At 44.1% G+C, this 139,486-nt stretch overlaps 1 protein-coding gene across 2 annotated transcripts; it reads right to left on the minus strand.

Annotated features, from left to right (window-relative positions):
• Positions 1-15,232: 15,232 nt before the first annotated feature.
• LOC119177214 (uncharacterized) lies at positions 15,233-71,699 on the minus strand. 2 transcript variants are annotated; one of them, XM_075878271.1, is made up of 2 exons: positions 71,373-71,699; positions 15,233-16,427 (listed from the first exon to the last, which is right to left on the minus strand). In XM_075878271.1, the coding sequence occupies exons 1-2, from the start codon at positions 71,378-71,380 to the stop codon at positions 16,115-16,117; spliced, it is 321 nt and encodes a 106-aa protein (XP_075734386.1). In that variant the 5' UTR covers positions 71,381-71,699; the 3' UTR covers positions 15,233-16,114. The 2 variants fall into 2 exon arrangements, with proteins under 2 accessions (XP_075734386.1, XP_037284528.2); XM_037428631.2 differs by lacking the exon at positions 71,373-71,699 and adding an exon at positions 33,460-33,709.
• Between the last annotated feature and the right edge of the window lie 67,787 nt (positions 71,700-139,486).

Below are 139,486 nucleotides of genomic sequence, written 5' to 3' on the forward strand. Positions count from 1 at the left end.
AGACGATGATGATCGGTGGCTGTAGTAGTAGCTCGTACATGCCGCTCGCCATTTGCCAGACCTGCCTGATAAAGCACATTTTGCCAAGCTGCGTCTGAACCTTTTTTGACGTACAACACCTCTATTTTAATATATATATATATATATATATATATATATATATATATATATATATATATATATATATATAATCCCCTGATGAAGGGAGGACCCCTCCCAAAACTGTTGGGAAATAAATATACTTATCCTTGTTGACAACGCTCCCGTTGTGCCATATCCCATACCTTCACGAAGACTAACTGGCCCATTGAATTATTTTTCTCACTATATATATATATATATATATATATATATATATATATATATATAAATATATAATTTAGCACTACTGCAGACCACCGTGTGGAATGAATACAAAATAATTAAAAAATATCGCAAACACAGCGAACAAGCAAAAATAAGAGCAATAAGAGAAAAGAAATGCAAAAGAAACATCGATTAATATGACGGCACACAATACAAGTTTCCAGTTCGTATATATATATATATATATATATATATATATATATAAAGAGAGAGAGAGAAAGAGAGGTGAGTCAATTCATGTCAAGTGCACCCTGTCTGTTTTCGACCATCTTCTATCATGCTGAAAAAAATCGTGCAGGTATATATGAATGTGAGTAGTTATTGAGGTGTTATAACTCGCAAAGAATTTTCTGTTGGTTAGAGGGTGCTTCAAACTTCGGGCACCCAATTGAAACTGTGTCACAATAAATAAGTTATATAATATTACTGCTTTCAGCAATTGCTACTAAACAATTTTTCTTTGTATCAAGGGGCTACTTTGGTAGTTTATTGATTTTTGTTTCAGTTTTCTTCCTTTTTCGTTTAGGTGAAAATTGCAATATGCTGCATGTTTAGCGTCTTTTAATAAAAGAAGCACAATTTCTTTCGCCAAAAATATATTTGTATTGTCTGTTTTAAATGCCCCCATATTAACGAAAAAAATACTTCGGGGGCGAATGAAACAAGAATGCCACGAAAATATTGTTACATATTTGACAAAAACAGCACTTCGATTTATACTGCAGCTTAATTTTCGCAATGTAGTGATCGACGTGAAAATGTGGCATATGTGTTGTTGCATAGTATAGTTTTTCAGCAAAACAAGCCCACTTCTTTTCAATCTTGACTTGCTTGGCTTGGCGGAAGCTCTCCCGGAAACAGGCAGTGTTTCAATATACGCTGATGACATCTGTGTCTGGGCATCTGCATTGACACGCCTACAAGTTCGAGCAAGGGTACAGAGGGCAGCGTCGCAAGCATCTGACTATCTTGCACGCAATCTCAACAGAAAAATGTGCACTGGTGGCCTTCACGCGCGAGGTGATGACAAGTTACCCGATAAGCATTAATAGCCAACCCTTCTCTTACAAGCGTATAGCCATCGTTTTCTAGGTGTCATTGTCGACCGCGACCTCTCTTGGAGCCCTCATGTGACTAGCTTGAAAGCGAAACTGTTATCTATTGCCCGCGTCCTGAAAGTCATCGCTGGAAAAAGATGGGGTACGTCATTGAGTTCCATGCTACATCTTTACCAAGCACTTTTTATTGGTGTACTGCGCTACAGTTCTCCTCTGCTTACTGAACCTTGCAAGACAAACATTCGAGCACTTCAGAGCATGCAGGCACAGGCACTACATGTTTGTCTCAGCCCACCACGAACTACCTCAACTGCTGGAACAGTTATATTGGCTAGGGATCATCCGATTACGACCTACGTCACAACCGACGTGCTGAGAGCACGTATTCGGCACATTTCACGGATGATATCAAGCCACTTGACATTTATACCAGAACAATGACCGCAGGCGTCGTTCTCTAAGGTCGTCAGCTCCCGCCATGCTTTGCTACCATCCGGTTTTCTACCCTTGGCGCGTTCACCATCCACCTTGTGGAGCCTACGACAACCCGACATGCGCCTTTCCGTCCCAGGAATAAGAAATAGAAAAGAAAAAGTATACACGGATGGATCTACCACCCAGACTAGCTTCACCGGCGCCACCGTCATTTCATCGCGACACATCAACATCACTTACAAACTTTGTCACGTGAGCACATCGACTGGTTCGTAAATTGTTGCCCTGCGAGGTGCCATGGATTATATCAAGCATCAACCGGCTAACCTATGGGCAGTATTCTGCGATTCCAAGGCGGCTCTACAATGCCTTTCGTTGGCACTTCGTCGCGGGTAGTACGAATAACTGGTATGGAAGATCAGAGAAATGCTGCACTATGCGACCGAACAAGGACACAATGTTGTGTTCCAGTGGATACCAAGTCATTGCGGTATCTCCGGCAACGACCTCGCCGATGAAGCAGCCAGAAATGCACGCGTACAAACAAAACCTGTTTCCGTACCTTTATCTAGGATTGACTCGGCTAGGTACCTAAGTATGCCGGCGCAGGACATGACGCTCCAGAAGTGGCAGTCATCACAGTTCGCACATCATCGACTATATTCTCTCGATCCATCTTTACGACTGCCGCTACCCTCTGATATTTCTAGGGAGGAAGGTACAGTGTTGTGCCGTCTGCGTCTGGGCGTCGCCTTCACCAATGCTTACTCATTTAATTTAGGGATGGCCGACATCGTGGAGTGCAACGACTGCGCCGTCGATGAGACTATTGAACAGATCTTATGTTACTGCCCGGCATACACAAACGAGAGGATCCAACTGCACAGTGTTTTAAATCAACTCGACAGAAGTGATTTCACTGCCGAGAAAGTATTGGGACCATGGCACTGCCCATCCAGTTTCCGAAAGGCAACGAAAGCACTGTTGCATTTTAACAAAGACACCAGCCTGTTTCATCGTTTGTGATGGTGAAACTGTTACGCATCGGTCCATGCAGTTAGTGACCTTTTCTCTCCTCCTCTATAACTTTCCTTCCCCCTCTCCTCTTCCCCAGTGCAAGGTAGCCTACCGGGGATCAACCCTGGTTAACCTCCCTGCCTTTCTTCTTGTGTTCTCTTTCTCTCATGCGAAAATTTTCGAAAGGGTAGTTTTTGTTTTAAGGGAGAACGAAATTGTCCATCTTAACAACAACACTGTACTAAGATGCTTGCCTTTGCCTCACCTTCACTGCATAGCACATTAGAACGAGGTTTTAGCGGGGAATTTTCAGCAGCGAATAATGCTGAGTTATACAACTGCTTGTCGCATTCAGTAATACTGCTATAAGAACGTCAAAAAAGGGGCAATAGTTCTTGTTCTTTTTGTGAAATGGCAACTCTCCTCTTGGACCATCAAAGGGCAGGTTACATTGAACCACTTAATAGTCCCAAGGGCAGAATCATAAATGCAGTCGACGGCCTGCGAGACAGCCCTAGGGCATCGTGTTTGGCTTCTGATGATTAATGCACATGGTCTTAATGATAATTGATAGAATTTAGGTGTACTTATCTTTAGGTCTATTTGTGGTGTTTAGAGAGACACTAAAGAGGAAAACGATTTTTTTGCGTTTTAGTAAAGCACAATACAATCCTGAAAACACCACGTTTACCACCACATGATTGTTGGTAAGCGAGAAAACGCACAAAAAAAAAAAAAGATGCGGGTAGAGACGACACTGTGAGGTTCCCGCACCAAACATCATGACGTAGCAAATTTTAAAGGCGTCTGCTTCGCCTTACATAGCTTCTACTCAATAAAAATGAAATAAATAAACTTTCGTTGGAGCCCTAGACCAAGCGTACGAAGTTTCGGAAAATTTAATTGAGGCAATGTCACGAAAATACAAAAAATATATTTTGTAATATCCTACGTCACGTGCGGATATTAAGCGCAAAATTTAAAAATGAAACATCAACGCTGGTTTTCTCCCCTAATAATGAACTTATTACAGTAGAACTTATGACATTAGATATCTCAGAGTGCAGTTTAGAAATCTAAACCAAGTCATTGTTTTTGTTTAGTGTCATTTTAATGTATAAACCGATGTGTGATTGTTTACCACATGTGTGCATGATGAAATGTTGCATCCTAGACAGAGATAATTTGGTATCGTGCCCATAAATGCCATAAATGACACTTGAGTTACCGTTCCCAACAGGATTTTAACATTTTCATCCCCCTCTTTCATAATGGTCTGACGGTGCTGAAAATATCTTGAAGACCGGTACGGCAACAGTGACGTGCTTTCGACGTTTGCAAGACCACGAGGCCATTAAAAAAAAGATGGATGAAAAGTTTATATGACAACCAGAAATGGCAAATTGAGTATCAGTTATGCACATGATATGGAATAATTTCCAGCGTGTAGAGCTAGAATACATTATTTCATCATGCACACGCACCAATGATAAGTGATTACGCATCGGCCTATACCTGAAACTTCATAAAAACCGCTTAGATAAACTATGCTTCAATTATCGTTAATTTTTATTAGGACTGTGTGCGTTAAGGGAAGCCAAGCACAACGCCTCAATACTGCATTCCAGGCCACGTACTGCATTACAAATCTGCCGCTTGGGCCTATGCAGCTGTTCAAGAAAAGTTGCCCTTATATGGTCCAAGGGGGAAGACACCATTCCATAAAATAAGCAACATTACCTCTTTTTTGGCGTTCAATGCAGTATTACTAAAACAAGCGACAAGCAGTTGTATGACATGCATTATCCACTACCGAAAAGCCGCCGCTGGACCCTCGCGCTCTCGGGCCCGCCGCGGTGGTCTTGTGGCTAAGGTACTCGGCTGCCGACCCGCAGGTCGGGGGATCGAATCCCGGCTGCCGCGGCTGCATGTTCGATGGAGGCGAAAATGCTGTGGGCCCGTGTGCTCAGATTTGGGTGCACGTTAAGGAAGCCCAGGTGGTCGAAACTTCCGGAGCCCTCCACTACGGCGTCTTTCGTAACCATATGGTGAATTTGGGAAGCTGAACCCCACAATGAACCCCACAATTCAATCATTCAATCGGGCTGACGTGCTATGCAGTGAAGGCAAGGCAAAGGCAAGCTTCGTAGTAGATTGTGGTTGTTCAGATAGAAAAAAAAATTGTCTCCCTTAAAACAAAAACTGCTCTTTTGAAAACTTTAGCACGTGTTGCTGACAAACTACACTAACCAACGACACATATGCCATATTTATACTTGAACCGCTATATTGACTTATAGTGCGGCTTAATTTTCACAAAGTGCCGTTTTTTCCAACTTTGTAACACTATTTTGGCAATGTTTTTGCTTCATTCGCTCCCGAAATGTTTTACTCCATTAATACAAGAACACATAAAATAGAAAATGTTAATATATTATTGACAAAAGAAAACGTAAACATGCAGCATATAGCAATTTTTCGCCAATGCGAAAAATAAAGAGAAATAAATAAAGCTAATAACCTATCATTGTCCCGCAAGAGTTGCGCCTAGACAATAAAGAAAAAATTGATTTGTAGTAATTGCTCAAAACAGTTGTAATATATAAGTTATTTAGCGTTACACCGTTTCACTTCGGTGCCTGAAGTTTAAATCCCCTCCAGGCAACCGAAGATTTTTTCGCAAGTTAGTACGCCTCAATAACAACTTCTGACGTTGAGATATAAATGCGCGATTTTTTTCAGCATGATCGAAGATTGTCGAAACATTGACAGGTACATTTGACATCCATCCATCCATCCATCCATCCATCCGTCCGTCCGTCCGTCCGTCCGTCCATCCATCCATCCATCCATCCATCCATCCATCCATCCATCCATCCATCCATCCATCCATCCATCCATCCATCCATCCATCCATCCATCCATCCATCCAGCTGGCCAGCCTGCCTGCCAGCCTGCCTGCCTGCCTGCCTGCCTGCCTGCCAGCCTGTCTGTCTGTCTGTCTGTCTGTCTGCCAGCCTGCCTGTCTGTCTGCGTGCGTGTGTGTGTGTGTGTGTGTGTGTGTGTGTGAGGATTTCACATTTCGTACATATACACGAATGGAAAGCTGCATTAGGTAACGGGAAATGCCAGAGTCTGGAAAGTTTGCATTCTTCATTCATCTCGTTAAGTTGTTAATTGCTAGATACAGCGACAACGATTAATGCGCTGTTGAAAAATATACAACTTGGTTTATTTCTACTCTTTCAACCTTATAAAAAACAGAAAAAATGGCTTTTTGCCGCGTGCACAACAGCGCACTGCACACTGCTGCGCAGCATTTCGTCTATATACTATACGCACGTGCGTTTGCATCACCAGCCTAGAAACTCAGATGAAAGCACTGGTTGCCCCGTAAACACACTTCACCTTTCGTAATCCAGCAGCTCATTTACAAGAAACCTGTTGAATTCACTTAAAAAGTAATTTAGTTAGAGTAATAGTTACTGATCCACAATAGCAATCCCGAACTACAAGATGCTCACAAAAACTCCCAAGCATTTCCCCGAGGGTGAACATGGTTAAGTGTGAATACACGGGGTGATGCTATGAGGGATAATTATTAATTCGCACTATTATATTTATTAATCACACTATGGTGCCATTATGGTGTAATGGTTCCTGGGACTCGCAATTTGATCACATGGGGGAGTTTACGTTAACTCACTGGCGAATGCCAACGGATTTTAACTTTACTCCCCCTCACGACCCGCTCTCGACGGGAGACTGAGAGAGAAGGTGGGTGCGCGAGAGAGAGGGGTGCGCGCGCAGCTGCAGCGAGCGAGGAGAGCGGGGAGTGAGCGAAGGGGGAGGGGGTATAAGGCGCGTTACTGACACCGATATCAGCGTCGCGTCCGTGGCTTATTCGGTAGAGCGTCGCGCTGCGGCCCGCCAAGTCCTCTTTCTTTCAAAGATAGAGAGAAGACTGCGGACGCCGCCGATGGCGGTGGATGGTTTGGGGTCGCTTATAAAGTGTATTCACACTTAAAAGTAACAGGAGTGCAGTAACTTGAGTGGAAGTGCAGAAGCTACCAACAAGCCCGGCTAACACTGAATTGGTTATATAGCAAGGCCGTCTCAAAGTATGCAAGAAGCAATTTTTTCTTATACCTTTCTTGCTACGTTTCCCATAGGATAAAATAAAAACACGCCATGTGGCACGAGGGTAGTGGGTGCGGATTGGCGCGACTGGATTCCTTTTTTTTCTGTAATAAACAAAGTCGTTTCCTAGAAACCATCAACCAACTGCTTCCTTACAGCGCACCCTGCGCATTGTGCGAGTCTATAATCATGTTCTTTGTGCAGCAGAGCCGCGCCCATACTAATGCTGCTTGCAACCAATGGCGCCAAAGAAAGACATTTTGAGGTCTTTTGGTCTCCAAGTCCATGGATGCAGGTAGCAGAATAACTCGACGCCCAAATTGAGCACGGTTGTGCGGTGTTGCTTTCGAATAATTGCGCACGTCCGGCCCAAGCCAGTTACCGAGGACAGGGCCTATACGTCAGGTCGACGAGTTTAGATGAGTTTTCACCATTTGTCGAACTTCGTGGTGCTGTACCTTACTATAAAGGATGCAAAAAAACTAAAAAAAGCAAGAAAAATTGCACGCGCGAGACATGAACTCCGGGGTTCTTCCATACTTGATGACTTTGTCCTTGAAGAAAATAAAGAAAAGTGCAGTCTTAATTGACAGCGCCGCGATGCTTAAAGTCACAGCAATTAAATGCACGCGCCCGGTATTTTAGTGGCCAACAATCAAAGTGAAGGACAAGAACACATTTACAACTTATGCACAATCCACATGCAGCGTTTTTATACCTTAAACTGCTACAAATGTTTAAAAAAAGATGTGTAAATATAGCGTAGCTTGCACAGGAGGCGTAATACTAAAAAACAAAAAACAAAAAGCTGATGGGCACCTATGCAGTCTTGAATTTTGCTTTGCACACAAGCAAACAAAGTTGTACACTTGCGCTAGGTTGAATTATTCATTTTTTTTTCTGTTAAATGGACGGTCAGCAAAGCTTATTTTTCTAATTGTTATATTTTCTGCAGTGCGGCTAAAACCCTACTGGTTACCGTGTCCAGTAATACAGTGGTGACGAAGAAAACACCGTTGAACATTTATTACAATTGTTTTTCCACCTTCAACAAGGTTGAAGTTTTCTAAGCTAAGAAAAAGGTATATGGAGGGAGACAGGCAGTGATGTGCGATCGCGATAGTATTTTTGGTGAAAGTGGAAGGATATGTTTTTTTTTTTTGCAATGAACTCCTTGTGCTTATCAGGTGGCACTGGCGTTCACTTTCGGCAGAATCAGCCGATGACATTTTTCTGCTTACAGGAAGACAGTAATCCTCTGCTCATTGAGCCTTTCCTATTAGCTCCGAGAACGAACACTGGCGTCGCTGTGGTAGCGGCGATGTGACGTCATGGCGCGGACTCGACTGCTCCACCGGCGCTTGTCACCTCTGTCTGCGCCTTCCGTGTATATGCTCTTTAGCGATACGTTGGTGATTATTCCTGAATTTCTTTATGCACATTTCTCAACATACACGCTGCAAGGTTTCACAACTAGTGAAAGCTTGTTAAAGTTGTAGGAAGTTTCCATACTTTAGCTTAGGATAGGCAGATTCCGTCCGAACGGAAGATTTATTGTGAACATGGAGATGCAGGGGAAGACGTCCGTTGTTTTTATCGCGTACACCACAGAATGGGTGCTAAGAAAAAAAAATATACTAAGTGGTACTACCGTTATTACAACTAGGCATAGACTTTGGGAAAACATGTCTGTGCCGTAGTATGAGAAACGAATTTGGGACGCTTTCAATTCACTAAATACTTTGCGCTTTCTCTGGAACTGTGCTTTCTCCAGCAAGAGACTCCAGCAAAAGCACTCACATAACATATTTGTAAAAGAAACAAAATAATACTACACAATGATTTCGGAAATAATGAGATATTTCTGTTCACTGGGACCATATGTGTAGGTTTATTCTCAACAGTCACCAGGGATTATGTAGTCCTATACCCTGATTTGCGTGAAATGCTGGAGTGTTCTACCACCGCGTCAAAAACGCTAATAGGAGCTTCATGTGGGAGCACCACTGATGGCAACAATTTCAGCACAAACGTCAGAAAGTCGAAATATACTCTTTCTATAGCGCACTCACGGACGTGGCCCAAGCAGTGGTGTAACCATGGGATGGTTCGCCGAGCCTGTCCCCAACCCTCAAACTTTTTTCTCCATACAGAGAGAAAAATGAACATTTTAAGTAGGCGCCTTCCCCAACGCCGAAAAAAATTTAAACCTATAGGCTTTTGGACCCATGTAATAACTAAACAATCTTCGCCTCGATGAAGCAACGACTGGTCTTGCACGTCATGTCCACCAAGAGGTAATCAAGTGCAAGGAAATTTAACATATGAGGTTGGTATGTAAACTGACATTTTCGAGCGCGACCTCACCCTTGCTACGATTCTGCTCGAAGACAGAACCTGACCGCAATACGAATTTTCGCACCTAACCTCAACCGCACTTCACCTAAAAAATTTTGGTCGAATAAAGCTTTAAAATAATTGCGAGAGAAACATAAAGCTAAACAACGTGTTGAGTAAACAAGTACATGATAAAAACACACAACAGCGGCGGTGGTATTCTAGGGCGAGCGCCTTCCGGTATAAGTTGCGATACTTAATGCTGCACGCGAGCGCGGGGCTTGATACACTTGTGAAAGCGCTTTCCGTAGATACGTGGAATCATGCGATACAAATTATTTTATGGGAAGAGAAGCCCTGATATCTTCGAAAGAAATCACTCATGCACATATCAATCTTATATATAATGCAAATATGATGTCTTAATGCCTTCTCAAAATCTCATGGCTATGCGTCAATGAGTTTGTTGCATCCAAACAGAAGTGTGTTCTTGATTTTCACACCCGTCGGAAGTGTGGCTGTCGTCGCCACAAATGGAATCTATCGTCAGGGTTGGCAGCGCGACACAGACCTTTTCACTTATCTCACATTGCTACGACCTAGACCTAGCGCGTGATTGTGCAGTGGCAACAGTAAACTTTTTATTGTTTTACATTACTAAATCTGTTTCGCTCATTCATCTGCGGCTTGAAACAAGCATAAGGTGAACGCGAACATTGGAACAGCGCACGAAGCGAGTGCATCATTATGTAGACGTGCCGCGGCTCGCATCGAGGAGTCCGTGCCGTGACGTCATCCGCCAGGTGGCGCCACCCCAACTTCTCCGGGCTAATAAGCTCGCGCACACGCAGAAGCACCCAATTACGCTTCATGCAGCGAAGGAGGGCGCTGCTCGCCACAGATCTGTCTTTCTGCTTCTTAAAGCCAAGATTTTTTTGTACTTCTTAACACGCTTAGGATGATTAGAAAGTCTCATATAATATTAAGAGTGTGACCTTAGGCGGCAAATACGTCGCCCTAAATAACTGCCTGTACGTAAAGCAATCCGCGTACCTGCAATGCGGAACACCAAGGTTTCTTTATTTTTACACAGATAAGGCGACAAACTACATGGTGCTTCTACTAGCCACGGCAACTTATAATTCCTATACCTAAATATTGGACAGCATCCTCAATACTGTATATATGGCTTGTGCTTTTTACTTTTATATTGATAGTCTCAGCTGATTTTTGCCGCAACCACCACCACCACCATCATTCACGTATTATATGGGGAAGGATGTGAAGCGAATATCTCCTTTCCGGCCGGGCTCATCTGAGCGTGTGTTTATCTCGCCAGCGAATAAGGAAAGGGGGGGGGGGGGCGCTTATGGTTGCCGCGATAGTTGCCGCGCCATCGCGGCAACGATCAGCGCATGCGTTGTGCCCCCCAAAGCAAGCTAGAGCTTCTACGGGCTGCGCTCTCAACACACACACACGCACGCACGCGCACGCACGCACGCACGCGCACGCACGCACGCACGCACGCACGCACGCACGCACGCACTCGCGCGCGCGCTGCTTGAAGTTTATTTGGAGCGGCCGTGTTCTCTTACACCAGAGTTTTGTAGAGTTACGCGAGATTGGATCTAAATGAGCTGACTGCCAGCCTCACTTCGCATTATCAACGCCGTCGCTAACCACAAGCCTTCTTGTGGTCATCTATTGTTGCCGCGCCGCAGGAAACTTACTTAGCAAGCGCATGTTTACTACAACTAATATTGCTCCTAAAAATGCTAGCCTTGCTTCGTAAAACATTCGAATGTGTTGCGATCACATTCAATGCTTTGCATTTTTGGTGAAACTGACTTTATAAAATTTCTACTGCCTCATCTCAAATGCACCCTGTGTGGGGTTGGCATGACGACCCGCATTCACAGAAGGTTCTTTGGAGAGTCAAAGCGAGTCATCAGCTCAAGCAGTATAGTCAATGCACTGAACGCGTTGCAATGCGGAATGCAATAACCCTGTTGCAAAGTACTGGAGGCACTGCAGATTAGATCTAGTCAAAATATAGTTATCAAACACACCGTGAGCAGTCAGGAGTTGCGAGAGCGATGAAGACAAATTATCATTGGCAAAATGTGTAGGCACTGACGGCCTGTTTGGATAATTGTCTTCCGTTTGTCCTTTGAGTGTACGCGTGCGCAAGTAGACTTCTCTACAAAGCAGTTGTGATTTTTTTAGACTGATGAATTTTTAAATAATAATGATGCTGAAATATTTGTGAAGTTTTGCGCAGGTGATTGCGTCGCATGCTTTGGTGCCACGACGTTCCCGATTGCTTACCGTTAAATCAGGCATATAGAAATGTAGCTTGCTAATGCGAAAAATTGAAAATGATAATTTGATAAAACTGCTTTCTCAAGGAAAACACAAAAGTTTCAAGTTTAAACAAAATAGTGACTTATTTCTATTGGATGTACCAAATCAGATGCACCTGTACTGTAATTCTTGTTAAACAATTAAAATAAATTATGGGGTTTTACGTGTGAAAATTATGTGATAGGCACGCTGTATAAAGTTTGGAAGAACTCGCACGCTGGGGTTTAACGTTCAAGTGAATGGAGTAGTTTTACGTCCCCCTCTTTTCCCCAAAATTGCACCAATCTACGTTTGCACAAGCATAATACCTAAACAATTATCGCATACATCACCGATTAAGAAGCGCAGAAGACTCGCGATTTGTATAAATTAAAAAAAAAGCCCAGTTATGCACCGTCCAAATAAAGATTAGTTGTCACCCCATTAAATTGCAACAAAATCAATAAAAATTTATTTTTACCCTGTATAAGGTGGTACTTGCCTGATTGGCGCATTGGAAGTAATTAAGTAGCACTAAGCGGACGATGCATAATGTGTGGCGATTTTGCGTAAGCCCGAGCACGTAGCCTTCCGAGATTTTTTTGTATGCAACAGCTAATCTTGAAGGTCATGTTGGTACACACTTTGTTAGTCATGCGTAACTTCCGGTGAGCGGATCACTTTATTTTCTTTTGTGTTCCCAGTTTCGGCACTAAAACACCTACTTCTGTTAACCTTCCGTGAAGTATCCACTTCACCTGCCGTGGCATTATAGCTCATCAGTCAAGGTGTCAGGCCGCTAAGATTGATGGCGCGGGTTTCCTTCCCAGCCATGGTGAACAACTCCACTTTCTATGCATCCACTCCCACTTCACTCGCAAAATCACGCCCCGTCGCTACTCTGCATCTACATAATCCGACATAAAGGATTTCAACGCGGTTAGAACTTCTATGGCAGTGACCATGGTAACGGGGCCCGTCAACCGAGTACTATCATTAGAGTGAGGGGGCCAGTCAGCGTAGTGAAATTGTAGCAGTGACGGGTCCGTTATAATAGCGATTCAGCTATAGTGACGACCCCGTCACCGTAAAGCGATGGCTATTTGGTGAGAGGGGCCTGTTAGCGTATAGTTTAGCGGTAAAAATGAGGTGGCCTGTTGCCGTAAATTTGTAGTCGTTTAAACGCCACCGTTTAGCTGTTCTAGTGCCGTAGTGGCTTGACGCGATGTTAGCGAAGCGGACGCGACGCAGGACATCACTTCAAATTCACGTTTTCGAATGTTTTACTTTTACGTTTTTTTTCAAGGTAATGCTGCAAGAAAATCATGTCACTGTCTGCGGTGGTTGTTAGACAGCTGTACCACGTCGATTTCGTGGCGCGGTGTCGTTCGTGTCCGACTTCGTTGCGAATTGCGCTCTTTTTGTTCTCTCAGTATTGTTTTAAGCATAGTTACTTTTTCACTTTGGTTTCAGTTCCTTTGCATTGATGGCATAGCTCTAATTACTAATTTGTTACACATAATGTAATGTTCGCAAATCAATTTGTTCCACGTATTTTTTGTGTCGATGTATAAAGGCCACATATGGGCTGATGCCAAACGTTGTGCAGGTCAGCATAGAATGTGTTCCAACCCTGAGGCCAGTGTAGTTGGGCAGTATGTTTCAGTAAGTCTCTAAAATGGCAATACATATGAATATACAATACATGTAGCTCCATCTTCGGGCCAACTTCACCGGAAATCGCACACAAAGACTTATTCATGTGGTCTAATCGACTTCTTCAAACAAGGGGATATGCACGTCGCTTTCGTCTCATGAATGTGTGCTATTGCTATGCAAACGTAGATTGACATTCGAGCTCTCTAAGGCATGGCAGATACTCGCACGGTGGCATGCTTTCTGTAGCTGCCTTCCCATCCTGAGACGACGCTTGTCCTGCGAGAGCGAAACGTGTTACTTATCGTTCTCGGTGATTAAAATGCGAGCGCGCCGAAGACGTGGGCATCACCAGTCATCTAGATGCTTTGATTTGCAACTGCTGGCCCCGCCGCGGTGGTCTAGTGGCTAAGGTACTCGGCTGCTGACCCGCAGGTCGCGGGATTGAATCCCGGCTGCGGCGGCTGCATTTCCGATGGAGGCGGAAATGTTGTAGGCCCGTGTGCTCAGATTTGGGTGCACGTTAAAGAACCCCAGGTGGTCGAAATTTCCGGAGCCCTACACTACGGCGTCTCTCATAATCATATAGTGGTTTTGGGACGTTAAACCCCACATATCAATCAATCAATCATTGCAACTGCTGGCTGGTGTGGCTGCGGGATCGGGTAAACCACAAAGTATGACCTAGTCAGTGAAACAAATACGCGAGAATGAACGTGCATCTAGAAGCGTCAACGTTTCCTACGATGAGGGAAGGTAGCCGTAGGGAGCTTGAACGCAGTCACTTCGAGCACCAGTAAAGAAAAGAAAGGAAACATATCTTCTCCAATTATTCTCCAATTAACAGCTGCACGATGTCGAGGCTCGTCACTATAGGCAGTGTTGTTAAAAAGGGTAACCTCACAATAACATCATTACGGTGCTGTATTAATTGCCTCGATGTGGTGGTGTCTGTGCACATGCTTTTAATGGTGGCGGTGAAAACTCGCGTCACTTGCAGTACTGCAGTAGATTTCGTGGTGTGGGGAGCTCAGACAAAGGCTCTGCGACCGCTGCCACTCAGCGAGCCGCGTCCGTCAGCGAGAACCTCAACTCACCTGATTGTCCAGGTTCTCGCTGGCCAGCGGCTCCTCCCATCGCTCCACTGTAAGATGCTGCCTTTAAAACTGGCCACATTACCCGAAGCAATATTGAAAGCAGAAAAGAAAGAGAAAAGTTCAGTTGGTTAGCGCGACTCGAACTGAAGTCGCACACCAACAATGTACCCACTCCACCTCGAAAAATCAACGCGGTAGGACTAACAACCGGCACAAACAGCGAGGTGATTTTCTTGCAAAAAAGCAAAATTACGACCCCTTGAAAGCAGTAACGTCAATATTGACGCATTACTATAGAGAGAGAGATGAACAACAAAAGAAGGCAGAGAGGTTCACCAGGCACATGCCCGGTTTGCTACTCTACGCTGGGGGAATGGGAAGGGGGGCATAAAGATGAGATAGAGAGGAAAGAGAAGAGAAAGAGAGAGAAAAAAAGGATTGTCAGTCAATGGGCTGACGCGTATGCAGCGGTGGCACTACAAAAAAGTTAAAGGTGGTCATGTAGGCCTGTAGTCCTCAAAAATCACAAGACAGCTTTAACTGCTTTTTGAGCCGATGAAAGGCGAGGACGGTGTTCCAGTAGCATCTATAAAAATATTAAGAAGTAACGAAACGGAATTCGAGCTGACGACCTGTGGCACGACTGCCTTCTTAATTGCGCGTCAACGGACTGCGTCACCAGAACAGCTAGGCGGTGGTGTCTCAAACGACTACAAATTTACGGCAACAAGAAACGACTCGTCCAAGTAACGAAGTGTAATGACCACACATGTCGAAGGTGACTTACAATAAAACCTGTAATTTATTATTCTGACTCTACCCTCTCCCACCTATTTTTATTGCGTATAAATCAGTAACACGTGACAAGGAGAGGCGTAGAAGTGCTTTCCGAAATAAAAATAAGATAAAAACTTTAAAATGCTCGCAATAAATATTTATGACTATACAACTCAGTGTAAAGTGGCAAGTTTTTTTCGAAGTGGAAATAAAATAGCCAAGAGTGCGATTTTGAAGCGTGTGAGTAATGACTGAGAAGCCGTCCCAATTGGTGGCGATTATGAAATGCATGATTTATTATGTATGTATCGTGAGCGGCCATGACACATAAATGAAGTTTAAAAAGAGCACCGCTAAGTAGTGTGACGAACAGTCGGAGGTAGCTTTGGTTATTAGGGTGTGAAATGCGAAAGCTGTGTGTAGCAATGTATCTCGAGACGGTGAGGTATTGCACACCTCCATGAACTGTCCACAAAATGAGCACTCACATAGAGTGTACTGAAAAAAAAAAGTGGAATTGCATATAATTTCTCACTTCCTCCCATTTTCTTCTTCTGTGCCCTTACGCGTCTTGAGGCATTCCGTAGACTAAAAAATGAGTTGTGGAGATTTGAAAACGAAGTGGAAGCAGCTCTGACCATAGAAAGATGAGGTGTGTAAAATCCCTCATCAGGGGATGTGAAATTTGATGCGCCCTATAGCGTCACTATACCGCACTGTTACCTCTGGCAGAGCTATAGACGATGCCGAGATAGGGAAATGCTTCAGGCAGAGCATTCTGGCATTCCCTCATCAGCACTTTCCCGAAAGGGATGAATAAAGGCAAGGTGGAAAGGGGGGAAGGGCGAACCCTCACACTCCGTTGAAGGCCAGACGAGGCATGGAAGTTCAGACACTGTAGGTGACCCTGGATGAGGTGAGGGGCTCTCTCTCCGGCGGGCTGTGCTGGACCAAGAACGAGGTGGTGAGCGAGAGCCAGCGGTGCCGCACGTGGTAGGCAGCTGTGCGGCGCTCGTGCACCACGCGCGCCATGATGCACAGCGCCACGAGCGATCCGATTGTGAGCAGCACGCAGCGGCTATCCCAGTAGAAGCAGAGCGGCACGCCGACCGCCCCCACCAGCAGCAGCAGAATCGCGCCCAGCACCGTGCAGACGTCCTCCAAGTCCCAGTCCCCCGATGGCTCCGGATCTTGAAGGTACCTGCGTGGGTTCGCAGCCGTTACTGCGAACTTATTTATACTGCTGTCTCATGTTGCATATAGGTGTAGTTGCGCATCGCCATCGAACATGTCATCTGGGCATCGATATGCGACTTCTCAGGAAAATAAAACGCAGCTTTATTGTCACTTCTATCATCGAGTATACTCAAGGTAAACTGATTGGTAGGGAAGCAGAAATTGGAGATTAACAATTCAATATTGCCGTCAATCAGCTTTGCCAAACATTTAGATGGTGAGTGTTTTCGCATCTTTTTTTTTCTAACCATGGCGGCAAGAGACGAGAGGTTGAATGGGAAGAAAAGCCATGATCCATAGCGGGTATGTTGTCACAAAGCAACCAGGTACAATAAATTAACGAAATACTTGGACGAAATACCTCTTTGTAATAAGGAAGGAGAGAGGAAGAGTGAAGATAAGGAATTGTCGTGAGAGAGAGAAATAGGAAAAAAGGAAGGCAGGGAGCTTCACCAGATGCTAGTATCCTATATGCTACCCTGCACTGGGGTTGAGAAATAGGGGGTTCCAAGAAAGAGAGAGAGGCAAAAAATGAATAAGAGTAAAACACGGACACACAAAATCAATCTACTCAGAGGCATTCCGACAGGCTAGTAGTTCACAAGAAGCCCAGTAGCGCTTGCATGGTGTATTGAAGTCACCACTTTCAAGTACTGTAGAATGGTTTGTATGGCTTTTTGGTGGGATATGACAGCACAGAAAGGGCAGCCGTAAATACGAAGTTCAAGTTTAATCTACGTTTCGAGCAGGGCCGTGATCTAGCCAACAGTTGATATATTCGGGGCTAAGTTACGAAAAGAACGATAGGTAAACAATGTAGGACGAACTGGGGACATAACCCCTTGTCAAATTTGTTCACTCCAAGCAAACTAGCGCTGTGCGCACGTCGTGGGGTGAGCATAACGCCAGCAGAGTACTATTGCATTACATTGATTTAAACAGTTCAAAATTTCTCGCCACACAACACCCGGACATGAACCACACGGAATGTCAACGCCATGTAACGACAAGACCAGCGACCTTATTCGCGAGTGCAAAAAGCCTCATCTACAGTACCTTAAGAGACAAGAAGAGAGCAGAGTGGATTAGGGGACAAATGGGGGTTAAGGATATCATAGTTCAAATAAAGAAGAGGAAATGGACATGGGCCGGGCATGTAGCGCGTAGACAGGATAACCGCTGGTCATTAAGGGTAACTAACTGGATTCCCAGAGAAAGGAAGCGGGTTAGGGGGAGACAGAAGGTTAGGTGGGCAGATGAGATTAAGAAGTTTGCGGGTATAAATTGGCAGCAGCAAGCACAGGACCGGGTTAACTGGCGGAACATGGGAGAGGCCTTTGTCCTGCAGGGGACGTAGTCAGGCTGATGATGATGATGATGATGATGATGATGATGATGACAGTACCAGGGGTCTTAGTCTCACTTCAGCGAGCGGGCCACCCGCATGGACCGGGACAGTGAAGGATATCGGAGGGAACGAAATGCTAGCAAACATTTCCATCTGAGGAAGGCTTTTCCCATTTCATACAAGGGTCATTTATGATGGAGATTGGACGCCAGTATTCGAGACACCTATCCCTACTGATCTACAGAATGACTGAAATGTGGACACTGGTCTGAAATATAGCTTTTTTCCTAGTTATGTTTCACGGCAAAGTATATTATTTGTTGGAATTTTGTGTCCCAAAACACGATATATTTGAGAGACCCCTAAGAAGAGGGCTCCAGAAATTTTGATTACCTGGGGTCGTTTAGCACCTTCGAGCACCGATTTTTCAACAATGGTGAATGCACTAAGTGCCTCATTAAAAAAAATAAAAGCTTAACACTAGTCACGTTTGTGCAGATCAAAAACGTCCTATAGAAAATTAAAAAACAGAAGAGGGTGGGGGTGGCAAGGACCGTCATGTTCGCGCAGGGCCGCCAGCGGAAGTTCCGTGGGCAGCGTGTTTGAGAAATGTGCTATGCGCTCTTCACACGAAGTTGCTCCAAGAATCTAGTGCACAAAAATTACACACGAAAGAAAAAAAATGACGCACAAAGACGAGCGTCCACTGTGCTTCTTTCTTGTATGTGCGTTTTTTTTTTACAGCGGAGTCGTTTAAGCAGATCATTGGTCCACGATGGCTGGACAGAAATGATTGATCATGGACCGGCACGCACCATAGTTCTATGGTAGGCGAGAGAACGAGTAAAGAAAGAGAGAAAAAGAAAGGAAAATTCTTCGCGAACGAATTTCTCGAAGAGGCGGAAGTTCGAAGTCGCGTACCCACGATTGAAAGGCAAGCATCGTACCACTCGGTCACGGTGTAAAAATAAGTTCACTCTGCTATCCTGGCACGCTCGCAGAGCATACCATAGCCTTGGACAGTATACTGCAAAGTGACGTATACCTAGAGTGTGGGAAAGGGAAGAATTGTTGGTGAGGATGCGAAATACAAGGGTGAGGAGAAAAATATGAGGGAGGGAGAGTAAAGCGTAGCGTGAAAACAGAAAGACAGAAATAGAGAGAATCTTAGTGAAATACACCGACAGAAAAAGATATAAAGAAGGAAGAAGCATGAACTTGAGAGAAAAAGAAAGGAAATAAAAAAAAGATTGAAGGAGCGAAAAATAGCAATAAATATATATAGAGAGGAAGAAATATAAATATTCGAAGTCAAAAATAAACTAATACACCGAAAAAAGAAAAAAAAAGACGACACAAAAAATTAAAAAAAAAGACAGTCCAGCTGCGAACTTCCTTCAGGCTTGGAAGCACTAGGGCGAAGCTGCCTCAATTCTTTAACGCTACAATCTTGTAGCTATGTCAGACAAACTAGTTCTACAAAAAGCCCTGCGGAGAAGTTTACACGGCCTCCCATGACTCACCTACGCCGTTCTACTGACTTGAAATGAGAATCGCGGTGCTAATTCAATTTTTAAGTTGCACCGTGATGTGATGTCCATTTTTCTCAGTACTATACTGAAATCCGTGAGAACTACGGGGAATAGCGATGAATAACATTACGAACACTTGCGAAGTATTGACACAAAAATAGTCGTGCTCATAAATGCCTGGGGCTAGGCTGTTTGTGTTCGTAAACGACGTGGCCTCTCGGAGGACAAATGCAGGGAGTGTGCAGTGCTGAAGCGAACACCAAAGAAGATGGCATTCAATTTGTACATTTTTTTCCGTATTTATTACATACCTCAACTCTTACTGTGAGCATACGGGTCTGACACATTGTGTGGTCGAAGCACACATTCTGTCTTAAGAAGTGCAGCAGTACACACCCCGAAACAAGTACGGCGATGCAGTTTTATGATCCGTATTTAATTTTAGGGCACGCATGCGTCTCGCACACTTCGTATGACAGCTTCGGCCTTGTAATCAATAAAGCAATAAATAAATTGCTGAAAACAGAAACCCAGCCGTTCCAACGAAAGCCAGCCGAGAGAACACAAGAGCTTTCACATCCATGTCGGCCATCCCGTGGTGACCACAAATAGCCAATCACCTCAGGAGGAGCTCGAGTTCTCGTGAAACGTATTTACACATGCGCAAGCTTCTGAAAACCCACAATGTAAAGCACAGCCAGATACAATAGAGAGCGTCGAGGAAAAACGAATTGTGAATCGTGTCGCAACAAACGCGAGAGCCCTTGACTACTTATTGGAAAATACAGAGGAATAACGACGCCTTACGACAACTCCACGTTCTTGTGGTCACTAACCAATACAGAGACTTTGCTGCGCCTGTAGAAAAAAAAACTGTTCTACTCGCGCTATACTACACGTCGAAAAGTTCCATTGGCTTGCATCGTCAATATTGTATATACTGAGGTTGTTGAAAAAACTTTCATGTCAAATGCTGTCATCGCGAATTCTATTGGGAGAATTCGAACACTCCAAAGGACGCTGAAAGTGCTCTCTTCAAAGCCGGCGTGTTTAAGTGGTGCGCAGGAGTAGGAGAGCTGCCATCCAGTGGTAGAGAGCTTTTGCTGCACCGAGGACAGCCAGGAGCAGTTTGTAGTGTACTTGCCTGAAAATCGGAGTGGGCACAGTACGACGAGCAACGCAAAATCTAAGCATCACATTTTTTGCTTTGATTTTGCTTCAGTCGGTGAGCATGGCTACAATGGTAGCAACCATGCGTAGTTTGACACCACTGATGTTGGCCGTCCTGGCACCGTCTGTACACGGGTAGCGATGATGACGCATGGATAGTTGGACAAACGTGCTATGTAGCTGCGAGTTAGGATAACAATGAACGTGCGACTGACACATTTTGGGCGTATTTTGCTGCTGTCCGGCAGAGAATGCGAGGGCTTTGATCACATAGTATATTTCTCCCCACTGGTCACCCTCTGTCACCGAGCTCTCCGAAAGCGTGCCGCAATCCAGTGGCAGATCAGTGGTCCTGCTCACAGCACTCTGCTCTCCACTTTTAATTTGGTGCGCTGTCCCTCGATTTCTGTGCTCAGTTAAATTCACCATTAGTGCACAAGCGAAATTTCCGACGGGGCCTATAATGACAGACTCTCTCAATCATAGGAAATCTCACCAAATTGTTTTCAATTTTCGTCTAGCCACGAAAGCAAAATACTTCTGCTTGTTCGAATAAAGAACAGTAAAAAGAGGAAGTACAAATGGAACTTGCAGGTTTTATAGACTGGGTAATATATTTCTTTACAAACTGAATGCATGCAGATGCTTTGGATGTATTTTTTAGAAGCTTCACAGTCCAACTTTCTCACGCGAATTACCGAGGCGAAATGGTCAAGTGAAAAAAAAATCTACAACCAATCCTTAACGTCTATACGAAAATGCATAGCGCGCGTAGTGCACTTAAAGCATGTGGCGACGGTTATATAAAAATGCCCGACAGAACAACGTGCTATAGCTCTTATAGATGCAACTTCCACCCAGTGACTTCTACACGAAGTTCCACTATCGGATTAATGCACTTGACTTCGCTTTCCGTCAATTCTTTTACATTATCGCGACCCGGCCCTTCGAGCAATATTGAGCAACCTAATCCGTAGCAGTAAATGACGGCCTCTTTGCTCGATTTATTTAAAAATGTATTCGTTAGTTTATTAGTTTATGTAGGTTCATTTCCGTGACGTACTGTGTCCAATGAAAGAGACCACTCGTGACCGACTAAAAACAGTGCAGCTAAGCGTATAAGCTTACTTTCGAATCTCCTTGCCAGTGCCACGCATGTACATGAGGCTCCTTCTGATCAAAATCCCTGAAATTTCCCTTAAACATTTTTCCACGACAAGCCATCCTTTTGCTTTCGATATGGCACATTTCGTGTGCTGAAAAAAAAAGGAACGTGAAAGAAAACAAAAACAAATAAACGAACAAAAACAAATGAAAAAATTAACCTTGACGCAATTGCCGAATCATGTTTAATGTTCCCGCGTTCCGCCGGCGTGAAATGCCACATTAAATCAGGGCTAACAGGTGCTTAAGCTGCCGGAACGCCTCGAGTGACGCAAGGAGTGTGAATTATCCGCAATAAATAGAGAACTGGCGTAACGTGTAATTGCTGCATTTTGTTCGTACATAGGCGCATGCAGAATCTGGACTCCGTTGGTGCGGTGGGCTCAACACGAGCTGCTTTAGCACTGTCGTATATATATATATATATATATATATATATATATATATATATATATATATATATATATATATATATATATATATATATATATATATATATATATATATATATACACAGACACACGCACACGACAATTTGACCTCCGCGGTCATATCGTTTTATTAGACGGCGCGCGCAATGTCCCCGCTTCGCTTATCGTATAAGCGCTCACTGTGATGGTCCAGAATCTCACTTCCAGGCAGGGAATTTTCTTTGGATATTCATGTACAAGCGCCGTAAAAATAAGCCAAAATAAACCAACAACATCAATTAAAGAGATACTTTGCCGGCCTAAGTCGTACAATGCCTGTATATAGGGAACCATGGCTGCGAAATGGCGAGGCAATTATTCGCTTCCGAGCCCCGCAAACAGCTGAGGCGTTCGAGCTCGAGGGCTGACGGCGGCAAATTGGGAGGTGGATAAAAACAACGGTTGGCACATTCCGGGGCGCCTTGAAGGCCGCCGGCAGCTGGCCTCGTCGAAGGTCGCGCTTGCTGGCTGAGAAAAGGAAGGGAAATACCCGCGCGCGCCACTGTGCTCGGCGGACACTAACTTACTAAATTATACTTTACCTTTATTTGGCGACGCACTCGCGCTTACGACATAGCGGGGCACTAAACGGCTGATAAGCGGAATTCTAATGAGGAGACCTCTGCGCCTCAAAACCTGGAGATCTCGCTGCGCCAGAATACAGTGGATGCCTCGTCGAAGATTGGGGTTTTCCCTCCTATTGTATAAAGCTTTTGTGCTGTGAGCAGTTTTATTATATTTAGTTCCTACGTAAAACGCTACGTAAGGACGAACCCAACCGTCGACCTAAAGAACGATGCCGTGTTTACGACACTTCAGTAAATTCAGTAAAAGAAAACAATAATCCACTGTAAGTATTTTCTTTTCTTTTGAACTGACTAAACAATGTGTGATCGCCGATCATGGTAAGTTAGGTTACGTCACGACGATTACGTCACGACGGAAAATTGAGATTTCATGTGCCCTAGCCATAATATTATGAGGCACTCCGTAGTAGGTCCCTCCAGGTTAAGTTGGATTACCCAGCGTTCTGTAATGTGTGCATAAATGTCTCCAAAGTACACGGATACTTTTTTTTCTTCTTTTCGCCTTCCTCGGAACTGCGGACGCCGTGGTCGGGAATCTAACACGAGTCCTCGAGCGCAGCGTTAGCCGCTAAGCTAGAACGCGTGTAGATCACGACGGTGGTGAGAATAAAAATTAGAACAAGTACGCAACGTTTGTCCAACCACTTTGCAAAAGCTCAAATAGTTTTTTTCTCATCGCAGTAACGAACATATTTTCTGTCAAACGAATGCACCAAGGAAGCAAAAGTGGACGAATGGAGTTTCGTGTGATTAAGCTTGCCGAACCGGCCATGATGAGCACGAAGTTTCAAAGGCAGCCTATTTGTGCACGAAGAAACGGTGCATGCTGGGCAGTTCCCTTAGATCTAAGTTAATTAAGAGGGGTGAGGGGCTGGGTTGTCCCCCGTTCTTTGGCCACATTCGGGAAGCAGGAGATGATCTTTGATTCAGACAACACTATCCATTCGCCAACACAGTGAGAAGAGCCGTCACTCGCTTACTCTATACGTAGCCACGATAAGGCTTTACTCAAAGTGCTGTGAGGAAAGAGGAGTAATTGGTACCATTACACGTAAAACTTCTGCCGTAAGAAATGATTTCTTAGCTTGAACATTACAAAGGGTTCTGGTCGGAAAGTCAGAAAGCACATCTCATGGGCACCTCGAGGTTTTTCAACGGTGTGAGAGCTTCGATCTGACAAGAAGCTCGGGTGCCTGGTGGTCAAATGATGCTGTATAACCGTAAATTCAGGTAAACGCGCGACAGTACAGAAAATATGAGCTCCACGCTTCGCGGCGGCACTCTATAGTGGCACGCCCCAAAGTGACTAACGATCTGCGAGCCACGTTAATGAAGATGTCAAAATTCATCACACTTTCCAATCTCAACCGGGACAATACCGGATGGCAAGCTCCATCTGAAGCCTCAGAAAAGAAGCACGCAAGCTGTATATTCGACTCATTAAGCGGAGAAAAATGAACAGTCGTAAAATCCGCACCCGTACATGTGAGCAAATTACTCGTGACCTTTTCTTTCAATGATAAACATCAGCTAGCTGCAGAATCACACAATTTCTTTTTCATTACTTCTGTTTCCTTCGCAAAGGCCATCGCTCAGGCAATTTGAGCGTAAACCTATTTTGGTGCCTGAAGCTGTCAACAGCATTTGCGTCCATGAGGGGTACCTCATTCCTCTCAGAAACACAGTGTTGTGCGTCTCTCTCTCTCTCGCTCTCTCTATTTTTTTTCTTTCCTTCTTTCTTCTTCGCCAACAAACAGTCTTGTTAAAACAGACACACGCACGCTCACACTCGGAAAGAGGCAGCTTTTTCTGTGATACCAAAACATTATCGCTACAAAAAATAAAGAAACGTCTGGAATTTCGTATGCTAGAATCACCATGCACTTATGGGGCGTGCCGTAGTCGGGAGGCTTTGGATTATTTATGCTTTCTGAGGCCCATTCAATTTCCCCCTAATCTAAGTACTAGAATGTTTCTGCATTTCACCCCCATCGAAATGCGGCAGCCATGGCCGGTAATTGCGTCCTCGGGCTTCGCAGCACAACACCTTTGCTCGCAAACCAACTACAGATACGGATCACACCTAAGAGCGTTATCTTTCAGATGGCAAGGCAGTCGTAGACAAGAGGTCTTGCAGTGTGTGTTGTGCTCTACACCCATAAGCCTTTTGCTCACCTTAAATCCTCGCTCAAAAATGAGAGTCCACCCCTGCAGTCTTCGGTATCTACGAAGTGCAGTTATTAGATATTGCATTTTAGTCTCTGGGAGAAATAATCTTAAAGTAAGTATTTCTCTGCAATACATACACTCAGACTACATTATATTCACTGTACAATACACAAACTTAACAGTCGAATTGTCCCATAGCTACTTAATGTAGCTGTCGTGGAGCCAAGCAGATGAATGCATCAAGAACAAACGTCGTAGAAAAATGACTTCGTAAAAAAAATTATTGTAAAACGAACAGCGTTCTGTTGTTACACGAGAAAAACATTGTGCAAGGGCTGTGTAAAGATACATGTCAGGACAGAGAGGACGACAGGAAGAACAACATTGACGGCACATTTAGTTTATTGCAACTTGGCCAACATTGTCTATATAACAACCTTTTAAACTTCAGAGCTCGCACGATACTGCTCTAAGCGGGTTTCGCATGGATAAATTGCCAATTCAACAAGCTGATGAGCACGACGGAGCTCTGCCCACCGAACTACTACACGCACAAAATCATCGCAAAAAAGCTGCAAGCATCGTCATTCGTTGCAGCTCTACCACACCACGGTTTTCTTCAGACTGGTCTCGTCATCCACCTCATCGTATTAAACCGACATTAAAAAAGGGCCCCAAGGATTGCTTTTGGGCACACTTGAAAAGGAGTCTGAACTTAAAGGGGAGGTGCCGTCTAGTGTCGAGGCTATAACAAGCCTCTTGTGGGTTTCCTCTGTATGTAAGGACAATCCATGAGAGTGGTCAGACACATCAAACATTTAGATTATATTTTAGTTCACTTCCAAAGTGTACCTAACTGTTCATTCTTCCAATCGAGGCCCAACTAACACTGACGTTGAGAAAGAGCAGTGAAAGTGGTAGTGACGTCACACCAAATCTCTGGTTAGGTGAGTGACCTCCGCCACGTGCGTACCAGCAAAGCATCGCGGCTGCTGCATCTGGAAACATTGGCTGCACAATATTGAAGGACCATAGTTGCAGCTATCGCCACGGCAACTGTAAGCGCGTTTGTTTTGCAGGTGCTTGTGCGGCACGTGTGTTTGAGAGCAGACGATACTCAGCATGATGTGCGTCACAACTTTGTGTATTCACGTGACCAAGCCAGCTACACTGCTACGTCACTGCTCAACTCAGCGCCCAGAAACCAAAACGGAGCAGTTCTACTTAAATAAGGTAATAATTATTTAGAGAGCAAGTTTTAGTTGTAGAACAATGAGTAACATTTTCAATCAGCAATGAAATAGAAACAAGATCACAGTTTTCTCCTCTTGCTTGGTCTTCAAGCCATAAACTCGTAAATGAATTCATAATTTCAAGTTCCATGCTCCTGCATACAGTGCGTGTTTAATAGGTAGAGTCATTGCCAAAGACAAAATAAGCTTGGGGCATTTCCACCAACCAGTCAGTAGGAATGTTAATCGTGAAGCAGATGAAACCATCACAGCTTCAAGTGACGGTAGCTTAAAGATTACCACACAGAGTTTCCTACGTTGCCTAAATATACCCTAGAAAGAACTCCGGCGCTAGTGTCTATAGGAGCTGCAACACATGGTGCTTCAGCAAGCATGGGAATTGTGGGTATGACATGGATTTGCCTAGTCTTCGTACTTTACGTTCTTTCTGGCTTCGCATGGCTTGAAGCTGCCTTGTCACAAAATAACAATCGGCTAATGTTCGGCAGTTACGCTTCGGCATCTTAATTTTTTAGGCTTACCACTTCAAATCGGGTCACGAAGTGGAGAACAGTTTGTTCTTTCCTTCGAAACGAAACAGGAACACAGCAATAAATGAAGCCACAAGTGTGTTCGCCACAAACAAGTACGAAGACTAGGCAAATCCACGTCATAGCCACAATTTCCATGGTCGTTGAATGATCACTGCGCCAGAGTCTCCCCTACTTAATTTTAGAAAACTATGGATAACCAGTCTGGCTTCATTTTGTTTCGGATCTTTGTTTTTGCCAAATTCGCTCGAGAGCACACGCTGTGCATCGCCGTTAGAAACTGGCTCGTAGCGTCAGCACCAATGACGGGCAGCGCAAGAAACGTGCAAGCCACGTGTTTGGCAACGTGCGTGCAACTTAGCCAGTTCGATCTGGCTAAGAGGCGCACTTAAATTGCATATTTAATTTCAAGTTTATACTGTACACCCTCCACATTTCTGATATTGCCACGTTCTTTTTCTCAAGTTTTGTTATCACCCCGTTACACTACGTTGAGTGCGAATCACGCCTACGATGTTCGAAAAGCTTCGAGGCTGTAGTAGATCGTTTTGTTAAGATTACGCCCACTTCGTGAACATTACAGATTATTCTGCAATATACGTTGCCACTAGCGATAAGGCTAGAACATACGATGGCAAGTGCATAAATGCCGACGTGCTTCGCCGCTTGTCAGTTGATCGACGGTCGACGCTCTGTTCACCACTATCCATGCCAGTGTGTATTGCTTTAATCTTACTTTTAGTTTGTTGGCCACAAGTTTGGCCCGAATAAATAGTTTCATCTTCGATCTATAGTCGGCCCCCATTGTCCTCGTCAAGACCCCGTGACAATATTTAAAATAATTGAACCACCATGTTTTTAGACAATCTCCTCATAGGGTGCGAGTCAAATAACCGGGCGAGCAAAAACAAGAATATCATCACTCCATCCAGGCAGGCATGCCACGCGTTTTGTGAAGTTCCTCGAGGACAACCAGACTGATGGCGGGAGGAGGAATTCAGCATGCATCGGCTGACACGACTGGAAGTGGGGAAACAATGGGAGTCGTTAGGCTTGCTTTGTATTTTATCTGCTAATAAGAGGAGATATGGCTACTGAATGAGTTTATATAGAACTGCAATGGAGCAAAAAAGTAGCCATAGTGCCCACCAGAAATTTTCATCGCCAGACGGAGCCAAAAGTAGCCAATTTGGCACAATGTGGCCACCAACGGCAACCCTGCCTAATGGCCGCGAGATTGAGCAGAGTCACCACATTTCACCCCGCCGCGGTGGTCTAGTAGTTAAGGTACTCGGCTGCTGACCCGCAGGTCGCGGGCTCAAATCGCGGCTGCGGCGGCTGCATTGGCGATGGAGGCGGAAATGTCGTAGGCCCGTGTGCTCAGATTTGGGTGCACGGTAAAGAACCCCAGGTGGTCAAAATTTCCGGAGTCCTCCACTACGGCGTCTCTCATAATCATATGGTGGTTTTGGGACGTTAAACCCCACAAATCAGTCATGAGCAGAGTCACCACATGGCAACAACTGGCCGAAATGGCGAAGTGTGGATGCTCCTTGCGTCGTCTGCTTGCCACGTCGCGTTTGCATGGGTGAGTAGTTCGTCGTGCACGTTCGCAAAGCTTGGTTTGTTCGGATATGTTTGCGCGAGCTTAACTGCTTGTACGTATCCCTTGATTGATTGATTCGTGGGGTTTAACGTCCCAAAACAACCATATAATTATGAGAGACGCTGTAGTGGAGGGCTCCGAAAATTTTGAGCACCTGGGGTTCTTTAGCGTGCACCCAAATCTGAGCACACGGGCCTACGACATTTCCGCCTCCATCGCAAATGCAGCCGCCGCAGCCGCGATTTGAGCCCGCGGCCTGCGGGTCAGCAGCCGAGTACCTTAGCCACTAGACCTTGTACGTATGCCTTAAACGGCGTATTAAAGCATTTGGTCTGCTCGGCTGGTAATGCACTACGATAAGATCAGCGATGTGCAACTTTCCAGAGTGCTGTTTCTTGTCGTCGTACCCTTCGTTTATCAAAATTATTTAAATTTGGGTGCCGCTTTCTGCTTCAAGCACACCGTAAAATGCACTTGGCATCGTCTCAATCATCATCATCATCATCATCATCATCATCATCATCATCATCATCATCATCAGAGTTGACTACGTTCACTGCAGGACAAAGGCTTCTCCCGTGCTCCGCCAGTAAACTCGGTCCTGTGCTTGCTGTGGCCACTACATACCCGCAAACTTCTTAATCTCATCTGCCCACTTAACTTTCGGTCTCCCCCTAATCCGCTTGCCTTCTCTGGGAATCTCGAACATGAAGACTATTAAATGGTGAGTGAATGCATCGTTTGAGCGACTTGGCTGTAACCTAAAACCAGGCACTAGGCCACGCACTTTCACCTTGTTAATAGGCACATAACTACGGCACTCTATATAGTTCATGCACTACGCGGTGAGCTTTAGTTATGGTGATCTGGCCACGGTACTACTACAGAGAGGTAATTCCATCAAGGTAAGCGTAACACTTCGGTACTTAAATCGTCTTAAAACGGAGTTGCCAAGTGCTATTTTTTCACTTGGGGCGAAATTTACGCACTTATATTTACGCTTTGACATTTGTGGTTTGACATTCCAAAATCACGATATGATTATGAGAGACGCCGTAGTGGAGGGCTCCGGAAATTTCGACCACCTGGCGTTCTTTACGTGCACCCAAATCTGAGCACACAGTCCTACAACATTTCCGCCTCCATCGAAAATGCAGCCGCTGCAGCCGGGATTCGATCCCGCGACCTGCGGGTCAGGAACCGAGTACCCTAGCCACTAGACCACCCCGGCAGGGCACACTGATATTTACGCTGAAGCACCCGTATGCTTAGAACCCAGACGTTCAAAATTGATTCAGACGGCGTGCCTTACATTACTGTTGTATAATTTCACGGAAAATGCAATCCTTTGTTTTTTACACTGTCTAACGTTTGAGGCAGCGGTGATTTTTTTTATTGAAAAAAAGAAGAAAAGACTACATGTACGTTCTTTCTATGAAATAAGCAGACCTTTGTTTCATCACTGTCATATGCATGTAATTCTTCGACGAAAGTTTTTTGCAGAACTATTAAGAGCTTTTGATAGTTCTACTGGTGCACGAACATGTGCGTACGTGGTAAAAATATGTAAACCAAAGTGCTGTTAGCCACGAAGCTTTCATGGATAGACTTATCGACAGTCCCACATTTTATGGGGAACAGAATGAGGCCAAAAATTCGAATGCGTATTTGGTGCGAACAGTGGCACCGAACGCGTCGCATCGATATGAGGGATATTTTTCCTCATCTTTATTTTATAGTATTCAGACGAGCAAGATGTTAATAAGTAGTTCAGTCGTGCAAGAGCAGTGCGTAGTAGGCGGAACATAAGCGAAATGCGTACAGACAACACAGCACCAGCGTGATTTAGTGCAAAAGCACGCAGTCAGCCAGCCACGGTGAGCTTAGTAATAGTAACGTTGCATAGGTTTCATGCGTAGATACGGCAGAAAAGAGCGTATTACCGGTAAACTGCAGTCAACACACTTCGCTGACCGTTAATTGGCTCAAACCACAAAAAAGCACCACCACGTGTATTTGTATACACGCCCCCGACGTTATCTACGCTTCCACCGGGACAACGCAAATACTGAGCATTGGGTCTGTTAGGACTTCGCGCTTTGAGGTGGTTTGGTGGCCGGCTGCGGACGGTTTCTCAAGGCGCTGTCACTACATTGCGGTAGCTGAAACTTGCCACCTATGTTCGTAATATATAGTACATGACCCTAGTATGCGGCAGGACTATGCGTGATTTCATTGCGGTGTCGGCCTGTCCATGCATTTTACGTGTCAGTGAAACTTGGAAAAAAATGGTGAGTGGGGCCGATACCATTTAAGCAGACTTCAAGCATGCACTCCGCCCATAATAATAATGATAATCCATTGAACAAAGTGATCGGGATGCTCAAATTATTGGACTATTCCGGGAAGTTCGTACGATTGAAAAATGAAATTTTCCGGCGGCGCCTTGTGTAACCTTGTTCAACGTGCTGCGTTGACTCACTGGTTATTAACCTTCAGAGTTGGATGGCCTCCGCAACTTTTTCTTGTTTTTTTTTCAACAGGCGGCACCCGAATCGACCAACTGGCTGCTGAAGACATGCATGTGATTCAGACTGTATTACACGTGGGAAAAATCATTTTATCGCCCACAGCCGCAGAATGAGGCGACAAAGGAAAAGTGCTGTGCGATCACATGGCGAAGCGGGGTGTCAGGAAAAAAACAACCCCATATTCTTCTTTTGTGGACCAATCACTTGCAACCTAAGTCTCGTCACGTGGAGTATAGCTTCTCGGCATGACAAAGAGCGTCGAAAGAACAGGCGCATGCGCCAAGGACGAAGCATGCTATAGATATTTGTATGCGCAGTTCAGGGACCCAGAATACTTTCCAGAGAAATCTGAAAATGCAATCTGCGTCATTAAAGGAGTTTATTGCCTCACAAATCCACGGCAGCAAAAGCTTTTAGAATCCGTCAAGAACGAGCGGAGTTGCAGGGGTTTGTCACACGCTGTGAACGCTTTCTTCTCTCAATAGCCCCGATGAGTGGGTCGTAAACAAAGCAGGGAGGAGTGACCTAGGAGAAGGAACTTAGGTCACACGTGCCTCATGACATTTAAACTTTTTTCGAACGCACTGCATACTTCAAGTTTGATCGTGAGCAGGCACGTGTCGGACACTCGTGGCGGCAGCGGTAACTAGGCTGCTCACTGCGCTCAAATCAGCCAATGGACATGAATTTGGGTATACGGTGTGGTCATTGGGGTAAACGGCATCATTCGTAGAAAAAGAAAATTATATCCAGCTGACCGAGAATTAATTGCCAATTTCAGGCCTCGGGCAGCGATTCAATGTCCGACTCGCATATTCTCAGGAGCGCTGAGTACCGATCGGCTGCGTTTTCTGACCATGCTGAAAAGGTGTTGTAGGGGCACATTATCATTCATAACCACAAGTATTGGGCATATAAACTAATCAGAAAAGTAATGAATGAATAAATAAAGGGAAAAAACCAAACGCGACCATAGCATGTATCTTCTTGAAATGTCTTATGACAAGATTACATGGGCTGGTTGTTGCGTTTTCCGAAACGCGGTGCCTTTTGGAGCTACGTGCTCACCTCGTTTGCCTAATTGTCAGCTCATGGTCAAATGTTCGTAATGCCTTGGTGTCGCAATGACGTGTGTGTTTTGTCAACACGAAACCGTCGTCGTCAAACGTTGACATATACGCGCGGATAGGAGTTGTGAAAGCTCTTCTGATGAGCAGCTCGCATACCCATGCGCGGCCTAACAAAAGCGCATAGCTTCAGAGTGGAAAATTGCCCGGCCTTTGAAAAGCACTGGGGCGATGACGTTCGTCACGACACACATGTTCACCATCTTTCGCGTCACGAAGAGCATGGTGCACTTGAGATTCGTCGACTCAATGTCTCGACGCGAGCACAGTGAATGTTTCAAGAAATTATGGCTGATTCTTCGCAAAACACGTACACCTAGTTAATTCTGCAGATTAGTCAAGTAACTGGGCGTACATCGAAGGTAAGACAAAAAGAAAAAATAACTGTGGTTTTTGCACGTTGTAGCGTTTTTTTTATGACTGTACTGAATACCCTTTGCGGTATTACACCATCCCTCAAGTAGTGTTGCTCTGTTTTAGGAGAATATGACGCAGTACTAAGGCTAGCCCAAGGGCTCATAATTTGTGTTTTCCTACTGACCACGATGATACAACTTGTACAGTATCTCAAACAAATAAATTCTTACGTCATCTCGTACAGGGTGACAGTAAACTTGCACTCTTGCTCTATGACTCGCATTGAGGCATTCAAAAAGCTGGCTGTGTATTACATTACGCTGTGGTCTCGAATACGCCACGAGGATAATAATGTTATGCATGAGCAAACTGCTTTACGATATTAGCATTGCTATACATAAGTGTTATGCACACGTATATTATGCCTGCTGCACATGCATTCACACGACGTCCTTCGGGAACAGACGATAAAAATGAAACATACATTTTTTTCTGTTATTATCCAGAAGTACATAATATATAAGCCAAAATAGGCATTCCGATTCTCCAGAAAAATTTATACACAAGCAGGAGTGATTCAAAACTACGAATTCACTTCCACAGATGTCAGAAATGGAGACGTTTGGTATACAGCCAAGAAAAACAGCGCTGTCCGCACAAAACGAAATTGCAAACGCGGAAACATAATACAGAAGCGCTCGCAGTCATGGCTTGTTGGTGGTGATTAAAAGCGAATTAATGAAAACACGCCAAAAAGCCCACTCATTTTCAAGGCGTTCTTCTATGCCTTACGGCAAACAGGTAACACAAGCACGCATGAAAACAAGTTAAGTGCACTATCAGCGAATACCAGCTATATGTGCAAGCGCTGCTGCATTAAACGGTGTTCTCGTCTGGGCAGTCCAAGCAGTTGTAGTTACATTTCGGCCGCTAAGATATACCTCTACGCGACAAAAAACCACGTCGGTCGAACGCACAGAAGCATGCAGTGCACACGGGAAAACACGACTGTGGCAGTTCGAAGCTGTGAAGTGTTCCTCATTGACTGGGCTGAGCGCACGCAGCGGAATAGGTATGGTCGCAAAGCACACAGAAGAAAGTTTTCAAGCTTTCGCACTCATCAACCGGAATATAACTCTGGACGCAAACTTACGTGGTCTTGCAGCTCATAGTTCGGCCCACCGAGACGGAGGGAGCCCCGCTCAGGCGGGTAGTGCCTCAATTTTTCCGAGGACGGAGACGGCGTGGGAACGAGGGTGCGTCCTTCGCGGCGATAGTAACGTGAAGCTAGCGATAAAACAGCTGTAGTTGAAAGCGGAGCGCCTATAGTTTTGAGCGGCGGAGCGGTCATCTCTGTAGATAAAAAAATATTTTGAAACAAAGGGAAGAGGGACTACGACAGATTACGGCGCAGCCGCATTCTTCGCAGTAGTGCGCGGCACGTGTCACATGAACGACGCTTAGATTATACCGCGATTACGTAAATCGAGTAGCGTAACCGAAGTGCAGCGCGCTTTGTTAATACTGCTTGTTCTAAAATCTCACGCCCTCGCTCGGTACATGCGTATTTTTTAGGCATACAACTGAGCATTTTCGTGACGACAAGACAACTTCAAGCTGTGTTAGTTCCGTGTAAGCTTTGAATATTCTGTGTGGAATTATGTAAAACAACTTGCATGCTAAATGATCCCATAGTTCACTCCCTGTCATTTCATCTGATAGGTTATTATTAAACGTCACTAATTTCAATTCGTTAATATTTTTTTGCTATGGAAGACATTGCCCGTGATTCAAGACAATAAAAGGAGGCGATTAACCTTTTCTCGGGTTCATTGACACTGCCGCTCGCGCTGCGCATAGGATTGGCAACGTTTGTTTGAATGCTAATTGTCAAAAGACACGTCTTAGAATTAAAAACATGAATTAACAATGATTCTTTGGGTATGATCGCTGCCCCGCCGCGGTGGTCTAGTGGCTAAGGTACTCGGCTGCTGACCCGCAGGGCGCGGGTTCGAATCCCGGCTGCGGCGGCTGCATTTCCGATGGAGGCGGAAATGTTGTAGGCCCGTGTGCTCAGATTTGGGTGCACGTTAAAGAACCCCAGGTGGTCTAAATTTCCGGAGCCCTCCACTACGGCGTCTCTCATAATCATATAGTGGTTTTGGGACATTAAACCCCACATATCAATCAATGGGTATGATCGCTTATTTTGACCCTGTTGATGTAAATGAAGACTCTTCTATTCACAAGGGAAACATTTACATGTTGTTGACTGCAAGAAGCGGACGAAAAGATAACTTTTCGTGGGCTGGAACCGAACCTGCGACCATGAAATAACGCGTTCGATGCTCTACCAATTGAGCTAGCATAGAAGCCCCCCCCCCCCCCCCTCTTCCCCCGTCACCTGAAGGGGTATATATGTGCATTTAAACGTGGGAGCGTCAATGAGCGCTTAGTTGGCTAGAGCACCGGACGCAATATTTGAAGGTCGTAGGTTCGATCTCTGCCCGGCAAGTCATCTTTTCGTCAACTTTTCTTTATTAACATTTACATTGCATTTGATACTAATAACAACCCCTATACTTTCCTTGGCCGTGTTGCCTGTTATTTCTCCTTAATATTGTGCCAAAAGCAAGTACTTTCCACTAGTTTTTCTGACTACGACAAGGTTTCTCGCGTAGAGCACTCAGCTTTCGGTGACGTTACCCAGGTTTTCGCAATATGATTATGAGACACACCGTTGTGAGGGACTCCGAATTTGGGTTTACGGTAAGGAACCCGTGCAGCTAGCCTAAATTAACCCAAAGCCCCTCAAAGTAGCGCGACTTTCAACTATACCGTTCTTTTGGAACTTAGAACCCCATCAATTAGTTACTTGGGTTTCGGCGACCATGGCGTTACTGCGAGCAAGCGATGGCAAGCGGGCTGGTATTTTGACGCCGGCAGCTGTCATGCGCGAAACACATGAGTGGTAAAGCACATCACTAAGTTTGGCGTGTACAGAAAAAATTAAGCGTACTACATGAACCAACGTTTCTTTGCATATGCGCAGATGACTGAGACGATAAAAACAGCAGCCGATGATAAGAAGAGCGGACGCTACTCCGGCGCTTATCAAGCGATGGCGCCACGCAATGTGGACACCTTTCGGATTTTAATTTGTTCTTCCCGAGAAGCACGACGCAAATATCGTTCGACGGCCAAGGACACGTGATCACAGTTTTTCGGGGAACGACGACTTACACGATCTAACACAACAACTATAAATGTACGATTCGCCATTGTTTCACGTGATCAATGTCCACGAGACGTCATTAGGGTACGTGAGAACGTAAAAAAGTGTCTGTCTTTGGCGAGTGGACGCCTATTCAATAAACTCTGTGAGGCCGGGGCCGACGTTACCGTAGTGTCGTCGATATGAGGGAGAGTTGTTTGCTTTCTTCCTGCAACGGGGATGAGTTTTAGCGCAGCTGTGATTGACGCTTTTCGTACGCGTCTGCGTCTCTCTGTATCTTGGCAGCGGTGGAAGCGATATACTGTATTGTTATACCGACGTCATTACCGCGCTCTCTTTGAGTATGATTCACCAGCAACCTTTCCGAAATGCTACGGCAGTGCGTCGCACCTTGCTTTGGCTGTGCGACAGCAGCGCGACAGACGTGGTTAGTATAGGAGGCAGAGAGATCGCGTGCTCAGATATCCTCGCAGACGTATGACTCATCGCGGCATAAGGGATCGGGTAAGGCAGGTTGGCTGACGTGCTCTCAGCCGCTGGCAGACGACACCCGCCATTTAAAAACAGGCGATGCGTTCTTGTGTTCTTGGGCTTCCAACACCCTGTAATGCGCCCACGCGAGTTTGTTAATCGACTCTAATAAAACAGGTGCTCATAGTCTGTAAGAAGATATGTAATTAACCGTAGCTACGACGCGCTTGTATCAAAATTAAGTAGAGCTGTCCACTATTCCAACGTGCACAAATATATCTTACACTGCACCAATCCAAAGGCTTCTTCACCTAATAGGGAATCCGCACGCATGAACTATACCTAATAACTATCAGAAATAAGTAACTGCGTCGGCAGACTCTTTAGTGACGCACAACATAAATGATGTTCTGCAGTCGGTCGTTTTTTTTCTTTTGCTCATGGCGATTTCTTACGTTATCGAATTCTTTATTTACACAGTTGTTTTGATCATTATCATCGTCATCATCATCATCATGGTACTCGGTACCACTATCCTCATTCCCTAACGCCAATCTTCGCAAGGACTGACATTTTTCGCTGGTGTTCCTTTTTCCCACAAACGATAGCTGATTGGAATACACTAACGGAAGCATTCCCCGAGCGCCCGTGACTATTTGTGCGGATGCTGTTCTTTTGTTGCTTCCTTATAGTTGTATCATCACAAAGTTGTTTTTTTTCGTCTTACAACCAAATTCATGATGTAAAGGCCACTTTGCAACCTTATTTCCTGTTATTGGTATGTATTTTTGCTCACAATGCTTGGACTTTTTGTACTCAGTATTTTATAAATGAATAAACAAACAAACAAACAAACAAACAAACAAACAAATAAATAAAATAACTACGCCCATTGCAAGGCCAAGGCCACTCTTATGTTACGCCAATCAACCCGGTCTTGTGTTTTCTGCTGCCACGTTAGCAATTCTTAATCTTATCTGCCCACCTTATTTTCTGTCTCCTTAGCGTTCGTGTTCTCTTGAAATCCAGTCAGTTACCCTTAATGACCAGCGTTTATCCTACCTACGTATTGCGTGCCCGGGCATTTTTCTTTATTTCAGCTATGATATCCTTAAGCCCCGTTTGTTCCCTGACCCATTCTGCTTTCTTTCTGCCTCCTAAGGTTACACCTACAATTTTTCTTTCCATAACTCGCGATGTCGTCCTCAAATTAAGTTGAATCCTCTTTGTAAGCCTGCAAGGTTTCCGCTCCGTAGGTAACCAACGGTATGCTGCCGCTGTTATATACATTCGTCTTCAGGCTTAGTGGTACACTACCATTCAAGATATAAGAATGTTTGCTGAATGTGATCCAAGCCATCCTTATTCTTCTAGTTATTTCACTCTCATGATTCGGCTCCACGGTTACTACCTGTCCTAAGTAGACATATTCCTTTACAACTTCCAGTCTGTCGCCACCTATCGCAAGGTGGTGTTCTCTACAGATACTGTTTCACATTACTTTAGCTTGATGCATATTAACTTTCAGACCCACTCTTCTGCTTTTCGCGTCCAATTCTGTAATCAATAGTTGTAATTCGTTCCATGTATTCCCCTGAGCTTCAAGGAAAGTTCGAGATGATGTTGACAAGGTTTTATTCGAGGGAACGCTAAATAAATTAGGAAAAAGACGTCATGTCATTGATGCCGGCATTTTGTTAGCTGTCCTCATTAGCTTTTTTAGTACAGTTTTACGCAGTGCTAAAAGTTAATGAGGAATGCTAACAACACGCCGAAGTCAATGACGCGACGTACTTTTGTTAATTTTTTAGCATTCCCTCGAGAAAAGATTATCAACATTTTCTCGAACATTCCTTTAAACTTTCATGTTTTACTTTTTGACATCCATATTGCCACAGCTAAGAAACTTAATTTTCGTGCTCGTCGTCGAGTCCTGAAATTATCCGCGGCTTCAATACTTTGTGTACCTTGAACCAGGGACGTAGGCAGAAGTTTTTTTTTTGGGGGGGGGGGGGGAGAGGCACCTTTTTAATTTCAGGGGAGGACACCCCCTTGAAATGGTCATATTTCTCTCTGTATGCCTTGGCGAAAACATTTCGGGTGGGGAGGGAGGTAGGACACGGGCCTGGTGTGCCACCTCCTGGCTTCGCCACTGCATTTATCTTAACAGAATCCCGCTCATTTTCAGAAGCGTGTTGTGTGGAGAGTGGCGCTGCATAAATGCTGTTCCTTTGCCAACGCTATGGCAGCGTCTTCATTGGAATTGGGGCTTATATCTCTGCCACGCGGCTCCCACCAAACTCTGTTCAACTCCGTCAACGTGAAACTCCCCTAAGGAGTTCAACGGAGATGAAGTTGTGGCAGTGTCACCTGGCAATAACAAGATTGTAATAGTTGCCGCAAGTGCTCAACCGGCACTGTTTGATTTTCGCAGAAGTATCCTAATTTCATCTCTAGTAGCTTTTATTCTGATATTTCTTTTCTTATTCTATTTCTTATTTCTTATTTCTTATTATATTTATTATTCTGATATTCTTTTATTCTGATATAGTAGCTTTTATTCTGATATTCTGGCACTATAAGGTATAGGTCTGAGGCTAACAAAGCATGAAAATTTATTTCTACTGAAAACGCATTCGCTAAATGCAGTGATGCTCGCAGCGATGCTGGCCACCTTGTGCCTAACGCTACGTTTGTTTAGCATTGCGCTGTGCTAGACAACTAGTTTATTTACTTATTTTGTTTATTGACACTGAAGTCTCAAACAGAGACTATAGCAGGTATGAAATATTGATACTTGATATTTAAAAAAAAGGCAGACTAGCATACAAAAAATACATGAGTTAAAAAATACAATGCATACAGGTAAAACAATAGAGCTGAAAAAATGAACAAGAAATAAAACTGACAATTATATCATGCATATCCAACTAGCCCAACTTTCGATTCTCTTGAAATAAAATTGAGTTTAACCGCAAAAAATAGCTGTAAAATGGAAAAACACAAGAACAAGCTGAGCAAACACAAAAGAGAATAAAAGTACAAGCAGTTGTTTGTGTACGAAAGTTCTTGTGTTTGCTTGCCTCGGGAGCATACATTTTGTTTTTTGTATACTGAGCTGTGTCTTCAGCAGGTGACGATAGTGCAGCGCTGTCAGTCATTCCTCTGACGGGCAAACGCAAACACGACGACGACAACAACCGCACGCACGGACGAAATATTCCGGCCCGACTCGCGAGGCACGGTGTGGAGGGCAATCGGTGTGGAAAGCATCTGCACTCTGTGGGGCGTTTATTTGCACATGGAAAGAAACGCACGTTATGAATCACTACTGCAAGGAAAGAACGTTTATTATTGCCAAAATGCATTATCCTTCTCACTGCGGCAGTTTAATGCTCAAAATTTGTTCTGACCTGCGGAATACTGGCGATGAGAGTATCTCGTTCCTCTACAAAGGGACATCGTCAAACTTCCTTTGCGAAATGTTCCGTTTACCTTCGTTTGCGTAAGGGTGGTCCTGCGACATGGACCGCATCTCTCTTGTCGTAAGGTCGAGGGAGTTAAACGGTGTTCGAAGGTGCCCGTGTGACAGGGGCATTAGCTTCGTTCGAGCTTGCGGACGTTTTTAAAGCGAAGCTAAAAAGAAACAGTGGTTTAGTTTAGATTTCTGAACTGCCCTCTGAGAACTCTGATGCCATAAGTTTCACTGCCAAAATTTTGTTATCAGTGGAGAAAATTCAGTGTGAATCTCATTTTTGAATTTTGCGCCGAAATCACCACGCGTGACGTAGCAAATTCGCATTTTCGCGACATTGGCTCAATGAAAGTTTCAAAACTTCGTATGTTAGGTCTATGACACACACAAATGACAATGTACTTCATTTTTATTCGAGTAAAGGGTATGTATGCGACCCAGTAGATACCTTCAAAATTTACTACGTCGTGATGTTTGGTGTGGGAAGCTCACAGTGGTGTCACCCCCCGCATTTTTTAGCGCGTTTTTTCACTTGTGAAGCATCGAATATGTCGTGGTGAGGGTGCTCTTTTTGGAATTGTGAAATTGTACTTTATACTAATACGCGAAAAATTGTTTCGCTCTTTAGTATCTTTTTAAAACTGACCTTTTATATGGCCACCCAAGACTACCTCCACTTTTACATGAAAGTGCTTATAAGTTCATTGTAGAAGAACTAAATACGACGCTTTCGAAAGGATTTGTATTCGATGAAAAATCATGACATCTGTGCTTCACAAGTGGGATTGAAAGAGCACGACAATTCGGTACGAGGAAAACATGCTTTGCATGCATAGGGGTCATTGACGTGGAGTTTTTAAACTGCACGTGTGCAATTCACGTCAGTAACCCCTTAAAAATATGTCCATATGTGCAAATATGCGTATACTACCACCACGAAATATAGAAAGTGGCACTGTATTCATGAATTCGTGTGGTCGATTATTAATTCGCTTTATTTCTTGGTATTGTCACCTGGCGTAGCTTAAATAATGGATGTTTGCTATTGTGATTATTAAGCTTTTCGTGGAGATATTCTTGAAGTAAACGAATTCTCATACGTGTGAATGAACGCGTAATTGTTGTATACAACTCTCACAATCCCCACAGGTAATTTCACGAAGATGAAAAAGAAATCTGGATGGGTTGTGCATTTTTTACGACTTTTTTAACAGCTTGTCTTCTACAAAAACTTCTGCCCCCTCCCACGATACAGCTTGGGCCACATTCGATCATGTCTCGCACGAGTCATCAATCTATACAGAGCTCCTTCATTTTTTTCCCTATGGACAAGTGGTATGTACCCACCATGGGGGACCGGTCTATAGCCTAACAATAAAGATGAATGAATGTATAACATAAAAAACTTTATTAAGGTCAAATAGGTCACCCAAATGTCCCATAAAGAAGCGGGCATCTCCAGTGTTGGGACCAAAAGACCTAGACGTTCGGCTTATGCGTAGGCCTGTTGAACTGCCCATAACTGTCTCTCCAATGTGAGAATACGTAGAGCTGCATTCCACCGCTGTTCAGTGTTTTCCTTGTCGCTGCGTAACGCGGAACAAGTTCAGAGCATATGAGTGTGATCTATGGTGTAGTGGCATTCATAGCACGTTGTAATAGCAGAAAACTCCAGATAAATATTTTAATTTAACAGTGGATTCCAATACGTCCTTGCTTGTAAGAGCTTTGACGTGATGGCCTGAGCTCTATTTAGTTTACTGCATGAAGGGGAGAATACCCTGCGTTCTTGGTATAAGTGCTTGGTTAGCTCGTTGTGAGAGTGGAGGTGATCCATTGCAGCCTGAAACCTCGACATCTGTTTGCCTTGTGGCTGCACGGTTGGCAAGTCTTCGTGCAGCATTGTGGGAAGATTCATTTAGGTTCACAGGGTAATCATTGATTTCTCCCATGTGAGCCAGCAACCAGATGATCGTACATGGGTTGATAAATTTTTCCTGGAGCGTGTGCCAGAGCGTGTCTAGAAATCACTCATTTGGCAAGTGCTTGGGCGGCTGCCCAAAAATCGCTTTGGATTTTAACACCAAAGTGTTCTATGCCGGGGTCCATCATGGATTTCCGTCACGGATGTGACGTTGTAAAATATTTACTAACACATTGCAAAGAAAAAAAACGAGACGGAAAAGATCCACAGCGGGACGTCGAATCAAAGACCTCGCGCTCGACGCTGACCACTACGCCATAGAGCAACCCTTCTCCAACAGGTTAACAGCGAGCCATTTATATACACTATGTACCACTGGTGGTTTTCAGAGCTCGGTAACTTCAGCGCATTTCCGTCATCAGTAGCGAGATGGCATGGCGCGCGCATTGGGCCCGCGCGCTAAAGGTCGTCATGCTGCGCCACCCTACTCGTCGCTGTGCGCGCGCGCCTCCACATGGCGTGGTCTAAGTGCGTATAGATTTTTATAGCGTGAAGACTCACTTGCATGTGCGCTTATCTCGGGATTCGGATGCTTTGTAGCTCTTGTGCTTCTTCTGCAAGTTTGCTTCGAAATTACAGTAGGTAAAGAAAGCACGAACGTCATTTCGCTCGCTGCCGCAGCCGCGTTTACGAAAGGAGCGCGCTGCTCACTCACGAAGAAGTAAGCATTGCGACCGTTGTTCGTGCTCGTTTTGTGTATACATGTGGGTTCATTTTGCGCGTCTTTCTGTTTCAACAGCATGCTTTAAGTGTCGAGCTGTGACAATTGTTTGTCTACGCTCATCCTCTGTATGCTAATTTCATGCGTGCTTTCTGCTTGAGGTATGCGCTGCAAGTTTCGAGTGGCTCGGCGTTCTTCGCATGACATTGCAATTTGTCACTGCAGCATTCATTCCATCGTCTTGCCGCGAAACAATGCACAATGAGTCCTTAACTACCTCCGTGAGGACACGTTTCACTTTCTTGTTTTACAGATTTCTAAGAAGAGGTATTAACCAAGCTTTTTCTATCTATTTGGGTCTAAAAGTGCCAATGTGATGGCGACTTGCTCAGCAATTTTCGATCCTATGGTGCAGGTGGAAGCAGCGTTGACAAGTTCACCTTTGCCGTTGACAAGCACTACTGTGAAGACTTGTTAATTGGACATGAAAGCCACGTTGATGAACGAGCACTCTTCGGCCTGAGTATTAGCTTTTTCTAGCAAGGCTATGGCTCTGACTAACCGTCTGCTCACACTATGAATAGGGTGAACATTTCTTGAGAATCAGAATAATTTCTTTCAGGTCAAAAGAAAGAACAAGTACAGCACAATGATATATAGAAGGAGATCCCGTAGTTACAATGTGAAATAAGCTCTCCTGTGCAGAATATAATGGTGAACAATATACTCAAAATGACAATATTGAGACTCTACGGACAATCGTCGAATGGAACGCCTTACCTTCTGATGTAGTAGCACTGCATAACATTGAATCTTTTATGCATGCGATAAAAGGTATGGCTCCGTACGCACCGTGGCGCTTGATGGGCGTAATGTGACGTCATATACCGGGTGTTCAAAATTAAGCTTTATGATTTTTTTAAAATTAGGCGCTCGAAGGCACGTGAGAACCACTTGTGCAAATAAGTTAAGCGGCCAGGGGGACAGAAAGTTAGATGATAATTATCGCTGTCAGCAGCCCAATTAACTAAAATTTAATAATTAACTTTTTACTGGCTGCGGTAAGTTGGCATGTTTATATTGAAAAAATGTAGGCAGTGGTGTTTGTACACAGTTTCAGTTGGAAGATTTTTTCTAGCACGCCTGTGTTCCGAGATATCCGGCTCCAAAGTTTAATTGTCTTTCGCACGATTACGCATGCAAGAGGGTGAGGGTCCGCGCAAAGCTCCTCCCTAAAGTGACGCATCTGTTGCGTGTGGTGTTTAGTGTGTGAAGAGGGTGGAAGCGTAGGCATAGGTGATAGCAATTACCCTTGCCCTCTTCGGCCGGCGAAATCAAAATGTGACAGCGCGGTGCGCCATGAGCCTTACGCATGATCCTGATGAACGCGATAACAGGAGACCATTTTTCGCGACGTTTTTTCGTGACTTTAGATCACACTGAGACATCTTCTTGTGAACGCGTTAGCAGGACCGTCCTGCACTAGGGTGCCTCCGGTTAGAGCACAGCGTCTCTGCATTGAAGGTCTACCAAGGAAATCCACGTGGAGTCCTTTCGAGCTAATATGGCTGCTTCTGGCGTGAGGTATTCTACCAAAGTAAAAGTAGACGTGGTGCTTGCAATGGCTGAAATGAATGGCAACGCTTCGTTAGCAATGGAGCTTTACGCGTCTCGCCACCCACACCGTCCCCTTCCAACAAGGCCCACTTTCACAAACCTGTTTCGACGCTTCTGCACAACAGGCTCTGTCCACCTTCCGAGACGGACCAGGAAGGCAATCGTCGATGAAGACTTTGAAATCGACGTTGTCGCGTGCGTAACCTCGATGCCAGAGCTCAGCATCCGACAGATTGCCGATCAGTGCGGTCGCAGCATCGGAACAGTCACAAATGTTTTAAGAAAGCACAAGTTCCATCCATATCACGTTTACCTTCATCAGGACCTAAATGAGGCGGACTTTGAAAGGCGAGTTGACTTCTGCAATTGGGGCCTCATCAAAACTGATCAAGAAAATGACTTTTTGCACAGAATAATTTGGACTGATGAAGCTCGGTTTTGCCGAAATGGAAGTGTTAATCTTCACAACGCCCATTATTGGGCACAAGAAAACCCACACTGGCTGAGGCAGCACAAGCATCAAGTTCGCTGGAGTGTGAATGTGTGGTGCGGCATACTCGGGGACAGGATCATCGGACTTCACTTTTTTGAGGACAACTTGAACGGAAAGATGTACACAGAAGAAATATTAGGTGTTGTCATTGATGATCTTGTCTGCAGTCTTTCCCTGAATGACCTGCGCCAAGTATGGTTTCAGCACGATGGAGCACCACCACATTTTTCTACCAGGGCGAAGAACTGGTTGGACAGACGTTTTCCACAACAGTGGATTGGGCGCGCAGGAGCGATGTTTTGGCCACCAAGATCACCTGACCTTTCTCCGCTCGACTTTTTCCTTTGGGGCTACGTTAAAGATCGAGTTTACGTAACAGAGCCCAGCGATGTTAATGACATGAAGGACAGGATAACATCTGCCTGTGCGAGTATTCCTGCAGAAGTACTGCGCCGAGTCATCGAGTCGACGCGACAGCGGTTCATGCTTTGCGTTGCTGCCGAAGGCAGGCATTTTGAACACTTTTTGGGGCATTGACGTCTTGAGAGGTGAAGAGTTTCGATGAGATTTGTGCATGACCGAAATATGCTTATGTAGCAGCAGGAAATATGCGTTAGCAAGGATAAAACTGTTTCAGTTATTATTGGTGGAGTTGTTGCTCTTGTTTCAATAAAAGTTACAGTACTCGGACATCAGCAGTCACGCTATTCGCGTAGCCCAGGCAACGACCACGCATGCTTCTCTAGTGATTATTACGCACGCGCACTGGCATCCAGATTCTCCGCTCGCACCATTATCTCGGCATGGTATCTGCCACTATCGTTAGAGGCTCTGCAGTTGCGTGTTACGACACTGGTTGCAAGCGTTCTTCGATTTTTGATTTCGACGGCCGAAGAGGGCAAGGGTAATTGCTATCACCTATGCCTACGCTTCCACCCTCTTCACACACTAAACACCACACGCAACAGATGCGTCACTTTAGGGAGGAGCTTTGCGCGGACCCTCACCCTCTTGCATGCGTAATCGTGCGAAAGACAATTAAACTTTGGAGCCGGATATCTCGGAACACAGGCGTGCTAGAAAAAATCTTCCAACTGAAACTGTGTACAAACACCACTGCCTACATTTTTTCAATATAAACATGCCAACTTACCGCAGCCAGTAAAAAGTTAATTATTAAATTTTAGTTAATTGGGCTGCTGACAGCGATAATTATCATCTAACTTTCTGTCCCCCTGGCCGCTTAACTTATTTGCACAAGTGGTTCTCACGTGCCTTCGAGCGCCTAATTTTAAAAAAAATCATAAAGCTTAATTTTGAACACCCGGTATTTCCTTGTTTTGCCATGTTCGAATGAATGTTGAAACTTTTTTTTGTGCTATGTGAGTACGGGATCAGTGCTTGTATGGGCTCTATGCTATGTAAGTTTTTGTAATATGGGTCGTTTGGGCTTTGTGAGCGCTTACTGCCACAAAGTTTGTTTGATCTTGTTGTTTTTGCATATTGTTCTATGTCACTATTTCACAATATATGACTTCATGTACTTCTTTTTTTATCTTCTTTTTCCGAGCTTGTATTGTGTTACTTATGCCCCGCTCCTGCCTAAGGCATTCATGGAAGGCCGGCAGTATGTAACAAAATAAATAAATAAATAAAAATAAAAGCTAATGCGATACGAGCAAGAAAAAAACATACAAATAGCGTTAACCAGAAGCATTGAACAAGTAAATGAATGTAGCCTAATCAATAAAACGAAGAAGCGCAGGGCGGTGGACACTTTCAAAAGAATAAAAATTATGGCAGTATCCAAATAAGAACACACGAAGTAATAAAAAAAATACTACGAACAAATAGTGCAAATCATAGGAAAATGTTCATCATCATCATCATCATCATCATCATCATCATCAGCCTCACTACGTCCATTGCAGGACAAAGGCCTCTCCCATGTTCCGCCAGTTAACCCGGTCCTGTGCTTGCTGCTGCCAATTTATACCAAAAAACTTCTTAATCTCATCTGCCCACCTAACCTTCTGTGTCCCCCTAACCCGCTTTCCTTCTCTGGGAATCCAGTTAGTTAGCCTAAATGACCAGCGGTTATTCTGTCTACGCGCTACATGCCCGGCCCATGTCCATTTCCTCTTCTTTATTTCAACTATGATATCCTTAACTCCCGTTTGTCCCCTAATCCACTCCGCTCTCTTCTTGTCTCTTAAGGTTACACCTATCATTTTTCTTTCCATTGCTCGCTGCGTCGTCCTCAATTTAAGCTGAACCCTCTTTGTGAGTCTCCAGGTTTCTGCTCCGTAGCTAAGTACCAGCAAGATACAGCTGTTATATACCTTCCTCTTAAGGGATAATGGCAATCTACCTGTCATAATTTGAGAGCGCTTGCCGAATGTGCTCCACCCCATTCTAATTCTTCAAGTTACTTCAATCTCGTGGTTAGGCTCTGCGGTTATTACCTGCCCTAAGTAGACATAGTCTTTTACAACTTCAAGTGCACTATTACCTATCTCGAAGTGCTGCTCCTTTCTGAGGTTGTTGTACATTACTTTCGTTTTCTGCAGATTAATTTTAAGACCCACCTTTCTGCTCTCCTTGTGTAACTCCGTAATCATGAGTTGCAATTCGTCCCCTGAATTACTCAGGAATGCAATGTCATCGGCGAAGCGCAAGTTACTAAGGTATTCTCCATTAACTCTTATCCCTAACTGTTCCCATTCTAGGCTTCTGAAAACCTACTGTAAGCACGCGGTAAATAGCATTGGGGAGATTGTGTCCCCCTGCCTTACACCCTTCTTGATTGGTATTCTGTTGCTTTCTTTATGAAGCACTATGGTAGCAGTTGATCCCCTGTAGATTTCTTCCAGAATGTTTATATATACTTCATCTACGCCCTGATTCCGCAGTGTCTGCATGACGGCTGATATTTCTACTGAATCAAACGCCTTCTCGTAATCTATGAAGGCTATGTATAGTGGTTGGTTATACTCTGAGCATTTCTCTATTACCTGATTGATAGTATGAACGTGGTCAATTGTTGAGTAGCCTGTTCGAAATCCTTCTTGTTCCTTTGGTTGATTGAATTCTAATGTTTTCTTTACTCTGTTAGCAATTGCCTTTGTAAATAGCTTGTATACTACAGAGAGCAAGCTGATCGGCCTGTAATTCCTCAAGTCCTTGTCATCTCCTTTCTTATGTATTAAAATGATGTTAGCGTTCTTCCAAGACTCTGGTACCCTTCCCGTCAGGAGACACCTCGTAAACAGGGTGGCTAGTTTTTCTAACACAATCTGTCCTCCATCTTTCAGCAGATTTGATGTTACCTGATCCTGACCAGCAGCTTTGCCTCTTTGCATGCTCTCCAAAGCTTTTCTGACTTATTTTATCATTACTGGTGGGTTGTCATCTGGGTTACTGCTAGTTCTTATAGTATTAAGGTCGTGGTTGTCTCGGCTACTGTACAGATCTCTGTAAAACTCCTCCGCCATTTTAACTATCCTATTCATATTGGTAGTTATTTTGCCTTCTTTGTCCCTTAGTGCATACATCCTACTTTTGCCTATCCCAAGTTTCCTCTTCACTGCTCTGAAGCTTCCTCCGTTTATCTGAGCGTGTTCAATTCTCTCCATGTTATACCTTCTTACATCGTATACTTTACGTCTCTTAATCAACTTCGAAAGCTCTGCCAGTTCTATTTTGTCTGTTGTACTTGACACTTTCATGATTTGACGCTTCTTAATTAGGTTCTTCGTTTCCTGGGAAAGCTTGCCAGTGTCCTGTCTAACTACCCTGCCTCCAACTTCCACTGCACACTCCGTAATGATACTCGTCAGGTTATCATTCATTGTATCTATGCTAAGGTTAGTTTCCTCACTAAGAGCCGAGTACCTGTTCTGCAGTGACTCTCTGAATTCCTGTACTTTCCCTCTCAATGCTAGCTCATTGATTGGCTTCTTGCGTATCAGTTTCTGTCGTTCCTTCTTCGAGTCTAGGCGAATTCGAGATCATACCATTCTATGGTCACTGCATCGTACCTTGCCAACCACTTCCACATCCTGCACGATTCCTGGGTGTGCAGTCATTATATAATCTATTTCGTTCTTATTTTCGCCATTAGAACTCCTCCATGTCCATTTGCGGTTTTCTCGTTTTCGGTAGAAGGTATTCAAAATCCGCAAATTATTGCGTTCTGCGAATTCTACTATTAGCTCTCCTCTGGCGTTTCTAGTGCCGATGCCATAATCTCCTACTGCCTGGTCTACAGCCTGCTTCTTCCCTACCTTTGCATTAAAGTTGCCCATGACTATAGTATACTGTGTTTTTACCATACTCATTGCCGATTCCACGTCTTCATAGAAGCTTTCAACTGAAGCGTCATCATGGCTGGATGTAGGCGCGTAAGCCTGTACTACCTTCATCTTGTATCTTTTATTCAGTTTAATTACAATACCTACCACCCTTTCATTAATGCTATAATATTCCTCTATGTTGCCAGCTATGTTTCTGTGAATTATAAACCCCACTCCCAGTTCTCTTCTGTCTGCCAAGCCCCGATAGCAAAGGACGTGCCCATTCTGTAGCACCGTATAGGCCTCATCTGTCCTCCTAACCTCACTGAGCCCTATTATATCCCAATTAACACCCTCTAGCTCCTCGAATAGTACAGCTAGAATTTCCTCACTAGATAAGGTTCTAGCGTTAAACGTTGCCAAGTTCAGGTTCCAATGGCGGCCTGTAGTCCAGAGATTCTTAGCACCCTCTGCTGCGTTGCAGATCTGACCACCGCCGTAGTCAGTTGCTTCGCAGCTGCTGGGGACTGAGGGCCGTGAGTTATTTGACGTATGCATGTGGGAGGTAGTGGCCAGATACTGCACCAGGGTGGCCAATCCTTCTCTGGTGAGGGAGTGCGTTCTCGGCGGTGGTTACCGGTGAGGCCGCACCCCAGGCCTCTTAATGCAGTTCCATCAACACGCGGATTTTTTTTGTGGTTGGGAACTGCGTGGCACCGGGATTTAAACCACGGACCTCTTGCATGCGAGGTGGATGCTCTAACCACTACGCCATTGCCGCACCCGGATTGTTATGTTCTAAATGTAGGTTTCAGCGGTGTATCAGTCAAGTTTGTGGTTATTTTATAAAATGTTTAAGTGAAATGAGATTTCTGCTGATTACCCCCTTAATTAAGGATCTAGAAAGTACGGAGTTGGGCCACCGATTAGCCTATGGGGTGCTGTTTATTAATATATTAAGCGGACAAAATTTAAATTCGTTTGTGAGGTGATGTTACCAAATTAATCTTTTTAGTGATTAGGCTTAATTTTGGTCACGAAATAGTTCCGGTACTATTACTCCTGTCTTGATGAAACCTGAGCGGCGAGAGGTCTACAACTAGGTCTTTACACTGTATGAGTTAGAAGTTGCCCGGTAGGTTATTAGGAAAGTTAAAAACAATCGTAAAAAAAATGGCCACTACCACTACCTCCCACTACCTGGCCACTACCTCCCACAGAAAATTGTTACAAAACAATAAAAAATATTGAAAGAAGAAATAGAGCAGTCAAAAAGAGGAGTTGAATTAATTTAAAAGAAAGTTTCATTTCGGAATGAAGGCTATGCGTATTTAAAAATTATAAAGGCGACTTTAACGAGTACCAGAAAGCAAGTGGTGAAAAAACCACCAGGCCTGTTCGGAACACGCAGCACATTTGCAGCGAAAGCGGAAAGACCACTCTTTTAGAGCCTTTTTAGAGCGAAAGCTGTTCTAAGATCACAACAAGGGTTGCGTGTGCCGTAGTTGCCCGCCGCCGCCGCCACCAATGTCCATGACCATTATCACGCGATGTAAAAAAAAAAACCGGATCTTCTGTGCGTCAGCCCAGCATTCTACCACAGAGCCTCGCCGGCTCTGTGGTAGAAAAGGGCTCTGAAATGCCGCTCTTTCAGCTTTCGTTGTAGCTACATGTGCTGCGCGTTCCACGCTGGCCTAGCGGTTTTTTTAAACACTCCTTGGGTAACTGTACAAGCAAACTTGCAGGGTACCCACTACACTACAAATCATATTCTTTTGGTAGTAGGGAGGCATTCGTTGTCTCTTTTTTCTCTTCAATCTATGGCACGTGCCCACTCTGGGGAACTGACTAAGAATGCGATGTGGAAAATTTAAAGTGTTATTTGAAAATTATTCACTATGCCATCCTCCGTCATTCTTCGGAGAAGTGTCGTACCCGCTATACTTGCAGAAAATTTTGTTCATTTTTTTAATCTGTGGCTGACGACGACGAAAAATTATGGCAGAAGCTTTTGTAACGGGTTGCAGCATTCGACGCACTTGTTACACAATGAATTCGCATTGGTTGTTAATTATTCGCACTGGTTGTTAATTATTCGCACTGGTTCGCACTGGTTGTTAATTTATTGTTCTAAATCTCTTTAATAGTCATATTAACGCGATTCCTTTCCCGACATCAAGCCTGCGTAAGTAAAGTTTTCATCGGAGTTGCAAAAACCAGCATGGCTCTGTGGTAGAATACTCGACCGGCACGCAGGAGACCCGGGTTCGAATTCAGTGTGCCCTTGGTGTTTCTTATTACTTTAGTTTGTTTCTTGTTCCATGCGATATTGGTTACAGACACCGGTGGCGGCGGCGGACAACTACGGTGCACCCTGGTTGTGATCTATCCTACTGTGGTTGTGATCTGTCAACAGCTTTTGCTGTAAAATACAATGACTGCTGCCGTAGTTGGTGTGGATGACGGGTAAGACGAAGTTACTTTTGACAAGATATCTAGTATTACTACTGTTAATAACGTATGTCTTAGGTTTTATGGATGCAGGAAAGTAATTCTGTAGTGCCCTACAAACAAAATGGGCGAAAATATGTTTATTCAAATTAACACACTTGAAGTATTTTAGGAATTCAATAACTGACTGACATTAACACAATCTGGTGAAAACGTTATCAAACGAACAGCTCGGTTTGAATGGCTTGTAGTGATATCAGGCGCCTATTGTACGTGTTTCCCAATGATTCAATGTTGTAGTTAAGATGAGAATTATTGAAAACCTAATAGATTGATATGAGAGTAGAGGAGATGTACAATCGGTTGATCGATTCATGGATATGTGGGGTTTAACGTCCCAAAACCACCGTATAATTATGAGAGACGCCGTAGTGGAGGGCTCAGGAAATTTCGACCACCTGGGGTTCTTTAACGTGCACCCAAATCTGAGCACACGAGCCTACAACATTTCCGCCTCCATCGGAAATGCAGCCGCCGCAGCCGGGACAATCGGGATTTGATAAGAACGCGTATACCGTAGGCCATTTTCTTTTCAGGGGCTGGAGGCCCGTGTGCTCAGATTTGGGTGCACGTTAAGAACCCCAGGTGGTCCGAATTTCCGGAGCCCTCCACTATGGCGTCTCTCATAATCAAATGGTGGTTTTGGGACGTTGAATCCCACAAATCAAATTCTTTTCAGGGGCAAAGCTCGTTAAGCCGTGGGTCCGTACACGCATGTCTCTCTTGATATACGTGACCACCTAGTTCTATGACTCACTCAGCAGGTGCGGACGGACGGACGGACGGACGGACGGACGGACGGACAGACAGACAGACAGACATACATACAGACAGACAGACAGACAGACAGACAGACAGACAGACAGACAGACAGACAGACAGACAGACAGACAGACAGACAGACGAACGGATGGACAGACAGTGACACAGAAAGTGATACAGAAAGAAAGAACAGCTAGGGACAGGTTCAAAGTTTCAACTGACTTTTTTTTCGTCACTCTTAATATATACTCATAATGTAGACCCGTGTGCTCAGTTTTGGGTGCACGTTAAAGAACCCCAGGTGGTAAAATTTTCCGGAGCCCTCCACTATGGCGTCTCCCATAATCATATGGTGGTTTTGAGACGTTAAACTTTACATATATATCAATAAATATATACTCATGAAAACACGCGCAAGCAAAAAAATAAATAAAAAAGAGTGGCCACATCATCTCGATCAAACAGATTACAAGAAGTCATGCAAGAATGTACACTGAACGTCAAATAAAGATACAGATGTGTCGCTAACACGAGCATTGCCTCTTGCAGACATGTAAAAGATCTCCCTCAGTTCAGGGGCAGTGGCATCACCACTGCCACCCAGTATCCTGATCTTTCCAAAAATCGATGAGCACATGCGTGCTTGGCATTGCGCAGGCAAATGAGCATCCCCATTACTTCTGATTTAAAACTCATGCTCCAGTTACGCTTTTTATTTATCGCCAATAACATCCCCTCTACTTTCCGAGGCATCACTGTCTGTTAGTTTTCATTATCTTGTGTCTAACAAGCTTGGCAATGAGATACGAAACCTGAACATCGTGACGTAGAAAAAAGCTTTGGGGCCATAAAGTACCCAAAGTAAAGGCGTTGATTGAGCCAGCCTGCTGCCTAATAGGTTGCACGAAATGGATCGCCGCTGAAACTGGTTAATCCACAGATTGCGGTCTGGTGATTTTATCATTCCATGCTGGAAATCGGGCTCTACTCGAAGCAGCAGTTCCTCATGAAGCGCAGGTGTATCGTACGTGAAAAGCGGTGGCACACGAGTTAAATTAGATGGCAGAACATTTACTTTGGAAGTAGGTCTGTCAGGCGAAACATTTAAGGAGACTCATAAAGGCGGAAAAGTGAAGGTCCTCAAGGAAGCAGGCCTTTTAAGATTGAGGGCGTACTGTAAAGGACAGGTACGAGACGCCGGCTATGTTGAAGCTGGGAAAAAAGCCGACCACAAAACCATCAGGTACCGCCAATAGTTCTGTTATTATATTGTCTTCCTAACTTGTCCTGATTCTCCAGCCCGAGGTGACATGCCCCATGCTGGTGGGAGCCATGTCAATCTCCCTTTCACGATGGAGGAGCCCGAGGTGGTACTAGCTCTCCGCAGGCGTTCTACCTATCCCTATCAGATGGTATTACATACAGAGCATTGTTCAACCTCGGAGAATGTGCAAGGAGACAATTGTTGGGACTTTACCGCTCCTCATGGAAGGATGGCAAGGTTCCCCACGACTCGAAAGTAAGCCGTTTGGTGCCCCTTTTGAAGCAGGGCAATTAGCCATTCGAGCTCACCGCGTACCACACAATAGCACTGGCCAGATGTGTCATACAATGCATGACACATGGAAGATCATGAAACGCATGATCCTCGCCCGCTTGGAGTGGCATCTTGAGCATAAGATCTATCCAAACTCTATGGCTGCTTTCCGACATGACCGCTCTTCAATTGGCAACGTGGTTGATGTCGTTTCGTGTGTTTAACAGGAAAGGGCTCGCAAGTGACCATCTGCAGCTTTATTCCTTGGTGAGAAAGGCGCATAGTATAACGTCTTACTTGAGGCCATTCTCGGTGCTCTTGTGGTGGTTGGCCTCGGTGGCCGAGTTTTTTTCGTGGATTGCAAGTTATCTGACTGCAAGGTCATTCTTTGTGTTCACAAACAATGGTCTAGCTATGCACGATGCTATACCTCCAGGGGCGTTCCCAAGGCGGAGTCCTCAGCCCTGCGCTATTAAACCTTGTTGGTGCTGCTCTGAATGCTTGCCAACTACCATCAAGATTTGAATATACAGGGACGAGTATATATATATATATATATCTATATATATATATATATATATATATATATATATATATATATATATATATATATATATATATATATATATATATATATATATATATATATATATATATATATATATATATATATATATAGTCTAGTAGATCCTCCGTGAGCGTTCACCTTTTTTTTTTAAAAAAAATTAGTGATTTCCTGGGTGGTGGTGTTGTAATGATAAAGAACTATATTAGGGAACGCGGGTTTGGGCACATGGTCTCTTTTGAGTTTATGAATTTTTGTGGTCATGATGGCTTCGTATTTATTCTGTTCAAATTCTGTTAGTTAGGTGATTTCTTTGTTCGATAAAGTGTTGTGGCGGAGAATGGTGTTGGTCATAGCGACCAGTTTCTTTACCTGCTTATCACTGTGATTAAGAGCGATTTCTGTTAATTTAAGAGATGTCTGAAGGAGGACGTTTTTCCAGGTTATTCGGTCGTGTTCATCTAGATTTGTAGTGGCTGGTGTGAGGAAGAGTGTCATACCCTTAGGGGCTATTCTAGCACGAAGGTACACTTGCAATGTTGATTTATGCATTTCATATCTAATTAGTTTGTCGGCAAGTTTTCGTACTTTAAGGAAAGTGGCACTGCAACTGGGAAGCGATGAGCTGGACTTACATTTCAGAAGTCAATCTTATTTTGGGTGCGGGGATGGCACTGATGAGGTACGCAGGTTGTAGTTATGTCCGGCAGGCCTTCATCGTTGTAGGGAGGATTTGAGATCCAATGAGATCCAATGAGATCCAATGAGAGCCCGTATTGGCAGTGCACTTTTTGTTTCTTCACTACTCAAAAGGAATTACTCGAATTTTTCAGCCTCAGCCTGCAGACGTGTTCTAAATAGCGCGAAGTTGTGATACAACTCTATCGCATTTCCACCAGCGACACTCAGCAGGACTGTCGTCGTTGCTTTTGAGGATTTAATACTTAAGTTTGCCATAGCTCCAACTTTTGCACGAAAGGCTCAAACTACACTTCATCCCGCCCCGCTGCGGTGGTCTAGTGGCTAAGGTACTCGGCTGCTGACTTGCAGGTCGCGGGATTGAATCCCAGCTGTGGCTGCTGCATTTTCGATGGAGGCGAAAATGCAGCAAGCCCGTGTGCTCACATTTGGGCGCACATTAAAGAACCCCAGGTGGCCGAAATTTCCGGAGCCCTCCACTACGGTGTCTCTCATAATCATATGGGGGTTTTGGGACGTTAAACCACATATCAATCAATCATCAACACTTTATCTTACCATATATACATAAGTATAATGGGCCCATCTTTCACGGGCCAACGATGAACATGATAGTGGGGGAGAGGGTGACATTTTGATAAAGAAAGGATATCAAAAACACGATGGGGGAAAAAAACGTCTGCGCTGCGCCGAATTCTGCCTCCGGTCTCGTATCGCAGTGCACGCGGCAGCCACTTTTTCGTCCAAGTTTCTGGTCTTTGTTTCTTTATTTCGTCCCTCCCCTTTTTTTAATAGTACCATATAACAATCGCTGAATGTTCATCGTATTCACAGATAGCCTGTTCAAGCAACCCGCGAGCGTGAGAAGCCTTCGATAATTCGTTCAACTTACATTTGTGAGCACTCAAAGCGCCGTGCGTTGTTACCTTACCGTAACGTGAAAGTTTTGTTACTTCTGGATAAGAGCTACAAGCTCTGTATTGAATTTTTCTTCTCCAGATTCAGTATTTAGAATGGTAATTAAGCAATCTTTGTTAATTACCGCGCTTGGAGGTTCAAAAAGTATTCTGACGTTTTACATACAGCTAAGAACAATACTGCGCTAGCTGGAGACGCGTAGCCCTCATTTAAAATTTTTAATTGCTTTAGGCACCCTGTATATGCGTATGTGGTAGAGTAGGGAAAAAGATGGTGAAATGAAGAGTCCTTATCCCACCTCTTTTATCTTTCTAGACCCCTACCGGCACCGAGAGTGATCGGATGACGCCCCCCCCCCCCCCCCCCCCCCAGTTGGACCCCTCAGAGGTTCATCAGGTCTATAAAACGAGTCGTTAGGGTGTCGCAAAGTTCTTGGTAAGGTAATGCCAACAACACAACATCCTTCCTATGCTGTCTATTCTTCTTGTCTCGATTCGATTCATTATGCTTTCTTTTGTTGCTGCTGGTATTCCCCTACCAAGAACCATATAAAATGAGAGCCCGCGAAGTGTTCGTAGCAGTCTCTGCTTTTGTCGTGGGCAAAACACTGCACCAAGAATCGTTTACGGGAAATGTGTTTATTTTAGCTTAATGATCCGGGAATTTGATGATCGGATGTACGACCGCTTTTACAAATTTGATGTCGAGGACCTTACACGAAGGTCCTGTTTTGTGCTTGTTGAGGTCGAGTCGACTAGAGACTACCATACGGAACATAGTGAATTTCAAGGCATCGTTGTGACTTGTATTTTTAAGCTCGCACTTCTCGCGCTGTCCTAATCTTTGCCGAAAGAGCCAGTGACTAGATTTCTGATGACATTTGCGTCAGTACTTTAGCAGGCACTCCCCTGCAGATCCTCGCGAGGCTAGAAAAGGTAGCGACAACACAATCTGCTCACACGGGGTCTGAACAGTTAGATGGTTAAACGTGCATTAGTCGTTTTCAGGAAAGAAGTACAACATAAAATTCATTGTCGAATCAAGCAGGTTCGAGTCCGGCGGTATTTTAGTGGGCCTGGGCACCCACTGCAGATGCAGTTCCTTATTATTCGATATGTCTCAGCGGACCAGACCAAACTACGCTTTCAGCGGTAAATCGAAGTCGTCTCGCTTGCTGAGTCGTCACGTCCAGAAGATAAAATCGAGGAGGAAGAAGTCAGAATGGAATAAACATGGCGTATGAGCCAGGCCACGTCGCCCATTCATTGTAGTATAATATATATATATATATATATATATATATATATATATATATATATATATATATATACGCTTTATACGTTCTTTGAACAAAAGTTGTTTCCTTAAAGATTTGTGAGAACGAGAATGCATTCGATAAAGTAATCATAACCGACTGTTTTTAAAGCATTCCTACTTACACCTTCTTTACCTCGCATTCGATACGATGCGTGACATTCTGAGAAACTACAACCTATTGTAGCAATGCTAGACTGCGCGTGTTGGTTTGCCATAACTGAAGTGTAAGGCACGACGGCAATTCTCCGTGTGTGTGTACTTTTACTTTGTCCATTGTCGTTCTGGCGCCTAACACCAAATATACTGGCTTTTATTTCCAAGGAAAGTAGCATTATTCTTGCAAGTGACTCCAGTGCTCTTCGAGTCTTGCTCAGAGGACATTTTTCGGTCTCCTATTCTGATTCTGTCCTATTTATATAAAAAATTCCAATCTGGCACATAATTGAAGACTCATGAATCAAACGGGGCGCCAGAATAATTTACTGGAATGTAGTGGTGCGGGCGGTGCACGAAAAATGAGTATCTTCAACGGGGGGCAGGGAGGCTTGGAACATATGGGCTGCGCAATTAATTATTGATGTTTGGCGGGGGGATCTGCCCCCTCCGCTGGCGTCAACCCTGTTGGTAATTGACAAATGACGGAACATTATGCCACTGTATCAGCCGCAACGGAGATGTTTTTTATGTTCACTTATATTGCGGATCATGAAAGCTGAGAGCTGAGTAATCGGCACTTTCGTACAATAAAGACTCCTAATTTCACCCCTTTTCTAGTAAGAAGTTCTTCGCTACTCTCGATAAGTAATATCAGCTGGGCTTGGTGGTTTTTTCTGTAAGAACTCAAGTACATAGCAAATATTTCTCTAATTTTTCTTGGTCCACCCACATGGGCAGGATATCCAGTGAATCGCGTTCTTGTCTTCCTTCTTCATAATCTAACTTACGAAAACTCGTTGCGCATGTAAGCCTTCCCTTCAGGAACCTTTACATTACTAAAATACCTAAATGAATAAATGTTCTTTAAAAGCAAAATTTACATAACGGTCGCATATAAATCCTAATGAAAGCAGTAATGTTAATTACAGAAATATGAATTTGTGCCAATACGTCCCAACACACGAAGTATCAACACGCGTAGACGTTTTTCAAGCACACAGTGAGGCATAAGAGACGCGGCAGTGATCGATGAGACTAGCGCGAGTTCATTGTTCTCTCGTTCTTGCAACAGCTTCTCCAAGTGCGCGGTGCCAGCCGCCGCCCGGGAATTTTCAGAAGGTCTCGCTCGGCACACCAGTCGTTATTTGCTCTCGGTAGCACTCGTGACGCTGCCTCAACGAGCAACAGCAGGGAGCTCTAAGCCACTCGCACGTCGCCCTCGATCGCGCTTAGTCTTTTCGCTGGCTGACGCATGCAGTGACGAAGCTCGGCCATCGGCGCTCCTCCGCGTGAAACGGTGCCGGGCTCTGCGTGCTGGTGCAATCACCGCCCGCAGCTACGACCGGGTCTCGACAGCAGCGCGGCATGGCACCGGCGCCTAGCTCCCACGGCCAGCGCAGCGGTGTGCACCTTGTGAGCCTCGAGTGCCCGGAGAGCGAAGACGAGGTCGGCCAATACCTGTTCCCGGCGCTCATGTCCATAGCCATGTGTGCGCTGGCGGCACTCGGTGTGCTCTTCTCCCTGGTGGTCAGCCTGCCCTGGATCGTGCTCACTCTGGTCAGCCTGAGTGGCCTGCTGTACATTTGGTACGACGTGGCCAAAGAGAGGCGCCATCGGGCGCTTCTGCGCCAGTTTCACGTGTGCGCCGGTGCGTCCCCGCGCGACGCCGAGGACTGGATCAAAACGCTGCCGCGTGCCGCTAACCTTGCTGCTCCCCGGGCCGGCATGAGTGAGGCCGACATGCTCCTTTTGTGCGCGCGATCCAAAATGTACAACAGCCTGTGACTGCGTTGGCCTGCCGCACTGAAGCGTGTCCGCGGAAATACGTGCATTTATGCCTGCAGATGTCCACTGACCATTGACGCGCCGGAAGCGATGTGAAGACATCGCGAAGCGTAACTATCTAGACTCCTCCGCTGAGGAACATACGCGTTTGTGTCATGCATTTTCCCCCTCTGATACATGTAGATAGTTGCCAAGTGTATACAAGTTAAGCGTCACCTACCCGTGCATTGTTGGGTCCGACGGTTCAACCGGCAGTTCTCCAGGTGTGCTTTAGCGAAACAGTGTGCATTCGCAGATGGCAGTCAGTTAATATGAGATACACGTCATATTGAAAGCACAAAGAAAAAAAAAGGCCAAGCACACAGGATGCTGAGGCGGCGCAACAATAGCCTCGATGTTGTGTCCCGAGTTCATTTTCAAATGCTGGCCGTTTTTTTATACGTTCCCTAAATAGGCTTGCGCGTCTTCATTGTTAATGTAATTTTCATTCATTCACGCCTAGGTGCAAAATAATCAAATGTCCATTTGTTCACCTTTTTTGTATGCTCAGACATAGGTCTGAGATAGCACTGACGCATAGATGCTACAGTGCCGAGTCTACTTCTGCCAACAAGACATTATTAACAGAAATAAACCAAGTATGTATATATAACTTATTTTACTAATTTATTCACGTCTCCTTGTATTTATTGACAATATTACAGCGAAAGCTATTATGAGATCATGACTCGGGTGATGCGCAGTTGCATGTCGTCCGCCGCCGCCGGTGTCCGTAACCACATCATGCAAAATTAGAAGAAAAAAAACGTTGCACCGATGACACAGTTGGGCTTCAACCCGGGTCCGCTGGGTGCCAGCTTAATATTCTACCACTAATACACTGATATAGGGCTTAACGTCCCAAAACCACCATATGATTATGAGAGACGCCGTAGTGGAGGGTTTCGGAAATTTCGACCACATGCGGTTCTTTAACGTGCACCCAAATCTGAGCACACGGGCCTACAACATTTTCGCCTCCATCGGAAATGCAGCCGCCGCAGCCAGGATTTGATCCCGCGACCTGCGGGTCAGCAGCCGAGTACCTTAGCCACTAGACAATCGTGCACTGATTTACGCGGGTGCTTGTAACTTGTCAAACTTGCCTTAGGCAGGCATGACCTTACACCAATGGCACAGTGGGGCTCGAACCCGGGTCCGCTGGGTGCCAGCCCAGTATTCTACCACTGAGCTACACCGGTGCTTGTGACTTTCGTCAAACTTGCCTTAGGCAGGCTTGATCTCGGGAAAGCAATCGCGCTATTATGACCTATAAAGCATTTTACAACAGCGAAAGAACAACCAGTCGTCGCACAGTGCGATTAGTGTAACGAGTGAACCGTCCAAAGCTCCAACCCATTACAAAAGGTTGTGCTCATTTCCCTAATAATTGTGGCGCATACCCACTTCTGCCATAATTCCTCATCATCGGCAGCCACTACATGGACGATTGGCAAAAAAAAAAAATTCCTAGGAAGTGTTTAGCGGATACCACGCTTCTCAGAAGAATGACGATAAATAGCATAGCGAATGCCGGCCTACTACCCAAAAGTATATTAATAATGCCCTAGCGGGTACCAAGCAAGTGTGCTTGCACTAGTTACCCAATGAGTGTTTTGAAAAGGCTCTGAAAGGCCGCTCCTATAGCTTTCGCTGTGACTGTGCTGCGCCTACCGCACCGGCCTGGCGTTTTTTTCATATTCATACGCTTCAGAAGTTGTAAAAAACTAGCTTCTGTAAGCACTAGTCTTTATTACATTAAAGGGGCCCTACAACACTTTTTGAGCGTGGTCAGAAAACGCTGCCGATCGGTAGTAGAGGCTTCCGAGAACACGCGAGCCAAATGTTATGGCGCAGCACACGGCCTGCAATTCGCAATAAATTACCAAAGTCAGCTAAAAATTGCTTTCTATTCCCTCGAAAAATCACAAAATATGCCCAAAAATCAAACGCAGATGACCCATCTATCAGCCATTGGCTTAACTGAACATAGCGCGCTCGGTTGTCACAGAAATCGCCGCGAGAGGCCTTGACTTGTCCACGCGTGCGCGCGCGATTGCACTGAGAAAGCCGCGTATTCGACGAAAAAAAGGAAAAAAAGTGCCCGACGTCACGAGGCGAGCGGGACGTTTTTTGTTTGCCCCTCCCATCCCTCCTTGCTTAGCTTCCAGCGCTTCCGTCGGGACTAGAGAAGAGAGAATGCGATTGCAGCGTGTGACAAATCTTCGTAACTCCTCTCGTACTGGGCGGATTCTTAACATTTTTGCGGCGTTCGGATATCAATTGCTTGAATGCCAACTCTGTCGTGAGGCTTTAAATTTATTATGACGTCAGTGTGAAGAGTCTGAACTTAATTCTTACTTGTTGAGTTGCTGGCACCATTGCAATTCACAGTGTTCAGTTTCACAAGAGTTTCACTTTTGCCGAGGTTTTCATCGGATGATACCAATGTCGCATCATGAGTTCAATGGCACTCTGGACTTTTTTTACAACTCCTTTAAAATCAAAATAAGGCACAAAAATATTTTATGCCCACTTCGACCATGCAGGTTTCCTGCAGTGCATGTTTCATTTTCAATAATATCACCGCATCATTACGCAGTGTGTTCACTGATTCGAATTTCGCTTTGGTTGTTTTGACGGCTCGCTTAGACTTCGTCAAATTATACAATACCCACAACGATCGAGCATGTTTTTGGTTACACCGAGATTGGAAACGGTGAAACTTCACGGACCGTTTTTAGCTCTTCGTCATTTTTAAATTTTTGTAGCAGCTCACAATGCAGCAGGAGTGCGTATACCCGTTTTCCAGGATAACAAAAGAGCGGTGCTCTTAGCGTGCAAAATGCGACATAAAAGTCCCTAGGAATCCGATTTCCGCGCGACCGGAACTTTACCCTCTCTTCGCTAGACTGGTGAACGACGCTGGGAAACCTGAAGCCTGTCTTCCCTATTGGAGAGTTTTGGTGCCAGGGACTTCGGGCCGCTTGTGTACGCATCCTGTCGTGCTCCTTTGTATACTCTCTGCCGCACCCATGCAGAATATAAAGAACGCGAGGGCTTATGTGCACGTTAAAATTTCTATTACCCTCGCATTAATTGCCCCCGCATTAAAAATTGCTGTTACCGCGAGTCTTCTGGGGTTGGTTGTAGAATTGTTTGTCCTTTCACGGCATGTCGGAAAATCGACGCCACCCTTGGATTTCGTTCCATGTGAATCTGCTTTGCAAACTAAGCGGTTACAATTCTAAATTTGCAATTGATTAGTAATTTTATTAGTAGTTGAAACAGGTAAAACATCAATTTTAGTAAATTACTGGTTATGTATTCTGGCTTTCGTGCTAGCTACGTCGCGTGGAGTTATTGAGCGGATAAACTAAAGTTGTGCTGTCTTTTAAACAAAAAGCGTTTAATTCATTAAAATAATGTAGGAGAGATAATTGAATGATTTCTTCTGAACAGCTTGCACAAGAGAAGTATACGCTTGAACTTGGCTCCAGTCATGCATACGTATTCGCATTTTCAGTTGGTTTCAACATTGCAACAGCACCGGTACGTATTGCTTCCCAAGAAACTTCCGGCCACTTTAAGGAGAAAGCTTGTTTTTTAGGTTGTGCGAAAGTAAAGAAAGACTCTTTTTTCACTTTCAGGTAACGCGAAGGCACTTAAAGTTATAGATTGTCTGTTATATTTGTGTGTGCGGCTTAGAAGGAAATGTATCTGAAATATTCATCTGGAAATAGACCGAAAAGCGCTGAAAATGAGTGGAATACTAGCTAGGGCTTCTGTTCCCTGCCAATATTAATAGTCTACGTCCGCTCACAAAACCGGATACCGTCCAGGACCTTTATTTATAAACAGCAAAAAGATGTATACGAATACCAAAGAGATCTTTGCTTCTTCTTACCAAGAGAGCCAAAAGATTTATCACAATGAAAAACATAAAGCACGCCGTCCGAGGAAGGCATGACTGCAAAAATTATAATGGATAGATGTCTAGCAAGTAGTGAATATTGTCCAAATTTTCATCCAAAACGAACGCCAACTGCAGTATAGGGCAACGGATGCGATTGCCACGCAATTAGCAGACGCTTAGAGGCTATGAAACATTTCCGAGAGGTGAAGTGATTCCGCGTTCATGATCTGCGCTTTTCTGGTGCTAGACAACCCGTCAGCGTTTTCATTGCCAACTGCAGAGTTCCGATAAATGATCTTCAATTCCTCCTTTGATTCAGTCAAGCGACCAATTACAGGGATCGATTCGGCGCACCGAAAATTGTCTTAGACATGGAGTCATGACTTGACCCCCCGGTCTCTAACGTGAAGGCGCTGGCATGAGATCATCAGTGTTTCAGTGATACCTTTCTTTATACCAAGTCTCTTCAAAACAAAATAAAAAACATTGAAAAAAGTGATGAAAAAAATTTACGGTACTTTCATATTGCGGAGATGATTGACCAACAAGGTTGAAAGGGGCAGTCCCGGTGTCTACATTTAGGTTTATCATTAAACCACTCCACTCTGTTAAGGTTGATGTCCTCCAGAGCTCCATGGTACATAACACACAGGTGACAAAAAATTTTTATGAAAGGTAGAGAAAGGCCCAGAATTTTCGTGAAAGGTATAAAATGGTACAGAAAGTCTCTTTTGACTGTAGCGTGTGCACCCTTTAAAGTGTTCGAGTATTCAAAGTAGACAGATAGTAGAGGCGCACAATGGCTTTAAGATTAAAGGAATAAATGAAAATTAGAAAAGACAAATAAGGTATACAAACGAAAGAAAGTATATTTCTAGACCTTGAGGTCGTTCAGGACGCACTTTGAGTACACTGAATGCTACCACATCTTTGATTTAAAAGCAGCTCTTGTATTTTGTCTCGTTCAATCACATACGGTAGATCATAGCACATCGCAGCCGATGCCAAAGTACGTTGTAATCATCATTTGTTTTCTTCTGGACGACCGATGCAAAAGTGAGCGTTGAACTTTGCCCTGCAGTTCGAAAGCATCCTGGTAACAGTGGTTTACTATACGTTCAATGGCAAGCTGACATAAATTGTGACAAAATTAGAGTATGAAAGTTAATGAAGGACTGAAACGGAGCAAAATAAGAACCAAGTTGGTATTGTCGCGGGCTTTCGTCCAAATTTCGGCTTCAAGAACTTGGCTCAAACACGTTGGTGGGCTGGATGCTTAACATCCGTGAGAGAGTGAGTAAGAGAAACTTCAAGATGACGCACAAAGAAGAGACATCGTCGGAAGAGCTTGTTTATTACCAGTAAAAAAAAAAAATCTGCATATGAATGAGCTGCTGTATATACTATAAAACCTAGAATAGGTAATAAAAAAGAAACACGCACTCCTACGAAATGAAAACAAAGAATATTTTTTTTGATCTAATCAATGCACTCGAGTTGTGATAGAGCGAAAAACAAAAAAAAGTGGCACCTTAGTGACCTAGGATAGGAAAAAAAACCTTTGTAATTTGTGGGACATTTATTTACCAACATGATAGTACAAGACAAGTTAGAAACCATGGCACACGGTTGTTTGTAACTGCGGCTGACGATGAGTCTCTGAGAACATTGTGCTCTTCCGTGTCATATTTCAGGGAAGCAAGTGTAAAAGAGAAAAAAAAAAGAGGAAATACGAAAAACGAGGTTGCGACGCAGTGTATTTGTTGCTTTAAGAAGAGCAAGAAAAAAAAAAAGATTCGGAGTCAGTCTTTCTTCTTATGTACATTGTTGCACAATCCAAGAAATCTAGCAGGTCAAGAGCTTCGTATTCAGACGGATGGGTTCAACAAGTGCGATAGTAAGTTCAAAGACATGTTCTCTCGAAACGTCATTCAAATTCGAGGCTCTAATACAGTGGCGCTTCGTGTGGCAGACTTCATGTGCTCAGTGGACAGTCTATCAATTATGAACAGCATTGATGGTCCAACGCCATCATAATAAACCGTAATTTGGGAAACACTGCATAAGATAAGACAACACTGTGTTTAGACAGTGCTTTGCATGAGAATAAGCTGTGCCATTTGTCCTTTACGTGCTTGATTGTTTCTGAAGACACGTACGTCTGCCGACTTGCTGACATTACATATAATTCTCATCACTCATTCAAGAGCATGAACGATTATTATGAATTATGAGTGTTTCAGTTGTGTAAGACTCACGTTGTTAGAATAGGTTAGGTCATTCTAACACTGTGGTACACCTAATTCATCTTTTAGCCACTTTGTGCGAAACAAACGAGGATGAATGAAGAGTATGAATTTGTTCCAACTGGGCCGCAAGCAGTTTTGCTTAAGACCTATTTAACGCTATGAACTTGTGAAGCACGACTGAGCTTCAGTGTTGCGCGCACAAGCTACGTGTGTTTTTGCCTAACAGCACACCTGTGCTTTCAGCGGAAAAAAAAAACGAGTTTTCTAATGAATAAATGAATAAGAATATCTGAGGTATTACGTCCCAAAACCACTTTATAATTATGAGAGACGCCGAAGTGGAGTGCTCCAGTAAATTTGACCGTCTGGTGTTCTTTTACGTGCACTGACATGCACAGTGCATGGGCTTCTACCATTTCGCTTCCACCGAAGTGCCACCGTTTCAGCCGGGATCGAATCCGTGACCTTTGGGTCAGCGGCCGAGAATCGTAGCCACTGCTCCACTAAGACAGACTTTGTAATGGTCTACCTCCTAAATAAAAACGTTTAAGACGTTTTCGCTGATATAGCAATTACCCCCCCCCCCCCCCCCCAATCCCCTCTGTTCGTGCGGCAAAAAAATTGGTACATATGACGATACAGTTATATGTAAAAACAATACTACTTTTTAAAAGGCAAGCAAGAAAGGAATTCGCTCTATACGTACGAATGCTCGAGGATGAATTTATCGTTTTACTTTCAGTTGTGATTCAGAAATGTGAAAGACAAAACAAGAAACAAAAAAAAACATGTGAATATTGCATATTAGGAACAAACTTTAGAAACTTTGAATCTGCTGAGTTACACTTAGGTCATAGGAGTACATGCACGTACATGACCTTCATCATCTGCTTTCATCTGTAGATTTGCAATCTATCAATTCATGTTCTTCACTATTATATTCTGCTTACTATGCAAAGTGAGTCTCTAAGATATTGTTCGAGGCCCGTTAACGTCTTGTTCTTGTATGCCATGGCGTGCACTCGAATGTACGCCCTAGTGTCATGTCTCACAGACGGTGGCATTAGCGACCCATCGGGGAATGTAAATTTAACACGTCAGACTTTCGAGAAACATTTTGACCAAGAATCTTTCCGTAAGGTATTCCTTAATTTATTGTTTAATGCCGCCTTTTTTCAGAGTTCTCATTGAGTGGATTGTGAAGTTACTTGCGCATTGAAATGCAAGAGACCAGTGGGGTAGTAACCCTTTCAAGAAAGGGGGGGGGGGCAGACCTATGGCCTCACTCGTCAGCCGATGCCGATATATATATATATATATATATATATATATATATATATATATATATATATATATATATATATATATATATATATATATATATATATATATATATATATATATATATATAATGAGATCTAACAGACAGTAATGCCAAGGAATGTACAAGGGAAGTTATTAGAACCAATGGAATGTAAATAAGAAATAAAAGTGGATGAAAAAAGAATCAGCCGTGAGCAGGCTGGTTACGGTGAACAGGCCTGCTAACGGCTGGTTATTTTTTCATCCACTTTTCTTTCTTATTTACATTCCTTGGCATTACTGTCTGTTAGATCTGATTAATATTGTGTTAAAACACGGAAAAACGAGCCCTTAGGTATACACTTCTTTCCCTTATTTCATTAAACGAGGGTCTCGTACTGGCAGACTTGGTGTCATTAGGTTGTATACGAGGGACTATTATTCAGCTGCCCGCTCATAATAAGTTCACGTGCTACGTGACGCCAAACATGCGCATAACAGAGTGTTTTCACACTCGTCGCTTGGCTTATAGATGGCGCTGATTGTCACTCCTACTTCTAAATTCACATATAAACCCAAAAAAGTGGATGGAGGGAAGGTCGCTGTGGTAGCTAAGTGGTTAGAGCATCAAACGCGTCATTCGAAGGTAGTAGGTTCGAATCCTGCTGACGGCTGGTTATTTTTTTGTCCACTTTTCTTTCTTATTTACATTCCATTGGTTCTAATAACTTCCCCTGTACATTCCTTGGCAATACTGTGTGTTAGATCTCATTAATATTGTGTTAAAACACGGAAAAACGAGCGAGCCGTTAGGTATACACTTCTTTCCCTTATATATATATATATATATATATATATATATATATATATATATATATATATATATATATATATATATATATATATATATATATATATTTTCATTTTATTTTATTCGGACATTTCCGCAGAAATGCCCACGAAGGGGGCAAAAGGAGAGTGTGTCTCCTGACTTGGCCCCTCTTCGTGAGGCACCTCGGGCAGGTAGAGCAGGACAGTACACAACACCATAACATATTTTGAAATACAATACAAGTTGAAAAACAGTGAATACTATAAATATTACATACATTACATATTTCCTTTACATACACTGTAGACTTGTGTTCTGTTTATTACATTGTAAATTCGCTTCTTAAATTGTGTTATGTTTTTAGCCTCCTTAGCGTATTCAATTATTTCAGGAATCCTGTTGCACAGTAGAATGATTTGGTTATTAATTGACTGTACACCATAGTTAGTCCGGCACATTGGCCCGACCAACGCAACAGTACGCAGATTATACGTAAGATCTCTGCTTAAGTACACATCAGAAAAAATCTGGAAATTATCTTTAATTTTTTTGAAGATTAACATGGCTAGTTGCATCCTATAGCACTCTGGGAACGGGAGTACATTATACATATAAAAAAGAGACATATTAGTGGGGACCGAGGTACTTATCAAACCTAGTGCGCGTTTTTGAAGAAGAATTATACTTTCTGTATTTGTTTTGTTACACGTACCCCAGACTAAAATGCAATAAATGATTTGCGAGTAGATAAAAGAAAAGTAAAGCTGCCGTTTAACTCTCCCTGGAAGGAGATGCTGTAAGCGTCGAATTAGACCGATCGATCTTGATATTTTTATTCGCAGGTTGTCCACATGGTGGGACCAACTAAGGTCACTTTGAAAACACACACCCAGAAACTGAATTTTATTTACCTGCGCAATATTTTCTCCATTAAAAATCAGAGAGATAGCATAATCTACAGGCCTATTTTTTTGTTTGAAGAGCATAAATTTAGTTTTTTTTATGTTTAGTTCTAGCTGATTGACTGTAAGCCATGATTTTAGTTTATCCAACCAAGAATTTGCAGTTATTTCAATATCGCGAAGATCTAAACCAGAAAAGAAGGCATTGGTATCGTCGGCGTACATGACTATGTTTGGTGTGAACTGAATGTTAACTATGTCATTGATATAAAGTATAAAAAGTAGAGGACCAAGTATCGATCCTTGGGGAACCCCATACTTAATTACGCCCAAATCAGATTTATAATTGTGGAGCTGTACATATTGTTTCCTGGCCCAAAGATAGCTTTTCATTAGATCAAGCGCAATCCCGCGTATTCCATACAGTTGAAGTTTCCTAATTAATATATCGTGCTTTATCGAGTCAAAAGCCTTACGGAAATCGAGAAATATTCCCACAGTGTAAAATTTTTTTTCAAAGTTATGAAGTAGGCTGTCCTTAATACGGAGTAAAGCAGACTGAGTTGATCTACCTGGTTGGAATCCACACTGTTCTTCACAAATGACATTTCTGTTTGCTATAAAAGAAAATACCCTCTTATATATCAGGCGTTCCGCGACCTTAGAGAAAAGCGGCAGAATAGAGATTGGGCGATAATTTTGAAGTTCATTTTTATCACCTCCTTTAAAAATTATTGTTACGCGAGCTATTTTCATGGCACATGGAAAAATTCCCGTCAGGAAGAGTCTGTTGCATATGTAAGTGAATGGGGCGACAATCAAATCAGCAACTGCCTTGATAGGTGCTGCGGAGATGCCATCTTCTCCTGGTGAGCTGTTCTTTAGTGAGCATATGACAGTGGCTACTTCCTCCTCGGTAACGGGTAATAAAAACAAAGAATTAGTGGAAGAGCTTTCAATATAGCATTCAGCCGGTTTAAGGTCAGTCGCTTGTGTTATATTACTTGAGGATCCTGCCTCAAGGAAATGAAGGTTAAATTTGTCTGCCAGTGCCTTGCCACTGAAGTGAATATCGTTTATCTGTATATAGCTAGGGACAGTGGCTTGTTTTCTTCCTATCAATTTATTAACCGAGCTCCAAACCATTTTTGAGTTGTTAATCACTGTAGAAAACTTGTAGGCATAGAAATCTATTTTCGCCTTCTTGAGGTCTTTGTTTACTTTGTTTCTAAAATTTTTAAACTCAATGAGGTCAGTTTGTTCTTTTGTTTTCAAAAAGTGCTGGAAAAGTTTGTTTTTTTCATTTATCCGCTTAAGAAGTGCCGGCGTAATCCACTCCTTTCTTGCTCTCTTGTGTTTCTTTACAACAACGTACGGAAAAGCAGTATTGTAGTTACTAACCATTTTTGACATAAACAGGTTGTATGCCTTAGACGGATCAGGTTCTCGGTAAAGGTCATCCCAATTGCAGTTAAACATTAGAGAGCGAAAACGGAGAATATTTGGATCGTTTATATCTCTACGCATGCATTTTGGAGAATTCTGCAGTTCTGGCATTGTTAATAGTGCAAAAAAAAGGTAAGTGGTCACTTATACCAGAGCTGAATACTCCGGCTAATGCACTGTCAGGGGATAAATTAGTGAAACAGAGATCAATGATCGTTTCTGATGTGCTTGTTATTCTGGTAGGAGTGCTAATGATGTTTTCGCAGCCATGAGACAACATTAACTCCATTAGTTTTAGCTTAATAGGACCATCTTTTGATATATCTATATTAAAATCACCAAATGATATCACGAACCATCGATTAGAATTAGCATGATGTTGAAGCTTCTCTAAAAACTCAAGAAGTGAGTCAGTATTACCATTCGGGGGGCGGTAGATCAGTACTATTACAACCTTGTTGTGTATCACAGTAACTGCTTCGAAATCACTACACACAACACAATAGTCGGGCCACGCCTCATAGGGCAAATTTTTTTTGATATACAAAGATACACCGCCACCGCGTTTTCCAGTTCTGAATACTGATTCCATATTGTAATTTCCCAAACTGACCACGTCTGACTGTGAAGAAAACCATGTCTCCGAGAAGCCCATGATATCAAAGTCATAGTTGAGGTGTACTAATTCGCTTTCAATTTCCTCACCCTTGTTCCTCATACTCTGTGCATTAATATGATAAAGGGAAAGACCACGTTCAGAAAGAAAGTTCGAGTCCTTAATCAAATTCTTGAAAGAGACAGCATTGTAATGCATCGACTTGATCATCAAAACAGAAAAAAGCCATAAAAGGCGATAGGTACAGTAAGTGTTTAAACAATCTTGTTTAGATCATCTTCAGATGCAATTCGGATTGCGCGTGCTTCTGAATTCTTTCTGACAAAAATCTTTCCCTGTGAAGACCAAGTGAATCGATAGTTCATCTCGGTGGCTCTAGTCCTTGCCATCCAAAGGAGCTTCTTATTTGCAGGAGTTAAGTTATCAAATAGCTGAATATTACTGTTTTTTTCTCTTAGTTCGGCACGTTTAGCAAGCCATGCTGCCTTCAAGCTCAGTCGAGCGAATCTTATCAGTATAACTGGGGGTTTCCCTTTACGGGGTGGCAAGCGATGCATGCTTTCAACGTCACAGTCATATAGTGTCTGCAGGTCAAGCCTCTTCGCAAGGTCGTTAACTCGTGACAGGGTATCCTCTTTTTCAATAAACGGCATGCCATGAATTTCCAGATTCTGGCGGCGACTATATTGCTGAAGGTCATTTAGTTCTAGGTTTAGCTTGCGAATTTCTTTTTCGTCAAAATTTTGTTCCACAGCTTCTACTCTGTTGCGGAGGCTTTCTATGTCTCTATCGTGCCTTGCTCTGATTTCAAGAAGCTTGTCATGCGTATCTGACATGTGCTGAATGGATTGTTCAATACTGGTGACTGTTTGCTTTAATTCTGTAAGGTCATCGACCTTAGTTGTCAAGTGCGCCAAGCATTTGTTAATTTCCGCAAGTTGCTGGCTCAAGGCTTCCGTTAAAGCTGATTGATCAGCGTTATTATTCATCTGAGTGTTCCTAGATGAAGGCACACGGCAAGTCTGACATTTTAAGGCTTTCTTTGCCTCTTTCCCTTTCTTTTTATAGGTACGTTCACTTATTCCGATACATTCTCCGATGTGATAGCATTGCCGGCATTCTGCACATGTTATGACATCCTCATCTTCAGAAAAGTATTGTTTACAGGATTCACATACGTCACTCATTGCAGCACTTGTCTAGTCACAAAATACAAAACTCGAGGACAGCAGTAGCGGCAGGAGCAGTTTCAAGCGATAAATAACGTACCAAAACTAACCAACCTGCGCATGGGCAAGAAGACAGTTAGGACCGTGCTCCGCTGAACCGTCTGCCGCCACTGCTGCCCGAAATGTGGTTGAGTCCCACGATGCGACCGAGTATATAAAGGGCGGGGGGCGTATCACCAGCTGGTCCGTCAAGTGCCCGCGCAGCGCTGTGGTGGATATGCGGATAGTACCAACTTTCCTTGGTTTCAGTTGGTCATTCCCGGGGCACTGCAGGCTGGTATGGATGCGCGGATGACGTCCACTTTGCGGGGTTTCTGCGCATGGGCAAGAAGACAGTTAGGACCGTGCTCCGCTGAACCGTCTGCCGCCACTGCTGCCCGAAATGTGTATATATATATATATATATATATATATATATATATATATATATATATATATATATATATATATATATATATATATATATATATATATATATATATATATATATATATATATATATATATATATATATATATATATATATATATATATATATATATATATATATATATATATAGTGAGAGAGAGAACGTCATAAATGCGCTTGCATTTTGACGTACTTTTCATGCACATAGCGTAAAAAAGAGACAGCCAGTTTTTAAGCAGCATGCACTGGGAGGGACAACACATATATGCGTGTTATGCATGTAATTTATTGAGCGACACTTTTTATGCATTAGCTCACAACTTTCCGCATGAATACAATCATGTTGATGACAACTCCCCTAACAATATATATTTTTATCATTCAATAAAATTTTTTAAATCGAAGCAATCCTTCGAGAACTAAAGGTACTTAGAACCTTTCTATCTATTTATCTACCTGTCTGTCCAGCTGCATCTTGCTGCTCTCATAGTTGCCTCATTACTTTAGTATAGATCAAATTTGGCATAGCGGGGGCGGGCACCATGGTATGAGAAGATGTGTCTGCTTCAGTCACAAATAACGTGAAAACAATGTCGTGTATATCATAAAGCTCTTTCTTTCAGTCAAGTGTGTCACATACCCGTATACCATGGGCGAGTATGCTATGCGAGTATGCGGCTATTCACCTTAAAATCTATATCTACCAAGAAGCGACAACAATGATGATACTTATATGTAGGTTTTAACGTCCCAAAAGCCACCATATGATTATGAGAGACGGCGTAGTGGAGCGCTCCGGAAATTTCGACCACCTGGGGTTCTCTAACATGCACCCAAATCTGACCACACTGGCCTACATTTCCGCCTCCATCGAAAATGCAGCCGCCGATGCCGGGATTCGATCCCGCGACCTGCGGGTCAGCAGGCGAGTACGTTAGCCACTAGACTACCACGGCTGGGCAAGCGACGGAGAACCTTTAACAAATTCGGCCTTAGAAGCGTTGATCTGATGATTCCAAAAAACAAAAAATCATGATCTTAGCAGGAATCCAACCCAAGATTTCCGTATGGCAGTTATGTATTCTACCACAGAACCACGTGTGGTCTTGAATTTGCTTTAGAAAATTGAGACATCAAGTTGTTGCTAAGTGAGTATGGTTTCAGTGCTAGCAATCTAACGTTATAACAAGGAGATAAACACTGCATATATACTCCTACGTTCAACTACCCCTCATTGCATCTTCTTGAAGTAGTCGTTAGCTGTATAATGTTCGCCTAAATATGCTGTGTCATGCACACAGCACCAGCTCGTTACGCGAGGCAACAAATGACGCGAAATGACTCATCGCGTAATGACCAATCATGCACGACCTGGTACAAAATTAAGAGAATTAACTTATTTTCAATATGGTATATTGTTTGTCATTGCTTCTTCAACATTTGAAATTTTCTGGGTGCCACAAAATTGCGCGCTTGTTACATAATGTCACAAATCTATAAAATATCGTGGTGTTTATTACAGCGCATGCACATTAATCGACGCATTCAAGTGCTGACTAATACTTTTTAATAAGTTTTTTGGAGTAGCCAGAGAGCATATCCTTCAAAATGTGATTCAAATAGGCTAGACACCGATTACACGAGCAGCGGCTACTTATAGCACCTCAGGAGATGTAAAAAATATTCGTATAATAAAATATTTTTAATATGCAGCACAATATTGTTTAGTAGCTTGTGCATCTCTGTGAGCCCACCCTTACTGAGAAAGAGAGGGAATTAAGGAGCACTGCACGTGTGCTTCTTTGCTGTTGCAGTTGTATTTTAATATGTAAAAGACAATAAAGTTGAATAAAAAACAACCAACCAAGTAGCCCGAATCTTACTTGAGGGGCCCTTAAACCACCTCCGATGTTTTTTCAAGCCTTTATAGTAAACGCGCGCATCGTGTGCAGAATTCCGTCACGATCAACGATTCTGCGCGTGGCAGCGCTAGGAGCCGCCGGCGTGCCACAAATTCTAAAAAGCAATCCCTCCTCCTTTCCTGGCTTTCGGGCCTCCGCGTTACGCGCCGTGCGAAATCTCTGACGTGTTAAGCCAAATATGCTGTGACTGGTTGAGCAAGAGCCTATGCCTTCCGGTCAGTCTGCAAGCAGCTGTCCGCACTGCTGGCTTGTTGTTGCTCGTCGGGTTGCCCGCGTGCATGTAACACGTGTGGGGCACGGTGTGTCCCCGTACGGGTCCATCGCGTCGGCAGTCCTTCGAAGGCGTGCGCGCAACGAAGGTCACATACCCGCATGATTACAGCAGCCCCGGTTCACCAAGAAGCACGCAACTGACGGAGTCGACTGCTGGAGTCACGGCAACCGAAAGTAGACGGTGTTTCAAGCAGCGCGTCAGCGATGACCATTCTTACACCGTGGCGATGTCGTATGCCACTCGAAATTGTGAGGGGCATGGGAGGGGTGCTCGGCGAGAGGGCAAAGTGGTGTGGGAGAGGATACCAACGGAGGAAAGCGCAGGAGAGAGCGAAAGGTGTGGTCGTCCCGGTTTCGATATTCAAACACGTCTAACTCAGCAATTACTGCACCATTTCAAAAAAAAATAATCTCACGGCACCGTGTTCGTCGTACACTCATGCACAATTTCACCACCCCAACTGGATATAGACCTCTGGCTAGATTACGGGCCCTTTAAGCCTCCATAGTGGCAAAAACCATGGTCTTTCCACCTTCTTCCTGGTCAAGTAGCAGGGCAAGTTTAAAAGCTGACCTTTCCACTGTGCTGGAATCCACAGCTTCGTCCGTCACCACTTCGCAACCTGCCGCCTTCGCTCCAAGTTACCGCAAGAAAAGCTGATCAGGTTTATCAGAGATTAAAATAGAAAGCTTTCTTTTTTGGCGCTTCCAGTAAAGCATAACTCTAACATTGAAAAAAGATTTGTAACACTCAGCAGCTCACAGTAGCTTCGATAGAGCACTGGTGATGCTATTCCTTTTCAATGAAAGAAAATAACTTTCCGGAAGCAGCAAACGCTTTGATCAGTCGACAAAAAGTTCGCTCGTTCCCATCCGTAGCTGCATCAGCCAGTTATGGCAGAATAAAAGTAGGAAGAAGTCATATAATACTTTAGGCCCCCGTTCAGTGCTAGCCTGCTCCGTAACGCCACAGCACAATGCGCGAAAGCGCCGCAGATGGGGCCCGTATCGCAAAAAGCCTAGAACAAAAATCGTCACAGCAGAAATGGTAGACAATTATGAGTGTATTGCAACGTTTCCTCGTAATATTTTAATTTTCTCGTAACAATATATTTGAGCGATTACTGTTGTTAAGGAAAACATTGCATCCGTCAGTTTCTCCAGAGGGCAGCCAATAGTGACCACTATAGTAGGGAGGGGACTCAGCCCCTCTAATTTTTCTCAAGGGGGTAGAGAGGCTTGCATTCCTCTTGCCCCCTTTCTCCTCGGCTGATACGCCTATGCAAGAGTCCTTTCGCCATGCTTGCTATGCTCTTTATCACTCGTGCGAGCTGTCCTTCGTGCACTTCACCAGCTTTACCCACGCGCTTCTTAGGCATGCATAATGAAACCCACACACGAACCCGCCCTTCTAGTTTTATCGACAGAGACACATGCGTAGTCTGTAATCAGTAATCGATTACCTAGTTACAATGTGCGCAGTTAACTTTCTTCTCCTTCTTGCACGCCGAAGGAGCGCAATAAGTGAAACTAGAGGCAGATCATGCGATAAATCATTTTAGTCGCAAGGTCAAATGATGGAAAGGTAAGCGAAGGCGTTTACGAAGAAATTACGTTTGAGACGCAGGAGACAGCCTTGCGCGAGTGGTCACTTCATTGAAGCCAGTCCTGGTATCGTATGCAATTACCTAACCAGGGCGTGTAAACAAAATAAAATAATAAAAATTATAGATATTGTGACACGATTAACAAAAAAATCACCCCCCCCCCCCCCCGCGAAGGAAATCGTGAGGAAATGTGAATGCACTGCGTAGCGTCCATAGCGGCGTTTCGCACGTGACAAACCAGCGTTAAAAGAGTAATGTTTTCTTTTTTTTTCTTACACCATGCAGCCGATAGCATCGTTCACCGTATGTGGCGTTTGTCTGTCGCGAAAAAGGCGGTATGCGTTTCGAGCTCTAGTAGCTAGCGTGCACGGTCAAGAAATACTATGAAGTGCGTTCATAGTAACAAACAGCGTTCTCAGCTCGGCACTGGAATTTACCAGTGGCGTCTCGAGCACACATTTACGGATGTTCTTGAGAGGTGTCCAGCCAGCGAACGGTCGACAGTGAGGCTCTTCGGTTTTCAGGTCTCTGGCAGCTCTCTGGCAGCCAGAGCTAGCCAGAAGGACAGTCAGCTAGTTCTGGTCTGGACAGGAAACAGTGTCATCGTCACGTGTGGGGGGAACCCGAGACAACCCGAAGCTGCTGGAAGATCGCAAAATCGAACGCTGGGACAGCCAGCGTAAACGTAGACAAACTCTACCGTCATGGCAGCGAACAAAAAATGAACTGCGTGCACGTTGCTTTTTTTCAATTGTCCGCTTGGAAATACGTAGCTAAGCTCGCCAAAAAGCTGAAATAATATCCTCGAGCGTGCGCTTTTGGGGAACGACTTCGTACGCTCCCACGATCACTCGCCGCGTCCGCGAACGAAACAGCCAGCTGGCGCACGCCACCTCGAGAACGATGCAAGGTGAGCTGCCGCGACGCTGACGGCTTAAGAAGCTCACGTCTTTTTAGCACGTGTATCAGTCACTGAACAACACTGATTGATTGATATGTCGGGTTTAATGTCCCAAAACCACCATATACGATTATGAGAGACGCCGTAGTGGAGGGCTCCGGAAATTTCGTCCACCTGGGGTTCTTTAACGTGTACCCAAATCATAGCACACAGGCCTACAACATTTCCGCCTCCATCGTAAATGCAGCCGCCGCAGCCGGGATACGAACCCGCGACCTGCGGGTCAGCAGTTGAGTACCTTAGCCACTAGACCACCGCGGCAGGGCACTGCACAACACGACGCGAGGTCACGCGAAAGTGATCGTGTCCCCAAAATAGCTCGATGATATATACCTGCTCAGCTATCGCGTATTACACGTCACAAACACACGTTGACCACCTTATTTTTTGTCTAAAGTTTATGATATGCGCAGGTATCGGTACCACGAGTAACCCTTCATATCATCATGTCATGATTTACACGTGAGGGCCTGTCATTTATGTTCGCCATGCAGTCATGACATACCATGCCACTTTTGCGATATGTCATGTGAACGAAACCACCAAAAGAGCAGGAAGACCATGACATGTAAATCACCAAATTAGTGACATACATGTAATGACTTTCATGTTAAGACTAGTCGCTAAGGCTCGTCATACAGTGATGTTAGGCCAAACCAATTTTGATATATATGTATTATCCAAACGGCTAGGAGAGCTGAATGTCGTAGGCAGATAGATAGATAGATAGATAGATAGATTAATAGATAGATAGATAGATAGATAGATAGATAGATAAATAGATACGGTCAAACTCGTCGAAGTTCGCTAAGATATGCTTCTCACTTAATAATTGTTATGAAAATCTAGAAATGTTCTGGAAATGATTCTTTTAATTGAAATGATACTCGATTCACAGTCACATTAAATTAGGTGTCATTCCTATTTGATTTTTGTTCTACTGCGTTCCAAACTTCTGTATTTACCAACCCCTTCGGAAGAGAAGTACCTATTATAAACAGTGAAGCAAGAATTATGAGAGGTCGGCAGAACACGAATAGTAGGTGAACAAGCAGTCAGACAAACTGAAAAAGAGAAAAGATACCAGTAAAAGATTGAACAAGGACGGTATTATAGAACCAAACTTAGAAAATAATTTATATGAAATAAAAAGGGAATGGGGTGAAGATCTAAAGTAGTAACATTTCGGCCAACAAACATCCTTGTGGCTATCAGTAACAGTGTGGGCCCCGCAAGATGGTACTTCGAAAATATTGAGTCTCGTAGTGCAATCTGTCAAAATCTCATAGCGAGACCACGATGAACTGCCTACATGTAAGGGAAAGTGATTACGGAGTGTGGCACAATTTCCTTGCATATAGATCTTCCGATTGCCGAGAACATCAGTGCTTATTCCAGCTGAGACAGAGCTAGGTGTTGCAATGTGTAATACGATGGCAAAATTTTTTGAACCCTTTAACGCAGTCGGTAAACACATCAAGATAAATTGGGAATCGCATTTACACAGTATACAAGTTTCGATTGACAAATACAAAATTCAGCTTACGAGCGAACCTCGTTGTCCGAAGTTTTAAAAGCAAGCACATGTTCAATTAGCCTTTTAAATAACATACTCACGGTTTTCTCTCGGGAACTTTGCGTAGCACAAGAGTCATCATGATATAGCTCTGGTACAAACACACATCTATCATTCGGTATGCGGAAAAGACGCATGCCCCGATTGGCCTTTTCATACATAATGTACCTGGTGTACGGATATATAAAAGGATGCAGTTTGCCGCGGAGCCTTGTTGGGGTGACTTAAGACGCAGATTTCGACTGTGCCCACCACTCATGCGAGCCTTTTAACTAAAGTTTTTTGTAAAGTATATCAGCTCTGAAAAAGTCGTTTAGGGCTACTTCCAGTAATTTTTCTCAGCGTGAAACGGCACCACAAAAATAAAAGATTGGACAAAAAACTTTGCCCTCGTTCTTTCTTGTGTCGTTTTGCGCTAAAACATAACCACTGTGGATTCACACAAACCAGCCCGTCAACGCGTTGTGTTGAGCTATTCTCAGTGTTTGCTTGTTGAGTGTGCTGTTCGCTCGTCACAGTTATTTCAAATAACTGTTAATTTAAACGCCAACAAGCTAGGGCATACAGAGATTTAGAGTTCAGGCTCTTTTGGGACTGACTGGAGTCGTGCATTATTCTGGGGGGGCCATTGCAGGACTCAATTCATTGATGTCTCTTATATACGGTTGAAGTGTTATGAAAAATTATGCATGGGAAATTATATAATAACATATAGAAGTACTTCCGATGACCAGATGACAAGGAACATGACATTCAGTATCGCATTGGTACGTCAGTGTTGCTACGAAAATGTTAGAAGTCACCATTTTTTTTAGTGGAACAGTGAAGTTGTTATTATTGGAACAAATAATGGCATATAACGCTTCTTTTGTGAGAAAAGTTAATACAGTATGTATGCACTGCTTATCTTGTGAACTTTTCAAAGAATTGATTTCTTTGGCGCGATAGTCTGCAATAAGCGCATTACTAGAAATATCTTCAATATGTTGTGGTCAGATTAAACGCTGTTTTATTTATTTTGAGTTTTAAAGAGTAATAAAAGCAATAACTATACTTCCTGTTTTGCAACTTTTCGATGATACACACATAATCAATATTCGATTCGATAATCGAAGCAAGGTTTGTTGTGGGGGTCCTACTGGTGTTGGATTCGTATTCGAAAAGTTTTTACATTCTCACACCCCCACTTTGGACTGGGTTTGTAGATGCCCCCTGTATACACGCCGACTGCGAACGAGCTGCACATTCGCTCCGCCATTCAGCGCGTTTCCTTCGGGAACAGTCGTCAACGGAGCCGTTATCGTCTAAGAGATCGGGTGTATACATCCACAGCGAAACATCCAGCGCCGTAATGCACTTGGCTGCAGAGTCTTTGCTCGTGGAATGGAAGGCGTGCTCGTGCGGCGCTGACTGCGTGGGTTCAGGCATGTGGGTGTACAGCGCTATCATCGTCCTTGAGACCATGCAAAAAGGCGACGTCCCCTACGGGCTTCTCTTTTCTAGACGGTGCGCGTGCTTTGAATGCTAGCTGCTGCTGCTGGTGCCGGCCGTGCTGCAAATTCCATGAAAGCAGTGCCCGACGTATGCCCTGCTCTCGTGCGAGGCTCGGCTATAGGCGGCGAGAAAAATCAAGGACTGTGCGCATGCCCTTTAAGGCGTTTAGCATGCAGACAAGGACGCGCTTAGAAACCGGAAATGTTCTGCAGTGCGAGCTGGTTTAAAAGCGTTGCGGAACGCGCGTTCAGAGTGCAGAGGCGGCCGAGAAACGCCTACACGGTCGGAAGTGGAAAAGCTATCAATAACGGCAGCGCCGCTTTCACTGCTGCCCTCTCACTGTGTCCGTGAACTGGACGACGTCGACGTGCCAGGGCTCAGCCTGCACCATATACTGCACAGCGTTCGGTAACGAGCTGCTGACTGTGTGGTAATGCTGTTTCGCAACAGCCAACGCATCCAGGACACGACAAGCTAGGATCGGCCATGGCATTAGGATAGCTTGTTGATACCCTGCAGGAAAGGATCAATGTCGTCGATGTTGATGGATAAAAAGTGAAGGGTAGAGCCCAGATTTGATACATATCAACCCTTACTTAGATTATAGCGATACGCGTACTGATGTTAGCCAATGCTCGATAAGTACTGGTGCGGTAAGCTTATTACGATAGACTTACAGCGTGAGGACATATTGACAAGTAAGAAAACAACCCACTGGGCCGAAGCAGAACAAACGTACACACTCGTACGTACAAGAAATGATGACATTGCACGTGCTTTAGGTAAATGACATGGGACGCAGCTTTTTCTCGTCTTTTGGGCAGCACTAATTATCCACGAGGTTACCTATTTGTCATCTTATTGGAAGGGAGTGTTGCAAGACCTTGCAAAGCCACTGTCTATTGCACACTGTATACTTACAGTCAACCACAGTTGAGTATATGTTGGACTCCAACCTGCGGAATCAATAAAGTAACGAAATACTGTTTTTATGACAACCTTATGTCACCGTCATATAGGAGGAAACAGCTAACTTCTATGGGACTCCAGGATTGGACAAGATAAAGCAATGTGAAAGTTCGGAGCGTTGTTATGACGGTGTGCACCATCGCTTAAGCGTCCGCGGTAATCTGCCTTCTGCCATGGCTAGCTTCCGGGCATATCGCACACCTATCTCCTTCTACACTGTGAACCGAAACCAACTGACAGTCGCCCTTTTTCGCACTAGACGAACACTCCATGCATGAGTTGGTTAGAATGCTATTGCATTTATGAACAGCCTGCCGGGCTATCTGCCGTTCGTATCTTGTTTGCCCCTCTTGAACAGGTCTGTTTCCCATTCCGCATGGGACGAGGAAGAAAGCAACAGCGTCCGTTATGCATTCGTCTATAAGGCTCGACGGTTGAAAGCCAGCTAGTATACCGAGCACTTAATATCATGCGAACACCCATGATTTAATTTCATCGATTATTTTCAGGCCTTTTTTTGCTATAACGTCACTGTGGGGTTCCGTATATAGCCCAAATTGATGACATTGCCCCGTGCGCTGCTACAGGTTCTTCGTGTGAGTAGGTGTGACTGATAGCGTGGGAGAGCAGACGACGATCACGGCCCACCTAGCTGGCGCTGGGTGTTTGGACTTTTAGGGCCCTCGGCATAGACAACACACACTTTTGGCCTTGGCTTCACGTATACAGCGCCCATAGGCTGACACACCTAAGGGAAATCGGCAGTCGCCTTTTCTTATCCCCCTCACTGATCTTTTTATTTGCTATCTTCTTTCCTTGCTGTTCTGTATCTTAGCTATTTTCTTAAGTTACTTCCCAGTTAAGTAGGCAACCTAGGTTAACTATGTGTTCTATATCCCGTCTTGAAAATATTCCATTGGGTTATGGCGGTGATATACAGCTGGCATCTGCATGTGTTAGCCAGAAATTGTAGCAACCCCTTATTGGAACCAAGGGTGGGTGGCTACCGTACTTGCTGAAAGAAGAAACATATAGTGCACTGTTTTTTCTTCAAACAATGGGTACTACTTATCCGTTTCCCAGTGATAACTCTCCGAAAAGATTGTTCACCGAACTGACAGCAAACTTTCTATTACAGCATAAAGATAATTTTCCTCGATATTATGTGAATAACAGAGAAAAAAGTCACATGCCAAAGAGAAGAGTTTCACATTTTCTTGTAACTAATTGCCTTGATCAAAAGCTAGAACCAGAATACTAAATCACGAAAAGGTCAAGCAGAGATTTCCGCCACAGAATCTCCCGCAAACTCTATCACGAGAAACTGCCCCGCCGTGGTGGTCTAGTGGCTAAGGTACTCGGCTGCTGACCCGCAGGTCGCGGGAATGAATCCCGGCTGCGGCGGCAGCATTTTCGATGGAGGTGAAAATGCTGTAGGCTGGTGTGCTCAAATTTGGGTGCATGTTAAAGAACCCCAGGCAGTCGAAATTTCTGGAGCCCTCCACTACGGCGTCTCTTATAGTCATATGGTGGTTTTGGGATGTTAGACCCCACATGTAAATGAATCTATCACGAGAAGCTGCCCAGCTTTCGGAGATTTGGAGACACTCCCATAAATGTGACTGAACCGCTGTCAAAGAATATGATCTGTGCAGTAGTAATGACTTGATTAAATTGAGTGAGGCAAAACAATTAGATGAACGGTAAGATAAAGCGTGATTGGTGTAATTAGGGTCAAGATGCAAAGAGATAACACAGAGATGCCGGCTAAATACCTCATCCTCACATTTGCTTCTAGTAGGCTTCCAGAACACACTGAAACAGGGTACATCAAAACCCGTATCAGAGCATAGATACAAAGTGCCGGGTGGTGACGGTGTTTCACGGGACAAATATATGCCCATGAATCTCGGTACTACGAAGGAAAGCCAACATGTACAATGTGGGGTGAGAACGATCAGTCTTCTGATGATTGCCACAGCACTTCCCACTGCGCGAACTGCGATGGTGGGCATCATTCAGACTCTCGTTCATATCCAGCATAGAAAAAGGAAAAGCACATAATAACGTTGAAAGTATGTTTGAAGTTTGAAGTTTATTATAACACCATGAAAACATCATGAAATTACAAGTAACCTGGTTAATAAGTATCACAGGAGGAGGTCCTGAAGTAAACACTGTTTGAGGGACATCCTAGTGATCTTTTACATTGAATACAAGGCAGGCAGTGGCGAACAAAGAAAACATATTGGAAACAATAAATTGAAATAAATAAGAAATAAATAAATAAAAGTATATAGGAAGTAAGAAAGAACATGGACACCTTAAAAATACAACAATGATACGAAAAGCAAAAGAATGATACATATTGAAATAAACTAGTCATAAAACAAAAAGCACCGCACAAAAGAGAGAAAATAATATGCCGTTGCTATAAAAACGCTAAAAAACAAAAAAAAACAACTGTTAAGATGGAACCATGAATTGTTAGGAAAGATGTTGAAATATATGTTTCTTTAACTGAACTTGAAACGATAGTCTATTGCGGAAGCTTTTGATGGACTCAGGTAATAGGTTCCAAAAGTAGACACCACAAAAAAGCGCCATCTGTTTGCCATAGTTTCAGTGAACTATCGGCAACAGTAAGCTATGTTGTGACGAAAATGTCGTCAAGTTGGCATTTATTAAATAACGAGACGGGATACTGTTTAATTCAATTTCATGCGGACGCATGCAAATCATGAGCGCACCTAATTTCAGTGATATTGAAATATGGTTTGGCGAGTGCCAAGATTACTGAAGATGGGCGTAGCGAAGTCTCTCTAGTGACTGAAGGTGATAATCCTAATAGCTTTCTTTTGTAGAAGAGCAATACTAGACAGATTAATCCTTTAAATATTTCCTCAGGAAGAAGAACAGTATGTTAGGGGGACTATGAATGGAAGCAAATTATAATGAACGAAGAATGTGCATTGGAAAGAATGTGCGGATTTTAATCACAACACGGACACCAAAAAAAAATTTTAGATGAGATGGTGGCAATGTGCTGATTGAACTTAAGATGAGAATCTCTAGCAACGCCAAGAAACGGCGTTGCGTGATAGGGATGAATGACATGTGCGTCTATTGTTAGGTGTTGAACTTTTACGTGGAGATTAAAAAAAAACATGACATAGATTTAAGTGGGTTAATTATGAGCTGAAGATTACGGCACCGCAGTACAATATTGGCGAGATCTTTATTTAATTCCTCAAGTAAGTTATCTAAATCGCTATCAGAGAAGAAGATAGTGGTGTCATCGACATACAGAACCCATCTAGATGAATTAAGGGATTTGGGTAAGTCACTAATTACAATAGAAAGTAGTGTTCCTAGTATTGAGCCTTGAGAAACACCTTGATCTATTGTATAAGGCTTAGAATAGAAATCACCGCTTAGAACAACCTGAGAACTGTTCAACAAGGAATTACGTGTCAACGTTAGTGTCAGACCATAAATACCATTAGAGTCTAATTTTGAAAACAAAAACGAATAGCATTATTAATAATGTCAAATGCTTTCGAAAAATTCACTAAATACGGCACCAGCGAAAAATCATATGTCGATAGAATGTGTAAGGTAATCTGTGAATTCATTTAGTGCGAGGTATGAATAAAAATTGGACCAGAAACCAAATTGATAAGGTGTCCAAAAATTAAACTTGTTCAGATGATTTGTCAGCCGAGTGACTAGTAGTTTCTCGATAACTTTACTAAAAAAAGGAAGAGTAGTTATTGGACGGTAATTATTGATTAGTGTGCGGTCACCTTTTTTGAACACTGGAGCTACTTTGCCCTTTTTTTAGTTCATCAGGAAAATCAGCATTCCTAAATATTAAGTTGAATATAAATACATGGTCCAGAGGAATGAAGCTGTCTGAGGCAATGAGTTTTATTCTAAAGGGATAAATAATATGAAGGCTGGCGCTTGTGAATTTTAGTTGCTTTACTACTTGAAAAATTTCGAGTGGGGAAACAGGGCTTAAAGAAAAAAAATGCGAGCATCGAGGGAGAGAAGAAACAGCAGAAGTAGGTACGTTGACCTTTGGAAAAATGTAGGTTAAAAGCATTTGCAATGTCAGAGACATTTGCGAGAACACGTGTGCCATCGAACACTTTTGATATCTCCAGCTCGGAACCAAGCTGACTCAAATATTCCTTAATCAATTACCACTTTTTGCAGCTGTCGTTCCCATTGGTAAGAATACGGCTCCGGTAGTAGCTGCACTTTGTGTCTCCTAACAGCATATCAAGTGTATTGGAGTAGTTTTTTAACCACTGCAAATGTTATAGCTTAAATGGCTGCATTTTTATTTTTTTACGTAAGCTATTCTTTTTTTTTCAATGCTGCGCAGAAGACCATTGGCCATCCAAGGTTGCCTGGGAAATGAACATTGATGATTTAGTGGAACATTTTTTCATTGCATCAGTGTTATCACAAAGCTTATGGAAGGCAGGAACAGCAGATCTATCGTTTAAGACATCGGTCCAATCAGTCTGAGAAATGATGTTACGATATTTATTAATTGAAAATACTTCTTCAGTTACAGTTTTCAGTTTATGTTTCACGCGACTATCTACTAAGAGAAATACAGGATAGTGGTCAGTAAACAGATAATCAACAACACCGGCAGAATGATCTGTAATAAGATTCGTTAGAATTCGGTCAATGAGAGGGCTATAACCACCAGTAAAACGGCGTGTGGAAGTGGAAATTGAACACGCAGGTTCATTACTTTGAAAACATTTAATATATTCCGAGCACGATGTACCAGAGATATCAGCAATGTTTATATTGATGTCCCCAATAATAATAATAATAATAATAATAATAATAATAATAATAATAATAATAATAATAATAATAATAATAATAATAATAATAATAATAATAATAATAATAATAATAATAATAATAATAATAATAATAATAATAATAATAATAATAATAACATTATTATTATAATAATAATAATAATAATTATTATTATTATTATTATTATTTTTATTATTATTATTATTATTATTATTATTATTATTATTACAGTGGAGGCTCTAAAGTCAGGCTGGTAACAAAAAAAGAGAAAACGTTGAGTCCATCAGAAATACCGGGCTCCACCACCTAACACAATACGTATATATTTATTGATAAAAATATGCTGCTAGCTGTGTGGACGATACAGCAGCATTAATGCGAAAATAAGATAACTTTACAGCTTATATAGAATGCATGTTTCGGAGAGTTGCTAAAGCGTGAGATTGTACCCTGCCCTCTGGGCCTTCGCCGCTGTTGTGTAGCAGTTGCGGAGCTCGGCTGATGACCCGAAGTTTGCGGGTTCAATCTGCGGCCGCCGAAGTCACATTTTGAGGGAGGATAAACGCTGAAGGCCCGTTGGTGCACGTCACAGAACACGAGATGGTCGAAATTCCAGGAGCCCTTCATTGTGGCGTGCGTCATCATCACATCGTGATTTTAGCATGTAAAAACCCTGGTATTATTGTTATTATTTTCATGTTTGCGCATGGATTTGGCGCCTGACGGTCCTTCAGGTTTGTACTCATTGAGGGAGTGCCGTAGCACTCGGAACTGTAAGCAATGGTCGGCGAGCCATTCAAGTATGCGGCCGCACGTGACACGGAAGCGTCTCACGGTGTTTTTCTTTTGTCTTTGCACTAGAAGGGAGACCTTCATGGCGGTCTTCTCAATAGAACCATGTTGCAGCCGTGGTTTCGCAGCCTTACCGGAACCTGTAGCACCGGCTTTAGACTTGGTCATTCCATCTGCACGGAGTGTGGTATTTCTCTGGCGCTCCCGTAGTGTGGCGCAGTTCCTTGAAATGTGCTCTCCCGGGGAGTTAAGCGCGCACTGAGACAATGCTATTATTGCCCGCTAAACCGCGTGACGCAAAACAGCTGGCGACACGGACTCTCTCAGTTCTTACGCCCTCCGTCACTCGCATGGGCGAGCAGCCTTCCTGAGTGAGAGAGTGAAAGGAGCGAACGCACACGTGGCGACCCGCTCCGAAAGTTCGCTCTATGTGAGTCACACGTGGCTGCAGCGTCCTCTGGCCCGCCGAAGATTGCAGCGTTTCGCCAGCGCGCCAATCGAACCTATCACGGCGGACATTTTCGCCCATTGTTCGCCCTCGTTCTGCGGCGCCGAGACTGGAACGGCAGACCTTTAGTAGCAAGGCTGTTTGCATTCACTCTTGCCGCGAAACTCGGCGGCGGACTTCTCGCCTGCGCTCCAAGGTTATACAAGTGGACCACATGCATCGAGGCATACAGCGCTCGCGTTTTATAAGCAGCGCCACCGCGCAGAAGATGCCGCGGGCCGCGAGAGGTGCAGCTCATTATCAGTTATAAGCGGTCAAGGCCGAAACACGGTCTTGCTCCACCTGCTGTACTGAGCTATTCACCGATTACCCACGATAGCGTTCCGGTGAGCCGTGCTCTCTCGATAGGGGATCACGTTTACGTGTCCCGGCGTGTGTCGACGACAGCTGGGACATCGAGTGTGTCATCCGCCGCTAAATATTAGTATTAGCATACATGTAGTTTACATTAGGTCGCGTCGGACGCCGCTGTCCTGTTGAGAGTGTACTTACTCAGGCCATAATGCAGAACACCTCCCACTGAAATGACCTAAATGTCAGTAAAGATGTAATTGTCAGAAAAAAAAAAAACGGTATCGTCTCTTTCACGAGCGATAACAGACGACGTGTGTCTCGTGCCTTCGCGTGAAAAAGACAAAGATCAGCGCCGAGCTGGTGCGTGCTTGAGAAGCCTCGAGAAATAAAGTAAAAGGTCTGGTAGTCTCTACCTGGTTTCCAATGTGGGTGGACGTCATTATTACGCCGTTTCGGAACCCGCGTATATCTGACGGCCTCAACGACACGTCATAGTCTGATTTCATTACCGTCGTATAACGTATCAGCGCAACCTATCAGTGCAGTGAACTACTGTTTTAGTAGCTTTTTGAGCAATGGGAAGCATAGTGCAGAATAACATAATTTTTATTGCTAATGCATTGTTTTTCTCGTTTTGCTATAAAATCAAGGTGTATATAGCTTTTTTGAACTTTTGAGGCCATGAAGGTAGATGCCATTTTTTAAAATTTTCCTATAAGAAATTTGTTTAGGTGATTGCCCGTTTTTGATTGAAAATTGTTTTTTTTCCACTCTCTGTCTTAAATCACGGGCAAATTGTGTTGATTCCAGCATTGTTGGACCACTAATTATTTATGGCCATTGGCGAAAGGCTTTCTCATGAGTGAAAAGGATAGATTTATGCCATTATGAACTTACTTGACCAGGCGCCGCGTCATCCTCCCATTAGCACAATGGGAGAGGAGCTTGTATCACATTCTCACCAACATATCCAGCTCGACAAGAAATGCAAGAATAGAGGAAGTCCGATAAATTCTCGCTTCAATGAATACAAAGTTTCCGCGGTCGGCACGAGCTAGAGTGTCACAGTGGTATATTGTAAAAATTGTATGGCAAGCAAGCACACGTTTGTGGAGACGTGAAACGTAGTTCGTTTATTGCGCACAGCTAACCGGAGCTATGGTGTAGCTACAGTATCATGTAAAGTATAGCGAAAAGTCAACGAACCGTCCGTAAGTACACACACAAAAAAACTTAACATAGAGATGTGCAGTAGCAGCAGAGTTGCTCCAAACACTCTTCATTACGTACTGATGTGGTAACAATGTAGAAGTTAGTCTGATTTCTATGCAGTGGCAGCACTAAGAGCTACGCCTGATCAGGTGGCGCTGGCAGAGCAAAAAGTGCTACAGCAAAACATATTGTTGCCAGAGCAAATGTCGATCATGTGGTGGCCCGGTTCGTGCCTGTCGCCTAAGCCATATATATGTTCCTGCAATGCCTGGATCTTCTTCATTGGAAACTTTTGGTTTCAAGACAGCTATGATATGCTGTAGCGCATATATTTTTGGTGTTTGCGCTGCAACATCTGGCAGATTTTGAAACATCTAATTCTTGGATTTGATTTTGCCCCCGAATATGTTTTTATCATTGTCATCTACGAAGTCAGCTCATCGAGCCTATAATAGGGTCATTTTAATAAATCATTTAAACCAATATAACTCCTAAATTATCGGTGAAAGCAGCGAGGTTCTGATATTTAAACATGATGGCGTATACCATTCTCCAGACGAAAATAACTGAGCGCAGTATTCAATGCGCTCGTAAAAGAGACACCCACAAGCGACGTACCTGGGGTCGATTTTCTTTTAACAAGCTGATTTGATCATAGTGATTTCAGTAGATTACATAGAAAGGATATTTTAGGTTATTATTGTACCTATAGGTGGTCGACAGGGCTAGTTGGTGATTCATTGACCTGTATATAGTTAAGAGCGCCACAAATGACACTGGGACAAGATGCATACGCATGGCAATGACGCTTGTCCAGTACGTAACGTTGTCGTCCTCCGTTGCTTCTTTTTTACTGTTAATGTTGATTAGATAACCCAAACACTTTACTTATGATGAGTACTACAGCTGAAAAAAGCTCTAAATATAGAGACATACCAGCAATTTTTTAAACCTATTTACGGATGGGAATTGATGCCATCGAATCCATTCATTATGAGGCCTAAAAGTTTATAATTGTGGCAGTTTCTGACCCCAAAATCACAATTTCATTATGAGAGACATCATACTGAAGGGATCCGGAGATGTCAACCACCTGGAGTTCTTTAAGGTGCACCTAAACCTAAAAACATGATACCCAAGTATACATTTACACCTTCATCGAAAAAGCGGCCGTCGCGGCCGGGATTTGGTCCCGCGACCTGCGGTTGAACAGTCGAGCACCACACTCACTAGGCCACCATGGCAGGCACGGCGTGAAACTTTGGAACATAGTGTGACACGCACAAATCGCAGGTGAACCACGCAGGGCAATACCCGAAGTCGTGGAGTGCTGTGTAATCTAAGCTGGGCGAAATCATACAAAAATTTGGATACTATCTAGTGTATGCATAGTGGTTGAGTGCTTGTAATCTCAGATTCTTCATTCTGCAACACATACACACACACATGAATATATATATATATATATATATATATATATATATATATATATATATATATATATATATATATATATATATATATATATATATATATATATATATATATATATATATATATATTGTGATGACCGAAGTAAGGCGAAGAGGAGCACTCGATTGTGGGGTATGGGCATGGGCTTGGGACTGGCACAGAACAGAATAGAACAGCTTGCCCGAACATCTTGGCGCTGTGTCTTTCTCGCTTCTTAAAATGACGCAGTTGACAGGATCACGCCAGCAAGCACCCACAGAAGACATCTCCACCTATATTTACGAGAAGTCACACCTCCTACAGGCGTGTTACCTGGACCTCTCCGGCAGCCATACCTCTCCGGCAGCTGGACCTCTCCGGCAGCCAGACAGTACGTTATCGATGGCGTATATGACTCGACGCACGCCGCAACACTGTCTGTGCAAACAGAACAAGATGACATTCGCACTTTCGTCCAAAGAGCGGTAGAATTGCTGGACACTGATAGACGGCGGTTTCGTACTCTCTCTACGCAGGAACGCGCGACAATGCGACATGCTTGCTGCCGGTGCGCTCGCTGCGAACATGGAAACGAGAGTTGCCCACAGCTTCGCACCAAGCCATCCAATACCAATTGCGCCCGTTTCCTACAGTCGCGTCCGTGTTGATGGCATCGGGAAGCTTACAGCTCTAGTGGATACTCGGCGCATCGCACAGCGTTGCTTCGACGACACGCCCCCGCCACCCTTCAGCCGTGGACCGACCCACCTCTTTGCGGCCTTGGTCACAGCGCCTCGCCGGTCGGTGCACTCGACATGCAGCTCCAAACAGAAGCCGGGAGTACATTCCTGGCTGCTGTTCCGGTCTTCGAGCAGTTGCCCACACACTTGGTCCTGGGAGCCAACTATCTCATACCTGGTGACGTACAACTCGCCATAAGGCGTGGCGATGTCCTTCTACGTCCATTGGTCTCGCTTTCAACTGAAGTTACTAGAGGTCAGTCTGACGGACCCACAACAGTTTCCTCAGTGCTCGAACGGCATAGAGTGATTTTCGCGGAAAGCACGTCGCAGCTATCAGGTACTAGCTTACTTGAACATCGCATACCCACAGATGGTCACGCACCCATCTCTGTACTACTGCGACGTTAGGCCGAACGCGAACGGGCCGTAATCACCGAACAAGTGCAGGAAATGCTGGCCGCTGACGTAATCAGACCATCGTCTAGCCTTTGGGCCGCACCTGTTGTCTTTGTCCAGAAGAAGAATAGGAGCCTCACGTTTTCTGTCAATTATCGAGAAATAAATGAGCACACAATCCCTGATTCACACCCGCTTCCTCGCATCGATGACACCATAGACACTGCACGGCACTCTAGATTTTTTTTGTCACCTGATCTCCGTGCGGGATACTGGCGAAATAATGTTGCCGAAGAAGACAAGTGTAAAACTGTGTTCCGGACGCCTTCGGGTCTTTATGAGTTTAACCGCATGCCCATTGGGCTGCGTACAGCGCCGAGTTCATTTCAGCGTGCCATGAATGTGGTCGTGGGTTCACTGAAAGATGACGCTTGTGTCGTGTAACTTGATGATATATTGGTCATGGGAGCAACAGAAAAGAAACATGTGCGAAATTTCGATGACGTTCTCCAACGACTATTTGGTGCCGGATTTTTCTCGGTTAGGCCGGATTCCGGCCTAACTGAGAAAAAAACGCAAATTTCTATCGCCCATGATCTCTTACCTGGGACAAAGCATTTCTGCAGATGGTGTTCAACCTTTGCCTGACCGAGTAGCAGCTGTAGCCAATTCCCCTGCTCCAACGTGTCTGAAACAGCTGCAGGCATTTCTAGGCCTTGCGTCGTACCTGCGCCAATTTGTTCCTAACTTTACATCAATGGCAGCTCCACTCACAAATATGCTTAAAAAAGCGTCGACTTTTGCGTGGAGTCTTTCACAGGATGCTGCCTTTTATATCCTCAAGCAACGTCTCACCAAGTGTCCCGTTTTGAGTCATTTTCACGATAAATGGGACACTAAAGTGCATACCGACGCAAGCCAGGTTCGCCTAGGAGCGGTCCTCGTTCAGCGCGACCCAGATGAAGCTGAGCATGTCGTAGGTTACGCTAGCCGCAAGCTGTCCAACGCGGAACGCCATTACCACTGAAACGAGTTAGAGTGTTTGGCTGTGGTCTGGAGCGTGGACGAGTATTCCAGCACTACTTGTTCGGTCGTTCATGGTAGTTCACGGTAGTGACGGACAATGCTATGATTGCGTGGATGTTTGCCAATCAACACTCCAAACACAAGTTTACTCGCTGGATCATCCGGCTACAAGACTACACCTACGACGTGAGGCACCACGCAGGAACACTAAACCAGATTGACGATGTACTGTCGCGAAACCCATGTGAGGACACCTCTCCACAAGACAAAAAAGGCTGGATTTGGTTCTCGCAACAGGATATCTCAAACTCTCAACAGTACGATGCGGATTTGGCATTGATGATAACGTTTCTGGAAGGTACGCACAGTAAATCAAAGTTTGTCCATCGTGGAAGAACTTTGTATTGACGCCATTGGACTACTAACCAAGGAGAACGCCACCTCTTAGTCACTGCATCGGCTATGCGTTCTGAAATCCTGCGCGCCATCCATGATGCCCCGGAAGGTGGACACGTAGGTCACCGAGATACTCTTCGGAAGGCCCAAGAACGGTTCTGGTGGCCGAGGACGGAGAAAAGCGTTCGATCGTATGTCGCAAGCTGCGAGGTGTGCCAAAAGCATAAGCGTCCTTCGGGATGCCAACCTGGAATACTTACTCATATTCCGTCCCCAGACACTATTTTTGACACAATCGGGATTGACCATGCACGTCGGTCCATTACCGACTACAGCAGCAGGGAACCGATACATCACGGTCGTAGTGGACCACTTCTCAAAGTTCTTGGAGGTTGCTGCAGTGCCCTCTCTCACAGCAAGCTGTGTAATCAGATTGCTGCAGGACCACTTCGAATGAAAACACGGCCTACCCAGGAAGATCATCTCGGACAGAGCGACTACTTACTGCAGTCGTGAACTCCGGACGTACCTCCGAAACGCTGGTGTTTCATTTCACTTCATCGTGCCATCCACAAGTAAATGGCTTGACGGAGAGATACAACCAGACTCTACAAGCTCGACTTATTCCTTATTGTAAGAACAAGAAACCTAATGAAGCTGACTTGGACAATCTCGTACAAGCAGCCGCATATGCGATTAACACGGCATTCCAGGTATCAATTGGAACTTCACCTTAAAAAGTTGTGTACGGGCGGATTCCGAAATTGTCTGCCGTCCAATAATTGAGCACCCCATTGAAAGCTGGACCTACTGCTTCAAAGCAAACCACCTGCCACGTCATCCGAGCTAAGGCACGCCAGAGAATTGAAAACGCGCAAAAGGCCCCCCCAAAAAAAACGGTACCATGACCACAGCCACCGACCAGCCCCACAATACAGTGTAGGAAACGAAGTGTGGGTGCAATGATGTACACAATCACCTGGAAAGAAGCTTTACGCCAAGTACGAAGAACTATTCGTCATCACTGAAAGGCTGGGTGAAAACACGTGGCGTGCAGGATATCCGGCTACTCAACGCAGTGTGGACAAATGCGAGAAAAACAACTTTTCTGTGCACGTGTCTCGTCTTAAGAAAAGAGAGTTTCGGCAGAACTGATAAGACCCGTTTCGGCGTGTTTTTTTTTTAACGACACGCCCCGAAGCAGTGTGACCAAGCGTGATGACCGAAGGCGAAGAGAAGAACTGGGGTATGGGCTTGGGGCTGGCACAGAACAGAATAGAACAGCTTGCCCAACAAACGGGTGCCGTGTGTCTCTCGCTCCTTTCTCTCTCTCTCTCTCTCTCTATATATATATATATATATATATAAGCAATTAGCATGCACAAATTGTTGTACAAAATCGTGTCGGAAAAACACCTCATATATTAACGAGACATCTTTTTCAAAATATTTGCTGATGTTAGCTGTGACAAAAGATCCCACCTAACACACACCTTCAGATCTAATGGCTGGGTAGGGAGGATAAGGGCGTATTATGTCTCAAGTAATACTCTCACATGTGGCCAGAATCAGAATCACAGTGATGAAACTGGGATTAAGGTTAGATGCGTTTCTCGATAGCAGCCGATATCTTGAGTAGCAGTTGCGGTGCCCCTCCTTGACAAACAACAGACTGAGATAAAGCTTTAGGGAACATGAAAAGTCTACGCCTGCGATGCATGGTATTCTCTGAATCTGAAGCTCAAGTGCACACCACGTACCAACCAGTAAGGAAGCAGTGCCATAAGGGCGCTTGCGATGTATGCATGCTTCCGTCCAAAATGCATCGGTGGCCAATAACATCAACGGGGCATGCAAACGTCAATGTATCTAAAGAGGCTCGAATTTTCGTATACACGTGTACCAGAATGTATGAGGGCGATTACGAGAACGGTGTTAGATTCTTTTGAACATCAGATGTCTCTGTGTGGCCGTGCACGTTCGGAAATATCAAAGAACGCTCACAACTTCCATGGCGTGACCGTGCGCGGGAAAGCTGCTGAACTTTTCTGGACCTGCCGAACAGACAAGCACCATGTTTCTGTAGAAAAAAATGTTGGGTGATATCTAGAAAGATTCATTGCAGACGCCGATCCTCCGCCAGCGATAACGGTGAATCAATGAATGGTACCCGGTAAGATGAGGGCCGGTATCATATATATATATATATATATATATATATATATATATATATATATATATATATATATATATATATATATATATATATATATATATATATATATATATATATATATATATATATATATATGGTGATGGTCAGTAAGGCACGTGCGTTTGATATTAATGCATGATATAAGAGAGAAGCCAATACAAAAGAAATAAAAAGATAGATAGGAAAACACTTTTTTTCTGCTGTCATTCTTGGAACTTCTAAGTAGGCCACAGAACCGCGCGATAAAAAAAAAAGGATAGGTGGCGAACGTCTTTCATCCCTGGTCGCGGCAGGCTTGATCACGCTTTCTCCGCGCCGCCCGCGGCCAGCTCCACGATCGTTGACGTATACCGACAGCGCGAGCAATGATTAGGAGGAGAGAGAAACGATGGTTGAGTGTATGGAAATCGTGCATTACGCAGTGATGTTGGTCGTCGCAGCTATTATATCCGTGTCGCCTGATGAATTTCAGTAGTCTATCATCACACAAATAGGGCTCATTGGGAGACCGCCGGTTAACGACGTTTTAACGAGCGCCGACGTTTGAGATCCTTAGATTGCGGCCGCTCGGGCTCGTGGAAAACGTCATTGCCGCCGAGTACGGCTCCGCAAGAAAATCTCGGCAGTTAAAAAATGCGCGACTCACGCACCGTTGGGCATATTGCCCTTTGATGCACCACGCGGCATGCGAGTTTAAGGAAAAAAAAAAATACGCACGGTGCGAAAACATAGCCAGAATGACAACGATAAAGCAAGCAGTGAATCACAAAGCGTGCGAGAGGCTCATTGAAGGGCATGTCGCACGCGTCTTCATCAAGTTTCATTGAGCCTCAACTCTCAATGCGGGAGAGAACAAATGTCGTAATTTCTTATATTTCGGAAAACGTAAAAAGGAGGTGTGGTGGTAGATTGCATTTAATTTAAATATTGTCAAAATGATGCCTTAATGTTTTCATTAACCATAACGCCCCGCTGCTGTGGTCTAGTGGCTAAGGTACTCGGATGCTGACCCGCAGGTCAAGGGATCGAATCTCGGCTGCAGCGGCTGCACTTCCGATGGAGGCGGAAATGTTGTAGGCCTATATGTGCTCAGATTTGGGTGCACGTTAAAGAGCCCCAGGTGGTCGAAATTTCCGGAGCCCTCCATTACTGCGTCTCTCATAATCATATGGTGGGTTTGGGACGTTAAACCTCACATATCAATCAATTGTTAACATTAACAATGGAAGTCCTAGAAGGCGTTCATGTGGGTTTGAAGACGACATCTTATCTCACTTGATTGGCCCAACTAGAAGCGGAAGCGATGGAAATCTTGGGTTCGCATATACAAACGTTTATGATTAATGTGTCTTCAATATAACCACAGTGGTAGTTTTCATGAACGTCTTGTTGTGACTTAGCAGCATTATTTTTTGGATAGGTTATGCTAAAAGATCTTGCGTAAAAAGTCACTGTCACATGAACCATGTGAATGAATTCGTAAGGAACTCTAGGAATGAAGTAACTATTATTGACTATTGACAACACAGCGTGATCAGAATTTGGAGTGACATGTAAAATTTAAGTAGGACTTTCCGTAAGAAAATTTCGTAACGACGTGAACTTTTGCCAATGAGCCCGAAAGGCGGTACTTCGTTCGCAGAGCTGCACAGAGCGCTGTTCACTCGGTATAAATGGTATGCGTAAATGACTCTTGACTATTTGCCGCGCAATTCAACTTTTCGTTTGGTTTGAAAATTGCGATACAAGCAGCACCCAAGAACTTCTGGTTGCTTCTATGATCACTCGCCAACACAAAAGCAGAAAGCCTGTCTTTTAAGTTGTGCCAGAGCAAGGAAAGGGTGCTTTTCCGCTTTTAGGTAAAAGAAAGGCACTTATAATATAAAGGACTAAGCATTAAAATGTTAGGTATAGCTTACAAGAATATTTGGTTGAAATATTTAGCCAGATACAGAGAGAAAAGTGCCAAAATTACCGGGATCCTCATCAAGGCTAATGTATCACTTGATTAACGCAACTAGAGGTGGCAGTGATAAAAATTTTATGCTCGCAATTACAAACGTTTGTGTTCATAGTGTGTAGTGACACCGGGTGTAAAACGAGAATGCGTCTAGTGTCTGTGTTTGTAAAGAGCAAAATTTGTCTACAGTAAGCTTGTACATTTCGTGGGAAAGGGGCTGCAAACTTCGAGAAGCGCGGGGCTGCGAACTTCGAGAAGCGCAACTAAATTGAAAAACAACTATTCTGGTGGTCAGAATATAAAATGCATGATTAGGGAGTGTCACACTGAAACTAAAAAAAAAATGTGGCTATTCCACGGCATGAAGCCAGCAGATACATTAGGCAGTAAGAGCCAAGTGGTGTTATTCGTAGTTTTAAAATAATGTGCGGTATTTACGCGTGCAAAGAGTAATTATAATTTTTTAAATTTTTTTATCATGATAGCTCTTGCAGGTACTTCAAAAATTCACTAGCCTAGATCACACACTCTGGCGTTATCCCTCGTTGCGGGGCACGAACCAATCCAATGGCTATCTGCTACCAAAAGCCCCGATGTTGGGGATCAACCATGGGCTGTGCAGAGGGCCCCCAACGCCAACGGCTTGGACTGACTTGGCCAACGGCTTGGCAACGGCTTGGCAATGGCTTGGCCAACGGCTTAGCCAATGGCTTGGCCAACGGCTTGGCCAACGGCTTGGACTGACTGTCACAGCATGGGAGCGGCCCGCTGCGCGTGGAGTCGTGCACCTCAGGACTTGAAATAAAGTTTCGCATCCACCCATTATCATTATTATAATTCAGTTTAAAAGTGCAAATACTGCACCCTATTCGCTTTACGGCTTCATTAGCTCGGCTTCATATGGTTGAGTCGAACAAAAAAACGGGCCTTTTGATTCATTCTCATCCCTTCGTTTAAAGCATATATTAAGGATATTAGGGTTTCATGCGTAATCGTATTTGATACTTAGTGCTACAATGTAAAATTTATTTTAACAATGAAATAGCACAGCTGTAGCTATTATTAAAATGGTTTCCCCATGGTCTTCGCATGTTAATTGGTGTATTCCTTGCATGCACAGTATGTATAACAAACCTTGAATTGCAAAAATGAACAGGAGTTCTTCGCAAGGCCATGAAGCCCCGCCATGGTGGTCTAGTGGCTAAGGTACTCGGCTGCTGACCCGCAGGTCGCGGGATTGAATCCCGGCTGCGGTGGCTGCATTTTCGATGGAGGCGGAAATGTTGTAGGCCCACGTGCTCAGATTTGGGTGCGCATTAAAGAACCCCAGGTGGTCGAAATTTCCGGAGCCCTCCACTACTACGGCGTCTCTCATAATCACATGGTGTTTTTGGGACGTTAAACCCCACAAATCACAAATCAAATCAAGGCCATGAAACCCACCAAGGGCTATTCAATGGTTTGTAGAGCGAATCTGTGTATGACTAAGGCATTCCGACTGTGTGTGTGCCGTAACTGTATCCACTGTACTCTGCGCTAGTCCACCAAAAAATTAAAACGAAAACACACAGGCGGAAAGCACAAACGAACATCGCGCATGAAATACCAAGCCCGTGCGGCAAGTCAGACAAGACGATGCATGTCCTCAAGCGAAGAGTGTGGCAAAATATCCCCAATACAGTGCTACTGAACTGGAAATCCTGAAAGTGGCATACGCTAAATTCAAAGAAGCGACTCACTGGACAGCAATTTCGGGTACAGTTTACATCGGCAATGCTTCGAAATCCCATGCCCCTTCGGTTCCTTATGCTAAACATCTTCTCTTGTCATCCACTTTTAGAGAGTAGAATCGCTCATTTTTAATAGCGAAGCTCTTTAGAAAATCGTTCAGTCTGAGTCGATCCAGAAAACTATTATCATCATAAACAATTATTTGCCCCAGAAATGGGCGAATTCCATTTATCACGACGCGTCCACTGAAAATAAAAAAAGGCGACAGTTTGCCCAACAAATCACGGGAAGCGATGGCGATGAGAACCTGAGTGCCTACCAGAGTGAAGGGGAAAGGCAAGTATGGCGGCGACAAGACCCCGAAGCGATAGATGGCCTAGCCAACGACGACGGGGCTGTAGATCTGTGAGAACTACGAACACTTAGTTTCAGCACGAGTTTCTGTCTCGCGAGTTGGTCAACTCGAGAGACATCCGAGAACATCCGTGTCGTCATTGTGATATCGTGTGATTTACATAGAACCTCTCTGAGCAGTGATTCAACGTATAGAAAAAAAAACCTGTAGCGCCACATACCTAAAGCCTAACCACGATTTACAAGCAACTAAAAAAAAACAACGTTCATCACCTAGTTGAGACCTAGAAACAAGGTAGGAGCCACCACATTAGTCTTCAGTACCATCCAATTTAGCTGTTTAATGCTTTCCGTGGCCTTTTGCAAGCTTCATCGTTTTTTTTCTCGTTTTAGTCCCTGGAATTGTCTGTGAAAGCAAGTCAAACAAACATTAAATTGGGCAATATGCTGCAAGTATTTCTGCGTCATCTCCGAAAATAAAGACGGAAAAGAACTACAAAGAGTACGAAAAAAAATAGAGAAGAACAGGTAACGTTTTTGCTTTAAGCTGGTGAGGCGGTTGGTTTGTAAACCGGGGAATAACACCCCATTGTCTTTCTTGATATGCACATAGTAAGTGGGCGATTATCATTGTGAAAATAGTCAGTGCACGTTACATCTCAGGCTTACGCCTACGTTAACCGTAACAATGCGAACTGAGGCAGCCCTATGTGAGCATTGCGTCGTGAATGATTCCTGCATGCGCTGTATAATGTCACATTAGTTTTTTTACACCTATATTTATACTTAGCCATACGCTTAAGTGCTACAACAAAGAAAAGAGAAAAAGCAAGCGGCACGGATTCCTGCTTTACAAGAAAATTATTTTAGCTGAGGACTTAGTGGTCACTGAGAGTTGCTGGCAGCCCAGACTTCGCGGTGTTATTCCTCCTGGGCCCACCTCGTGCGTTCTTTTAACATGAAAGTGTTTTATGCCGCGGTCCACCATGGCTCCGCTGAAGTATTTTCGTCACCGATATGGAATTGCAAAATATATACTAACAGAATGAAAAAATGACAAAAATGTCCCATCGCCAGGCATTTAACCTACGACCTCTATAGCTCAACGTGTGGCGTGAAAGCACAAAACCGCAAAACGCACGTTGTCCAGCTTGCTAACAGCTAGCTATTTATATAGACCATATACCGTTAACTTTCCTTAGAGCTCAGCAATTTCCGCGTGTTTTTGTCATCACTAGAGCGGTGGTGCAAAAGGCGTGCGCTGGGCTCGCTCTAAAGTTTGTCGCCCCACCCATTACAATGCGCCCGCGCCTCCACCGGGCATGGTCGCTAGTGTGCGCACGCTTATTTCGTAAGGCACGTCGTACGTCTTGAGCTACCACCGCAAGTTTGCATTGAAGTTACAGTGATTGCAGAGAGCACGAAGGTCACTTGGCTCGCTGCCGCGGCCGCGTTTACAAAAGGAGGGCGGTGCTCACACACGGAAAAGTAAGAGGTCGAGCTGCAACTGTTCTTAGGCCGTGCTCGCCCTGTGTATGCTCATTTCGTGCGTGCTTTCTGCTTGAGGCGTGCTTCATGTTTCGAGCTGCTTGCCGTTCTTATCATGCCCTTACAATTAGGGGCTGTAGCATTCATTCCTTCGCCCTTGTGGCGAAACAACGCACAATAAGCGCTCAACTGCCTTTTCTGTGAAGACAGGTTTCAATATTGTATGCGTACCGATTCCAAGACAGACGAATCAGCCGTTTTTTGTTTGCTTTCCATTAGCCATTTACGGCGCTTGCGTTTAATAACGTTCCAGTGTTTTCTTAAATAAAGCAAGAAATTTAATATCGAAAAATGAATGATTCACAGTAACTTGGAGCCAAATGGTTCTTGAATATTTTTTCTCTGTGATTGTTGTAATTATTAGGGTATATGAATATATAGTATGTCTACGATTATACTCGCCGCGATTAACTGTCCAGTTGACCTTGCTTGACCTGCAGTTGACAATGTATTAAGCTTCCCTGCTCACCAGTGATACGTGTTACCTTGATCTGAACTTGTGAAGATGGAGGGCGTGAATATCAATAGGCTCTTTAACGGGACACCAAAGGTCACTATCAAGTCGACGTTTATTCTTGAAACAGTGGTTTATGAACCTCGTAGTGTTACTTTTGTGCCAAGGAAGAGCTTATTTTGAAATTAAACTACGTTTTAGTGACTCGCATTGGGATAGCACACTTCAAATTACCTGCTTCAAGAATCGGACTGACTCATGTCACTGTTGCCGTGCACAATGTCGCCCAGCTTTATACTGCGTGGTCGTTTACTAGCAGAGAGAAGCAAAGCCGTGGGAGCCGCAACAGCAAAAATGGCCAGTGATCAGTTTCCTTCATTGGCTTCGAGATGACAGACGTGGTTTGAATCAACTGCGCCCCCCTAGTTAGCCCGACCTGTCTGGTGTAACCACGCGAAAATTGATTTTTTGAACCACTCGCGCCATTCCCCATAGTAACGCTTGGTGTTTATATTTTCCATGAATCAAACAGATACAAACAAGCAGCATTTTATTGCGTCTCTTGATGCAAGGAATGTTCTTTACTTAGTGCAGCTAGATCGATTACTAGTGAATAATTATAGGTGGTTCGTCTGACGTCATCAGTATCATTTTGAGAACATGTCCTACTGCGGTGTATGCATTCTTGTGCATTTACCTCAATTTCTCGGTAAGTAGGGCACTGCTGTTGACAATATTGTCGTTTTAGATGTTGCCATGCATCAAGTTTTCACTCTGATGTAAATTGTTATTTCACTTTAGTGTCCCTTTAAGATATTGTCACGAAGCGACATGGACAGAAGCCAGTGCCATGCTCTCTGAAGGCGACTAGTGAGCGTGATGCGAATGCGTCTGGAGCTCCTCAGCCATCCTGGTTTGCTACCAATATATTGTTGTAAACACCCATAAAATTGTAAAATTGCCATCTCGCCTCCGTCACAATATGAGTGGCGCACCGATGCATCATCACGCGAACCGAGAGAAAAGTTATTTGCAAGGACGCAAAAGGCAGCAGAAATATGGTCGAGTGAGCACGTCAAAATTTGGTTCGACGAGATAACCCAGAGTTTTGCGGAACGTGATAAAAGCCGACGTGAGACACTTCTGAGTGAATGGTGGTCACCCCGATGAACGCCAGCGCCACGACGACACATTCACTCCTTGTATGAACTTGTTCCTGCGCTTAAACCTGTTTGCTGTTTGATCTGTTAACATGTTTAACTGGCACTCAGCCGCTCTTTATACGTGAATGCGTACTTACAAGCTTTACATACGCGCAGTACCGGTAGCTGAGACGCAGCGGTACAGTGCTACGTCTGCTCAATAGCCACAAGCGCTTCGGCCTGAATATTTTTATGATGACTAGCATATAAGAAAAAAATATTAAGCCCATTATTTATACAGCTGTGAGAGTTACCTCTGCATAACACGATTCCCAGAGAGGGCGCAGGTAGTAGAGAGTGCGGAGAGGTTCACCTGACGGTCCGCCTAGGGTACTACCCTACACGCAAACGATGTTATATGAAACGATATGCAGAGAACGCGTTGCGTACCCATAACAAAGCCGAAACACACTACAACAAAATAATATAAGGATCAGCATTGCCGGGTGCGCACAGAGGAACTCTGCTACTGTTGTCCCCTGAGGCACATTTGTGCACTCAAAGGCAGATATCAGATCAGAGAAGCTCAACCCGTTGCAAAGCGGAAAAAGTTATCACGGGGGAAAAAGTCACACGTTTTGATCGGCTGATGGAACCGATTACCGCATGCTCGCGTCTTCTTCATATTTGCAGAATTAATTGCTCGAGGCCTCACAAAAAATAAAATGAGACTTTTTGTAGATTTCGACCCTATTAACATGGGCGATTGTTGATACACAACTGTCTATTTGATCTTTTTCAGGAAAGAAAAGAGGTCATACTGAGCGTCACACTACACGCTTGCCCAATCCCCACATGAGTACAGCTTCTTGCTGCCAAGACCGTTTTTCGGTACAGCGTGTCTAGCGAATGAGAATCACGTGAGCCCAGATACGGAGTACCTTTATCTCCAACCCCCTAAATCCGTGCTTGTAAAACGACATGAAAACAAACCAACCAACCAACAAACAGACAAAAACAGTCGGATGAGTAATTAGGCCGAATGCAGTTACTTCTTTGGCAAGTTGCCATACTTTAGTGCCCCGACGAAGAATATGCATATTCTGAAAGAGGCGGCAACCTTAGGCTAAACGCAATGGCCTCGGGGATGGTCGCTAGCGTGTTCGTAGAAATGCGGGTCGGCGTCGCCATGAGAGCTCAAGGCTTGGAATGACAGTCCTGTGTCTTGAATGGGAGGCATACAATGTGAGGGATCTTATCGCTAATGCGAAGCACAGGATCATCTGGCTGCCAACATAATTATACACGCCAATGAACCTGCGTTCAAAACAAGCCCCTGGCAGTTGGTCGTTTCTGGCTCGGAGAGCAGCTGGTCATGTTCGTGCCACATGTGACCAGAATAGGGACGAGCGGCTCACATCATCTTCCTAGTGACTACAGTTGAAAGCTAAATGACGTGAAGCGAGTTTACGACTGGTCTTGCAACCTTCACGATGCCAAACGAGCTACTTTTGTGAACAAACAACACCAACGCATAATGATCGCGTCCGCCGCGCATATCAAGCCGTCACGCCACGAACGACGCTGAATTGACGTCGTCGCACTTGGTTTTAGCTTTTCAAAGCTAGCGTCGAAATGAAAGTTGACGTTTCAAACACTCATACCACGGTGAATGACGCTTAAGTATGCAGAATTCAAAACTAATTCTGGAGGCGAAATACTGAGGACACCCGTACATTTGATTTAGGTGCTAGTCAAAGAACCCAAGGGTTTGGAAATCTCCGGAGACCTTTGCAATGTCTCCTGTATAATATTATCACGGCGTCGCGATGTTAAAGCAGAATAAATATTTATCAATAATTTCGCAACAATTTCGGTACCTTGGCTTCAGTAACATGCCGCATGACGTAATAGTGAGTGCATGTTCTTCCCACTCTTGTATTTGCGGTATCAAAATGAGGCTCTCACGACCGAGATTCGCGTTCAGCAGCAGACACATGCCACAGCTGCTGATTGGCGTTTACGGCTCCGCGAGTGAACGCCGCGCTTGCCTTTAGCAGAACTGGAACGACCCCAATGCAGCAATAATTTCTGGGTGTTTTACGGGCAAAAACCAGGGTAAGACTGTGAGGGATGGCGTAGTAGGAGATGTAATATTACAAATATTGTTGGGGTTTTACCTCCAAAAACCATCACATGTGATCATGAGGGACGCCGTAGTGGAGGGTTGCGGAAATCTCGACCACCTGGGGTTCTTCAAGGTAAACCTAAATCTAAGTACACGGGCTTCCAGCATTTTAGCCTCCAGTGAAAATTCGTCCGCCGTGGCCGGAATCCGATCCCGCGACCTGCGGGTCAGCAGCCGAGTACTTTAGCCACTAGAGCACAGGGGTGTGGGCCGTGGTATAGGAGCCTTTGGAATATATCCGACTGCCTGTGGTTCATGACCACCTACACATACGTGCACTGGTGTATGGAAATTTGCCTCCATCGAAGTCGAGAATCGACACCGCGACACTGGGCTTAGCAGCGCCTCAAAACACCGTTTCGGTGTGCGACACAGTGACCGACTGCAAGTTCTCGTCAGCAAGCGTTGTGATGCAGCTTTATAGCCACGACGTCTGATGTTTTTGCCTAGGAGAATATATATCGTGCTGAGGTGGGGTTGGGGGGAGGGGATCTGCAAGGTTTGTTGTTCTGGCCCTGAAACTCGTGGGCGCGTTTACTTTCGTTACTGCGGTCTTTGATAAAAACTATACAGCGCTGGTGCAGAGCAGTTCATCCAGGTTAGATGAGACACGTGATTACCTATTTTAATCGGCGCACGCGACATAGAGTAAAGCCTCGCGCTACACGCGCCCCATTGGCGAGCGATAAGGCTCGGCATATTTTACGATTTCTGTCCCTGCGGTGAATATTGCGTTGTTTGGCCTTCAAATAGCAAGGTACTGCACTGTAGGTAAAGAATAGCTCGTAAATGACGTGTCTGCATTTTATTACGAGGCTGCAGGGTTGGTAAGCAAAGGAAGGCAACCTTGTCCATCGCGAAGCGAAGGAATTTTCGGGGCAGGGGTTTCGCGGTAAAAGAAAACTTGCTCGGTGAAAGAAAGTTAGCGTATGCATACATACGAACATACGTAACTCCTACCCTCCTACATCCTGTATACGCGAGTGACACGCGGAATTTTAGCATTAAAAGTGGAAGTGGAGCCTCAGGTAAAAATAAAGGCATTTTGTGTATGCACCAAAATATTCGCCGTGCTCATGTAATTCTTGTAAAATCCTGTGTAATTCTGTAAACTTGTTGCACTTTACGTAAGCTTTAAGGTTTTATAATGTGTTTTATAATGTGCCTACAGCTTTGCACTTATGCGTTATATTCGCTGCTCTTTACATTTTCAAATATTCACGAACGATTGAAAAAAAATACACGAACTTACAAACAGCGACCATCAATGCAAAGACTGAAAAAAAATAGGACACTGTTCGATTCAATATCCAAAATTGTCGAATATTCACAGGCTCCTAAAACTTATATAACATTTCTTCAGCTATGCCGTGGGGGGGGGGGGGGGAAGGGGTAAACAACAAGAGGGAAGGCAGGGAGGTTAACCAGGCACATGCCCGGTTTGCTACCTTACGCTGGGGGAATAGGAAGGGGACATAAAGATGAGAGAGAGAGGAAAGAGAAGAGAAAGAGAGAGAGAGAGAAAAAAAAGGAGGATTGTCAGTCAATCGGCTGGCGCGTATGCAGCGGTGGCACCACACAAAAGTTAAAGGTGGTCACATAGGCCTGTAGTCCTCAAAAAGCACAAGACAGCTTTGACTGCTTTTTGAGCCGACGAAAGGCGATGACGGTGTTCCAGTAGCATCTGCACAGAGAGTGGCTGATCGTTCAATTGTCGCAATGCGTCCGAAAGCTTCTGTCTTTCAGAAGCAAATCGAGGGCAATGGCATATCAGATGGTCGATGTCTTCTTTGGTGCAGCAGACGTCACATTCCGCATTGTCGGTCAATCTGATGAGGGTTCTATATGCTTTTGTGAAGGCAACGCCCAAACAAAGGCGACAAAAAAGTGAAGCTTCACGCCGACGAAGTCCGGATGGAGGTCGAGGTTCCAGTCGAGGGTTTATTTGGTATAGTCTCGTATGTCTTATGCTTGGGGTGTTCCACTCCCGCAGACTCAGACTACGTGCCAGGTGACGAAGTTGATTTGCAGCGTCAGTCCTTGACAAAGGAATCGGAAAGGTGTGTTCTTCTTGATGCGATGTGCGAGCCGCGTTGTCTGCGGAATCATTGCCACTGATTCCACAATGGCCAGGAAGCCACTGAAACTTGACCTCGTGGCCTGTTTCTGTGACGTGGTGAACGAGCTTGACGACTTCGTAAGTTAATTGTTCTTGCCAACCTCGTCGAAGGACTGACTGCATGCTCTGTAGGGCTGGTTTTGAGTCGGAAAACACAGCCCATTTACTAGGTCTTTGGGATTTGATGTACTCTATGGCGCCACGCAAAGCCGCAAGTTCTGCCGCTGTGGACGTAGTGACATGTGACAGTTTGATTCGCAGAGTGATTCCTCTAGCTGGAATCACCACCGCACCACCAGAACCAGACGCTGTGGTTGAGCCATCGGTGTATATGCGCACGTGGTTGTTGTACATTTCGTGCAGATGGCTCAAGCTCAATTGTTTTAGGGCTGATGAAGACAAATTTGATTTGTTCTGTATTCCTGGAATTGAAACACGTACTTGTGGAAGTGTCAGGCACCTCGGAAGATACACCAGTTTCTCAGCAGGCGTAAAACCTGACGTAAACGACGCACGATGAGCGCAGACAATTGCACTAAATTTCGTGCGGGGCCTCTAAGTAGCGAGGGTTGCCAAGTGGTGGGAAGGATTCCTAGCATGTTGCCTGAGGTACGTACGCATCGTTTTAATGGTGATGTGCGTCATGATCGAGTAGTCCTGTGCAATGGCAATTGTTTCAGCTGTCCATGCGCAGCGGGGTAAACCAAGGCATATCCTAAGCGCTTGGACTTGAATATTTTGGATTGTTCGCAGGTTCGTTTTGCACGTGTTAGATATAACAGGTAGGCTATACCGCAGGAATCCAGTAAATAATACCTTGTACAGCTGTAACATAGATTCGACAGACATTCCCCAACTTTTCCCAGCAAGAAACCAGAATAAGTGACAAATGGCAGTCAGCCGCTTTTTCACGTAGTTTACGTGGGGTGTCCAAGACAGGTTTCGGTCGATTACGACTCCCAAGAACCTGTGACTCCGGCTGCATGACACCAACTGCCCGTTAATTGATATGCCATAAGCGGACATTGGTTTTCTGGTGAAGGCCACGACTGCACACTTCTCACTTGCGATTTCAAGCCCTTGTTTGCGCAAGTGGTACGATGTCACTGATGCTGCCTTCTGAAGTCGAGCGCAAAGTTGAAGTCGAGTCACGCCTGATGTCCACACACAGATGTCATCAGCATAAATGGAAAGTCGTACACTGCTTGGTTGCTTGCCAACTAGTTCAATGAGTGCTAGGTTGAACAGCGTCGGGCTTAGCCCTCCGCCTTGCGGGACTCCTCGGCTGCAGTAATACTCGGGTGTCGGGCCATTCTCTGTCTGCACGTGAAATGATCTATTCTGTAGGTAGCTCTGAACCCACGTATATATCCTGCCACTGAGTCCCACTCCTTCTAGTGCGCTGAGAATGGCTTCGTGGGTGACATTGTCGTAGGCCCCTTTAACGTCAAGAAATAAAGCAGCAGATAACCGCTTGCAGGCCTTCTGGTGTTCTACATATGTCACCAAGTCAACTACATTGTCAATTGACGAGCGGCCTCGTCTGAACCCGGACATGGCATCTGGATATATTTCGTAGAACTCTAAGTACCATTCCAGACGCGTTAAAATCATCCTTTCCATAACTTTTTCCACACAGCTCGCGAGGGCAATCGGGCGGTAAGAGGAAATGTCCAAGAGTGACTTGCCGGCTTCGAGAAGTGGAATCAGGCGACTTGACTTCCATTCCTGTGGAACCATGCCAGTTTGCCAAGAGTCGTTGTACAGCTGCAAGAGTGCCTGCCGAGCTTGATCTCCTAGGTGACACAGAGCGCGGTAAGTAATGCCGTCAGGTCCTGGCGCTGAAGGACGTCTACACAAAGCAAGTTCAGCCTTTAGTTCGTCCATTGAAAACGAAATCTCCATTCGGGGATCACGCGAGGACACCGAAAAGTCGGGCGTCTTTGTCCCAGTTGAATTTGAGCCGCAGGCAATCCTTCGACAGAAGGAATCTGCGACATCAATCTCTTCGCAGCGTAAGCGAAGTGCCAGAGATTTTAATGAGTAGCGCTGAGTAATGGTTGTACGAAGACCCCGGACAGTTCTCCAGATTAGTGACAGAGGCTTTCTGGGATCCAAGGACTCGCAAAAAGATACCCATCGTTGCTTGGCCAAGTTGTCCATGTGACGCTGTATTTTCTTTTGTGTGCGTCTGGCCACTCTCAAATCATCAAGTGACCTCGTGCGTCTATAACGTCGTTCTGCACGACGACGAATCGTTCGGAGTTTCTCGAGATCAATGTCCATATCAGTGCGAGATGAGCTCACCGGAAGCGAACGCGTCGTTGACTGTAGGGCACTCTTTATTGCGTCCTCTAGGTTGAAAGGTGAGGCGCCAACATAGTCTTCCATGATTAACTTGTATTTTTGCCAATCGGTGCACTGGACGGCTCTGGAGGACTTGAGACTTGGAAAGCCGTCAATCTTCAGGTATGTTGAGATGTGGTCACTGCCACTTGTTTCCAAATCCGAAAACCAGTGCACTCTGCGTGTGAACGAGCGTGAGACGAAAGTGAGGTCCAGGCAACTGCTATAGGCCGATCCGCGCAGATAAGTAGGGCTGCCATCATTCACGAGGATAAGTTCACATTCAGAAGCGAAAGACACTAACTGTCTACCTCTAGTTTTGTACCCTGGAGCTTCCCCATAAGTAGTGGTGGGCATTGAAGTCACCAGTTATCACCCATGGCTGGAGTTATCACCCTGTACCCCCTGACGAAGAAAACCAGTACGTTTGCCTACAAGTAAAAAACAAGAAGACCACATTCACCATCATCGGAGCCTACTTACATCCATCAAGTCGTCTAGACCGAGAGCGCTTGCGCGGAATTTTGAATTCAACTCAGCTATGCCGAATTCTTATCTTCTTCTATGAGGTGTTCGTGTTGTGTATATAGTATTGCCCGAAGCAGCTGCACATTCTACTAGCCTTGGCTTTTCGCTGTTTTCTTCATACTCTTCACCACCGACATCTTCCTGCGATATTCGCTCTCAAGGTATGCTACCATTGCAGGAACGCTTCAATAAATAAAAGAACGTGAACAAATTTCGACTCCATTTGAATTAATCACGTGCGTTCCTGTGATAACTCTACACTACATTAGGATTGAGTTATTAGTCAAGGCGCATTATACTAAATTATGCATTAGAAGAAAGCTGATGGCGAAATAACCTTGTTTGTTTCCAAGCATATTCTGCCTACATTGAGTTAGATAACAGACAAACCGAAGATGAAATGCCTACTTTGGGACTGTCCCATCATGCGATATACTAAAGAAGGATTCGTAGAGGCTTGCGGCAGCGCAATCCACGAGTGGTAGACATCTACACCAACGCATTTTCGTCATCTTCTGACAAGTGCTTGGAAACTCACCACAGAGACATCATTGAACTGACCCGGTTGGACCTCGGGATAGAACAACCACTTTTATGCACCCGCCCAACAACCTTCACTGGACCCACACTGGACCAGGCTATCCGGTTATTTCTTCTTCAACGTTTTCATTTAATGTAAAAATCAAGCGCTTCCGGGTTGCTCCACATGCTGTAGAATGCATTTCGCAAACTACCATATCCCTGAAAAAAGTAAAAAAAAAGCGACGTGTGTCATGAAACCATCTTGGCGAACTTTCCCCAGCGATACGTACAGGTAGCTATTTACATGCAACCGTGATAACTGACTTTTATGCACCCTGTTGAGAAAGTCGGTATGAATTTAGAAACAATGAACCTTGTACGACTTTAGGAGGCTTTCATAACGAAAATCGCCTTTTCCTGCAGCACCCTAACATTTATTGAAGTCCGTTCTCGCCGCTAGGGTAGCCGTCATTCTTCTAAAGATATTGGTATAGAGGCGGACAACCGATGCGCAGGCGACACCCAGGCATTAAAGGAGGTGATGTCCACGCGTAAATGCAACGTTTATGGGAATGAACGTCGTGCGTCAGCAAAGCTGGCACGAAATAAACAGGTATTAGGCTGCAGAGATGATAGGCATAACTTTCACCCATGGTCTGCTGAGAAGTACCATAGATTGAGTCAGCGCTATACATTGACTTAATACATTAAGTCCGCACCACACATGGACATAATAGAGAGGCGAGGGCCCCGCGAAAAACCTTTGCCCCCCCCCCCTCCACCCCCGAAGGAAAACTTTGCACGTAGACGTGCGCACGTCTAGATGGGTGTAGGACAAGTGCGCACCCAGACAATTGTTGTCGAACATCAATCGCAGCAGGAGCAGCACTGTTACTGCTAAACACTTTGCCAGAACTGAACACTCACCTCACCACGGTGGTCTAGTGGCTAAGGTACTGGGCTGCTGACCCACAGGTCAAAGGATTGAATTCCCTTCTGCGGTAACTGCATTTTCGATGGAGGCGAAAATGCTGTAGGACTCTGTGCTCCGATTGGGGGAGCGCGTTAAAAAACCACAGGTGGTGAAAATTTCCGGAGTCCTTCAATACGATGTCTCTCATAATCATATGGTGGTTTTGGAACGTTAAACCTCACATATCAATCAATAAGAACTGAACATGAAAACCAGATGGCACCAATTGTGACGCGCTCCTCTATTATCATTTCGATTTTAATGCGATAAAGTGAAAGAGCTCGTTTTGCAGAAACTGCGAAACGTCAGCGTCGTTGTTTGTGAGCAAAAATTTTGACATAGATGAAAATAAATATTAAGAAAGAGAGATAGATGTTTATTTACAAAAATGCAGACAGGGTTGCTTGAAAGATAGTGGGCTCTATCCTGCTGCTCTACACTGGGGGAGAGGAACGGGGAAGAAAAAGAGTAATGGAGGACGCAGAGGAGGTAAGGAGGCGAGCGTGTACAATCCGGTCAGGTTGGGGCAGTGTATCTATGCGCATCAGTCTGTAATATTTATAAGCTATGACCAAAAGTTCACGCTTGTGCTTGAATTCAGTTAATAAATCTATATAATTAAATGCGAAGCATTTCTTAATGAACTTCGGCGAAGTTGAGCGTATCTATCTATCTATCTATCTATCTATCTATCTATCTATCTATCTATCTATCTATCTATCTATCTATCTATCTATCTATCTATCTATCTATCTATCTATCTATCTATCTATCTATCTATCTATCTATCTATCTATCTATCTATCTATCTATCTATCTATCTATCTATCTATCTATCTATCTATCTATCTATCTGTCTGTCTGTCTGTCTGTCTGTCTGTCTGTCTGTCTGTCTGTCTGTCTATCTATCTATCTATCTATCTATCTATCTATCTATCTATCTATCTATCTATCTATCTATCTATCTATCTATCTATCTATCTATCTATCTATCTATCTATCTATCTATCTGTCTGTCTGTCTGTCTGTCTGTCTGTCTGTCTGTCTGTCTGTCTGTCTGTCTGTCTGTCTGTCTGTCTGTCTGTCTATCTATCTATCTATCTATCTATCTATCTATCTATCTATCTATCTATCTATCTATCTATCTATCTATCTATCTATCTATCTATCTATCTATCTATCTATCTATCTATCTATCTATCTATCTATCTATCTATCTATCTATCTATCTATCTATCTATCTATCTATCTATCTATCTATCTATCTAGCCGTTTACGTTTCGGTGCTGTCGTGGTCACCCCTTTAACTTGGCGTGAACCAAAATTAGCATGGTTAGACGAATGTGATGTGCTCACCAAGACATGAATAATGTCATAATCCCGCCGCGTACGTCGTTAAACACTTCCCGCCAGACAGTAGCAGATACCGACGGGCGACTATGTGCCACTGATATGCGTGTATGTACCACAGGTGATTGATATATAGTATTTACCAGAAACGACGAGAACACACATGGGCAATTTTAGCGCGCGAGCGTTAAGAAATACCCGACATGTCCGGCCGCAGTGGTCTAGTGGCTAAGGTACTCGGCTGCTGACCCGCAGGTCGCGGGATCGAATCCTAGCTGCGGCGGCTGCATTTCCGATGGAGGCGGAAATGCTGTAGGCCCGTGTCCTCAGATTTGGGTGACCGTTAAAGAACCCCAGGTGGTCGAAGTTTCCGGAGCCCTCCACTACGGCGTCTCTCATAATTATATGGTGGTTTTGGGACGTTCAACGCCCTATAGAAATACTTGACATCGGTAGCTTTTACCCGACGAATGCAAATAATAAATGTTAGAGCCCCGCTGAAGTCAAACCCCAAGCATTCTGCGAGGTAATGAAGCATTTTACCACAGAGCTACGCCAGTTCTCGGAACTACTTATGAAATAGACGCTAATCTTCGTGAAACGCCAATTGTGGTTGCAATGCCACTTACCAACATTTATAAACATTACATATATGTACTCCTTTGATACAGCCGTCACGTCGGGTTAACGTCGATTGTGGATAGTTGCCATACACTGAAGTTGATTTATGTAGGAGTGTCCCGGGCCAACATTTTCGCGAGCATCAGCGTCATATCCGTTTTTGGTGTTGCTGATACGCATATTGCAGCTGGCATCGTTGCGCAAGTGCAAGCAACTGGTTATATAAACATCTGCAACTCTTCAGCATAAGTATGTGCGTGCGACATTTGTATATATAATTAGCATAGTTTCTTGACGTGTCGCTCAATAAAATATTGGGACACGCTCTGCTTCCATCCGCATGCTTCGCATAATGTCGATTCCTAATGTACGTGGGATCTGTCAAACTTTATATGAATGTTACGTCGTGCGAGGAGTGTGGTTCAATACTGCGTGGCAGAAGAGTAGAATCACACCAGCCGTCAATAGACGTGAACAATGCAACGTCGTGGTTGGTTTATAGGCGCACCAAATAGTTTAGCTATTTATTTATCTACAGGTACTGGTACTACCTTTCGATGATATTAGCAGGGTGGTGCATGAAGATAAGCCATGAACGTATGGCAACTACCTACGCATATAATATATTCAGGCCATGAAAATTGTATAGGGAAGATACAGGTTTCTACTGGCAAGAAGATACAATAACAAGAGGAGATTACATTTATACAATAATGTAGAGCAGTATGTAATACAATTAAACTGGTAAGAGCACTTTCTAATTTCGGTGAAAACATTGCCAATGAAGGTGCTGAAGCAACTGAATTTGTTATTGTATTCCACTCAACTATGACACGGGGGAAGAATGAAGGCTTAAAGCAACTATTGCGTGTGGAAGTGAGGGTTATGGTGAGGTCATGTCTCCAATTACAAATTATAAATCATACATGCATAACTTAACTGTGATTGTCAACAAAGCCACCGACAACGTGTTCAGATGCGCAGGTGCACGTGCTGGCGCGAAGTACCCACTTCGCATAAGTACCTAGCCAACTGACAAAAGGAAGGAATTTGTCGAGAAGGCTCTTCGAAACTCTACTTGCCCTGTATATTTTAGGATATTTTGAAAGGGCCAATTTACAGGCGCACAAGCGTACCCGTTCTAGCAGCACGGTTCAGGTGTCCACCGAGAAGTGAAGGTGAGCTCAAAAGGCGATGCGAACAAAGTTCGACTGTGCTATCACGTTCTACTCTTGAAGGCGAGGCTCAAGAGTGCCCTCCAATTTTTTTAGTGTGATAAAATATGGAGCAAGAGAGTAACAGCGTGAACAGACATCCACAAGAAAAACCGAAGATACACAGACGTGGATGTCTGTTCGCGCTGGCACTTTCTTGCTCCCCAATGAACCGACTCACCCGAAAATAAGTACGTATGCACTAAATATTGATCATAGAACAATCAAGTATAAGACCACGCCCCTGCAGAAATTCTTAGTAGTGTTTTTTTCATTTGTGGTAAATATTTTATGGTGTTCTCTATATAGATAGCTTCTTTTTTTTTCTGCACAAAAGCATGAAAGTTGTTGGTTCGGTGCTTATAAAATTAGTATAGCTGGTGTTATACATGAGGCTGATATTCCGAATTTTCACGTTTATTATAGAAATAATGCTAGAAGTCTATATGCACTGTGCCATGATATAGTGACTTTGCACTGTGCGATGTGAGGGCATGTTAAAGAACTCCAGGGGGTTAGAAATTATCGGAAGCCCTCTCACACGGCGTCTCTCATAGCCTGATTTGCTTACGGACATTAAACAACACAAAGCCAGAGACTTTCTATAAAACAACAAAATTACCGTAATGAAGAGTTCTCCATCAATCTTGAATACCTCGAATTTTATAATGCGTACCATCGCTGGAGTAGGCAGTATTTTCTTTCTTCATTACTATAAAAAATAAAAAAAGTCGTGCTCAACTTTCTACGACAATAACCACGAAAAGAAGATGGGAAAATGGAGAGGAAAATAATTATGAAAGCGGTTAGGAGGTCTTAAAAATACATAGTCGAGAAACGCACGGTGCGTAAAGTTTCCAATCACGACAGCACTGACGTCAACACTGCAGTCCAGCTGCTTTGAATTATTTTGTTATTACGTGAGACACGTATTCGGCTGGCACACGCATGACGCAGTCCGAATACGTATTCAGCAATCTGAATCACACCGGCACTGCAGAGTGGGAACTGTTGGAGGGGGGGGGGGTGCAAATAACTGGGTGAGTAAAAGGTGCAATAGACATTCAGGAAACACAGCGGGTGTGACATCATCAAGGATGAAAAATACAGGCGAAGACAAAGAACGAAATAAACGTTACCAAGTATTATTGGAAGGTGTCCCATTCACTTTCATAGGAAGCAACTAGTTCGGATACCGGCACGGTGCACCGCTAACGTGAGAAGAAAGCGCGGATGCCAGCATTTGTAATTGGCATGCGGCTTCAATGTATACGCCTAGCGAATCGCTAATGTCCGTGCGAAACGCTTTCGCCGAGAGATAACCTGAACTCACCGGTCACAGAGGCCGTTCTGTTTACCGCTCGCCGGCGTCTTCGTTTTTGTTTGGAATTCCACCTGTAGATTTCTGGAGCCCGAAATTTCACCAGCATAATTTGGTGCGTCTTCGGTGGTATTGTGAGGTCTTGTGACGACCGTAGAGGAAACGCCGTATTCCTATGGGAAGAAAAGGCGTTCGAATGAAGGCCGGTTGTTTTGGATCCCATACAAAGCCTGACTTCGCGCAAGGCGGTCGATCGCGCGCCATGCAAGTGGGCACGTGAGGGCCGCTCGCATGTGGGACGCCTCGCTAAGCGCAGTGCTAGCCTGGTTCTTCCAGACTTTTTCTTCAAGTTTAGTAGTAGCGGAGTCTTTTTACAATTGTAGATTGTAGGATTCTCAGCGACACAATGAGCGCTTTTGTCGCATTTGGAAATGGCACTGGCTGATGACAAGAAAGAAAAAAGAAAAAAAAAATAAACAAAGGAAGAACTTGATTTACATGTGGGGTTTAACGTCCTAAAACTACCATATGATTATGAGAGATGCCGTAGTGCAGGGCTCCGGAGATTGCGACCACCCGGGGCTCTTTAACGTGCACCTAAACCTGAGCCCACGGGCCTACAGCATTTTCGCCTCCATCGAAAATACAGCCGCCGCAGCCGGCATTCGAACTCGCGACCTGCGGGTCAGCAGCCGAATACATTAGCCACTAGACTACCGTGGCGGGTGCTAGGAAAATTTCAAGTATTAAAGTTTGAAAATGTCGCCAATTTCTTGTGGTGTGAGAAGCCAAAAATTTGTTTCACATAAGAGGCTGTCTCGTTTCGTCGTACGCAAAATAAATACAACACTAATATGCTAAAATTTCGATGCAGGGCGCAGGTGATTAACTTTTATGTCCTCGTATGTCAGGCTTTTAATTTCTTACTTGGATGTCGCGGCTTTTGCAGCCGCTAGAGTGCGCAGGATATAGTAGCTTTTTAGTCCAGCTCTTTATATTCACCATTATTCAGGTATGACTAAAAATATTCAGCTAAATTCGGGAAGTCAAAACTGGCGGGAATGCTTTGTCCACGGCATCTCTCGAAATTGTTTGGCGAGAATACACGGAGGAAATAACGATATGTTTGATATCTGTGATAACGAAATCCCTCCTCGTGAACAATTGTAACTGTCTCACTACATCGCTACCTTATGGGAGCGCCAACAATACCAACTCATGCACTAAGGCGCGGCATTCAAAGCGGCGTCTGACATGCAGGTCACCGACTGGTGATCGAGGAGCTTGCTGCCCGTAGTGACAAAATGTCCCACGTGACCTGCCACACCAAAATGTCTCGCGATGACTGTCTGTTTAGGTCTCTTTTCCGTATTTGGTGTTGCTTTTACAAGCTCGGTAGTGCAAAATGTATGTGTAACTGTTCGTGCATCGTGACGTCTAGCTCCTGCGCCGCTTATTGATCAGCAGCATAGCATTAACAATTGGGGAGCTGAATCATCGCGGTCATTGTGCGTCTTACCAATATCAGTCTCTTTTGCAGCTACTATGCCACTTGCGACCATAGCTTCGTAATTGTAAATGGGGCGTAATAGTCTTACAAGACAACAAAACAAATCGCTCAAGTGTGATTGCTGTCATCTTTAGGTGCCTCAAGATATTTTTTTTTAGTGCCGAAAGTCAACTATTTTGAAATCCTGTGCATGAACATGTAGTTTTACACTAGACTAATTAGTTTTATGAAAGAAAACAGAAAAAAGAGGGAGAGAGAAAGGAGCCTGAAAGGGAGTGGGAGTGTTAATAAGTTTATACGTGTGGAAACTAGGGAAAAACGGGGTAGACCGTGCAGGCCCCTTTCACTGCGTGCAGTGGATGTTGCTATGTATTTCGATAATCACCCTAACCGTAGCTGACGTCACTCGGCTAAGGAGGCGTAGAGATGAGATTGTTATGCCCAACCACCGCAACCACTACTTGGGTCACTCCAAGCAACAAGACAAATCAATCTTCGTTTCAACTTAAAATTTAAGCGAAAGTGAAAGTGGAGGAAAAAAAAAATAGCTGCCGCTGGTGGGAACCACATGCCCTGCACAATACGTACGCTTGTCTCTGCCAATTGAATTACGCTGGTGGCTTTTCTCACAACCATGTTATGGGCATTTTTTATGTTTACGCACGAAGTACTCATGGTCATGGCCATGGATGCCGGTACTTTTCATTCGGGCGTCTCGAAGTATGTCATATAAAAATAAATAAATAAATAAATAAATAAATAAATAAATATTCAAATAAATAAATAAATACGACGACTTGGTAAGTGAATACTGCTTACGCTTCATTGCTCTTCATTGTGTTGAATGCTCAGTTCCACCCATCTCAAGCTAGCAGATTTTCGTTGCCCTTGTTGTAGACGCGTGGAAAGGTATACTTCATTAGAGCCGGCTATTCGAAAAAAAAAAAAAAAAGATTCAGAGATGTAAGCAACCCCATTTCCTCCATAAATAATATCCCACATACCACAAACATCCGAACGTATTGTCACGGGGTCGTGTCGTGGACGTTTGCCTTTGTAAAGGCAAAGGAGCTTAGATGCTCCGCATTAGACAAATGCGTATTTCAACTGTACAGCAGATGCTTTTATAAGCACACCGCCGTTAATTGTTTGAGGCAGCCTGACTCCAGGCACTATGCTGGAGCCAGCGTGGTGTGGTCAGATGGAAAGGTGAGTTAGTCCGTGCTTCCTCTCTACAGAATGTTAGTAAACAAACACTTTTTCACATTTACACATGTTACACAGAATTTACCCTCCCAGATAGAGCGACACATATCAGTGCACACAACGTCCGGAGGCTGCCATCTCGCCTCTGCTGAATAGCGATCCCTTAAATTGGTCACGGGAGGCGCGGCTCGCGGCACTGGAAACGGGAAGCGAACTGACGACCTTAGAGCAGGCCCGGCTAGACTCTGTAGGTAGTGGAGCCCTGGAAGAGGGACACCTTACACCATAACTATATGAACTAGCCCTGGAATGAATAAATCTTTCTTCTCTCTCTCTGACGCACAAACTAAGGGGTTACGAGTGATAAGGCTTACGAAAAGAGAAATGCTGAGTGACAAATCATCATCATCATCATCATCATCATCATCAGCCTGACTACGTCCACTGCAGGACAAAGGCCTCTCCCATGTTCCGCCAGTTAACCCGGTCCTGTGCTTGCTGCTGCCAATTTATACCCGCGAACTTCTTAATATGATCTGCCCACCTAACCTTCTGTCTCCCCCTAACCCGCTTGCCTTCTCTGGGAATCCAGTTAGTTACCTTGCACGACCAGCAGTTATCCTGTCTATGCGCTACATGCCCGGCCCATGTCCATTTCTTCTTCTTGATTTCAGCTATGATATCCTTAACGCCCGTTTGTTCCCTAATCCACTCTGCTCTCTTCTTGTCCCTTAATGTTACACCTACCATTTTTCTTTAGATTACTCGCTGCGTAGTCCTCAATTTAAGCTGAACCATCCTTGTAAGTCTCCAGGTTTCTGCTCCGTAGCTAAGTACCGGCAAGATACAGCTGTTATATACCTTTCTCTTGAGTGACAAATAATAACGGTGAAAAACCAAGTGATATGTGATGTTTTACACCTAAGCACACGATAAAAAAAAGCATTCAGTATGAAGTCTGATCACCAGCACAACTAATAAGAACTAAATAATACAAAACAAAAACAAAGAACACTTAAAGGCTTTGAGTAATTTAATGCAAAGTGTCAAGTACTCGGTATATGTGGAGTAGGGAAGACTCTAAAAACCAAATAAAACTACGCCTAATTACCCTAATGCCTGCAAGTAAAGCCTTAATGGGACTGTGAATGAGCCTGTCCTCCCCCGCCTCAACCGAAGTTTCGAATTGTAATCTCGACAGCAGACGTGACCGAAAAGCGTGGAACATGTGCAGTTCGGCGCCTAAAGGTCTCGCCCATTCTTGCCTGTTGATAAGCGACCAGAGTTGTCATAAAATATGGAAATCGCGTCCCTGTCATTCCGCTTCAGCTTAGGCTAGGCCTCGCTTTCCGATTCCATTGCCAACTGTTTCGGGCACTTGAGCTGCCCGTGACAAGAAGCTTTCCAAACAATACTGAGTGTGAGCTTTCAACAATAAGCTGTCGAGAGGGCACCCTATAGTTCAGCCAAAGCTACTATAGAAGAGTTAGCGCATGTACTGCAGTATATAATGTCGGGGCATGGGCCGATACAAAGTTACCATGCTCAAAACAAAGAGTGTCCTTCTCCGTGCCTTCATCACAGCTGCGTTCTTGACAGCGCCGCCTTTGTGACCTACTTCTTATTCGAAATCCGGAATAATACACGGGGCTGAACGCGACAAGAATATTAAACTTCTCGAGGGCGGATTCGAATGCGCAGCAGTTTTAGGTCTTTTCGCGAAGAAAATCATTGAATACACGTTGTAGCTCTGAACTGAGTCGTTTATCTTAATACGTTATCGAATGAAGGAAAACAAAAGTGCAAAGCTGCCGTAGTTACGCACCTGGGATCGCGCAGGCGTCGCGCGAAGGAAGAAAAAAAAATGAGGCCGTCTGCCATTCAGCGCTCACTTACGCAACGTGACGATAACCATCAAGTGAAAGTGGCAGTGAAGGTGACGCGTGAGCCGGTGGCCTTAGGCCTGGAACCGCGCGACGCAGCTCCTTATAGGAGCACAGAGACAACCTATGCCTCAGATAGGGATCGGCCGTCGCGATCTGATCTGGCCACTTTCGCGGTCCTTCGAGGCTCCTTCGAATGGCGTACGCGTATCTAACGGCCGCTTCAAGTGCATGGGGTGCTCGCGCGTGCGGATTCAAGTGACAGTTGCGGGCCTCTTTGAGCCATTCATACTTGACATTCCGTTGTTTTCTTGCACATAGCTGATCGTTTCGCTGGAAGGCTATGCTATTTCGCAAGCACCCATGCTCTCATGGATCCCTAGTCATCATAGGAGTCGATTGCACCCTCCAGGCTCGTCGAAGGATGCGCAGCAGTAGCGTTTCGCCACAGGCGGTATTAGTACATCCCAGACATATACACATGTAATGGAGCCCGACGTCAGGAAAGTGCACGCTTTTACGACGTGTTGCATTATACGTGGGAACTTGCTGGGGGCAAGTTTAACGTAGCACCAACGCTGAAAATTTGTGATTGAGTCAAGCTTGTGGTGTGACCCGCGCTTTTGGGCAACAGAATGTTGCTGAATTATGAAGGGGAAAACACATGTTGTAATAGGATTCCAGCAGATGTTGTTTCTAAAATATTTTAAGCACCTCTCGGGCACGGGCAATTAATTACAGCCGTGTCAGCATTTCTGAAAAATAGTGGTTATGTTGCGCTTTCAAGGTCTGAGTTCACATTGCTTCTTCCATTTGTCTTCATGTTATCTATCTATCTATCTATCTATCTATCTATCTATCTATCTATCTATCTATCTATCTATCTATCTATCTATCTATCTATCTATCTATCTATCTATCTATCTATCTATCTATCTATCTATCTATCTATCTATCTATCTATCTATCTATCTATCTATCTATCTATCTATCTATCTATCTATCTATCTATCTATCTATCTATCTATCTATCTATCTATCTATCTATCTATCTATCTATCTATCTATCTATCTATCTATCTATCTATCTATCTATCTATCTATCTATCTATCTATCTATCTATCTATCTATCTATCTATCTATCTATCTATCTATCTATCTATCTATCTATCTATCTATCTATCTATCTATCTATCTATCTATCTATCTATCTATCTATCTATCTATCTATCTATCTATCTATCTATCTATCCATCCATCCATCTATCTATCCATCCATCCATCCATCCATCCATCCATCCATCCATCCATCTATCTATCTATCTATCTATCTATCTATCTATCTATCTATCTATCTATCTATCTATCTATCTATCTATCTATCTATCTATCTATCTATCTATCTATCTATCTATCTATCTATCTATCTATCTATCTATCTATCTATCTATCTATCTATCTATCTATCTATGACAGAGATAGCACGCAAGAGTGGGAATCGAATAAGCTACACATAGGGTCCTATATTGCACATTAGGACCTTACCACCATCAACTCTTTTAACTTCGTATAGTCACTGCCACGAAAGAGTAAGAGCATGACACGTAAGCGGTGTCGAAACCCGTGATTTGGGAGAAATTGACCTATGTTTAACTTTTGAGACAAAATACGTAGTGAATATTTCTTATGCCAAGTTTGCTATGCGAATCTCGTCCAGGATGTTTGCGTCTTTGCGCTGGCGTCATGATAAAAACTCGCAAACGCTTTCCGATAGCTTCAAATGCTACGGCGGTGTCTCGCAGAAATCTAGGGACCACGATGTCCAGTGAGCTCTCGTGGGAAACGCGGCGTCCGAGCCCTGGCCCCAGGCCAAGTCTCAAATCGGTTCAGAGAATCGATCACCATGCAATTCCCGAGCGTGAAGTTTACACGAGCAGAGAGATACGCGTTGCCAATGAAAACGTCGTTTTGTTCACCCGCACAATGACGGCGTTTGGGAACCAACCTTCAAGGCTAACGAATAACGAGAGGATGCCTACGAGAACGAGCTATAGCACACGCTTTCGCGGTTCGGCAATACACGCCGCACGAACGTCACTACATAATTAAAGACGTCTTGGCTCCAGGATTCGCATCGCCTACTGTATACTGCGCCGTTGAAAGAAAAACAAAAATAAGTGAACACGTCGAACAAAGGAAAAAAGTAACGACTCGCAATTTGACTCAAAGGGAGTAGAGAAAATGAGCTGGTGTGGCCAGGGCCATTTATGCGAACGTTTATTGAACAGCCAAAATCTCGATACTGTGTAATTAATAGCTACCTCGAATATCCTAATCTTCACCTCGCTGATTGTTTAATTACAACCGTCGTGGCAGCATAGTAACTATGGTGCGCGTCGCTCAGCTCGAGGAGTCGGGTTCGATTGCAGGTGACAACATCTGTATGGGGGATAAATAAAAAAAAAACACCAAGTGGGACTAGCACCGCAATGCCATTTCGAACAACAAATGTTTACCCATAGTCCTCCTTATGTGCTTTTTAGGGGCACGCTTAAGAACCCTTTGCGGTCACAGTCATTTCGAATTCCTCCAATACGGAGAACCAACTTTAAATTGTAATTTAATACTTATATACAGTGAAATCATTATTAATGAATTAAATAGAACTTACTTTGAGTCACGTTATTTTATGACTTACCTAACCCAAAGGCCCTAGACATGAAAATATCTGAGAGTTCAGCACTATTTACTCTGAAGCGACAACTAGAACAGTAAGAAAAGCAATATTGCTCCAAAAATAAAATAAAATGCCTCTGTTTTACCTGATATTTCATTTGGACGTCACGAAAGTCTGACTCGAATCGTTGTTCATCACAAATAATGTTTTCGCAAAACTATCTCGGCACATTTCGCATTAACGACTACCGGTTTTGTCTTCCGCGCATTATAAGAATCTAAGTACTCTTTTCAAAGTGGAGTAATTATTTTAATATCTTTGTTCATTTTGTTTTTTTGTTGTTGTTGGTGTCATGAGTATAGGTCGGCAAAACGCGTGGAGCTCGCTCAGACTTACTCACAAAATATATCTTGCCTTTGGGATTCACTCAAATTCACCAAACTTTTCCTCAACCGGACTCACTCGGACTCAGATTCACTATAAGTTTTCCCAGCCCGACTCACTCAGACTCAGACTCACGGCTCCATCTGAGCCTGAGTGAATCTGAGTGAGCCGACTCACGAGTCCATTGGCCTACAACTGGCTTATTCGAACTTGTTGTCAATGCTCTTTAACACCAATACTACGCGTAATTGGTGTTCTACAGGGCGCCTTTTGATCTCGTACCATAAAATATAAATATCATTGGTTGCAATCCACTAATCACTTTTTTTATTAAAAGATGTGACTCACATGAAATGTTTTTATAAAAAATTCCCGAGGAAGAGTTTCCGGGATTGGGGGGTGGGGGTCATGGCACCTCCCTCCTCTGTAAGTCACACCTCTGATCAATAAAGATTGAGCTGGACTATGAACGCTGGTGCCTTGAAGTATACGTGAATTGGCATGAGTATAAACGTGAGCCTACGTAAGGCTCATAGGAATGCTGCAGTTGAGTAGGTAAAAACAGAGAACGGCAAAAAGTTTACTCGCTCAGACTCATCAAGAAATACATTTAGGGCTTTGGGCTCACTCGGGCTCGGGCTCTGCGAAATTTTCCTGAACTGGTCTCACTCGGACTCTTACTCAATTAAACGTTTCTAAACTAGAGGGCCCACGATGCGGCTGTCGGGCTTGGCCGGACTGTCCCAGCGTTGGAGCGGCCCATTGCACGTAGAGTTGTGCACCTCAGGACTTAGAATAAAGTTCCACATCCATCCGTCAACAAGACCCACTCGGACTCAAGCTCACCAAAGTATTACTCACCCGAACACACTCAGACTCACGAATTAATCTGAGTCTGAGCGAATCGACTCACGGAGAGTTCGCATATCTGTGGCCATGACAAATGACGATTTTTTGTCATATGAGCACACGGAATGCAGAATGGCAAGCAGCGTGTTAGCAATGATCTCGAGGTACTGCGAGAGCGCGAACAACGTGAGCGGACATCCACGTTTCTACTACGATTTCACGACAGCGTTACCGGTCACAAACGGCACACGATTTGTCTTTGTTCCCTGAGGTTAACGTAAATAGGTTGCGACGAAGGAGAAAACAAAGATGGGAAAGTTAGAAGGTTGAGACACAGAGAAAGAGAGTCAAGGTAAAACAGGAAGGTTAACCACACAGAGATCTGACTTGCTACCTTGCTCTGCATGAGAGAGATAAAGGTGCAAAAAAGATAGAAAAAGAAGTGGAATGGACAGGATTACAAGCCTAAGAAGACCACACAAGAAGAATAGTCAGTGTAGAAGCTAGTTGATGGCTATTCTTTGGCGTAAAGGAAGCAGAGAAACCCAAATCACAGTCTCGCTATTGCGGAGAGTAAATATAAAGGGGGAGAAAGATAGCAGAATAAAAATTTGGTACAGCAAAATGAAGCGCAAATTTAGTCCAGATGTCTTGAAGAAGCGGAAAGAAGCGTGTCTAGTCGCCTGTGCTGTGAACGTTGGGGCTAACGTAAAACAATTTGTTCCAACGACAAAAGGTCATTTTGCGATTTCGGTTGGCGGTATTTTTTTTTCATATATAAACACTGAATACCACGTGGGTTGCTGTGGCTTCTTTAATAATTGACAGCACGATAGAAAGGCGAAAGACGAAGTGTGGGCCCACTCCTATTTCATTTCTCATTTTATGGTTTTAGTTGAGAACAAAACTTTTTTCTAGCAAAACTAAAGAAAAAAAGATAACGAAAGCTAGCATAATTTTTTTATTTTAGTGCACCATGACGCTCTCTTAAAAATAAATAAGTAAATAAAAAAATGTTTAAGAGGCAACGTCGGCAATCTGCCAGGCTTTTCTGTAACAAGTATAACAGTTCAATGCGCACTGACGGGCGAGTTAGTGAGCCACAATTTTTGCAGTTTTGTGTGCTAGCGTCATTTATGTGGGCGTGTTTTTTCTATCCTTCTGTGCACTGCTTCTACAGAAATAAAGTATAACAGCCTAATTTTTACATTAGGCATACGGTTTGTTCCCGTCATAAACTTTTTATACGCGTAAACAGAGAAAGAAGGAATACACGAAAGGCAGAGAAGATGACTATACTACGTACACTTTGCTACCCTACAAATGAGGAGGAAAATAAGGTGGGAAGAGAGAGAGTCAAATTTCATAATAAGCGCACGGAGCAGCATATCACAGGTGGTCGCTCAGTACTCTTGCCTTCAAATACTGTAGGAGGGTTCTGGTGGCTTTATGGGCTGATGTTCTGTCAAGCCAGGCTTCAAGTATGTTTGGCAGTAAAATGCTGATCATCGAGACTCCTCTAGGCTATCTGTACAGTGTCATGATGTTGTTCGACATGGGGACAGTGGAACAAAAGATTATTCACAGCTTCTACCATTGGCCGAAAAAAATTTTAAATTAGAGAGCCTACTCTGACTCACTCAAGAAATACGTTTTGCTATCAGGGCTCACTCAGACGCACTAAACTTTTCCTGAACCGAATTCACTCGGACTCAAGCTATCCTAAACATTACTCAGCCAAAGTTAGTCAGACTTACACTCACGGCTTGACGTTAGCCTGAGTAAGCTTAATTAACTCGACTCACAAGTTTGTTAGCGTGAAATCGATTTTTCTGTCATGATGTCCACGCTTTTGAGCGTCAATATTTCAAATAATTGATGCTTTACGACACGCCTGTTCATATTGCACCTTCAAGTACGAAGTATCAATAGTTCCCGTCTAGTAAGCACATTGTCATGATATGATGATTGATTGATATGTGGGGTTTAACGTCCCAAAACCACCATATGATTATGAGAGACGCCGTAGTGGAGGGCTCCGGAATTCTCGACCACCTGGGGTTCTTTAACTTGCACCCAAATCTGAGCACACGGGCCTACAAAACTTCTGCCTCCATCGGAAATGCAGCTGCCGCAGTCGGGATTCGGAACCGCGACCTGCGGGTCAGCAGCCGAGTATCTTAGCCACTAGACCACCGCGGCGGGGCCATTGTCATGATATGTGGCACTCACATGAGGTATATTTATCAAGAATTCACCGTGAACGAGTATGCGGGGAAAGGCCATGGCACCCCCCCCCCTCCGCCCTAAAAATACCCCACTTGTGAAAATCACCTGTGAAAATAAATATTGGAGTGGGCACGGTGGTGGATGAACGCTAGTGCATTGAGATATGTGTGAATAGACTCGAGTGTGAACGTAAACCGATGAAAGGCTAATGGTGATGATGAAGATGAGTAGATAGGATCATTATAGGTTGGCAATAAAAGGTGGAGCTCACTCAGACTCGCTGAAGAAATATATTGTGCCTTTGGGATTCACTCGGACTGACCAGTATTTCCAGCAACGGGACTGACTCAGGCTCAGATTCACTAAAATTTTTGTCAACCGGGTTCAGTCGGAATCGAACTCATCAAAATGTTACTCACTCAGACTCACTAAGACTCACGGCCCGATCTGAGTCTGAGTGAGCTAACTCATAAGTGACATTATCAACCTATGGTATCTGCATAATTTTAGTTATCGCACATGGAGGACTTCCATACCAGTGTCATAGCTGAATGAGTTGATACACTCTCCAACGACCCACAGCCGACACCGTATAATTTCTCGACGTGATCCTAATGCGCGAAAATTTTTTGTAGCGTACTCCCTTCGTTAAAGCACATAACTTGCCGTACTTCAGTGTAAAATGTGGTTGTTTATGTTGTGGCAAGAAAAGAACATACGTCCATATACGACATCTTCAGCTAAGTAGTAAACATTATAGGTGACGTATTTCGCAAACGTTCTGCATGAATCAAAATATATAAGCACGCAGTGATGCTACATTTTAGTACAACCTATTTAGACGGAGCCAAATGCTTGGAATACTCAACGCGAACATAAAAATTAGGGATGCCACGTTGGCTAAGTGGTTCTAGCGTTCGGCTGAATTTAACACAAATTTGAGTAGAGTCACTACAAACCTTAAGTTCATCCAGAAAGCCAGCTATTAATGTAAAACGTTCGTTATTTCAACAACGGACAGCAAGCCCCGTTGAGGAAGCAAATGTGTCCTGAAAAAGTTCGCAAGGGAGAGGAAGCAATAATTATGGGAATTAGCATTCAGCTGACGAAACTGCATAGTTTCTCAAAAACAAAGCATCATTGTATTTGCAAGTTAACAAAGGGCTCATTTGCTCATTCAGTATTCATCCGCAATGAATACTCTGCGATTTCGCTCTCTCCACCTCTTTTGCCTCGAAACCACAGCCATGCCATGGAGGCTGTCTTGCAGGAAGACGTGCTGGTGTTGAAATACTTTGCACTGCCGATAACAAACTTGTAGCACTATGTCAGAAGGTCAACAGCGATATACTACGCCGTCAGACTTGTGAAAAGCAACGTTCCAACGTTTAGTTCCGTACAGGAAAGGTTTAGTGTACACCGCTTTCATGCAGACTTGACCAGCAGTGGCTAGCAGTAGAGTGGCAATGACCATAGTGGTGGACTGGGTGACCTCCACTCATTTGTTGTCACTGTATACTGAGGATGCCACCCGCTTTGGTAGCGAAACGTTTATGTAAATTCGTTATATTTTGTTCAGTCGGAGTAAGTTGTTTAGGATTATGCTGCACAAAGGACCAACAAGGCGGTGCGTGAACGATCGACTACGTGAGCACACCGATGCGCTGTGGTATGGAGATACACTGTGTCAAGTCCAGGTGTGCACGAAGTCTAGACTCCAGCGCATCGTATGTTCTATGTTCGAGGGGAGGCGTGCGAGTGCTGTAGTCGATCACGGCTGAAACTGAGAGGAAACACACTGTCTACGTCACGTGAAAGGCACATGTGGGAGTCTCTGAGAAGGGGTGGGGGCATCGTGGCTTTGGAATCAACTCCGTCCTTGGACCGAGCGAGCGTGGTCACCACCAAGTCCACACGTAGCACGAACAATACCTTGACAGGGGCCAGCAGATAGTTCACACCATTGTAGATATGTTCTCGTCGCAAAGCTTGCGTTGAATCTATATACAGCACGAAGGCCGCTTCACTCACCGCAGCGGTCGCATTGCGTTACGCCAGCGCTTGGCTGAGTTACGCCATATCAGATTCCAAGTGAATTAGCTGCTGGTGTTCCTTTATATGACATTAGGATCAGTCCGTATCATATTCAATACATTTCCCTGCAGTGAAACTATGACAGACAGACAAATAACTTTAACGAAGTCCTGGGGGACTAGCCGTGAAAGACCCGCTGGGGTCCTCAGCTCCCAACTGGCTGCTCCGATGTCGAAATCGGGAGGTCATGCCTCTCCGCTGTTTCACGGGCCCTCTGGACAGCCGTCGACTGGATATTCAGTGCAGTACTTGCGACGGCGTCTTTCCAGTCCTGATCGCTGGTGTGTCGGGTCCTGTAACGCAGGACACTGCCAGAGTATATGTGCTGGAGCGCTAAATGCCTCCCCACAATCCGGGCATCATAGGCTTCAGTGGCCTCGTTAGCCGCTGAAACGTCAGCCGTTTCAGCGGCTAACAAGGCCGCATATAAGAGCTCGCCCTGTTCGCTGACTGCCGCATACTGAGCTGCGTCCACAAAAGCTTCTATGCCTACCATTCTCTACAACATCGCCCTGGCACGAGCTGCTCGCCTGCCCACATTGTGCTGACTTTTAAAAATTTTTGTCTTCATATGTTTATTGTTCTCCTCTCTCCTCCCCCTTCATAGTGGAGAGCCATCTTGAGTAAATAAAACGTTTAAGTAGACAGTCAGTGCATCGTCTTGCCTATATACTTCGTGACTGTTTCTGGCTTTTTGTCTCTGAGCGTACTTATCCCTAAACCCCAGTTGCACGCAGTTCATTAAGCAGATAGTTAATCTGGTTGATCACTACACCGTTCATCTGTTACTCTTTATAACTCGTGTCTCACGACCTTTGACTTCGATCTACTCTAATTCGATCCCCGCTCGAGAACCGCATAAAGCAGAGCAGTGCGAAGGTCTTGCTTTCACGCCTGAAGCAGGAGAGCACAAGGAATCAATAAATGCTGCAGAGCGGCATTGTGCTGATAGATGTAGACATGTTATTGCACAGACGATTGGAGCGATACTGCACACTTAGAATAAAAGATAGGTAGGAGCATAAAAAAGGAGAAATAAAGTTTACGGGGGCAAATATCACAATAATAAGTTCAAAAGCAGGTAATGGTTTATCAATGACAGTAAAAAAACCTCACGTGGACGTATATTAACGACAACAATGCTCTCATATCACAGTCTGTGAAGTCTGCACCATGAAGACACGCGTCGCATTTTTTTTTCTGCCTCAGTAGCCATCAGTATATTCAAATATAGACAACTTTAAAGCGGCATTGAAGAGCTAAGGTAACTACTATCACATAAGCAAGTTTATGGAGTGTGATTTTTGGCCTGGATTTATTGTCTTAGACCCGCACTATCTTGGCACATTGGTGGTTTTTCTGTCGCACTATATAACACAGCCAGCAGTGTCCACCTGTCATGAAACACTTCCTTCGTATTCTGTTTATATGTAGAGTACAATGACCAATATATAATATTGTGTTGTTCATTTACTACGTTTTTAAGGAAGACATCCCTGGTAAAATTTTCGAGCCGATAAAATATCACATTCGTTGCTATATTAAACGGACTTGCACAGTAAGAGAAATCCGAGTCCCTATTTAAAAATTCTTTCATTTTCTCAAAGAAGTAACGTGTTAGGGGACATTCGGAATCATGTTTTATTGGCCAACGCGTCTTCGCAGGAAAAACATTTGAATCTCACGACCATAACTACAAATACTTTGAAAAAAGAGGCCAGGCACATCGACATAAATAACTGCATGAAAGCGCCAAGCAAAAATAAATTATAAGTACAACTTCCAGATTTGCAGCATTCAAGTACACAAAACATGACGTGTACGTATATATGCAAGACTTGTCTTGTAGTTCATCATCAAATGGCAAATAGTTTTAAAAGACTCTGGCGAAAAAGGTATTGTGACGTGCGTGTGGTGGTGGCGGCAGCGTAACAAGGTAGAAGTGCATAGCAGGTGTAGGGCTAATTAGGAGGCAGGTTTGTTGGGCTGTACTCGTACAGTGGAGCTTTTTCCAGAAGTGTATACTTTCGGTTCGATACTGACCGCCCGGATATGAGCAGTCCCACAGGAATATTGCAGCAACCGTGAAACAAATATAAACCTCCCATTACCAATTTCATTTTAACTCTTTCAGCTGCATTAAAGGAGTACTGATACAATTTTAAGGCACCCCAAAGGAGACATTTTTCGTTTCCTCGGTTGGTGCTATCAACGCTCTCCACAGGGTCGAGCCAGATATACACAAAATATTTTACTTTCATTTTAAAGTTTTCGTCGCCCAGCATGTGCGAGCCAGCCCTACCGCAATGAACATTATCACGACGAGTCAGCACACTTTCTTGAGTTTAAAAATTTGGGTTCTGAATGCAGCCTGAATCGCAGAAATCATTGTCACAGTCTCTGGGCGACGATTGGCTTGTCGTTGTTTGCGTGAACTATGTGTGAGTCACAGCAAACAGGCTGCTGCTGCTGCTGCTGCTGCTGCTGATATGTCGCGAGTCAAGTCTTCTCGTGACGTCAGACCTCTCCTTACAAGTCACTGCGAAGCCACCCTCTCGATACTGAAACCTTAATTGCTCTTTCAAGGTAGGGGTTACTAAAGATGTATTTAAAGCATCTAAGCACCACGACATTTCTTTTAGGATTCTCGACACCCGCATTTTTGTTCAGAGCAACAACCTGAAAATATTTAAAATTTGTGTCAGTACTCTTTGAGGCCAGCTGTCCGACAGAAGACAGTATACGTCGGCAGCATGCTTCTGTCGCAATTACACTAGCGTTGAAGAACAAGTACCGTTCATTTGCAGCAATGGTACACAGTGGTACGTGCATGCGTGTGTGTGCGTGCGTGTGTTGCGACGCTGACAGCCATATAGAGCTTCACGCGCTGCCTAATGATGGGATAATAAGCGAGCAGGCACTCGCGCCCCATTACAAACACCGCCTACGTGTCTTTTCCCACCCCTCTGCCCGTTTCTTTCTCGTGCATACGCTTTGATCTCGATAATTTTGGTTGTGAGCCTGAGCTCGAGACATCCGGCTCATTTGGCCTAGCAGTCACGCACAAGAGCGTCAAACGCTTCATAATCGATAGCGTTTAGTCTTGCAAGGTTTTAGCCTATCGTTGACATGTTCAGAACGAGTATAGACCGGAAACATGGCAGGGACATTGTTAACGGCTAAAGAGCAGCACGCATGACCTTGTCTGATTCTTAGCACATGCTGCTGATGCGTTTCATGGTGACGTGTAGGTGGCATAAATTCTATGTATGTATGTATGTATGTATGTATGTATGTATGTATGTATGTATGTATGTATGTATGTATGTATGTATGTATGTATGTATGTATGTATGTATGTATGTATGTATGTATGTATGTATGTATGTATGTATGTATGTATGCATGCATGCATGCATGCATGTATGTGTGTATGTATGTATGTAGGTGTGTATGTATGTATGTATGTATGTATGCATGCATGCATGCATGTATGTATGTATGTATGTATGTATGTATGTATGTATGTATGTATGTATGTATGTATGTATGTATGTATGTATGTATGTATGTATGTATGTATGTATGTATGTATGTATGTATGTATGTATGTATGTATGTATGTATGTATGTATGTATGTATGTATGTATGTATGTATGTATGTATGTATGTGTGTGTGTGTATGTATGTATGTATGTATGTATGCATGTATGTATGTATGTATGCGTGCGTGCGTGCGCGTGCGTGCGTGCGTGTTTAATCAGTTTCGCAAACCCGTTACGAAGCATGGGTTTGCTGATAAAGCGTAGTCGAGGTAACCAGTTAGCTTTATTCCACTGAGCCACCAACTACCTGCCTGAGAGGTCCATAGCTTACGTACATACCTTATGCATCATTAATTCTCCACTGGTTCTTTGCGCTCACTAATTGCTCCTGCATGTGCTGTTTTCCTGGGTCCGCATTTGCGAAGGCTATATTGCACGCGCAAGAACTTTTTGCCATGGACCAGTGGCTTCGCTAACGTTATGCTCAGAAACACGATCGACTGAGACTCGTTCACGAACAATTCTAAGGTTAAGACACTTTCATAAACATAGTTCTTGTTTATCACAAGCCACATTTACAAAGCTCGTGCGTTCTGCTGGCCATTGGCCGCCTGCTTTATGGAAAATTTTGATGATGATAATGATGGTGATGACATACGGTGTTTATTGGTGAAAGAGCCATGTGATGGCTAAGAAGCACCAGTACGTGAGACAGGATTTGTCAATGTGTGTGATGACTGGCTGTATAGAGGCCTAAAATTCCTCACGCTACGGCGGGTAAAACATACTATAGGTATTAAAATAGTGAGAGTGACATGGAATGTGCACAGTGAAACGAAGTGGCTAACAATTTCGATAATATAGATATAGAGAGATGATAAAACATGAATGACGTTGTGGCTTTGTTGTTGTGACGTTGTGACGTTGTGGCTTTGGAAACATGAAGCTGTGGCTTGATAACGTGTAGTTTATTTTGCGTGTGGCTATTCCACGTGCTTTGTCAATAAGCTCTGAGTGGTCGGTTGTGGAAATATTTGAGGTCAAGCGCAGCAATGGCTATGGATGTATTGACAGTGTTTACGTGGACGGATCTAGCTGGCTGATTTGCCATCGCGTTATCTTGGATCTCGCGGTGGCCTGGCACCCAGCACACTACGACGTGTTGTTTGAGGCTGCACACTGTGCGTAAAAGTGAGTAAAGTGTGACAACTACAAAATTTTTGTGCTTTTTCAGAGTTTTCATAGCTTTTACCACACTCAAAGAATTGTTGCAAATTACTGCCATTTGTATTTTTAATTGTTTAGTGTGTTTAACAGCCGCAAGTATCGCGCACGCTTCTGCTGTGAATATGCTCGTATTATAGAGTGCAGAGCGCCGGCATCCGAAAAGGACAGAACCACCGCTGCGTATGACACAGAGAAGAGAGACTTTGAGGCATCTGTAAAGAATTCCGGCCAATTATACTGAAGGTATAGAAAGTATGTGTGATTATGTGCAATAGGCACATGTTTCGCGACTTCCGCAAAGAACACATCACATTCTATAAGCCGCCCCTGCTACGGCGGGGAATTTCCAGTGGGGCCCATTAGACAGTGTTGAAGCCGTGGAACACCCGTTTTCTCGGCTATGTCCCTCTCATGAAGCGAGTAGTGCTTTGTCAACGAAGGACAGTTTTCAAATAAGGCAGAGCTGAACGAAAGTGATTTCGGAGTACGAAGGGTGTTCCTTGTTTGCGATCGTTTTAATGTAATATATAAAATACATGTAACATCTCTGCCGATGGAGCGACCACTCATTTGATTCAACGTAAAGGCTTTCTACGGGGCTATTGCGGAAAGCACCCCTAGAGAGACGAATGCCCAAAAGGTGGATAAAATCAAGCATTTGCAAATTTCTTTGTGTTGCCGACTGATAGACGGTTGCACCATAATCTAGATGTGTTCGTGTGACACTTTTGTAAAGATTCATCAGACATTTCCTGTCACTTCCCCACGTAGTGCGTGAGAACCCTTTCAGAATGTTCATGGTTTGAGATTTTCGATGTGGGGTGCAAATGTTATTTCATTTCTAAAATTATTCCTAAAAATGTATATTTACATTTCACTGGTAGCCGCTGACTGCGCAAGTCAATGTCCGGATCTGAATGAACACCTCTCTTTCTTGAGGATAAAACGCAGCTGCTTTTTTGTGGGTTAAGGAAGAACCCGCTGTTGTCAGTCCACTTTTTTTTTACCTTAATTTATTCAAGCCAAGTTGAATTTGCCGCCCGCACATTGCAAGGTTGCGTTGTGTGTTTAAAATGTTTGTAAAATTGTAAACTGCACGTCGTCAACATATGTGCAATAAATTGTATTACATCAAATGTAGGAATACAGGCCATTCATTTTTATAATAAAAAGTGTGCAACTCAGTACACCACTTATCGACACTCCAGTCTCCAGTCAAAAAATGTTTGAGACAAGACATTTCCCACTTGGACACGAAAATTGCGATTCGACAAATAACTTTCGATTATAGTCAGCATAACTTAGGTGTGAGAGGTCTCGCAGGATACCAAAGCTCCATGTGGTGTCGTAAGCCTTTTCTATTTCGAGTAATACTGAAAAAAAAAAGGTTGTTTATGAACGAAAGCGTCGCAGATTTGCGCCTCGATGCGTAATAGGGGGTCAGTGGTCGACAAAATTCACAATAGTAAAGGTCCAGTAGGTTGCGTGTTTTCAGGAAATGTATTACACTGTGGTTAATTATCTTTTCGAAAACTTTACACAGAGGCAACTAGTCAATTCGATCGGCCTCTAACTCACTAGAGAGGACGAATCTTTTCCTTGTTTTAGTATTGGAACGACAGTAACCTCTTTCCAAGAAGTAGGGATCTCACTGGAGAACGTACCAAACAATGTTGTATGGAGAAAGCAAGGTTTTTAGTATTTTGAGAGCTAAGTTTTTCAACATTTCATAGACCTCGTGGTCTGAACCTGGGACGGAATTATTACAGCTATTTAGCGATGTCTGTAGCTCAGCCAAGCTAAAAGGTTGGTTGTATGCCTCATTATTTGTAGATTTGCGTTCTAGTTTCCGCTTTTATATTCCCGTTTTGTACTATTGAAAAGCTTCAATGTAATGCGACATGCTGGAGATATGCTCCAAGTTAGCACCTAGAAACTTCGCCTGGTTTTCCAAGCTGTCTGCTTGTGTGTTTATAAGAGGGAGCGAATGCACTTGCCTTCCAATCACCTCACTAACTTTGTTCCTGACTTTACCCTCTGATGTATATGACGTGATGCCTAATATCAATTTGTGCCAACATTCCATTCTTGCCTGTCGGTGTATTCTCCTCTCTTGGGAATTGTGTGTTTAAAATTGTGTGTTTAAACTGTGTGTGGACTTGTGTGTTTAAAATGTTTGTAAAATTTGGAAAATTCTCCGCTGTCGGAGAATCGTGAAGCAACTTCCATGCTTTAGTTTTGCTTCTTGCGAGTATTTATACACTGATTGTTCCACCATGGGCCACGTCATTTGCTGGGAAGTCCAGATGTTTGCGGGAGGCATCAAATTGCAGCGTCACTCAAAAAGGCTGTAAATTACTCTGCAGCTTCGTTTACGCTTAGACATGATATGTCACTCCTACTTAAACTAGTAATCTTATAAAACTGCTTCCATCGGCTTTTTCTATGAACCATTTGGGAACCTGTGGAGAACATTCATTTATTACTGGTGTGCTCAATAAAACAAAAAAGTGGTCACTTCCAAAAAGAATAATTATAATTTTATATTGGAGTACCGATAAAAATAATGGAGATGCAATGCTAAAGTCTATCGACTAGTAACTGTTGTTATCAAGGTTTTAATATGTTGGCTCTTTGCGATTTAACGGAGTGGCACCAGATGAAAAGAGGAACTGTTCAATGAGACAATTTCGTGCATGACAGCAAGAGTCACCCCATAAACTACTCTGTGCATTCAGGTCCACAAGGACCAGATAAGGTTCTGGTCCTTCATCTATTTAAGACTGGAATTCATGTTTCCAAGGTGTGTTGGGGGGGTATGTATAAAAAGCAGATGACCACGAGTTTATTTTATAAAAATTCTCGAACAGCCACTGCCTCTAGGGATGTTTGTAGTGGTACGTGAGCACATGCTGCTTCTTGATTAATAATCGTGGCTACACCCCTAGATGACGCCACAGCACCATTTCTGTCTTTTCGAAATTTAACACATTGACGGAAAAAATTGTATTCTTGGATATTAGTTCTGTTGTACACACATCACTTCTGGAACATGTTTATGTAGCAGTTCTTGGACAATGTCGAGGTTTCGAAGCAGTTCTTTGACGTATACTGGGAGTAAAGAAGAGTGATGCGCGTACGTGGTGTGTGAAAAGAGAAATGTGACTTATTTTACAGAGCTTCGGGGAGGCCCTGTAATAAGTGTGTTGTCTTTTTTGAGAGACCGAGCGGATCTCGCCGTTCCGCCGATGAACTAGTTGTGTCCATTGCCTCTGGAGAGGCGCCGGTTGGTCGTGCCCGTAAGGTAGGCTTCGTCACGATGAACGGAGCCCCCCCGGCCGGAGGTCAATGGCACTTCCTTAGTTGGTGTACTGCCCTCGCTGCTGACAGAGTTCACAGGAGCCTTCGATGGGACCGTGTTCAGGGAGGGCGGGGCAGCTGAGGCTGCTCCCGCCTTGGGGCTTGTGGTATTTGCTTCGGCACGCCAGGCATGATCCAGGGTATCGCGAAAAACCGTAGTGGTGGTGGACCCCCTCGCACCACTTCGGGGTACGATCTGTTCCCTGCAAATTGCGGGGAAACACGCTGTCTCGCTTAGCGAAAGCTGATGTTTAGTTTGATTTTAGTGGTGTTACTTTCTTTTTCTTTCTTACAGGCCACGAAAGATCTGGAATATGCAGGATGGTAACCATCACAGTTAGCACGGTGCAGTTGATATTGACAGTTGTCGTCAGCGGAACGTTCTGTGGTGCAGGATTTTGCCCATGTAAGCCGCCATCGGCAGCTCTGAGTACTATGGCCATAGCGCTGACACTTGAAGCAGCGCCGAAGGTTCGGAATGTAAGGCCCCACTTGTAGTTTGAGGTGCTGTGAAAATTTCAGTAGGAAGTACTGTGGAACCACAAGTAAGTATAATTTGTTTGGTGGGAATTTGTTGTTTGTCTCTTGGTATTTTGTTGCGCTGTATATGAATGGCTTTCCCATCTTTCCAGCCTTCCAGAAGTTCGCTATCAGATAGTTCCATTAGGCCGCCATCAGATACCACACTCTTTATAGTGTTTATTGTATGTCGTGGGGTAATGGCGAATGGATGATCACCGAATGCTGTCATGTTGCGCAGTATTTCATATTGTAGATGATCTTTCAATTTGAGGAGGAGGTCACCAATGGCGTTATTGTTGCCTTTGTAGCCTGCGCCAAGTGTTTCCATGAGACAATTTGATACAATGAAGGGTGGTATAGTCATCACTTTCTTTCTTGTACTCTGGCATTGAGTAATATGGTATTTAAGAAAGTTACCTTTCTTCTTGGGCAGCAGTTCAAAGATTGCGTCGGTCCGCCACCTCTTCTAGGGAGATCGGTTTATAAAGGGTTAGAGGATCCTATGAATTATGCTCTTTAATCGGCAGATATGCCCGCCGCCCACCACGGAGCTCAACAAGGGGACGCTACGAGACACGGCGGAAACATAGGCACCCGCCATACGTGGCCGCTATAACCTAAGATATCTACCCAAGGTTGAATATATACACCACGTTAACCCTTACCACCAAAAACGTGGACGTAAGAGTAAGGAGATGACAGGAAAGATCGAAAGCAATAGAGAAAGACGAAGATGAAGGGAGCGAGAAATAGGAAAAGGCTACTGCCAGTGCCAGTGCTCAGGCCAGTTGGGCCGGCTACATGAAGCCAGGGCCAAAGGGGTGTGCTGCCTCTGCTGGGGGGCCTTAAAGGTCCAACTATCCTGCATCGGCTCAATCCACAGGATGTCTTTTTCCCCGTTTAGTGGTTTTGCCACGCACCAAACGCCTGCTTGCGCAGACGAGTCCTGCGAGGCTGGGGAAGCTATTTCGGAGTAAGAACTGCAATGTAAGAGCTTTCTGTGAGTATGCGCCTATGTATTTTCAATGACATCTCTTTATAGTAGACATCGCACCTTTATGTCGGTGAGGCCGCGCAGCAGCTAAAGCCGTGACCCGCTACGAAACTACACTCATCACTCGTGAAGTCAAGTGCAACGCATCAGAACCCTAACCGAGAGTATTGAGAAAAGCAGATAGCATGCCACGTGCTTTTAGCTGAACAGTCGTTTTATTGCATATACGTAAAAGCTCGTTGATTCAAAGTTGAAGAGAACTATCCAAGTGTTGGAATTAGGCGGAGTTCAAATTGGCAGGCGCGCGTTAACACGAAAGTATATCGCGCCACGCATTGCGGGCAGAGCCCGGAGAAACCACCTGTTGACTCGTTATCACGAGTTAGGCGTTACTGCGCGTATGTGGCAGGTGACTTTGTAAATTAACTAGATGAAGATCTAACAATACAAACAGAATTAAACAGTCAGTGATACACTAGCAACAAGTGTCGACATGAATTCATGTGAGCAGTAAGCTTTAATCTTAAATTATATGACGCTCCCGCAGGTCGCGGGATTGAATCCCGGCTGCGGCAGCTGCCTTTCGATAAAAGCGCAAATGCTGTACGCCCGGGTGCTCCGATTTGGGCGCACGTTGAAGAACCACAGGTGGTCGAAATTTCGGAAGCCTTCCACTGCGGCGTCTCTCATAATCATATGGTGGGTTTGGGGCGTTAAACCCCACATATCGTTCAATGAAATATATGACGTTGTTTATGCCCCTAAACACGTTGATTCTCGAGGCAGAGTTGACGCAGTCAAAGTATATCTAATCAATGAAATGCATTTCCTAGCGTTTCTTTTCTCGCGATTTCATCAGCATTGCTTGAAGCTTGGCTCCAACGCAGATTCCGAATTCACAACTGCTGTGAAATGCTCTTGTATCGTTTTTTAGAATCTTCAATAGGCTTTGTTTTGTTTTGTTTTGCAACACATTGGGACCACTGGGGCAGAATTATGGAAGGAGCGATGAAAACCAGGAGTTCCCAGTTTGAATAAACGACTATGCATACCAACGCTTTCGAATTATCGAGAGTTCTCCCCTATAGCAGTACACATGGTAGGGCCGGGACCGGGGCGTAAAGTTCGAACAAACGAGTTCTAATTAACGAGCTTTCACTACTAAAACACGTGGCCGCCGTTGTAGTGCTGTCTATCGCATATAACATCGTGCGAAGCTGTTGCTAACGGGAATCACGGTGCGGTAATAGGAGCTGGGGTCGTATACACAGCAAGTCAGTGCCCTCGAACCCAGATATTCGTCCTGAAACGACGCTTTTGCGGTTTTGTCGTCTGTAGCAGAAATGGTGTCGTCCGTAAGCACACGGACAGTGCAGTGTTTCATTAACGGAAAAGCTGAGATTACCCCTACTTTCGCTCACGAAAAGTAGGTGAAAATGGAAGGCACGTTTCTGCGGTTTATTACGTATTTCAGGGCATTTACAGTGACCTCAAATAACGAGAGTTGCCCGTCTAGATAACAGAACAACAGAGACGAACACAATTAAGCGGATAGCTCAGTCTTTTTTTTTTTTTGAGGACGAGAGTTTTCACGGAGTAGATAGTGAAGCAAAAGTTAGCTTTCACCCATGCATCCTTACTTTCTTCACTTCTCGACATTTCATATGCCACGTGAGACATTCATTCGAGTAAATGCGTCTAGTTGCATTCAGCTCGACGTTACAGGATAGCCATCGCTTTGAATCTCTTCTTTGCATTATGCAAGTACGGTCAGTCTGCAAAAGACACGGTTACGTCATCCTCGCGAAACAATGAGTGTCGTGCATGTGGTGAGAGAAAAGTGACGAGCCTGCTGACTGCAACTGAGGCTGCGCCTGAGATGTGACCACCACACCAAGAAAAAATAAATAAAAATTAGACGTGCAAAATCTTTTCTGTATTTTTTAAGCAAAGCATGATAGAATCTAACAGACGCTTGTGCATTATGTAAATGTTTCACTTTATGTATAAGTACATAGGGCAAGGCAAAAAAAAAATTCAGAAAATTTGTTTTATGCAAGCTAGCTGTTCATAGTCAGGACAGCACCCACCTTACCGCAAACAGAAAACTAGAAAAGAATGACAAAGTTTACGTACATCGTGAGTGCAGGGTGCTGTGATGTCCATGATTAAAGAAGGCGCGTCGCCGAAAATTTCCCACGCCCCACGCGCGCAAG

Source organism: Rhipicephalus microplus, chromosome X (assembly GCF_043290135.1).
Source record: "Rhipicephalus microplus isolate Deutch F79 chromosome X, USDA_Rmic, whole genome shotgun sequence".
Taxonomy (NCBI): domain Eukaryota; kingdom Metazoa; phylum Arthropoda; class Arachnida; order Ixodida; family Ixodidae; genus Rhipicephalus; species Rhipicephalus microplus.